The 143,670-nt window shown below is 39.2% G+C and overlaps 7 protein-coding genes and 1 long non-coding RNA gene across 17 annotated transcripts; 5 read left to right on the forward strand and 3 right to left on the reverse strand.

Annotated features, from left to right (window-relative positions):
- The first annotated feature begins 211 nt into the window (after nt 1-211).
- atg9b (autophagy related 9B) lies at nt 212-12,732 on the forward strand. 2 transcript variants are annotated; one of them, XM_083889277.1, is made up of 14 exons: nt 212-873; nt 1,879-1,922; nt 2,246-2,310; nt 3,292-3,462; nt 4,920-5,061; nt 5,205-5,953; nt 6,281-6,434; nt 6,567-6,746; nt 6,885-7,130; nt 8,048-8,280; nt 8,396-8,489; nt 9,012-9,096; nt 9,335-9,529; nt 10,151-12,732. In XM_083889277.1, exons 1-13 carry the CDS (start codon nt 765-767, stop codon nt 9,496-9,498), a joined length of 2,436 nt encoding a protein of 811 aa, XP_083745403.1. In that variant the 5' UTR covers nt 212-764; the 3' UTR covers nt 9,499-9,529; nt 10,151-12,732. The 2 variants fall into 2 exon arrangements, with proteins under 2 accessions (XP_083745403.1, XP_083745402.1); XM_083889276.1 differs by having other exon boundaries at nt 9,335-9,516.
- A 3,344-nt stretch (nt 12,733-16,076) lies between these two features.
- obscnb (obscurin, cytoskeletal calmodulin and titin-interacting RhoGEF b) lies at nt 16,077-71,466 on the forward strand. 9 transcript variants are annotated; one of them, XM_083890378.1, is made up of 79 exons: nt 16,077-16,328; nt 17,845-18,934; nt 20,602-20,871; nt 21,014-21,274; nt 22,135-22,440; nt 22,526-22,792; nt 22,988-23,094; nt 23,549-23,717; nt 24,162-24,437; nt 24,515-24,796; nt 24,996-25,271; nt 25,366-25,641; nt 25,771-26,052; nt 26,847-27,128; nt 27,207-27,479; nt 27,565-27,831; nt 28,459-28,728; nt 28,816-29,082; nt 29,262-29,528; nt 29,659-29,771; nt 29,852-30,005; nt 30,082-30,243; nt 30,359-30,463; nt 31,185-31,451; nt 32,034-32,303; nt 32,407-32,673; nt 33,216-33,482; nt 33,651-33,917; nt 34,019-34,288; nt 34,364-34,633; nt 34,771-35,037; nt 36,298-36,564; nt 36,780-37,046; nt 37,261-37,527; nt 37,743-38,009; nt 38,182-38,448; nt 38,653-38,919; nt 39,122-39,388; nt 40,517-40,591; nt 40,991-41,068; nt 41,439-41,534; nt 43,463-43,537; nt 47,374-47,640; nt 48,062-48,340; nt 48,789-49,046; nt 49,262-49,528; nt 49,651-49,923; nt 53,103-53,369; nt 53,578-53,853; nt 54,013-54,285; nt 55,467-55,757; nt 56,168-56,197; nt 56,407-57,750; nt 57,843-58,124; nt 58,895-58,976; nt 59,079-59,200; nt 59,287-59,484; nt 59,584-59,616; nt 59,705-59,803; nt 59,910-60,128; nt 60,286-60,319; nt 60,397-60,449; nt 60,540-60,638; nt 63,327-63,466; nt 64,183-64,383; nt 64,481-64,557; nt 64,647-64,817; nt 64,952-65,111; nt 65,349-65,465; nt 66,024-66,188; nt 66,289-66,447; nt 66,534-66,711; nt 66,807-66,920; nt 67,611-67,778; nt 67,983-68,085; nt 68,213-68,342; nt 68,537-68,630; nt 68,826-68,868; nt 69,830-71,466. In XM_083890378.1, exons 2-79 carry the CDS (start codon nt 17,854-17,856, stop codon nt 70,932-70,934), a joined length of 18,522 nt encoding a protein of 6,173 aa, XP_083746504.1. In that variant the 5' UTR covers nt 16,077-16,328; nt 17,845-17,853; the 3' UTR covers nt 70,935-71,466. The 9 variants fall into 9 exon arrangements, with proteins under 9 accessions (XP_083746504.1, XP_083746506.1, XP_083746507.1 ...); XM_083890380.1 differs by lacking the exons at nt 49,651-49,923; nt 53,103-53,369; XM_083890381.1 differs by lacking the exons at nt 49,262-49,528; nt 49,651-49,923.
- LOC310927939 (obscurin-like) lies at nt 43,548-46,349 on the forward strand. The gene is made up of 3 exons (XM_083890387.1): nt 43,548-44,934; nt 45,059-45,325; nt 45,639-46,349. The coding sequence occupies exons 1-3, from the start codon at nt 44,817-44,819 to the stop codon at nt 46,217-46,219; spliced, it is 966 nt and encodes a 321-aa protein (XP_083746513.1). The 5' UTR covers nt 43,548-44,816; the 3' UTR covers nt 46,220-46,349.
- A 1,925-nt stretch (nt 71,467-73,391) lies between the features above and the next one.
- On the reverse strand, nt 73,392-81,154 carry guk1a (guanylate kinase 1a). The gene is made up of 7 exons (XM_083890474.1): nt 81,046-81,154; nt 76,016-76,129; nt 75,721-75,762; nt 75,378-75,613; nt 75,179-75,263; nt 75,001-75,086; nt 73,392-73,512 (listed from the first exon to the last, which is right to left on the reverse strand). Exons 1-7 carry the CDS (start codon nt 81,077-81,079, stop codon nt 73,474-73,476), a joined length of 636 nt encoding a protein of 211 aa, XP_083746600.1. The 5' UTR covers nt 81,080-81,154; the 3' UTR covers nt 73,392-73,473.
- On the forward strand, nt 73,433-75,490 carry LOC310928014. Its single transcript, XR_014592847.1, has 3 exons — nt 73,433-73,544; nt 74,781-74,807; nt 75,382-75,490. It is a non-coding gene; the product is annotated as an uncharacterized lncRNA (long non-coding RNA).
- A 128-nt stretch (nt 81,155-81,282) lies between the features above and the next one.
- Nucleotides 81,283-85,586, forward strand: cUnh1orf35 (chromosome Un C1orf35 homolog). The gene is made up of 8 exons (XM_083890473.1): nt 81,283-81,721; nt 83,050-83,200; nt 83,289-83,334; nt 83,435-83,517; nt 83,617-83,689; nt 83,789-83,862; nt 83,974-84,093; nt 84,700-85,586. The coding sequence occupies exons 1-8, from the start codon at nt 81,625-81,627 to the stop codon at nt 84,953-84,955; spliced, it is 900 nt and encodes a 299-aa protein (XP_083746599.1). The 5' UTR covers nt 81,283-81,624; the 3' UTR covers nt 84,956-85,586.
- A 1,774-nt stretch (nt 85,587-87,360) lies between these two features.
- Nucleotides 87,361-91,604, reverse strand: arf1 (ADP-ribosylation factor 1). Its single transcript, XM_083890335.1, has 5 exons — nt 91,555-91,604; nt 90,282-90,453; nt 90,006-90,116; nt 89,382-89,506; nt 87,361-89,273 (listed from the first exon to the last, which is right to left on the reverse strand). The coding sequence occupies exons 2-5, from the start codon at nt 90,412-90,414 to the stop codon at nt 89,115-89,117; spliced, it is 528 nt and encodes a 175-aa protein (XP_083746461.1). The 5' UTR covers nt 90,415-90,453; nt 91,555-91,604; the 3' UTR covers nt 87,361-89,114.
- A 27,003-nt stretch (nt 91,605-118,607) lies between these two features.
- Nucleotides 118,608-129,393, reverse strand: wnt3a (wingless-type MMTV integration site family, member 3A; the record flags this gene model as incomplete). The annotated part of the gene is made up of 4 exons (XM_083889493.1): nt 118,608-119,087; nt 119,182-119,447; nt 124,210-124,451; nt 129,302-129,393. The coding sequence occupies 4 exons, from the start codon at nt 129,391-129,393 to the stop codon at nt 118,608-118,610; spliced, it is 1,080 nt and encodes a 359-aa protein (XP_083745619.1).
- Nucleotides 129,394-143,670: the final 14,277 nt, after the last annotated feature.

Genomic DNA, 143,670 nt, shown 5'->3' on the forward strand with positions numbered 1-143,670 from the left:
TTTATTATGTATTGGGTTGTATTGTACATTCATTACATGAATAGATGTGGGTGAAAAGGGGTAGGAACAAATACTGTTGACAATGTTCCTGTCATGTTGTTGACACTGGCGCTGCAGCATTTTGTCATTCCTCCGATATTTCATGAACGCAACATTAAAACCGAAGTGACGTCAAAGTCGTTTTGTTGACATTAGTTTGTGAAAGACAAAAACGCTGGACGCACACACGCACGGGATGGTGTAATTTTGGAGAGCTACTGACCAATCTCTGGACAGACCGATGAAAGCTGTGTCGAGGTTAACGCCGAGTGTATATGTTTGCTTTGATCGACGTTAACTACAAAGAAGAGAGCAAGTGTAGCATATGGACGAAGCAAGACGGGAACAAAACAAACCGTTGACACTCAGGCGACAGTGGCTGAATCACGCTGGCTAGTCATCTATCGGGCACCTGGCTAAGTTGGCTTGTGTATATATTTTGTATTCATTATTTACCTGTAGAATTCCCGTCTACGTGGTTCTAAACTATTTACGTTGTGTCATGGTAGTGTAGAATTACCCAAGCGCCGTCCGTCAGAGTAGGAACTTAGCGTGCTAATGTTAGCTGCAGCTAACGTCACCCTCACTTAAAACCGCTTGAGCTGCTGTGTTAGCAGCTACAGCATGTATCTGAGGTCCAGAGGCTGCATTTGTTTTAGGAGCAGCGTTTACTCCAAGTAGCTCGTTAGCGGATAGAGAGGGAGACTTCAAGAATGTGAAGCACAATGGCCAACTTTGAAGCTTACCGTGAGTACCAGAGGATTGAGAGCGGTGAGGATGACTCGCCACCTGGGGAGGAGGATTTACTGCTGCATGTGCCCGAAGGCCTGAAAGGTAACAGTGTCAGGACAATAGTTTCTGGCTGTAATTGTGAACGTTACACATTTGTGATTATGTTAAGAAGAATTCTATCTATATAGCATCTTTAAATATCAAGTTTCAGAACACCAACTGTCTTGTTAAAACATGTAGTACTTCAAATGTAGTTAAAAGAAAAGTTAAACCAAGGAAACTGTCACAATAGAGCAGCTAAGAGTGAATAAAACAACAATAAGAAATGCATACATATAAATAGTAAAAGCAATAGATCATCATAGGATTAAAAGAGGTAGATGGAGCTGCTCATCATGGGTTTAAGTAATTGTTTAAAATAATGATCCCCTCTGATAGGTCATTACAAAGTTGAGTGGGTGTCTGGTGGCTTAAGTGCAGTTGCATTCAATTAAGTGTAGATTTTGAGACATAGGGGCCCCACCCAAAATCTAAGGCTGCAAGTCATCTGTCTGGATAGAATAGAAAAACATATATCTTGATTATCATTGTTATGTCCAAAACTATAAAAAGCAATTCCTGCATTTACAATACCAATGAAAACTACCAGCATATTAAGAGCCTCAATATTCAAGATTTAAGTACTTTGTTGTTATTGTGTAGTGCATCATTGTTTTGTGACAACTCCAGAAATTTTAAATCCCAAAGACATTAAAAAAGAAATGACAGCAGCAATTTAAAAGCAGAGTTGAAATAGACAACTATGTGATACATACCAAATGAAAAATCAAGAATCAGCAGCTTTTTAGTGGACACTATCTGCTATTTATATATCTGAAATATTGCACGTGATGTTCCGAGGTTACTCCACAAGTATAACCACAGTGAAAGCACATACAAGTAAACAGAGTGGTCAAGTCCTAAAAGGTTATGATTGATTGTAATGACCATGAACAAAATCATGACAGGATGTGTTAAGCAGAGTTTAGAGCAGTGATTGAAAATGATAAGTTACTGTTCACTTATGTTGAGTTTTGTGTTTTTCATTGCCTTGTTTTTCTGTTACAGATTCATGGAGCCATATCAAGAACCTGGATAATTTCTTCACAAGGATATCCTTTTAATGATGGTGTAGTTAAATAACAGGTTTACCAAAGTCCACTTATCATGCTCACTCATACTTGAACTTGCTGTGTCAGTATTATTCGTATTTAGAGAGTGTGGAGTTGGCTCACATGCAGTTTCACGGTTTTGCTGTTGGAAGAAAAGTGAATTTCTGTAAGAAATTCAAATTTGATGTTTGGTGTATTTGTGATATCTTCTGTTTTCCTCAAGATCATTTTTGCTTATTTTAATTTAATGTAGTGTCAATGACTGTCTTGTTCGGTGACGGCATGTTATATTACTTGAAATTTTCCTTAACCACTTTGTCTACATCTATAATTTTCATCAGAAGAATGGCTTTGCTTGTATGATGCTGACTGAGTTCTTTGAACTTATGTAAGTATCAGCCAGTACTTTTCCTAAATGCCTCAGAAATACAGTACAAGGTTAAAAAAGACGCACTCTTAATTAAAAGCCTTAGGCCAAGGTTGATTGAGTTGAAATGTCAGGTTGCGGTTGAAGTTCCAACAGCATGCATGTTGTCATTAAAATCTGAGCCTTGTTTACGTTACTGGCAGTTGGGAGTGCCTTCGGCTTTAGCCTGAACTAGCTCAACCAGATGATTTCAACAGCAGCTATACAAGAATCTCATCCACATTTTGTTTAATGTATCGATACACAAACTGTGGTTACATTTCGATACAATAAATAAATAATCTCTTGTAATAAATTATGTCAAGCTTAATCACTTAAAGCTACAGTGTTGCAGTGTGTTCTGCCTCTGTTTGGTCAAATGATGTAACATTATTTGAATGCTGCATCCTTGCTCCGAAAACGCCCCAGAAGCATTACTCTCCAACCTGTTAGTGGCCGCCTCGCTTTACTACTGCAATGTTACTGTTGCAGTAATGTAGCTAGGCTACACAAAATCTAAACACTGGTATTGAGAAACACAGAGATTCGTGTGGGGCTGATGTACTTAATCAGCATAGTGTGAACTGATTTGGCATCCATCAACATTGTTTGAATCCAACAGTGTTCAAAAGCTCTACACTAGAAGTTTAAGTGGAATTTGGGCTTATTATATCGGACAACTTAAACCATTAGCTGTAGAAATCTGTCTTTATAATTACAATTCCAAACAACCCTCAGCCTGTCGAGATATGTACTCACAGAACTGCAATTGATCTTCCTTAACTGCCCTATAATTAATTGATCACCTGTCAGGATATGCAGAGTGCACTGTCTATTTATCTACTGAATATAGTCACTTAATATGTACTACATTAATATCTATTGTCATGGGTTATATATCGTATAGTGTGACTAAGTCTATAGCCTAATCTCTGGTTTTCTTTTCTTATCTTGTCCTAACAGTCAGTTTCTGTTTGTTGTCATATTCACAACCTTCCTTGTCAACTGTGTGGATTATGATGTCCTGTTTGCCAACCGAGCCGTTAACCACACCGAGCCGGGTCACAATCCATTGGACAGGTTCAAAGTCACTCTCCCAGATGCCATCCTACCTGGCCCGGAGTGCACTCAGAGGTAATAATGTTTTAAGTCTAATAGAGAGCTTTATTGTGCGTGATATTGTGTTTTTATGTGTAGAAAAGTCAAGAGTCAATTAAAGAGAAAAATTCACTCTCACGTATCATGATCTTGGATAAGTTTGTCCTGTCTTCTGCCTGTTTAAAGACATACTGTTCTTAAGTAGACATGCCCCTGGGTATTATCAGGACCCATTAAGAAACATGGATATCATTTGTCTAGCTTAATACAGTTGTCATTAGACTTTTCAACATTACTCATTAGTCTGTGCCAGATGAGGGAGGCTTCAGTGGGTGAGACAAATATCAGCATAGGAATATAGAATAATGGCTTATCTAACTTTACCCCATAGGTTTCATGCTTTACCTTAAGACATTTTAGGTTTTTGTATTTATAATACTTAGCAATGGCTATTATCCTGAAGAAAACCTGGCACAGTCAGCTAATTATGTTTTAACTTGAATATCCTGAGCTTGTTATTAGACCAAAAGGTTATTGGCAGTTACATTTAAGTTTTTATGGTCCTGATGTTTATAATATTAGTGTTTATTACAGAGAACCAAAAGTCTGTTTTAGTTTCAAGTACATGTGAAGTCGGCTTTAATGCTTGCTTTTGCAGTTTTGTTGTTTATTTCAACCTGACATTGATGACTTTCAGTTGCAACATTTCTTGAAACTGTTTGTGTACTGAGTTCAGACTAGCTTTAGGGAACATGGCTTTGTAATTGATAGCCTCAGTGATGTAAAACCAGCCAGCTGAGTTACTGACAACATGGCTTGGCTAGCAAACAGACACCCACATGACACTTCGCTCCCTGGCTGTTAGGGACAAAATCCCCCAACCCCCCCATTCTGCCTTTTTTTTCTCGACTTGTTTTTCTCCCAGCTACTCTTAAAGACCTCTCACCAGTGTGTTCCTCATTCTGGTCATGGCTCACAAGTAATTTATATCAAAGTCAATGATATTCAACTGCTTGAAATTCTAATTTGGGAACAGCTGACCCCACAGTCTGGAACATCTCTGTCCTCCTCATAGATCATCTCTTATTTCCATGTCATAACCTTTCTTGTCTCGAGAACGTTCTAATATTGTCTTTATGCCTGAAAATGACCTCTATATGAAATGATATGGAAAATATTTAAAAGAACATTACTACTCGGATAGGCTAGTGTGTGTTTGTATGTCACTGATGCTCAGTGTGGTCTCTGTTTTGACATCTTATATTTCAGAGCTTACTTAATCACAGAGTGAAGTAAGCAGATTGAAATCTAAATCTGTAAACAGGAGCTAAGTATCAGTTTGAATGTAAATAGGATATTAAATAAAGGGCCAGTTTTCATTGTCTACAACAGGAGAGGTTATTTTTTGTTTGATTGTATCCTCACATCTTGCCCACTTGCTTTGTACAAAAATAAAGAAATAACTTCATTTTCCATCTATCTTTTCTGTTCAGGATTCAAGGGAACAGCTGGAATATATTTCTTCTCATCATGGCGGCCATTTTCTGGATCTATCGTCTTGTTAAAGTCTTTCGCAATTTTCTGAACTACTGGGAGATCAGGCAGTTTTATGTCCAAGCACTGAAGATCAGGATGGTAAGTGCTGCACCTGGAGGCACTACATAAAATGCTTATTATTTATTTATGACAGTTGTGTGTGATGTCATAAAAGTCACTAATTTGAGTAATTGAGTCATGCATTGTTGGTTTACTTTGTGCTCCTTGCGTCTTTGTCCCAGGATGAACTATGCAACTTCACGTGGCAGGAAGTCCAGGACAGGCTCATCAACTTGCAACAAGAACAGCAAATGTGTGTACACAAGAAAGAGCTGACGGAACTTGATATTTATCACCGCATCCTGCGTTTCAAAAACTACATGGTGGCAATGATAAACAAATCACTGCTGCCAGTGCAGCTGCAACCCCCCCTGCTGGGCAATGTGGTGTTCTTCACACAGGGCCTCAAGTACAACTTTGAGCTCATCCTCTTCTGGGGGCCCTGGTCTTTATTTCAGAATAAGTGGAGCCTGCATCCCAAGTACAAGCGGAACACGAACCGCTTAGAGCTCGCCCAGCAGCTCAGCAGAGTCATCCTGCTGGTCGGTTTGGCCAATCTGCTGCTGTGTCCCTTCATCCTGGTGTGGCAGGTGCTGTATGCTTTCTTCAGCTATACAGAAGTGATCCGCAGGGAACCTGGAAGCCTGGGTGCACGGCGCTGGTCGTTGTATGGTCGCATGTACCTGCGACACTTCAATGAGTTGGATCATGAGCTGCATGGGCGTTTAGGTCGTGGCTACAAACCCACCTCCAAATACATGAACTCCTTTACCTCCCCACTACTGGCTGTGTTTGCAAAGAACATAGCATTCTTTTCAGGCTCGGTGTTGGCTGTTCTCATTGCTCTGACAGTCTATGATGAGGATGTTCTAACAGTGCAGCACATACTTACTGCTATCACTCTGCTGGGAGTGGTTATCACCGTCACCAGGTGAGTTTTCACTAGGTGCACTTTCTGTAGGTGTAAAGTTTAACCTTATATAAGATGCAAATGTTCCTTTTGCTCTCTGTATGAAAATATAATGACATGCTTAAATATACAGGTGTTTTATTTGGTTTTCTTATTTTGTTTGAAGAAGTTGATTGAGTCATTTGTCACAGGGTTTATTACAATGTATTGGTTGGGAGATTCGCCAATTTATGAGAACCTAACACTAAAGCACGACTCTGTTTTTAATTTATAACTTTAGTTTAATTTAATTTAATTTAATTTAATTTAATTTAATTTAATTTAATGTTTACATTGTGTCCTTGCCAGGTCCTTCATCCCAGATGAGCATGTGGTGTGGTGTCCTGAACAGCTGCTGCAGTGCATGCTGGCACATATTCACTACATGCCGGACCACTGGAGGGGCAGCGCAAACAAGAGCGAGACCCGTGAAGAGGTGGCACAGCTGTTCCAGTACAAAGCGGTGAGGTGTTTAATATTCTGGATGTTCACCTAGCCTGGTACAGCTGAAATGTAAAAAAAAAACCTGGAAAGTATTGATTAGTTTTTTTTAACATAATTAACTAAATTTGAATACCTTTTATTTCAAAATCAGCTGTTCATCTTGGAGGAGTTGCTAAGTCCTATCGTCACACCCTTCATTCTCATATTTCTTCTGAGGAACAAGTCTTTAGAGATCATTGACTTCTTCAGGAACTTCACGGTGGATGTGGTTGGAGTTGGTGACATCTGTTCCTTTGCAGAAATGGACATCAGACGCCACGGAAACCCAACAGTAAGTCATGACCCCTCCATTTAAACACGATTAAGGCCGTCCTGCTCAGTACACCTCTGAATCCTGAGTCATGGTTATTTACTTTCTCAGTGAAAATTTAATTTGTTAAATTTGTATGTCTCTTGATGTTTTCTGCAGTGGATGTCACAGGGCCAAACGGAAGCCTCTGTGTACCAACAGGCTGAGAATGGCAAGACAGAATTGTCCCTCATGCATTTCACCATAAAGAACCCACACTGGCAGCCACCGCAGGAGAGCTCTGTTTTTATCAGCCAACTAAAGGAGAAGGTGAAGCATCATGCACATGCTGGTCCGTCTACACAACTACTGCTCTCTCAAGCTCCCTTCTGCACCTCACTGCAATCCATTCATCCTATGGCTATGGTAAGGACTTAAGTTAAAGATATTAGTGTACATTTAATAAGGTGCTCAGAAAGTTGCTTGTTGTATATAAACAGTAATATATTAACTGTAGTGCATAACTTTTAAATATGAACAAATGTGCGTCACATTCAAACCACTGTCAACTGAGTAATAGGGATGCTGACTAAGTCTGTCAGCTCTCTGTGTTTCTCAGTATAGCTGCACCCAGGAAGTGATTTGTTTAATATCAGATGGAAGCAACAGTAACATTATGCTACACTCTTAGAAATAAAAGTGCTAAGTAGAACCATATAAAGTTCTTTGGCTTGTCCTCATAGGCGAACTCTTTTTGGAGGGTTCCACCAAGAACCCTTTTAAAACCCTTTATTCAGTAAAGGGGTTTTAAAGGGTTCTCTGGATCAAAATGAGAACCATTAGTGTTACCAAGAACCCATGGAAAAGCCGTTCTTCAGGAAAGGTTTTTTCAGAAGCAAATGGTTCCAGGTAGAACCTCAGCCCTTATAGAAGGACGCTTTTGGAACCCTTATTTCTAAGTGTAGTAATGCAAGATGGCTGCAAGCAGGGTAGAGTATGACTGAAAACACAAATAAGCTCCACAAAAAGTTTCAAAATTGAATTATGTTTAAAATTACACGGTCAGTCAACAGTTTGACAGTATAAATGCTTCTTGTCCATCCCAGATGAAGGACACTGTATGCAAATAATGTGACATTATTTCCGTTCACAAGTCCATCTACAACAACAAATACAAGTTATGCATTGCACATTCAACAACAGCATACATGCTAATAATCTTCATCAGATCTTCACCTGCTCAATGTATTTTCTTGAAAATATGAGACTGCCAATTTGGTTTCTTTTCATTTTGCAATTTTATTGGCTTAATTGCACAAGTGTGTTGTTGTTGTTGTTTCCAGCCTGATAATCTCCTGGCCAGTGTCATGGCCCACCCTATTCTCACCGCATCTGGATTGCAAGAAGGAGACCATCATTTCATCCCACCCAGCGCCACTGCTGCAGCCAGTGTCCTGGCCTCTTTGCCCCCCTCCCAGCACGCGCATACCAGTCCTGTCCGCTCTCATGGCCCCCTGATGTCCTCCATCTCCCCTTACAGCACCACGTACCACAGTGATCGCTCCGTCAATGACAGGTGTCCATCAGCCAGTGCATTTGCAACTTTATTGTTCACAGACTGCATCTGAAAAGTGTTTGATGTAACAGATAATTGTATTCATCAGTTTTTAATTTTCATCATTCTTTCTCAGTATGATTCACAGTGATTCACACGTGCAGAGAAATTCTCTGCACTCAGAGTTGGTCTCCGCGGAGATGAGCCTCCATGCCATCTACATGCATGAGGTAATTTTCTAGCCATGAAGTGATGCTGGGCCACACATTGTGGATCTATTGCCTCACAGCAAGAAGGTTGCCAGTTTGAATCCTGGTTTGACTGAAGGCCTTTCTGTTTAGAGTTCTCCCCCTGTGTGTTTGGGTTTTCTAGGAATACTGTGGTTTGCTCCCACAGGTTAACTGGATACTATAAACTTAGGGAATGTGAGAGCGAATGGTTGTTTGTCTCTGTATGTTGGACCCGTTATGGACTGGTGATCTGTCCTGGGTGTACCCCGCCTTTCAGCCTATGTCAGCTGGGATTGGCTCCAGCCCCCAGTGAGTGAGTGAGTGAGTGAGTGAACGAACTTAAAACTTTGGATCAAACATTAATCAGTATTTAAACAATTATGATGGTGTGTGACTTACAGTTCTGCTCCACAAGAATAGCTATTTAATGCTCAAAATATCATAGAGCTTTCCCTCCAACTTTGAGCGTATAGTGTTTACAGCTTCATTTTGATGTACATTAACAAATGCATGTCTCTACAGCTCCACCAGCAGAGCTCTCACCCACAGATGACTTCAGGACAGTGGCAGAATGCAGTGCCAATGAGAGATATACACACAAACACAGGTAAATGAAAATATTGATTTTGAAAAGGCCTGTTTCAGGGAGATGAAACAGTGCAGTATTAAAAAATGTTGTACATATTCCAAGTTTCCAAACATATGCATACAGTAAGTCGCTGCTAGAAATGTAGGAAGCTTTTTGTTGTAGTTGTTGTCAAGTGTTGTAAAATGTGTGTTGTTAAAAACTGAAATATCTTGGAAGGTGTGATCCCATTCTCACTTTGTTGTACCACTGGTGTTAGGCCTCCAGCAGAGCAGCCATGGTCCAAGCATGTCCATGCCCACCCCTGTCTCCCTTGGTGGCTGGCAAGAAGAGGAGGAAGAGGAGGAGGAGGAGGAGCATGAAGATGATCAGGAGAGTAAAAGTGGATCTACTTCAAAGCACGGCACTGGAAGAAGTCAATGAAGTGCCTTATGTCATAAGGTACTGTATATAGGTTGGTTTTATTTTTCTTTAAAGACTGTGTATATTGTCACCTCCACAAGAAAACAAGATTGATTAAAAAAAAGTAGCCAAGTCTTTAGAAATTAGGTTTCAAATCATGATGTCCAGTGGAGGACCTAAGAACAACACACACTCTCACTCACACACATACACATACACACTTTACTGGGGACCAAAGTCAACAAATGTTCGTCAGTGTTTACAAACATGTAGAGAAGTTTGCAGTTAAATAACATACCATGCTCAAACACAGAACTGGTTTCGCCACAATCCTCCCCTTTCCCTGAGCCTCACAGCAGGACTCTGTTCTTCTTGTCTACTTCATTTTCTCATCTTTTTAAATAAAGTGTCCGAGCGTTCTGTCTATTATTTGGGAGCAGTAACGGTAAACTCCTGATTAAGTGCATCTTCAACCCATATATTTAGACACGCCTAAAGAAATTCCTGAACCAACGACTGCTCTTTAAAACAGAGATAACACTTGTCCACCATCTGCACTTTGTAGTTCTGTAATCAATGACAGTGATGTTTGTTGAATTAACAATTGCTTTTCATCCCACAAATGATACATCCCCATCATAATTGTTCTTCTCTCTTTCTCTCTTTTTTTTAGTGTTTACATTTTGCTTTCTTTGAACATTGTGGCCTTAGATGATCTTCATGGAGAATTTAGCATGGACCTTTAAAACGTCATGTTTATTTGTGGACGAGGGTCATTGAATAACCACTGTCTCTGCAACCCCCCCCTCGCCTCATCCTGTCACATCAGGCGGACTATGGCATCAGGGAAACCATACGTCTTCCGTCCATTATATTGTGAGCTTGACATTAACTTGTACAGACAACTGCAAAGTGTACATCTGCCGGAGAGACATTGTAGCGAATTCATAGGATCAGTGTGTGACGATGGGTGTTGGCAATTCTGCTCAGCCTCTGTGTGCTCAAGTATTTGTGGCTCAAAATGTTTAAGAGTTCGAGTTTAAGAGAATGTTTCACAAAAGTCCTGGTCTGTGCTATAACGACTGCAAAACCATAACTTAGCTGCCTGAACAATTTAAACCATCCGAAAGAAAAATTAATTCAGTGTTTCAAGTTGTGCTGATTTGTATATACACATTTCTGTATAACTTATCCTTTAAAAGCACTGACATGACAGAACTGACTGTACAGTAGCCGTACTATTAAAACACCACGTGTACCCGGCAATAAAACATTTTGTAATCTAGACATACATTTGTTTTTGATGCTACTGTCTGTTTAGGAAATGTAGGTTTTATTCAGTATTAACATTTTTACAGTTTTCGAGACACAGCGTTTCCTCCAAAAACGGCACTGAAATTTGTGGACCAGGTACACTTGGAATCAAAATCTTAATGCAGACTTTTTGAATTCTTTCTAGGATGGATACACGGTCAACTTTATGCCTTAACAGCCACATAAATGTGTACCTAAATCCAAGTTTTACAGTCGTAATGAGGAATATCAAATCCTCAAATCGATACCTCGGCAGTATATTAATTCTTGTCTGAATATACAATATATACATGTCTCTTACAATTTACAGATGCCCCATTCAACTGCATTTTGTTTTTTAACAGCACGTGCAAATGGAGCATATTTTAAGTCCTCCTGTTTCTTGTCCAGCAGAAGTTTTCGAGTCGGATCTCCCAGAAATGAAATCTTATAAACAACACAGCAGAACAGAGAGGTATTGCTTTTACAAAACAACAACCTATTAACATAAAATAAAAATCTAACATCACCATAATAGCTAAGATAAAATCAGAGCATGTTTTGTTGCTTTTGTAGCTTTAGGATTAAATATTTTAAACCTAACCTTAAGAACTTTAACCCTAAAGCACAATCTCCACTGTAGAATTCCTTTGTTAGCTTTATGAGTATTTATTACCCGTTTTTCCTCCAGATATTTAATTGATATACCGTATATTTTATATGTATTATTTATTTGATTGTTTTAATTGTAAAATAGCTTACTTTCACAAGTGTTTTATCTAACTAAAGACAGAAAAGGCATGTACTTCCCCTCACTAAAAGTAGTTTTTAAAAAAAAAACATTGAATTTTGTTTGTTTTTTTAAAGCTCTGATATAATGATGTATTGATGCAGAGAAAACATGCCCAGCCGCATGATGTTGAATGTGATTAAAACTAAAAACTGGGACTAAATTTGCAAAATCTAGCACTAGCCCTACCCATTTTTGTTAAATTCTATAAAGGTCACAGTCGTAGTGTAGATCTCATCTTCCTTTAGAGGACACAGATGTCAGCTTTTCCAATTTGTTTTGTATGGAATGAATGTGTTTGGACACTTGCATAATTATGCTTATACAAACTCTGAATTTTGCACTGGAAAAAAAAAACAAAAAAAACATCCACTTGCACCAGTTACAAATCAAAAAAAGACATGTCTCAAAATGGGACACCAAGTCAATCTCCACCCAAAAGGAGCTCTTCTCATTGTTTGTATATAACCATAGCATCAGCACATATCACAGTGTCACTGCAGATCATGTGGAAAACACTGTGGCAAATCATTAAAGGTCATTCTTACCTCTGGTCAATTCAAGTTTGTCCTGTAGGGGATGATGCGCGTCTCTGTCACACTCTTACATTTGCTTACACCGTAAATCATCATTGTGTTATTTTATTCTGTCAGTTTTCCCATTTGCAGCTCACCGTTGTTTGTTATTTTCTGCAGTGCCTTAGTATTAAGGATTAGCCTTTTTATTAGAAGTTCATGTAAACTACAAGATTTGCTTTCACAGACTCAGCAGCACATACTATGTACAGTATTTTTGTTTGACAAGTCATTGTGTATAGCATCAAGTTTGTTGTGAAACTGTGGATGTGGCTTGTAAGATGAGCTACTACCCGATCGTGAGACATTGTGTCAGCCTGTTGCATTTAAGTTCTTCATGTCATTGTGTCGAAACTTGCACTCTCGAAAATGTTGAAGAAGCAGGTTTATGCCATGTGTCGTCATGGCCAAGCCTCTCATCATACTATGGTTTCGTATCCACTCTATATCAGTCTAACAGTGACTGGAACAAGGTGCTAAGTTTTCATCCTGAACTGTTAAATATGTTTTGAGACATGTTTTTTGTTTGTTTTGTTGTGTAACTTAAGAGACACTATTAAACATGCCAAAAGAACTTGTTTTTTTCGGCACAGCTTTGACACAGAGATGTGTTTCTTTTTTCCTTTGAGTGATTAAGAGAGGCAAATAAATATTGGAGTGTATTTAATTATTTCACCTGTGGTTGATGATGTGATGTTTATTTAAAATAAAAATGCCTTTTAATTTTCTTTCAGTTGCCATGGCTATCTTATAGTATCAACCTTGTAGTTTCTTTGAACTGTGTGTTTAATTAACATGTTGTATTGGTAACTTTCTTGGATTAAGAGGTATACTTCTTATTCAATGTTTCTTAACATGATCTCATCTCATGACTCTGTGACATTTTACTTTATTTCTGCCCAAAAACTATGGGATTAATTGCCTCTAGTTTCCCCAGTTCTTTGCAGATCAGTCGGACATGGATGTTACAGCTTTTGACTCTATGGGTAAGGACATCCTTTATTATTATTAGCACATTAAGTCCTCAATGTGATGTGATCAATGTACATGCCATTTAGCAGACACTTTTATCAAAGTGACTTGCAATTGAGTACAACCAGCCAGGGGTGGAGTTGAACTTGTGAGTAGCGGGGGGAGTCTTAACCACTGAGCTACTCCCCGTTCATCACCTGAAATTTGTTTTTTCTGCCAATTAACAAATAACACAATATGACTCAATTTATGTTGGCATAATCTTTTAAAAACTTCACAATACAAAATATTTTTCAAACATTTAGCACTATAAAGCATGTACGGTGTGTTTGTACTTGTGCTTATTACCTATTTAGGAACTTTTGTGGCATAAACAATGGTAGGACCTGTAGTTAATGAGCCAGAACATTTCTGAGAAACTAGATAAGTTTTGGGCTAAGATTTGAATGATTAGGCATTAAATGGTTAAGCTTAGTCATGCCTCTGCTTTGTCCTGTGGTCTAGTAGATAAACTGAGCTGAAAGTTGAAAGTGTTTCGGTCTCATTTACAAAACATTACCATTTTATTAAGAAGAATCCATTTCCACCACCCTACACATGCACGATCTATTCACACGTCACAAATATCTGCTCCTTGCAGAAACCCAAACATCATAAAATGATTTGAATTGTGTCGCTCTGACACACACAGAAATGAGGGGCTGCTCAAAAGTCGTTGTTGGTTTGTTTTCCAAACAGTTGGAGTGATTTTTTTGGGGGGTCAGGGTTTGTAACCGTGATGACCTGGCAACACGTTTTTGTTTTGGTGTACATTTTAAATAAACGTTACATGATTCTATTTTGTTTCACATTATTTCGTCCCAAATGTTCCACCCCAGGCCTGTTCACTCTCAGCTATCTGTACTTGGTGTGACTGACATTTGTCTCACTTGTCTTCTGCTATGTAAATGTTCTTTAGAGGTAATTCCAGCTGTGAACATGATACAACCATGACTTTATTCTTGGAATGGCTGAGAGCCCAGCTGGAAGGTCATTAGGACAGATATTGTAGGGTTTACATTGCATCTATTTAGTTAAATGTCTTATTGTTAAGAATGTGTATTTTACTCCACTCAGTCTTTGTTGTGTCTGTCCACTGCCCTCTACTGTGCTGTGCTGTAGTTGCTATGAGAATGACTGCTGGCCGAGAGTCAGTATTGGACGGTTACTGCAAATACCATGCATTATGTGATTTGATACTAACAAGTGTCGACAAGTTAGAGCAGAGGAGGTTAAAATTCTAATTTTGCTCTAAATATTACCCATGTCATTGTTTGGGATGGATGTTGGCCAGAGGCAGAGGGAAACAATGGCTGAGCTTATAAGTTGTAATTGTAAACAAAATACTAACGGGAGTAAGGAAAAACACAGTAGCGAGAACAGGATGTAAGAAGTGGTTAAGCAGCAATAGTGGATTACTGTGCTAGAGTTTCGGGAAGTTAAATCGGTGTCCAGGCGACCTGCTGCTGTCACTCACTGGCACTGGGGGGAAGCCCACGCTGAAAGAGTAAGGGAATACTATGACGCCAAAGAATAGGGAAGACGGGGGTGAGACTTGCTGCCCCTTATTTAAGACAATAATATTATAGATTACTGTCGGTGCATTTCTCTCATGCTAAATGATTGCTTAGTCTTTTCATCATTGCGATGGCGACATGGGAAGAACGTGATGCATTTACAGTATTAGGTCATGACTTAATTATGAGCAGCAGCTGTCACAATGGTGTCTGTGGGATACAATGTGCCACAAGCTCTGTGGCAAGTTCAGCTAATCCCCCAATCACATTTACATTGAACCATGACTGACTGGTGACTGGGAGACTTTTCTAGTTTGTCCCTTAGAAAAAGGAGCTTCAGGATACTGAGATGACACTGAGCGATAAGCAAAGGGACAAACGCCTCATAAATAAATATAGACAAGAGCAGTAGCTAATGTGTGGGGTGTACTGGCAAATGTGAGATGTGAGACATACAAGGCATGTGAGGCACATTTTTAAAGCTGCGGTGTGTAATTTCTGTCACCAAAACACTGCTGGAGTTGCTACACCATTCTGCCCAGACCGAGAAAACAAAAATGATGGTAACCATGGCAACATGCTTGAGGTACATGAGAAAATAAGCCAGTCCCCAATACGAAGTTGCAAATTTTAATTTGATGATGGTTTGAATAATGTGCTCCAGTGCTCCCTTTGTGCCTTTTTTTCCAAGATAACTTTAACTTTCAATATCTGGCAGTTATTCAACTGTTTAGGATTACAATACTTGGGAAGTTGATGGCACAAATGTTGCTGGTGAATCTTGTCTGTGATTGGATGTTCATTCGATGGAAGTCTTGATGGCTATTGGCGCGAAGCTGTATTTCACTGCTTTCCATCCATCTTCTACTGCTTTATCCTCCACATGAGGGTTGCGGTGGATCTGTTCCAATCTCAGCTGACATAGGGCGAAAGGCAGGGTCACATCCTGGATAGGTCGCAGCAGTGAGAAGTATGCATGCCAAATCCTGTTGGTGACGGTTAGTTGACATCCACTTATATTTAAAGGTTGCACTCTGCCGCTTTCAAATCTGAAATTGTTTAACTGAATTTAAATGCCAAGCTCTCAATGTTTGTGTTGCATTATTAAAATAGCCTTTTATTTATGTCTAGTGTTCATGTGGAGCTAAAGACATATTTCTAGATTGTGGACAAGTGTCACCTAATCTAACCTAGCATAACCTGCCCTAACCTAACCTAACCTAACCTAACCTGACCTATTCAGCATTATGAGTTGTTTATGACTTTAGTGTTGTGCAGCCCTGCAAGAGTGTGTGTTGTGTGCTCTCCCCTGCTCTGCTCTCCTCACCAACAGGACTTTATCTTCTATCTCCACAGTCTATTTTGGAATGGAGGCTGCGCCAAAGTAGGCACGTCAGCCTTTTGGCATCAAGAGGTGCCGGAGAAGAAAGAAAAAATAAGTCTAGTCAACCGCCCACCGCAGGAGACTGGGGGGGATGTTCCACCATCCTGGATTTACAGCCATTTCAAGGATATTTGAGGACAAACTCGACATTTTTATTCACTTTTTTGGTGGGATTTCTAACCAACACTGAAACCAGCGGAGCAGGCTGTCATCCGGAAAACAGAAGTTTATAAGTCCACATGATTCAACGCTAGTTTCACCTGAGTGGCTAAAGATTCAAGGTAAAAAAGAGAAAAAAACGAACAAATTGATTTTCGCTGATACTACCATACACGCTGTACTGAAACACACCTGTAATGGTTCTTAGTTTAATTAGCTTCTGAGTGGGTGAAGTTTCAGGGTTTTAAAAAATAAATAAATAACATTGAATTTATTTTCGCTGATACTAGCATACATGCTATACAGAAACACACCTGTAATGGCTTAGTTTAATTAGCTTCCTCCAGGCTGACACTATTGTTAGCTTCTGATAAAGTGGAATTATTTCTTATTCAACTAATTATAAGAGTTTGTTCTCAAGGTTTCATTCTTTTTAGGTGACTTAGTTGAAATGAAAATGTTTAATTAAATGCGTTTTTGTGAGCTTTACGGGCTAGTTCATGAAATGTGTGTGAAGTGGGAGCTTTATCAAACAGCTGATGTCCCTTTCGCTTCTACAAATGGAAATGGACAGAGACAGAGTCTGACAGCTGAGGTTATTTTTGGTACAGGCGCAGTTCAAGCGACAGAGGTGACAAAGCTGGTAAATGTCACTCTGTGAAAGGCACATATCTGCTCTATTTGACCTTGGTTACATGGGATATCCTTTTGTTGTTGTGTTTTATTTGAACTACCTGCACATTGAAAAGGCTGCATGGCATCTAGTGATGTCTTTGTAGGGCCAATACAGGGGTTCCACCCTCACTTTAAGTGTAAGCTATAAAAATGTCACTTGATTTATGTTTATTTTCACAGCATATTTATAGTACACATAGCAAACTGTCATGCATGTTTATGTGACTGTCATGACAGTAACATTGTCATTTTTGTCACTTAATATGCAGAAAGGAAGTCATAAATGTGATCGATAGTCTGTGGTGTTGTTGTCGTTGAACAAATATTTTTTTTCTCTGTGCATTACTTCAAATCAAACCTGAAATGTATAAATTGTACAGAACAGTATCAGAAACACAATCAATTTTAAACACAATTTCAATATTACATACTAAAATCAATGGGCTGAGACTAATGCTGATCTTCTTTATTGATTTATCTGTCACTTATTTGTCGATGAATACATTGCTTGTTTTGATTTCTAAAATCCATAATATTTATCATCCTAAATTTCCTCTAAACAAAATTATGACATATTTAGATAATAATTGATAAGAATAACAATAATGTTTATTTACATATCATTTCTCATAACAAAGTGCAGAGCTAAAAAGTGTTTCACAACAGTAAATGTATGTTTTAGGTTTAATTCAAAGGGTGCAACAAACGAAGAAGATATTTAGTTGATTGTCATAGAAGAGCAAATAAATGGAAAACATTACATTTAGGAAGCTGAAGTTGTTCACAGGAGTTGATCTTAATATTTTAAATGAAGCTCAATACATTGCCGAAACAGTTGGCAATGAAGTTCTCAATTACATATTAATTCATTCATTGTTGCAGACCTATAATATTGATTAAAATCTAGATTCATTTTGCATCCTATGTCCTCTAATTTTCTCCCTGGTATTGCTATGATTATAGGAACAAAAAATGGATCCAAACCTGTTTGGAGGAGCCCCCAGGTTTCTTACACGCCCAAAGGCATTCTCGGTGTGTGCAGGCAAAGATGCCACACTCAGCTGTACCATCGTGGGCAATCCTACCCCCCTGATCACCTGGGAGAAGGGCAAGCTGAAGCTGACATCTGGGGGCCGCTTCAAGACAGTGGAGGATGGCGATGTGTATCGTTTGACCATCTATGATCCAACTCTGGAGGATAGCGGACAGTACATATGCCGAGCCAAAAACAGTGTAGGGGAGGCTTATGCTGCTGTTACCGTTAAAGTGGCCTTGCCAACAGAGATGCCTCACAGGGCACCTGTCTTTACATTGAAGCCGACTTCTACACGTGTGGGTTTGGGAGGTGATGTTGTTTTCCAATGCCGGGTTGTAGCTTTCCCTGATGCTAACCTTGAGTGGGAAAAGGACGGCCGCTACCTGGGGGAGACAAACCGCATCAAAGTTCTTTCTGACACCGACAGCAGCACCTTAAAGATCCAAAGTGTACGAAACCTGGACAGCGGCACCTACACCTGCAGGGCCCAGAACACCGTTGGCCGTGCACATGCTGCAGCAGCTCTCGTCGTCGATGCCCAGGATGCCTCCTATCTGGCTTCAGACAAGAACACGTCGCGTCTCTCTCACCTACAAAAGCGCAAGGAGGAGATGAATAAACACATCTCAATCTATCGCACCGAAGATAGCTCTTCATTTTCCTCCTCCAAGGCTAACATCTCAGATAGTTTGAGCTCTCTGAGTCTGGAGCATGAGCTTAGGGCATCTGTGCTCGCAAAGCTGCCCAAAGGTGTGTTCACCCGTACCTGCACAGTGACTGAGGGCAAGCATGCCAAACTCAGCTGCTTTGTGACGGGTCACCCCAAACCTCACATTATCTGGAGGAAGGATGGAATAAACATCGCCGAGGGCCGTAGGCATGTCATTTATGAGGACCAAGCGGAGAACTTCATCCTCAAGGTTTTGTACTGCAAGCAAAGTGACAATGGTCTCTACACTTGCAATGCAACCAATATGGCTGGGCAGACCTACAGTGCTGTGTTGGTAACAGTGAAAGGTAAGTTTAAAAAAGAAGCCCTGAAAGTTCCATGCAAAGATGGCAAAATATTTATTTGTACTTATTTATGGTAATAAAATTTTACAGTATATAATTTCCCTCTGAGACATTTCTTGAATGCATCATAGGTCGACACTCAAGATCACTTCATGTACAGTACATGTACAAGATAGACATTAATGGTCCACTGAGTATTAATAGCACTAGGATAGAGTATATATAATTCAGTCAAAATGAAAGTCAGTGCCTAATATGTTCAGCATACCAAAAGAGCTATACTGTATGTTTGGAGCATAAACGGATTGTTGGCAACAGTGCCCCAAGTCACTGCAGTCTTATTTAAAACTCTTAAAATGTGTGGCTTTTCACAACAAGGTTGAAGTCAGGCTCACCCTCTGAAGGATGGTGTTGTGTTGCATCTATTTTCTGCTGGTGATGAATAGTTCACAGTAGCTAAGATGGTCACTCACTCACTGGAGCACACTGGCACATGAGTGCTCCCCTGGGAAGAAATTGGCCCAAGAGAAAAAATAATGAAAATATTGTAGAGCGACAGCATGTTGGTTGCTCATCAGCATTCAGTGAGCTGTGCCATTGGTGGTCCTGCATTATAGTGCGAGGTGCAGGAAGGTGGATATATATACAGAATGTAATTTTCCCTGTATTCTGGTAGATTGCAGTTGAAAGCTACCCTGTGGACTTTTGGTTGTGGCTGTTTGTCCACTGATTCATTAAAAAACACATTTAATACTGCACTGAATGTAAGAAACGTAGTAACAAATGCATTTACAAAGTTGCAGTCAATTACCTGTCATATTTTCTATAACATAACATATAACACAAAATGGACATGACACATAATGGACCCATATGACTGCCTGATTCATTTTAAACAAAGTACTCAGCGTACCGTATGTGTCCTGGAAAAGCTTTTGTTTGAGTTGCTTAAGACAACTTATCCCATAAAGTTACAGTGGACGTCCACCAGGGATACAGGGGTTTACATACATTTGTAAAACCAGTAATAAAGCTGCAATAACTGCTATGCTGCACTGAATACGACTGATGCCTGATGACAGGCATGTGCAGTTTTAACTGATCTTAGATTTGTATTTAAAGATAAGCCATTTGTAATTAGTCTGTGATCCACTGGTCTGATCGTGCATCACAACTGTGGTGTAGGGATATAAAAATCCTCAGGATGTATCGTATTCATCTGCTCTTTAGGTGAGAAAACATGCATGAAACTGTCAAAGCTCAACAGCACTAAATTATGTTAAGTATCACAGAGACTACAGTGTAGACAAACATCTCAGTCTCAGGAGGTGATCTGACTGAAGTGCACTTGCAGTACCACAGGTGCGACAAACCTGTTAATTAAGATGACATCAACCGGGCAGCAAAAGCTTTATTTTCTTTACACAAATTATTATATATGCATTCATTATGATAAAACAAGAACTGACTTGAACAGAGGTGTAACACTCTACTATGCCATTAATGTATTTTTTGAGGGGATGAGTTTGAGTGTGGTTTGGTGTGACGTTTAAATCTAGCTTTACCTAGAACTCACATTGTTTCAGTATCTTCAGAATTATTGTTTGATAATATTTATAACCATCACTGTGATTATGTAAACTGAATTTAAAATTGTCTAACTTTGCCAGAGCCCAAGGTGCCATTCAGGAGGAAGCTGCACGATGTGGAGGTACAAGAGAAAACATCGGCCATACTGATGTGTGAGGTGCCTCTCACTATCACTCAGGCCAACTGGTTCATGGAGGAAACAAGGCTTGCGCAAAGTACCAAATATTGCATGGAGGAGGAGGGCACCCTGCGACGTCTCACCATCCACAATGTCACCACGAACGATGATGGGGTTTACATCTGTGAAATGAAAGAAGGCAGCCGCACTGTGGCTGAGCTCACTGTTCTGGGTAAAATTGAGAATATTTAATTTCTTTATTCCTTGTTTGTTTGTTTTTAAATATATCTGTGAATGGCATCAGCTATTATTACGTGTAAATACTGCAGTTAGGCACTTTTCTTCTTTATTTAACACTTTGTCTCATATCCCAGGCAATATAACCAAGAAGCTCCCCCGGCGGACGGTAGTTCCTATCAGTGACACTGTCATTTTTTGTGTGGAGCTGGAACATCCCTGCGCAGACTCCTACTGGACCCGCAATGGAGAGAAGCTGAAAGAAGATTCCCGAATTTCCATTGCCTGTGTGCTAAGACAGTACACACTCACCATCAGAGAGTGCCAGGCAGATGACTCTGGAGAAGTGGCCTTTGTGGCTGGAGACTGCAAGACTTCCACACGATTCACTGTTACTGGTGAGGATAACACCTGGGGACAAATGCTGTTTTAAAACAACTGCGTTTTTTGGACCTTCTTGAAAAAAGTGTGCCTGAGGTTTTAAGTATGGATAATCATCCTTAACATTTCTGTGATTATCCTTTTTGATCTTGCACTCATTGATTATATTTGTCTTTTAATCCTACCTATCTAAGGATCTATGCAGATTTAGGTTAAATTATATACAGTACATGATTAGGTTTAAGAAATTAGAACTTCAATGATTGTTCAATTAATTAATTGTAAACAATTCAGATCATTGATTAATCAGTTTGAGTTTGAGTGTTTATTTTATTTTATTTATTTTTTTAAGTAAAACAAGCTCTCTGATTTTCCACAAAGAAATTATTCAGACTGAATAATTTTGGTTTGTGGACAAAACAAGACATTCGAGCACATCATCATTTCCAGGTTTGGTAAACACTGATCAAAGGTTTTCAAGATTCTATGACAAGTCATGGACCAAACAAGTACTTGATTTAGTGTAATTGTTGAGAAAGTAATTGACAGATTAATCGATTATGAAAATAATGGTTTGTTGCAGCTCTAAAAGAAATTAATGTAAACACCTAATGGAAAAGACTTATTTTTTTGAAATTCTTTTATTTTTAAAAATGTATAAAATAAAAAGGACAATTATATGACCTAGGGTCTCAGCTGTTTTCACCTCAAATAGTGCAGCAAATTGTGAAATAGATTGATCTTTTGCAATTTCCTCATGTACTCTTTTAGCTTAAAAATGTGTGAAATTGTTAAGAAACACATGATCTGATCAAAATAATTTGTATCTTTTAAAATATTATATACCATAAGCAGACTATATTTCTTTCTGATGTAGCTGCGAGGAAACATCCCCCCGATCCCCCAGTTGATGCTGTGGTGCACAACAAGACTGACTCATCCATCACCATTCAGTGGTCTCCACCTGAAAGCGACCGCCCTGTGCCAATTAAGAGTTATATTATAGAAAGAAGGAAAATTGGCGCTCAGACATGGCAGAGGTGCAATGCTGGGGAAACCCTCATTTCCACAGAGATTACCATCTCCAACTTCACAGAAGAAGCCACCTACCAATTCCGTATCTCTGCAATGAATGATTTTGGCCAGAGTCCCTACCTGGAGGTGCCTGGAAGCTTCTACCTTGGTAAGGCACATATCTCTGTTAATCACTATCTATGATGTTGTTTAATGCATTCTTTTTAAATATTTGCTTTGCCTTTTGCTTCCAGAACCGACAGCCGAAATCAGGAAAGGTTTGACTAACAACACTGCATTCTGTGGCGAGGAGTTCTCGGTCTCTGTGGAGCTGTCTGCTGTTTGTTCTGGTTTCTGGTCTCTAAATGGCCGCCTCCTGCGCAGTGGAGCTGACTACCTCATCACCAGATCCAAGAACACACACACTCTGCTCATCCGTGTCGTGACCATGGAAATGAACGGAACTGAAATCAAGTTTGTGGGTGGAGGTTCGCAAAGCACTTGCATCGTGTCTGTGAAAGGTAGGTTAGGTGCATGATCAAAGTCAATTACACTATCAGTACGGAAAAATATTAACTTTAATTCATATTTTCTTTTCTACATTAAAATGTAGATTTCTTGACTTTCGTTGCCTTGATGTTAAGACCTCTCGTATCTATTGTTTTTTGTAAAAAGCTAATCAATAATATATTCTTACCTAACTGCTGCATTTTTAGCTCCTCCTGTTAGGTTCACTAACAAGTCAGATATGATGGAGGTGGTGACATGCAAGGCCCAAGCCTCTGCTCAGCTGACCGCTGAAGTGTCAGATAACAATACGCAGGTATGTAATGGAAACACACCGCACATCATTTCCAGCTTTTCCTTTTTCATTTAATAGATTATATGAATATACAGTATGATTCATTTTACATAAGTGCTTTCACTTACTGGCCACAGTTGAGTTTAATTTTATGGCCTCTATAAATGGGATAACAAATCTGAAGGATAGCTAAATAAAGCTTGACCTGCTTGCCTCTAAATGAGTGTGTGTAAATCTAGTAGTGTAACTTTATATCGAATTGACAGCAAGCATTTCCCATTTATATCAACTACTGTATGTTTGTGTGTTGGGTTTAAAATAATCTGAAAAGGAGACAATTTTCTGTGTGTGTCGACACAAACAGTTCCATTATAACAATTTGCTTGTTAGGACCAAAGTAACCAAAGTAGTTTGTGTTTAAGAATAATTATTTTTAAACTCTAGCATTTTCTTGATTGTGCCTGTTGTTGCTCAGGTGGTTTGGATGAAGAATGGGCGAGAGTTGAAAATGGGCAAGAAGTATGAATATGTCATCGTCGATCACAAGAGAATTTTGATGGTACACAACGTCACAGAGGAAGATGTGGGCATCTACGAGTGTGTTTTAGCTGATGACAAGATGTCCCTGCAACTCTCTCTTAAAGGTACGCTCGTTCAAATACAGTATAAGGTTTTACAGATCAACAGTCTAGTTGCTGTTGATTGTTTAAAAAGCTGTGAAGCCAGTGTTTCACCATATATTAAGTACTAAATAAGTCCTGTGCGGCTCAGAGATTGTTTCATGTAGGCACTAGGCTGAGTGTGTGCATGGAGCCATCAGGGAGACAGTTTGGTCTGTGATAATGTGATATACTGGAATGTGACCAGCTCTGATTGCCACTAGCACATGCTTATACGCCATCAAAGAGATGAAAGCTGTCATCATGTAGTCATCTCCAGTGGGCCACTTCACTGATTAAATAAAAGTAAAATATCGATTTTCCATTTTTTTTAATTGATGCCACAGAGATTTAAAATTAATTACTCTCTTTTAAGGCAACCTAGATATTTAAATATGAAAAACAAAATTCCATCTTTTTTCCTTTAAGATGAACCTGCCAAGTTTCTGAACAAAGCCAGAGGTGCCATGGGAGCGTCAACGTCCCTTAAAGGAGATCTGGAGCTAAGCTGTGAGGTATCTCCTGCAAACGCAACCGTTGTGTGGAGAAAAGATCAGGTGGAGATCACTGAGGACCAAAGAACTAGCTTCATCTCCAAAGGGACTCAAAGGAAACTCATCATCAAGAATGCCAAGAAAATCGATGAAGGACATTACTCCTGTGAGACAGCGGCAGACAAAATCACATTCCAGGTCAAGATAAAAGGTAACAATATGCTGCCTCTGTAGTGCTTGTACATTTTTGACTGAGAATCCCAGGTTTAATTTTTGTTTTCCTCTAAGAAACTCAAGCCTTGGCTGCCTTCTCCAACAAGGAGTCAGTCCAGACGGAGGTGAAAGCCACTCTTTCCCAGAAAGCAACTCTTAGTTGCGATGTGTCGGATAGCAAGACAGAGGTGAAGTGGTCCAAAGATGGAAAAGTGTTGTTTTCCAGCAGGACCATATACTCAGAAGTAAAAGGCAACACTCGTCAGTTGGTGATTGAAAAAGTTGAAAAAAGTGATGCAGGAGAATATACCTGTGAAGCTGGATGTGATAAGTTGGTTTTCAAGTTATCTGTGTCAGGTAGGACTTCTCGAATGATTACTTGATGTATAGACTTTGATAAATAATTTCATTTTGTTGTATCAATTTTTGTAACTTTAAGCTTGCTAAATACGGGTTTTTCCTGGGAGGCTAAATATTCTTTTTTCTCTATTTATAATGTCTGATATAATACAGTCACAGTAGCCCTAACAACATAATAATTCTAATTTACCCACAGAGGCCCAGTCAGCCTTCCTCAACAAAGAGTCAGTCCAGAGGGAAGTGAAATTCATCCTCTCCCAGAAAGCTATTTTAAGCTGTGAAGTAGCTGATACCAAGACCGAAGTGAAATGGTATAAGGATGGCAAGCTCCTCACTTCCAGTAGGATAATCCATGCAGAATCGAAGGGCAAGAGTCGCCAGCTGGTTTTCGACAGTGTGGAGAAGAAAGATGCTGGAGAGTACATCTGTGAGGTTGGGACAGAGAAGTTGGCTTTTAAGATTCAGGTGACAGGTAAGGGAAGAGGGTTTCTATAATAAACATATTACTCATTATTGTTTAGTTTTCTTTTCTCAGTGAACAACACCATCATGTTTTCATTCATTAGAGCCCCAGTCTTACTTCTTCAACAAAGATTCAGTCCAGAAGGAGGTGAAAGCCACTCTCTCCCAGAAGGCTTCTCTGAGCTGTGAGGTCGCTGATTCAAAGACAGAGGCGAAGTGGTACAAGGATGGCAAGGTCGTCACTTCTACCAGGACAATCCATGTAGAGTCGAAGGGAAAGAGTCGCCAGCTGGTGATTGACAGTGTTGAGAAGAAGGATGCTGGAGAGTACATCTGTGAGGTTGGGACAGAGAAGTTGGTCTTCAAACTCCAGGTGGCAGGTAGGGGCAAGGACAGAAGTGGCTTATAGATGCTGTCAACTAATGTACTTCAACCAGCATTTTAGAGATTAACATATCTGTGGACATTGGAAAACCTTTTGTCACCCACATTCATGTTCTTCTCCACAGACACACAGATCAAGTCTGCATTCACCAAAAAGGAGTCTGTCCAAAAGGAGGTGAAAACCACTCTCTCCCAGAAAACCACACTTAGCTGTGAGGTAGCTGATACCAAGACAGAAGTGAAATGGTACAAAGATGGCAAGCTGCTCACCTCCAGCAAGACAATCCATGCAGAGTCAAAGGACAAGAGTCGTCAGCTGGTGATAGACAGTGTGGAGAAGAAGGATGCAGGAGATTACATTTGTGAGGCTGGGACTGAGAAGCTAGGTTTTACGATTCATGTGGCAGGTAAGGAGAGAAATAAAACTTCCAAATAAAAGTCACAAAAAGCATGCACACTATTGTCTTTTTTTATACAAAAAAGAAAAGAATTATGGTAGCTGTGTGTTCTTGATTTGTCTATGGTCTTATTTTGTAGATTAATTATTGGTTTTAAGATATTTGACTGGCTTTACTCAAATGTCTTAAGTCAAGATTAATTCGCTAGCAGGTAATCATTTAAATGGCCATGATATATTGAGTTTTGTAGCTTACAATGTCTCATGTGATTTTTATTTTTTGCTGAGGCGGCTCTCTTATTATCTCTAGTATCTCTAATTTGTTTTTATTTAAATGTAAATCTACATAGTTGTCCTCCATTACAGTTTATTGGCCCTGAGTTCTGTATCTGTATTTACTGAGTATGTTCAGTTGATCCAGATCAGTGTTGGTTTTATGGTTTTGTGTTGTTAATCGTATTCACTCTGTACTTTTTTACATTTACTATCACACAAATCTGACCTTAATCTGCTTGCCTCAGCAAAGTGTCTGTGTGGAGGAGGGTGAAAGCCATGAGGTAGTTTATAACATGAAATGCTACAAACCACATGAGCTGCTGAGTCCCAGCAGGGCATTTCACAGATTGATTAACTGGTTATAGACTGTAAAGAGAGCAAAAGATGCAGGAGAGGACATTTGTGAAGTCAGGAAAGTATGCATTTAAAGTAAAGGTGACGGGTATAAGGACATTATCAAATGTATTTGATGTTAGCTGAGTTTAAATGAAGCAATGCTGAACCATTCTACAATACTTTCTTTTGCAGAGATTCAGGCCAAGCCAGCCTTCTCCAACAAGGAATCTGTCCAAGAGGAGGTGAAAACCACTCTCTCTCAGAAAGCCACGATGAGCTGTGAGGTTGCTGATATCAGCACAGAGGTGAAATGGTACAAGGATGGCAAGCTGCTCACCTCCAGCAAGACAATCCATGCAGAGTCTAAGGGCAAGAGTCGCCAGCTGGTGATTGAAAAAATTGAGAAAAAAGATGCTGGAGAGTACATATGTGAGGCTGGAACAGAGAAGCTGGTTTTCAAGCTTCAAGTGACAGGTAAACTATATTTTAAATATCTTTTTGCTGAAAGTTTCACAGGACAGCAATTAAAAAGAACATTTTATCTTTCTGTAGACATAGCTGTCAAGTTCCAGAAGAGGCCTGTTAAAGACACATGCACTGTTCAAGCAAGTGAACTGATAGTTTTGACCACTGAGCTGACTACAGAGAGTGGTAGTGTAAAGTGGTTTAAAGATGGTGTGGAGGTCAAGGAGGGCAGCAAGTATGAAGTGAAAAAAGATGGACGCTCTCGTACCCTGAAAGTAAAATCTACTGAAAGTAAAGACAGTGGAACATACACCTGTCAGACAGCTGATGATAAACTGGACTTCAAAGTACAGGTTAAAGGTAGGTCATATAAAAATGTACAACCATGTGACAATTGCTGCATAGATTGTTAGTTTGATATCTAACCTCCCACTTGTCCTTTCAGATTCAGCTTTGAAGTTTGTTGTCCCCTTGAAATCTGTTGAAGTGGAGTTGGGGGGCACACTCAGCCTGATGTGTGAACTAAATCAAGCCTCAGGGGATGTTGTCTGGCACCATGATGGTCATGAAATTAAACCTGGAGGCAGGTACTGTGTCAGGACTGATGGTGCCAAGCGAGTCCTCACTGTGACTGCCATGTCTAAGGAGGATGAAGGAGAATACAGCTGTGAATGTCGAAATGACAAGACTTCTGCCAAAATCTCCTCAAAAGGTAATTCTTTCAGAATCTATTGGGGAACACCAGAATTATTAGATTTACTGTTAAAACTTTACATTTCACATTAGCTTTCTTAGTTTAATGTCTATCAATGGATTTTGATCAGACTGTTTTTAATGCACACTTTTAATTTGCATTTAAAGATGCCTGAATGATATTTTGAAAAAATCTTGAAATAATACATAAATGTTTTTACAATTGAGGGAGGTGAATAAAGTTGTCATATCAAATAACGGTATAAGTGAATTAAGTGGAAACTGATTCAGCAAATTAAGAATTAAGTTTAGAAATCATGTCAAACATCAATCTAGCTCTGCACTGAAAATGTGTGGAAACAGAGTAAGAGAGGACAAATGTGTGGACTGATGAGGAAACCATGGCATTCCTTACAATAGTGCAAGTGGCATTATTACTACAGTAATAAGGAGAAAGCAGCAACAAACACCTTTTTGATCACACTTTTTACCTGTGTAGTCTTAACATACATTTGCCTTCATATCCTTCTTCTCTAGTGCCCTGCTTTGCACCACCTATTGCTTATCTCAGCGAACAAACTCTTCTTCTTTTACTGATTTTTTATAAAAAAATGTTAATGGAAAACTGGCTTTTCATTCTTTTCAGCACCCAGAGTTGTAAGACTGACCACCAAACTCAGCAATGTGGCTGCAGTGGAAGGAAAACAAGCCATTTTCAAGTGCTCAGTCACCCCAGCAGATCTCAGCGTGAAATGGTTCCACAACAATATACCCATCACTGCTGGACCCAAGTATAAGCTTGAGCATGGTGGCAACACTTACTCACTCACCATCATGTCTGTCACCCAGAAAGATGCTGGAGAGATTAGCATTGATGCAGAAGGCAAAAGCTGTAAAGCTACTTTACAAGTCCAACGTAAGAATGTGAATTTATAATTAAACTACTAATGTAAATATGCAAAATAATAGATTATCCTCACTAATTGAAACTTTTCTTGATTAGATGAGCCTGTTACATTTAAGAAAAAGCTGGAAAACCTGACAGTGGAGGAGCAGAGTGAAGTGAAGCTGGAGGTGGAGCTCAGTAAGGTGTCAGATGAAGTGAGGTGGATGAAGAACAGCGTGGTGCTGCAGCCTGCTGGAAACCTGGAGATTCGGGTGGATGGAGGCAAACAGGTTCTGGTCTTCAAGAGTGTGACTTATGCTGACCGTGGTATCTACTCCTGTGAAACTTTGGATGACAAGACCCAGGCCAAACTCAGTGTAGAATGTAAGAGCTGACCACATTCATATGTCATAGATATTATAAAACTTTAATTAAGCACACAAAATCACAAAGAGATTGCCACTCTCCACTGATGTGTGTGTTTGGATGCACATTATTAAATAACTAGCTGGAAAATCTTGCCTTTATGTTTACGTGCCAATATTTCTTCCTCCTCCCTTTAGTGAAGAAGATCCAGGTGGTAAAGGGCCTTAAAGAAACAAAGGCACATGAGACGGAGACAGTAACACTTGAAGTAGAACTCAGCCAGGCTGATGTTGAAGGCTCCTGGACAAGAGACGGGGCCAGATTAAAGTCAGGGGCGAACTGCAGAATCACAGCTCTGGGAAAGAAGCATGCACTCACATTGTCCAATCTCAAGAGAGGAGATGCGGGAATGATTGCCTTTCAAGCAGATGGTATCCATACATCTGGCAAACTGATTGTCACAGGTAAGTGGCAACTTTCTGTTATTTCGTCTGATCCTTTGTGGGTAAAATATTTTGCTCACCAGCCTTCAAGGTATCGATGTCACCGCAAGAGTCACATCATTTTAGAGTCCAATGGTTGTTGATTTTACAGAGCCACCTGCCATGATCTCCAAGCCCATTATGGATATCAGTGTTCCTGAGAAAGAGAAGGTTACATTTGAATGTGAAGTGTCCAGAACAAATGCAGATGTTAAATGGTTCAAGGTAAGAGGTTATTGATTAAAATTTGCATTACTAAAGCAGTAACAAGAGCAAAATCTGTAAATGAAATATCTTTCCCTCAGGGTGACGTGGAACTGAAACCAGGGAAAAGCATTAGCATCCACACCTTGGGCCGAAAGTGCACTTTGGTCATCAACAAATGCTCCCCTGAAGATGCAGGCACTTACATCTGTCGCACCACTGATGACAACACCTCGGCCAAGCTCACCGTTAATGGTAACCTCTACTCCTGTAAGAAGGCCCTTTTGTCTCAGGAGCAGTATAACAATGTATATCATACATTTCCCCACAGCCAGAGAAATCAAGATAATTAAGAAACTGGAGAATGTGGAGGTGATGGAGAAGGAGAGTACTGCATTCGTCTGTGAAATCTCACATGATGAAGTGGACTGCCAGTGGTACAAAGGAAGTACTAAACTCAAAGTCAGTGACAACATTAAGATGAGACAAGAGGGTAAGGAAAACCTACCTTTGCTTTCATTCAGTGTTGAATAATGAGTCTGAATCATGATTATGGTTAAAAAGCATAATCATTTTGTAAATGTAAGCTGATGTGTGTCTTTTACCAGGCAGAACCTATGTACTGCTGTTCAAGTCTGTGTCCCCAGAGGACATGGGCGATATTAAATTCACAGCTGATAAGGCCTCTTCAACAGCAAAACTCAAAGTTAAAGGTAAACAAATAAATGTATGATACACTGAAATCACTTAACAATAAATACTGTATATATTGTTATAGATACATTGTATATAATTGTCAGATGTGGTTGCAAATATAATATATTGATTTTGATAAAGGCTGTCAGAAAATTGCAAAAAAATTATCTTGCACATGTGAATGTGTCTGAAACTTTCTTATACGTTTAATAAGATGCTATAACCAAGTCAGATATTGTTAAAATCCTGAAAATTATTTCTAAACTGATCTCCATTAGTTCTATTCAGCTTCATTGAGGCCAAACAAAGCAAACATATCTATTTTGTTATCTTACTATCTGAAGTTTTGTCATCAAGCTATTTTTCTTGACTCATCAAAGAATCTGTGTGATGGTTTATGAAATGATTGGTCAGAGAACTGACAGAAAAATAATAATAAAAAAAAAAAAGTCCACAAAGCAGTCAACCAGCAACTGATATATATACTACTATGACTGCCACAAAGTCATTCCTATGTAATGTAATCTGTTTAGGCTTCTGCAAAAATTGTTGGAAGTGATGATGCTTCAAAAGCATTAATATGCCATTACATTTCAGGCTCATTTGCTCTGGCATAATTCAAGTACGCACATTGCCTGTGTTATAGTGCCCTAAGGCAAGGCTTCAGCATCTGAAGCAGTTATCGTTTCCATTGCATATACAAATGTTTTCATTGATCTGGTGTTATTGTTACCATAGAGCTGCCTGTCACCTTTGTGAAGAAACTCAGGGATAAGATAGCGATGTATAAGCATCGGGGTCATCTTGAATGCCAAGTGTCACGTGCCAGTGCAAAGGTGAAGTGGTACAAGAACAAGACGGAAATCAAACCCAGCAAGAAGTACGAGATCAAAAGTGAGGATGTCTACCGAAAACTCACCATCAACGATGTGGACAACGGGGATGAAGACACATATACCTGTGATGCCACTGATGACAAAACATCCTGTAAACTTCTTGTAGAAGGTAACATGATGAAATGGCATCGTTAATTGTAAACTTTGTGTGAGATTTATTATTTGTAGGGCATTTTTGTGTATGACTTTGTAAATACATATACATACAGAATTTACACAAAACAGGCTATCAGACTAATGAGGTATCTGTGAATCTGTTGAAAATTGTTAGTATCATACTAAGGTCCATTTTATCTGTATAGCCCAACATCACAAATACATACAGTTTGCCTCAAAGGGCTTCACATCAAGTGACACCCTCTATTCTTAGACCCTCACATTGAGTGAGGAATACACTAAAACCCTTCTACAGGAAAAAAAGGGAGAAACCACAGCCACAGAGGAGGAAACCCTGTCCATAATGTTTTAAAAATCTCATGTACTAAAATTGAAATTAACATAACAATTTACTAACAAATGATAGTATTGAACAGTGTATTTGACAGTTCTACAACACAGGGAATTTGCACTTTATTTAGGTCTAGTACTAAATAAATTGGTATAGTCCTTTACTACAAATCAACAATACTGTTATTGTATGAAAGAATTAATTGGATTTTAACTCAATCATTTTTCCCTTTGACCCCCCCAGAGCAGTCCATCAGCATTGTGCGGGAGCTTAGTTCAGTAGAAGTGACAGAACCCTTTGCAGCTGTTTTTGAAGTTGAGATCACTGTGGAACTGGTGAAACCTCCTTTGTGGACTCTGAACGGAGTCGCTGTGCAGGAGAGTGCCGATGCAGAAATGGAGAAAGAGGGTATGATGCACCGTCTCACTTTCAAAAAGACCAAAGCATCAATGACGGGACCTGTGCAGTTTACAGCTGGAAAGAGCAAATCTCTTGCCCAACTCACAGTAAAAGGTACATGTGATCAATCCTCTATGGTTTTAATCATTTATACACCGCAGAACTACTGAAATCTAACATTCAAAATTCTTGATCACATACTTTTTCTGGAAATCAGAGCGCCCACTTGAGATTGCAGAGCCCATCAAGGACGTGAAAGCAAAGGAGAAAAGTGCTGCCCTGTTTAGCTGCAAGTTTTCTGCATCTCCAAAAGAGGTTACATGGTTTAAAGGCCAGGTACCTCTGTCAGCATCAGACAAGTATAACATGAAACAAGACGGTACAAGGGCTCAACTCACCATTCAAAACCTAACAGAGGAAGACAGTGGAGAATACCGCTGTCTGTCTGGACCTGCAGAGACCAAAGGCAAACTTACTGTTGAAGGTACAGCATACACCTTTGAATACAGGCTTTATAGCTCATCAGGGACTCAAAGACAAGGTAGCCCACAAAACACCCAAAAATAAACTAAACATATGTGATCATCAGTCATAGGTATCAAAACACAGAGATACTCAGGAAAATGAATATATGCACGAAAATAAACAACCATGGACGCCACATATTTAATATAAATATATAAATATAGGTGAGTAGGTGTATTTTATTTATCCCCAAACAGAAGCACTGTTTCAGGCACTTAACAACTTAAAAGATAAGAAATAGAAAGGAGATAAAAACTAAATATTTGTGAAAAACAAAATAAAATAAAAAAGTTTTGCAAGAGGAAGAAAACTATTAAAATAAAAAAAATATAAGACATTACAATAAAGTGTAAAAAATAAATAATTTAAGAAGCAAGACCGATTGTAACAACCACACAAAGTACAACAGCATATGTTGTCATTAAAACACTATATAAATAATTAGTTTTTGTTTTTGAACACTAACGACTCCTGAATTGAATCTATATTTCTTCCTTGCAGTGCGTGAAATTAAAATCACCAAGCATTTGGCAGACACAGAGGTTGATGAAGACAACGATGCAGTGTTCGTGTGTGAGATTAACTATGCAGATGAGGAGGCACAGTGGCTCCTGAAGGATAAGGTGCTCTTCACCAATGAAGTCAACACCATCACTCATGAGGGGAAGGTTCATAAGCTCATGCTGAAGAACTTGGCACCACAGGATGGGGGCACTATCACTTTTAAAGTACGCAAGGTTAAAGAGTCTGTGACACTCAAGGTTAAAGGTAAGAACGTTTACTAACTATGTTGACAAAGAAATCTTGTTTTTCTCTGTGACAGAATTACGATTTATATAATCAGTTAATTGTCAAAAGTGATCTGATTCCTGGGACTCTACCTTAAAAGTTGAAAACATGGTACACTCATAATCCATGCTCTCAATTCCCCCACAGAGAAGCGTGCTGTCTTCCTCAAGTCTCTAGACGATGTCATTGGTGAGGAGAAAGGCATGATAACTCTGGCGTGTGAGGCGTCCAAGCCCAGAGTTTCTCCCACATGGAGGAAAGAGGGTAAGGTCTTGAATGCGGGGCCAAAGTATGAGCTCCTTCACACAGGAAAGTCTTTGGGACTGATCATCAAGGACGTCACCAAAGACGACGCTGGGGAGTATACTTGTGATCTGGGAACTGAGGTTTCTAAAGCAAAGGTCACTGTAAGAGGTTGGTGCCATTGTTTGAGATAAACAATTCTTCAGCTTTATCTTGAACACGTGGTTTTATTTGGCATCTTCACCACTTGATGTTCTCTGTCTCAAATGTAGAGATAGGTATTGGAATCACCAAGTGGCTGAAGCCAGCTGAGGTGAATGAGGGAGAGACATGCAGCTTTGAGTGCATATTATCTCGTGAGAACACTGACGAGTGCTCCTGGACTCTTAATGGCCAATCCATTTCAAATGGAGGTCGTTACAAAGTCACCAGCAAAGGCCGCAAGTACATGCTAACAATTAAGGATGTCACCCCTTCCGATGCCGGTGAGGTGGTCTTCAGTATTAAAGACTTGAGCTCTAAAACCACATTAACAGTGGAAGGTAAGCTGTATGTCAATTTCTATGGTTTTGAAGGATTTGTATATTGATATTAAATGCATTATTCCCTCATGGCAGGTAGAGCTTCATCAGTGTCCAAAGGACTACAAAATGTTAGTGCTGTTCAAGGAGAAGACGCTGTATTTACCTGTGAGGTAACACAGGCTAGTTACACTGTAAGGTGGGCAAAGGAAGGCAACGCCATCAAAAAGAGCCAGAAGTATGACATCAGCCAAGAAGATAAGGTCATGAAGCTCACCATTAATGTTGTCTCTGCTCAAGACTGTGGAGAGTACATCTGTGAAGTTGTTGGAGGTGCGACAACCAAAGCCCAACTGGAAGTTAAAGGTAAGACTTCAATTGCTATTATTTCAGTTTTCATCTTTGACTGTATGTGCAAAGAGACTATAACAACACGGATCAAGATTGTTGTCAAAAGACATCATTTATATTCATATCTAAAAAATTTTAACCCCTTTTTGCAGATCCAATCCATAAATTCATTAAACCACTAAAGGACAGCCAGGCAGATGAGAAAAGTTCCGTGACTTTGCAGTGTGAAACGGCTCAAATCCCGTCCACAGTGATATGGCTTAAAGGTCACACAGAGCTCAAGTCCGGAGGGCGATATGAGATGTCCCAGAAAGACGGGGCCCTAAAGCTCACCATCAGACACTTGGAGGAGGAAGACACTGATATCTACACATGTGATGTGGTCACTGCAAAGAGCATGGCAAAGGTGACGGTCAAAGGTAAGGATTAATTACTGTTAATAAAAATTTAATCAGGATTTAGTGTGGAAAAAATAATTACCGTTAAAGGTGCCCTTTTCCATTCAATTTAATAGAATACAATTCATGTTCATACATTTACCATGTGGATATGGGGATGTATGAAGTCCACTGTTATTCTATTTTACATGTTTTTGTGTCATCTTGGCTATCAAAGACAGGTTTTATTTTGTACCTGTTAAAGTTTGATTATGCAAAAATAAGTGAATGCAATACTGACTTGGCTCAAAGCTTTGTTTTTATTTTGATTTATTGCTGAAAGTTAACCTTACAGTTGAAGGAGACTATTACAAATCTACAGTGCACATTTGTTAAAAATGCTTTTGTGTTTCCCCATTGAATATGGTTCTCAGTATCTTGCTTTGTGAGTGTATTGCCAAAAGATCTTTGGTCGTGTGTTGACACCATTTCAGTCCTGGGATTATTGTGACTGAGAGACTATTTGCACATTCTCAAATTAAAAATGGCATCCATTAGCATTTACAAATATTTCCAAGCGACATGTTCCCAAATGTATTGTCTGATTATGCAAATACTACACCTGCCATGAAGGAATTATGTTTGTAGTGTTCTGTGCAGTTTGAATTTGGATTTTATCCTGAAGTATTGAAATGACCATGTTTTTTCATCAAAAAAACACAAGTCTACCTCACATAATGTTTGGGTTCTGAGGGCCAACTTTCTGCGACAGGAGCTATCATCATCATCATTCATCCGTCATCACTCATCCGCTTTGCAGCAAATCTATCTATCTTTCTATCTACCATCGCAGTCCAACTACATACACCCTTTTTACATAATCAAGTGGATGTTGATTTTCTGCCTGCCAGTTTTAAACAAAAACTCAAGAATCAGGACACAAAAGAAGGGGGGACAGTCACGCTTCGTGGCAAATTATCAAAGCCCACAGCCAATATTCAGTGGAGGAAAGGATCTGATATTCTCAAATCTGGGGAGAAATTTGAGATGAAGCAGAATAAAACGTCTTTGGAATTTAAGATTAAGGTTTTGAAGGTTGACAGTGGTGGAGTAGTAGTGGTACTCTTGTATGTGTGGGGACCAGAAAACATTTGCTACTGTTAAAGTCACTGGTATGGATTCCTGAAATAAATTTACTGCAAGGTGTTGGTCAGTTTTATACTAAAACAGTTGTTTATGTTCCATTTGTTAAAAGAGTTCCATTTGTCCTAATTAAAGTTTAATGAACACTTGGTTGTACAGCATTGCCGCCGACTTTCACACAAAGCCTGAAGAACCAAGAAGCAGAGGAGGAAGCCAGTGTTACTTTGAGCTGTGAGCTCTCCAAAGATGGAGTCCCAGTAGAGTGGAAGAAGGGATCACAGGTCCTGAAGTCTGGAGAAAAGTACCAGATGGAGCAGAAGGCATCTGTGAATAAACTTCTCATCAACAAGGTGTTACCAGAAGACGGTGGAGACTACAGCTGTGTCTGTGGAGACCAGAAGACCACAGCCAGCCTCAAGGTCAAGGGTATGAGGAAGATTTTCAGATACCCTCTTTGTGTCACAATTTTATAAGATCCTGTTTTCTATGTACACATTTACACTCCTCTGAGTCTGTGTTACATCATGGCTTGCACATTTTCAGTGTTTGTCTATTGTTTCTTGCTTGTTCTTGTACCATTTCCATATTCATGTATTTATGCCATGACATGCTGCTAATGCTAATCAATTAACAACACTCAGCCCAACCAGTAATCTTCAAAAAGAAGTTGGAGAGACAGGAAGCAGAGGAGGGAGCCAACATTTCTCTGAGCTGTGAGCTCTCCAAAGCTGGAGTCCAAGTGGAGTGGAAGAAGGGATCACAGGTCCTGAAGTCTGGAGAAAAGTACCAGATGGAGCAGAAGGCATCTGTGAATGAACTTCTCATCAACAAGGTGTTGCCAGAAGACAGTGGAGACTACAGCTGTATGTGTGGAGACCAGAAGACCACAGCCAGCCTCAAGATCAAGGGTAGGATAATCTAAAAGAGTTGGATTTTTTTCAAGACACTATGCAACAGGTTTACACTGACACATTAATTGTACAGTCAACATGGCATTCTGAAATTTACCACGTCAGTGTTTGTGTTTTTTTTTTTGCGTTACTTTTATTTTATTTTTATTTTTTTTTTTGAATAATGTGTGATAGCACAACACTGATCACTAACCAATGAATAAACACTCAGCCCAACCAGTGATCTTCAAAAAGAAGTTGGAGAGACAGGAAGCAGAGGAGGGAGCCAACATTTCTCTGAGCTGTGAGCTCTCCAAAGCTGGAGTCCAAGTGGAGTGGAAGAAGGGATCACAGGTTCTGAAGTCTGGAGAAAAGTACCAGATGAACCAGAAAGCCTCTGTGAATGAACTTCTCATCAACAAGGTGTTGCCAGAAGACAGTGGAGACTACAGCTGTGTATGTGGAGACCAGAAGACCACAGCCAATCTGAAGGTCAAGGGTATGAGGAAGATTTTCAAATCCCCTTTTTGTGTCACAATTTTGCAAGATCACTGATTTCTATGCACACATTTAGACACTGGAGTATATGTGACTTCATTGCTTGCAAATTGTCAGTGTTACTCTATTGTATTTTGCACTTGGTTTGGAACATTTCCATAGCAATATATTTATGCCATGACATGCTGCTAATGCTAACCAATTAACAACACTCAGCCCAACCAGTGACGTTCAAAAAGAAGTTGGAGAGCCAGGAAGCAGAGGAGGGAACCAGTGTTACTCTGAGATGTGAACTCACGAAAGCTGGAGTCCCAGTGGAGTGGAAGAAGGAAGCACAACTCCTGAAGTCTGGAGAAAAGTGCCAGATGATGCAGAGAGCATCTGTGAATGAACTCATCATCAACAAGGTGTTACCAGAAGACAGCGGAGACTACAGCTGTGTGTGTGGAGACCAGAACACCACAGCCAGCCTCAAGATCAAGGGTAGGATGATATTAAAGAGTTGGATGTTTTTCAAAACCTTATGCAATGTTTAAACTGACACATTAATTGTGGAGTCAACATGGCATTCTGAAATTTACCACGTCAGTGTTTGTGTTCTGTTTATTTGCTTTACATTACAACACTGACCACTAACCAATGAATACACACTTAGCCCAACCAGTAATCTTCAAAAAGAAGTTGGAGAGCCAGGAAGCAGAGGAGGGAGCCAACATTACTCTGAGCTGTGAGCTCTCCAAAGCTGGAGTCCAAGTGGAGTGGAAGAAGGGATCACAGGTCCTGAAGTCTGATGAAAAGTACCTGATGAAGCAGAAAGCCTCTGTGAATGAACTTCTCATCATTAAAGTAGTACCAGAAGACAGTGGAGACTACAGTTGTGTGTGTGGTGATCAAAAGACTGTAGCCAGCCTCAACGTAAAGGGTAAGAAGATAATTTTTTTCAAAAGTTTTTTTTTTTTATTTTTTTGAAAGACTACATTTGCAATTTTACATATTAAGACAGAGTTTCTGTGGAGTCTACATGATATTGTGAATTGCAGCTTACTTGACTGGATTTTTTGTGTTACACATTCAAAATGTATATAATAGAATGCCACTGACCACTACTCAACTAATAAACACTCAGCCCAACCAGTGACCTTCAAACAGAAGTTGAAGAGCCAGGAAGCAGAGGAGGGAACCAGCGTTACTCTTCGCTGTGAGCTCTCTAAAGATGGAGTGTCAGTGGAGTGGAAGAAGGGATCACAGTTACTGAAGTCCGGAGAAAAGTGCCAGATGAGACAGAGAGCATATGTGAATGAACTCATCATCAACAAGGTGTTACCAGAAGACAGTGGAGACTACAGCTGTGTGTGTGGTGATCAAAAGACCGTAGCCAGCCTCAATGTAAAGGGTAGGAACCTTTTTAAAGAATTGGTTCTTGAAACCTTTTACAGAACCACTTTATATTCACACACAGTCAGACATGTTTGTTTTGGAGTTTATGTGGTATGTATTGTAAGTTATTAATGTTTATCTTCTTTTTTGTGTTTGACCACTTTGTTTTTTTGTATGTTACGGCATGCCGCTGATGCTAACCAACTAATAATGCTCAGCCCAACCAGTGTCCTTCAAACAGAAGTTGGAGAGCCAAGAAGCAGAGGAGGAAACCACTGTCACTCTGTCCTGTGAGCTCACTAAAGCTGGAGTCCCAGTGGAATGGAAGAAGGGAGCACAGGTGCTAAAATCTGGAGAAAAGTACCAGATGATGCAGAAAGCCTCTGTGAATGAACTCATCATCAACAAAGTGTTGCCAGAAGACAGCGGAGACTATAGCTGTGTGTGTGGAGACCAGAAGACCACAGCCAGCCTCAAGATCAAGGGTACGAGGATTAGTGATTTGAACCTCTACATTATGTTAAGATGTGTCTTTATAATGTTTGACATCTAGCTTTTCTCATTTTGTGTTGTTGTTACATACATATTTCCACCTTAGTCACTACAGTGTTATCTAATATTTAGATTGAACTGCATTGATGTTAAATTGATAGGAACTAATATTTGATGGTCTTTTGGCACTTGTATTGAAAATTTGTTTAGTGTTTCTATTTGCTGATTGATCCAAAGTCAACTTTCTTGGTAGATGTAACATCAGACTGCTTCCTACACATTGTATCACTTCGCTGCAGTTTGAATTTTGGAATATTTTTATTGCTTTGCGTTCAGTGTTGGATGTAGCCAAAAACTGGTTATAATACCTATTTAGTCCTTTCCACGTGACGTAGTTCCTTTGCCTTGCTGCTAGTTTTTTTTGTGTCTTTTGTTATGAATTCCTTTTTTATATATATATATATAGTGGTGTGGATGATTAATGTGTGTTTGCTGGTCTATAAAACATTTTGTCTTCATAATCAGACAAGACGATATTTTGTGCTGTAGCTATCAGCTTGTTCTATCTGCTGATTGCTGAGGCAATATTTAGATTTTAGACATTATTGTAAAGTACTATAGATCACTCATTGCCAGAGACTGGGTCAGTACCCTTAATAGGTTGTGGGAGATTTATTTTGGTTTGCTAAATACATTTGTAGGTATGTTTACCAGCCTTTTTACTCAAGAGTTTTATAATGTAGTTGTGAATTATTTATTAAATGTATATACTATATGGACAAAATTATTTGGCCACTGTTAAGTATTTGAATTCAAGTGTTTCCTTCAGGCTTTGGGCTAGGCCCCTTATCTGTGTATATCTGTATTTGTGTAATGATCAGGTGTCTGAATACTTTTGTCCATAATAGTATATCTCTTAAAATGTTAGGTTTACCTATTTAAAGTAATATGATGATGGTACAGAATGGCAGTAAAAATATTGATGATATGATAACAATTTTGCTGTCGTTGGGGAGATTGTTTGTCATGCTTAAATAGTGGGCCTTGATATAAAAAGTTGGGGACTGCAGTACACGACTGAGCATGTTGCAGCATTCTGAATTCAGATTGTTCTCTCATAGCTGCGAAGCTGTCAGCTCCTCTTTCACCTGCTAAACTGGAAACGATAAGGCAGGAGACCAAGGAAACAATGGGAGGTATGAAAAAAAGATGGCAACATGCCTTATGTGCTCTGTCCATCTTGATAATGGCCTTTGTGTTGTCATGTGTAGCTTTCCTGTATGTTGATGCTTGTACCCTATGAGATGAAAGTCTTCCTGTGGTATTAAGTTGTGTTTACAGGATGTTATCAGAAGTTGTTTGCTTCAGTGGCGTCAAAGGTTGCTTCTGTGTGATAATGGCACTGACTTCAAAATGTCGTTGCCAGTAGCATGTTAGTTTGAGAATGTGGTTGGCTTTGTGCATAATTTATTTGTGCGTGGCATTTTTCGAATTTTAGTTTATACTGGTATGTTTTGAAGAAATTGATCGTCTATTAATTTAAATGTTGATGGTCACTTGTTTACTTGATGTCTATGTCCATGTCATACTTTCAGCCAAGACCATTGACTCTTCAACCATAGCTGCTAAAGAGAAGCACACCTCCATGAAGGAAATACATGAAGCAGTAGAAGGTAATATTCGGATAACTGTCAGCCTTGCTTTTTTTGTTTAGGCCATCTGTATTTGCAATTCCTCAGTGAGTGCAATATAAAGCCAAAGAGAAAGGGAAACATTGGCTTGTTGGCTTTAATTGTGTCCTGTTTGTTTAAGGGATTGATTTGAGGCATATAATGGTTTTACTCTACTGCTATTTGTATAACATAACTGCACTATATCATCTTACTGCTGGTAAATGTAAGAGTGGCTCTTGGTCTCTGGGTGACTGTCTTATTGGTAAAGAGAGATATCTTTGTTCCTATCAGTTGCTTTTCAAACCTCAGAGAACCCATTAATTGTTAGACTGGATTGTCACATTTAACAATATTGTGTTCAATTTAATAGCAGTGACTCTGCAAACTACTGGACAGACTCCTCAACACCAGCTCCTCCTACAGGAGAGTTACAGAGATTCACAGGAGCTGAAAGTGGGAGGTGAAGGTAATTAAACACATACGCATGGCTTTTGTTGGACACTGTGGCATCGTATAATAATGGAGGTGTGGTGGTTTTATTTCGGATATAATTTCCTGCTTAAAAGCCACAGAAGTGTAAAATATAGAGGCAGCCGGCAGTTGAATTTGGATTTATAGTATGTGCAGCTTGTTGTTTTGCCTCTAGAATGTTTCAAACCTATGAAGACAGAGAAATTTATGTTTATATGAGCTCTTATATGTTGCTGTTCTGTTCTGTCTTTTTGTGTATGTGTGCTTTTAGTTGATTTAATGCTTTGCTGCAAGGCTGTATATAGGCATATTTATGGTGTATGTTAATGGCAGAACTCCGTTAGTTTGTGTCTCACTTGTCGATAATGATCTCTGAGAGAATAGTGGAGGGGCCTGTAATTGTTTTCGCTTGTAGCTTTATTGATTTTGACATTTTGTTTCGAGATATGGCTTAAACTCCCAGTGACACTTCCAGTGAGAACACCAGCATAATTTTTGTCACATAGTTGCACAAAGGCAACACTGAAGTGAGTTTAATGGGTTACGTTTGACTGTGTGTGCTTTATTAGCTCTTGTTGGAGGTTGTCTTCAGGTTATTGGACTCACAATATTAAGATGGTGAGATTAATGTTGTGTCTTATCACAGCTAAGAAGACTGCTTCACAGTATCTGTGAAACAAGATACTGTGAAGCAGTGGGCCACAGGGACATTTGAAGGTACACAAGGGTTTGGACTTATTTGCTTCTTGCATCATTTCCTGTCACCACTGCTTATATTTTTTGTTGTTCTGGTCTTGTTCTGTTGTCTTGGGTGTATTACGCTTGACATACTGTTTGTTTGGCTTGAGCTCATTTGTGTTGGTGCAAGCAGTTAAAAATAGACTGAAATAATGTCAAGTAAAGATATTTTAAGGTTAGATTTACATAATGTCACAATATGAATAGGGAAAGATGGTATAATACTTATTTTTCTATTGGTTATAGTATTTTGCTAAAGCTGCTATTTGTCATTGTGCTGCAGTTGGCTGGTTTTTTACTTGCCATTTGGTGGAAGTGTCATTGATATATTGTGGTTAATATATGTTTATAAAGGCTTAGTATATAGCAATAATACAGATACATTTCAGCAGGATTTAATGATCATGTGGTGGCTGTTTGTCAATCAACTCAAACATTCTAAACAAAGCAATTTAATGAACAAATATATCTAAAGAGCATACTAATAAAAACTGATAATAAAATTGAATTCCATCCATCCAATTTATACCGCTTTATCCTCTACCGGAGGGTCGCGGGGGTTTCTGTGCCAATCTCAGCTGACATAGGGCGATAGCTGGGGTACACCCTGGACAGTTCACCAGTCCATCAAATCTAATTATTTTAACTAGTTAAATATTAGATAAAATAATAATCTACAAATATCAAATATCCAACCAACCAAAATACTTTTACCAACCAACAACAAAATGCCAGTAGCTCCTACATATTAAGTTGAATTTAATAATATAAGCCACAGTATTGACAAATATGTCAGAAAGATGAGATTTATTGGTGTTTGCTCTATGAGCAACATATTTTAGGTAAAATCTATTTGCTAAATGTTCTCACACATTTATTTGGTCACTGTGCATCTGTTGCTTCTTGTTGGAGAAATACTCTTGGCCATAGCGCTTTTTGTTGCTGTTTTCATTGCATATCGCATGAATATCAGTATCATCTTCCTGTTAAAGTCAGTATTTTTGACACCTGTCACTGCTAATTTCAGACAAATTCAAATCCAAGTCCCTGGAGATGTTTGTCGTGGACCTTGTGGTTGTACAATTTGTGGCACAGTGCTTTTAATCTGCTGCGTTGTTGTGTTAGTCGAAGTTTTGCAGTGAATTAAAATAAATATTATATGCAAATAAATTGCTTTAATTACAGCGGAGATGTCAACAGATTCAGCAGTGACCGTCAAACTTCAAACAGAGGAGCAGGAATCCAAAAAGAGGGTTGAAGGTATGTGGCAGTTAAATTAAAAAAAAAAAAAAAAGCTCAGAGAGCATGTTTGTTATAAGAAGAAATGAGGTTCTGTTTTTATTTTGTTGTTGCTGTTTTTGCTGGGGTTTTGTCAAATCACATGCTGTGATATCAGATGAAATGCCCAAACTATTTTGATGTGAAATAGCATTTTGTAAAGGCTTTGTCAAAAGTCTGATTCATTTGTCCTTGTTGGCAGAGGAGCTGGGAAGTTGCATTTAATTTGTTATCTGTTATTATCTGTTATATTTCAGTGGTTTTGGTTTGTTTAAAGAACTATAGCCAACAAAGCTGGGTACCAAAGTATTATACACATGTGAATGCCTGCTATGCTATGGTATGGATTGTTGTCCAGAGAGGAATATTGAAGCGCTGGGTTTGACGGCCTGGATTGTGGACATTTGGAATGGGAGGTTTTTGAATGTGCATCAGTGTTGTTAAGATTATGTATGTACTGTGTGTGCGTGTGTGCGCGCGCGCGTCCATGCGTGCGTGTGTGTGTGTGTGCGCGTGCATGCATGCGTGTGTATTTGTTACCTCATTTGGATTTTATTGGCATAAACACTGATCTTGTCAGGACCAGTCGTCCATGTGGAGACCAGAACCTGGTCTTAATTATGCAGAATGTCAGTTCTGAGGAACTGGTGAAGTTTAGGGCTAATTTATTTGAATTGTAGTGAGGTTTGTCCTGGGGAACCACTGCTCTGGATGTTTTAGAAGTTTCCTTGCTCATTATCAGGCTTCTGCAGTACTTGCTAGTGAGCTGACCTTTTGAATCAGGTGAACATGCAGAGCAGTGTGTTCCCAGAACTAGTATTGACAAACCCTGGGGCAAGGCATTAACTGTATATGGTTAAGGTTAGGGATAAAGCTTTGTTTTGGCTTTTCAGTGCAGGGTCCTAAGAAGAATAGATTTGTCTGTACATATTAAAGGAGTCATACATTTATTTATTTCTTATTTAGTTTGTTTGTTTGTACTTAAAAACCCATTTCTGGTAAGGTAATATGTATTACACAACATCTATACTGTAGTACACATTTACCCAGTCTGAAATCATGTTGGTCACAACAGAAACAGCCTCACATTATCTAATGTTTTCAATCTCCAGTTCTTCCAGCCATAGTCATTCGAGAGCTAGAGAGCCTGGAGGCTGAGGAGGGAAGTAGTGTTGCTCTTCACTGTGAGCTTTCTAAACCTGGACTCACTGTTGAGTGGAAGAAAGGAAGTGGAGTCCTGAGCTTTGGAGAAAAGTACCAGATGAGTCAGACAGGATTCAGTTATGAGCTACAGATCCACAACTTGACACCTGGAGACGCAGGGGACTACTACTGCTGTTCAGAGGACACAACAAGCTCAGCCTCTCTTGCAGTAATTGGTAGGACTGACCGACACTATGTTGTCATCTCATCCAGTCCTCTCATTTTGATTTGTATTTGTTCTTCATCACTCTTGACCTTACACTGTTTATAAAAACCTGGTCATTTCTTTTAACCCTTTAGCTGCACCAGTCACATTTACAAAAGAGCTGGAAAGCCTAACAGCAGATGAGGGGGACAGTGTCACCCTGCACTGTGAGCTTTCTAAATCTGGTGTTCTTTTGGAGTGGAGGAAAGGAGAACTTGGTCTTTGTCCTTGTGCCAAGTATGAAATTAGACAGACTGGACAACTTGCCATGCTAATAATCCATGATGCAGACCCAGAGGATTCTGGGAGTTACACATGTGATACTGGTGACCATGAAAGCACTGCACAAGTGTTTGTGAAGGGTACGCATTTTTGAAACTTGAGTTTGCAGTGGAGATACTTGAGTTGCTCATGTGATGGATTTGGCCCATAGTTTGCTTCATTACTTGACACCCCTCCTTTATGCATACATTTAAATAGAGAGGACCTGACCTTTTAAATCTTCATCAAAATATATGATACTTACACTGGAGCTTAAGCTATCTTGACTTATGAGTTAAATATGGGCTTTGACTCAACGTTAGCGTTAAGTGTCTTGGATATGTATGACTCACTTCCACCTCTGCTATTTACTTTTTGACTCATTATCATTCTTTTAAATTCCCTCCTCTGCAGCCCAGCCCGTCCTTTTTAAAACCCTGCTGCAGAACCTTGAAAGACAGGCAGGGGAGATAGCTCGTCTCTGCTGTGAGACCACAAAACCGGGGGCTATTGTGGTCTGGAGACTTGGTGACAGTGTGCTGGAATCCAGCAGCAAGTATCGCCTGAAACAGGAAGGGACAGTAGTGGAGCTTGTCATCTACAAACTACGGGGTGCAGACTCAGGAGAATACTCCTGTGATACAGGCAGCCAGAGGACGTCAGCTGTTCTCACTGTGTGGGGTAGGGTTTGTCTAGTTATGACTGTCCTTTTCATGCACACTTTCTGGAGTCCTGTTTTGCGTGCGTGTTCTTCACTTTGTCTTGGTGATTGTCCTCTCACAACACTTGTGTGTGAACTGCATCAACTTCATCTGAAGATCTTGTTTGGCGTTTTCTTCACTGCATTACTTCTCATCCTCTTTGTGTTCTTGGTTTTCCATTCACTCCTTCAAAAACAATTGTTCACTTATTCGCACGAGCACTTTTATGTTGAACTTTATCACCGATCTCATCTTATCATATGCATCTTCTTTGTTTCTCTTCACAAAAAGTAACTCACCCTACTCCGTTTCTCTTCACTTGGCACTACTCAAAATAACAGCTTGGGAGAAATATTCAGTCACACTTTGATCACAATCTGCACAATGCCATCACCTTTTTCAAGCACTTATTTAACTCATCATCCGTGTAACTATTCGTTCTGAAATGTATTTGCCAGAGGCCGAGATTAGCATTCTGAAATTCTTGGAGAGCTGCGTTGTCTTCGAGGGTGAAGATGTCCACTTTGAGTGTCAGGTTTCTCACAAGGAGGCACCTTCGGCCCAGTGGAAACTTCAGGGGGTCCCACTACAGAATAATGAGATGAACCTGATCAAGACTGACGGCCAAGTACACAGCCTCACACTCAGAGGTGTCACCACAGCTGACTCAGGAACAGTCACTTTCACAGTGGAAAACCACACGTCTACTGCTTCTCTAACAGTCAGAGGTAAGAGAAAGACTTGGACACCTGGGCTCTGCTCCATTTTTCGCTTTGTACTTGTTAGACTCCCCTGAACCTTTTCTAAAGGTTCCCATTAAGTATCTCTAAACTCAGATACTTGTGATTCCAAAAGGCATTTCTTTCACTTTCTGACTGGTTCATTACTTTCTTATTCATCCAATGTTTGTACTTTTCAGCACATCCCATCATACGTATACATATGTGTTCATCCTTTTCTCCATTGTATTTGAAGTAATCACATTTCCTTTACATTTTACAACCTTGTATTTGTTATATTGGTCATGCTGATCAATATATGTCCCTTTCATTTTCATATTCCGCACTGATGAAACTCCATTAGTTTCACATTTTATTTATTTTATTGCACCATACAGTGTAATAAAAGAAAAACATAGTTGATTTCATAGCATGTTTGTATTTTAATGTCTGACTCTTTTCATGATAATGCTCAGTAACAGTTGACAGTACCTTCTGATTTTATTATTATTCAGTATTCATTTTTAAGTGGGTCAAGTAAAGGTCAGCCACTGATTTGTAACTGTCCGCGTGTTCTGTTCTAAGCTTCTCTGTTGAATGGAAATATTGAAATTGTGAGTATAAATAATGTTGGTCATTGCTACAATGTGTTTTACTTTCAGTTGAAAATATTTGCCCCTAAATAATCTTAGTTAACACAACCTAATTTATTAATGGTTTTTCTGTTAGCTGCCCCTGTGTCATTCAAGAAGGAGCTGGAAAATCAAGAGGCCATTGAAGGAGGTAAAGCCACCCTGTCCTGCGAGACATCCAGTCCTGATTGCAAGGTGATCTGGCGAAAGGGTTCATCTGTGCTCACCAGTGGGGAGAAGTACACTATTGAGCAGCGAGCTACCACCCACACCCTGGTTATACACAAGTTGAATGTGAAGGACAGTGGGGAATATACCAGCGATACTGGAGACAAGAAAAGCAATGCAACACTGACTGTGAAAGGTAACAGCTCATCTTCATCTCAACTATGCCTCTTGTCTCCTCTTATCTCCTTCCGGAAGATCATTTTACATTCAGCCATACCATTCCCATGAACTGGATCATGTCTACTTAGTGTCTTATTCTTTTTCACACATTTCATTTCATAGAGTTGCTATTCGGATGATTTTTTCAACTTAAGTTAAAATTATGTAATGTTTTAACTAACTGTCTTATACAATATTTAATTATTTATATTTTTTTAGTCAGTTTTATTTTAGGTTATTATCACATCGTTGATAACCTAATTTGTTTGTTTGTGAAATTAGACTGTATTAAATTAATATTGAGATTCGATGTACGGTGATCGATGCATTCTCATAGTGATGCCTTCTTCGAGATTTGCTGAGGTTTGATCACTGATTACAATCCCATTCCCCCTCAGAACATGTGCGCATCATCCGAGAACTCTGCGATATCACTGTTACCACCGGGCAAGATGCAGTCTTTGAGGTTGAGCTGTCACATTCAGGTGTGACAAACGGGGAATGGTGGCTTGGAGACAACCTGCTCCAAAATAATGACCTGAATCAAATGAGCAGCCAGGGCCGAGTGCACCGTCTGGTCTTGAAGATGGTAACCACAGATGAATCAGGGGATGTTGCCTTCGTAGTTGGAGAAGAGAAGAGTGTGGCCTGTCTGTTGGTGGAGGAGAAACCCAAAGGTAAAGGGGATGACATTGTCACTTGAGGTTTTTAATCCTCAGCTCCATCTTCATCGACCACCGAACAACTTCTGCTCACATCATCATCTTGAACATTCTAATTTTGAAATGTATTTTCAAATCTTTGCGTCAATTTTATACGGTTTGCTACATAAATAATTGTTGATAAAATGTTAACAAATATTATAAATGATTGAGATAAAGAAGGTAAACTACTTAATGCAGTCACTAACTTAAAGATACAAAGTTATCTATAATACTTAAATGACACTTTTTGGTCATTAAATGTCACATCTTAATTCTGTCTGATTAAATTAATGTGCAAAAGCATACAGTAATTAGTGCATGTATATATTTAGTTTTTTGTCAGCATTGTAAAGAAAAAGGAGAGGACTGTATATAAATGTTCCTGTTTTTAAATCAAGTTGTGGGTTTCCCATGTTTACAGTGCTAATAATAGAGAGACCACAAAACACTGTGGCATTAGAAGATGAAACTGTCACTCTGGCCTGCACCATCTCCAACCCCAAGGCCACTGTCACCTGGATGAGAAATAACGTAGCGATTCAAGCAGGTCTCAAATATGACTTGAAGAAGAGTGGAGCATCCCATCAGCTTCATATCTACCATGTGGTACCTGAAGATTCTGGAGTGTACACCTGTGACACTGGAGATGCACAGTGTGAGGTCACCTTGACTGTGAAAGGTAACAAACAAAGCCTCCTCTATTAAAGTCTCTTTCCTGTTGATCAAATTCAAGACTATTGACTAAAATAGGATTGAATTGAGCAACTGGCATGTTCTTGAACTCTCACATCACTCAACCACAGACTCTGGCACTCTTGTCATCTTAACTATCTGGTGCCAAACTTCTCCTCTCAGCATCTGACGCAAAACTTTACCATTTTAAAATCTCACCAGGTATGCCAGTGTCCTTCCGGAAAGAGCTAATGAACCAGGATGCCATAGAGGGTGATGATATTACCCTTCACTGCGAGCTGTCTAAGCCAGGTGTTCGTGTTGAATGGAGGAAAGGAGGCATGATCCTCCAGTCCAGTAAGAAGTATGAGATGAGGCAGGAAGGGTGTGTTCGAGAGCTCTGTATAAATAACGCGGAGCCCGACGACAGTGGCTACTACACCTGTGATGCAGGAGATCAGCTCACAACAGCTTCTTTGGCAGTGCAAGGTAGCCTCCTTAAAATACTGTTGTTTGTTCTTGATGGAAGAGTTTTTGTCTCACGGTCATTTAAGATGCAGATAATGAGTATGATTTAGGCTATGTGCCTATTTGTATTTTTCACTCAACAGTGAAAGAAGTCTACATTGTTTCTGGTCTTAAGACCACCGACGTCTTTGTTGGGGAATGGGCAACTTTCTCCTGCCAGCTGTCTGGTAAAGCACCTGGCAAGATGTATTGGTGGCTGGATGGCACCTTGCTGGAGAACAGCCCTTTAAGTGAGATAGGAATGAGCCAAGGCCACATCTACACACTCACCTTAAAGAACCTGGCCACAGATGACTCTGGCACTGTCACATTCAAAACTGACAATTTATCATCAACTGCCAAGCTCTTAGTCAAAGGTATCATGTTATGAAGATAACCACCAGAAACTGTGATAAGCAGTTTCTTAATCTATTTTTTGAAACCCTGCAACATTTTAAGTTTACATTTGAAATCTTACAGACACAATAGCTGATTTTAAAATCTAAGATGTCCTGCCACTATGATGTTCAGTTTAGCAACAAGCAACATTTACTTTTATGAATTCAATTGTTGACACAAAACTCTAAAATGTACTGAATTGTCTCTGCTTCTTAAAGTGTAACTAAACCCCCTCTTCTGTAGCTAACTCCGCCCAATACCTTATTTTAAAAAATGTCAAAGGAGTGAGCCGAGACCTGAATGAGAGTGAGGAGGAGGGAGGGACAGTGCAGAGCAGCAAGTGGGCATGGTCTGGTAGTGAAATCTGACACCAAGTTGTAGGTGTCTAAAGCCGTTTTTTGACCGTGTGGACCGGTTCAGTTCGGTACAGTACATATTTGTTTGCGTTTCCATTACGAATAGTACCAAAATAACCAGCCCCAACCATTCCATTTTTGGTACCCTTCCCTTGGGATACCAGAGCTTGGTTGTGTTCTGTGTCACATTCAATGTTGTTGTTCGTTGTCGTCACACCGGTATGACATCACTCTACGTGTCTTGCTGACTCAGCCATCGAGCTCAGCCCTCACCCAGCCTACCAAGTAAAGGTACTGTTCTCAGTTGAAACGCAAGCCTGACCGAGAGCTTTACTGTTCCAAACTGTACTGTACTGTACCAAACCGAAACTGTACCATGGTGGAAACACGGCTTAACAAGGTGCTGCACACACCGGCCTCACCCGGTGGAGAGAGATGGGAGATGCAACAGAAGGGGAGATAATGGGATAATGAGCCTCTTGCTGAGTGATGAAAGAGTGTACCAGTGACACAAGCAAAGACTAAAATAGCCAAAGACAAATCTTGAATGCAGTAGCTGATGTTTGACCAGAGAGGCAGTAGATATGTTCATTTTTATTACAATATGTATAATTTCAGTACTTTACACTAAACAAAGATTTGCACCTGGATCGATAAGTAACATTTCTAGATACACTTCAGTGGTTTACACCTGGAAAAAAGTAGTTTAGGGGTTTAGTTTCACTTTAATGATTAGCATCGACAATTTGATGTAATTTTTCTTGAAAAGAGAATATTGGAAAAACATGAAAGATAATTGTTTTCTGCAGGGTTGCATAGAATATTTGAAGGTCATGTCAGTGCTCCTCCATGCATGAGCAGTTATTTCTCATTTCATTAATCACAATAATAATATTAATAGTATAATAATAGTGTTTTGTGTGATATGATTTTACACAAATAAAACATTCAACTGGGTGTAGCACCACAACTACATGATAATGTAACATAGATCATGTCAATTTAATCGGGAAACTGTTATTTTCACTTATAGTTTTGGATTCTCTTGGAATCCTAGCTACGTGTTGTATTTTGGGCTGCTACACGTGATGGTTGTAGTTGTGTTTCTCACTTTTGAGATCATGATCATTTAACAATATTGTAACTTTGTTTCCTTTACTGTTGCATTGCAACACTTTTTTAGTTGTGTAAGTATTAAAGGCAAAATAAGGTCATGACATTTTCTATTTACATTAAATATTAGTCAGCGCTTTAGCCAGCAAATGTGTCTTAAAACATACACCATCCACTCACCAAAACAAATCTTCCTGCACTATTACTGGAGAAAAAAGAATATGTAATTGGATAATGATGACTTTCTGGTCACATGAGAGCAAAAATAATAATAATAATAACACAAATTGCAACATTTTGAAACATTTGGTTTCATACACAGCTGTCATATTTCTGGTGTTGAGTCTTACTTAAATCAGTATGTTGACAACAGAACCTCACAACAAAGATTATTGTGATGCCTACATTGGGGGTTTCTGCTGCTTGTCCACGGATGGCCTCCTGTATCTTACACCTGCCCCAATATTTCGAAGCTGTTTTTCACTTGGTATTTGATGTTTTGGCTGGATTGAAGCCTCATCTATGTTTTATTTAACTCAGTACTCATCCAAAACCATAGCCAAACAGTTGTTGCCTACACTCATAGAAATAAGGGTTCCAAAACGGTTCTTCTACAACGGCTGAGGTTCTACCTGGAACCATTTGCTTCTGAAAAACCCTTTCTGAAGAAATGGTTTTTCAAGGGTTCTTGGTAACACTAATGATTCCAGTAAGAACCGTTTTGATCCAGAGAACCCTTTAAAACCCCTTTCCTGAATAAAGGGTTTTTCAAGGGTTCTTGGTGGAACCCTCCAAAAGTGTTCCAGGTTCTACCTGGAGTCAAAAAGGGTTCTCCTATGAGGACAAACCGAGGAACCTTATATGATTCTACTTAGCACATTTATTTCTAAGAGTGTAGATGTAATGTTCTTGGCTGCATCAAACGCTGTCTTTTGGGAGGCAGAGGACGGTTAATATAAGAATGATGGAAACAAGTCTCTCCAATTAGCGATTTATTGTCTTGTTGTCTTGTTGTCTTAAGCCAGGCACACTTAAAGTGTCAAAAGTGGAAAGCATAATTATGATTATTAAAATGTGCAGCCCTAAACTTGGAAAAGTAAATAATGAGCGATTATTTGGTATTTGGTATCAGTGTTTCACATACAGAAGGCTTGGTTTTGGTGATGTTTGAGCCAAGTTTGTGATAGTTTGTGAAACACATATTATTGACAACAGAGAAGTAGTGTTTGTGAAGTGCTGCTCCACCCATCCATGCAGGCTGTCTGCTGTTCAGCACTCATGTTGCACCTGCACTGTCTAATCCCACCAAGCCACACCTCTAACATTTGAACACTAAAAATCCTAACTCCCCCACACCTATTTAATGAGTTTGACAATTTTATTCTATATCATACCTTGACCTCTTTTTTAGCTCCTCTTGGGCTTTGGTTGTGACCCTGAAACCTGACAGTTGGACTTTTTCGCTCCCTGGATGCTGCCGTAAAATGACTCGGTAGTCACAGTGAACACACTGTAAACTCTACCATGGCACACACAGCACAATAAAAACAGAATAATGACCCTCGCATATGAACATTTAATCAATATGCCTTTGGGGGTTATAAAGTCCATATGTCAGGTGGCATGTCCTTCATAGAATATGGTTGTATCTCATGGCCAAGGCCTGACCCTGTGACCCTCAACCTCAGATCCCACAGTTGAAGTGGTGAGCGAGATGGAGGACCTTTGTGTGGTCGAGAACCAACCGGCTGAGTTCATCTGCCAGTACTCAAGGCCAGTCAGGGCTCAGTGGAAGAAAGACGGGCAGCCATTGCAGCCTGATGGCCGAAGGGTGGTAGTGGAGCAGGACTGGAATGTGGCTCGCTTGTACATTAGCTGTGTGTCAGCTGAGGACAGAGGCACATACTCCTGTGAGGCAGAGGGGACCTGTGTGGTTGCTTCACTTAATGTGGAAGGTGAGCTTCCCCCCCACATGAAAAGACCGCCTATCTCTGCGGAATCCCCTCTGCTCTCTCTTTATCCCAACAATCATCAATAATCATTATAAAGTTTGTGCCAGTTGTTGGCAAAACCCCATATGAGTTGACAGTCTTAAACTCTGCAGCTTTCTTAAATTCTTTTTTGAGTATGCCCTCTCTCTCTTCATTTTCCTGTCTTCTACAGGCAAACCTATTAACATCGTTCAGGGCCTGGAGAATGCAGAAACCTTTGATGGAGGTGAAGCCCTGTTTGAGTGTGCCCTGTCTCGTCCTGAGAGCAAAGATTTCCGCTGGCTTCTTGATGACAAACCAGTGAAGGAATCTCCCAATTCTGAGATTGTGACATTTGAGAGTGGTCGTCGTCATCTGCTCCTTCTTAAAGAGTTGCATGTCCATGACAGTTGTACAGTGACATTCAAAGCTGGCACAGCATCCACATCTGCCCAACTTTCAGTCAAGGGTGAGTCACACAAACTAATGGTGTAAGACTTTGAAGTAATATATACAGTATGTTTTCTTAATCATGCATTCTTATATGATTATTAATTTACACATCTGTGTTTTTAGTATTGTAATTGTCATCCTTTTAACATCTAATTTTACAAATTTCTCTCAAAAGGATGGAAGCTGGATGTTGTTAAGGGTCTGGAAGACAAAGTGGCTGCTGTGGGAGAGAAGGTTGAGTTTTGTGTTGAGCTGACAGAGCCCATACCAACTACAGAAGTAGCTTGGTATGCAAATGGGGTTGAGCTCAAACCCAGTGATCTCTGGTCTATGAGGGCTGATGGCTGCGCTTATCGCCTTGTCCTGAGAAAGGCTCCACTTTTACCCCAGCAGGAAATTACATTTGCTGCTCGAGATGCTCTCGCTTTGGCTAAGCTCTCCATCATCGGTAAGTATGACTTCTGTAACATTTTCTTCATTATTGTTTTATCTTAACAGTGAATCTTACCACAGGCACACATAGATTGCAGTGTAATGAAGTTGTATTACAATGGTTCTATTTGTTTAGTTTAGTTTAACTGTTGCCATTACACAGAGGTGGAAAGTAATGAAATACATTTACTCAAGTTACTGTATTGAATACTTTTTTTGTGTATTGTGTATTTTTTAAGTACAATTTAAAATCTGGATTTTGTATTTTACTTGATTACGTATGGACTCAAGTATTGTACTGAGTTACTTTAGTTACTGAGTAAAAATAAAAATTCAGCACAATGAAGACCTCCAGGGGGAAAATATACACCAGAACCAGACAAATGATGATGTGATTAGCACCAGCACTGGCACGTGAACATAAAGGGCGCACGCCAAAAGTGATGTAATATCCTGTGTTGCGCCGAGCGTGAGCTCCAAAACAGTTTTGGATTTCTGACCCCTTCTCATATTTCTACTACTGTCACACCCCACGCAAAGTAACTAAGTAACTTTTACTTAAAGTACATTTCAAATGAACTACTTTTTACTTCTACTTGAGTACATTTTCAGATGACTACTTTTACTTCTACTTGAGTAATATTTCATCAAAGTATTGGTACTTTTACTTGAGTACAATATTTTAGTACTTTTTCCACCTCTGCCATTACACTAGGCAACAGCTACTCTGTGTGTGGCCTACATTAAACATGAAAATAAACAAAGAAATATGATGAAAAATCCACAATATGACATGATAACCCAATTATAGATTAAAGGGAAGTGATGGAATAAATAAATAAAGAAAAACTACTTTATTAACAATAATTTCTATTTTGCAGATTTGTGCCCTTATTTGGATAGAGTTTAGTTGAAAGATGACAGCATGTGAAGTCAGATAGGGAAATTACATATTCCTGGTTGAAATGAACCAGAAACTTTTATGACTACAGTGCTTGGCAAGCACTTTATCATCTAGACCTTTATGTCATAAAATGCTAAAATGGTCCTCTTTTTGTATACTGCAGATAAATCAATAAAAGCACTCATAACAAAAAATCATTCTAAAAGACACTATAAAGGGCAGACATTGAAAGACTGAAGAAGGTGTAGTTTTCTTTTCTCTGTGTTCAAGAGAGCTACTTTCTTTTCCAACAGCTGTACCTGATCCTCCAGAGGACCCAGAGGTCCTCAGTAAGACAAAAAATTCTGTTAACCTCTCTTGGTTCACTCCACTACATGACGGAGGGAGTCCCATTCTTGGCTACAAGGTGGAGATGCGGCTGGTAGACAGTGGTCTCTGGCTTCCATGCCATTTAGAACTTGTGTGCAACACAGAGTTTGTGGTTGAAAATCTTAGCCCCGGGAGTAGCTACAGGTTTAGAGTGGCAGCTGTCAACAGAGCTGGGACTGGAGAGCCTGTTGAGCTGCCTCAGACCGTGCAGCTCGGTGAGTAGTAACATGTCCAGTATGCAGTAAGGGTTGTTCACAAGGTCATTTGTTTATTATTGGTCTGTTAAGCACTAATTTTTAGAATATGAAAGAAATTATACTATCACTGTCATCACCTTGAGTATAAGTCTGTTCTGTTAAAGGAAAGCTGTAAAAAAAAAAAACATATTTACTGTAACTGTCTACTAACAACACAAAACACACCAGAATGTTGTTGTTTTTTTAAGTATAAATTCATAAAATTGATCAAGCTATAAATAAATGTTATTGTGTCCTTTGTCCTTTGTTATATAAATGTATAGCATTCTGACAAATACTAATTTATATATACTGTAGCTGCCTAGGTACTGTCCTGTATAAATATTTTAAACTTATATAAATGTGTTTGTTTTCTCACTGTTACACAGAACCAGATGTGCAGCCACAAATTGTCTCAGGTAAGACATTGTATTTGTTGTGTTGCTTTTTTTAAATTCACCCTCCAATTTGAAGTTAAACACTTTACACACTTGTCCCTCTCAAACAACATCTGAAGCCTTAATATCTGTCACACTAAGCTTGGATAAGCCGAGTTTGAATAATTCTTCAGGAGGTGATTTTAATGTTTATGTATGAAGAATGAATGAAAACTGCATTTTGGTTGTAGGTATAGAGACAAAACAGGTAGAGACAGAGGTATTGGGACAGCCCAGTCTGCCTCCAGAAGCTGTTGAAGAGGGTGATGTCCATGAGCTATGGGAGGAGTCGGCTAAAAAACGGCGCATGAGTCGAGAGCCCACTTTGGACTCCATCACTGAACAGCCTGAAGAGGGTGGTAAACGTGGTCAAACAAAATCAGAACAGAAGGAAGTGAAGTCCTCAGATGAAGTTGAAATAAAATCTAAGGAGAAGGAGCAAGTCACTGTGTCTGTGAAGCAGACTGAATCCAAAGTGTGCGTCAGCTCAGAGGATGAATCTGTCTCTGGAGGCTCATCACTTGTGTCCTACCTCAAGAAGAGCAGCAAATCCACTGTCACTGCGGCCACTGGAGGAGAGACAATGACCACTGAGAGGTTCTTTGCACATTTCCAGATGGCAGAGCAGAGAACGGTGCAGCCTACTGAAGTGAAAGCAGCCACAATTCAGCAGACTGATACAAAACAAGTATCTAAAGAGGAGACTGACATAATGCAAATCAGTAAAGAAGATGAGCCTGACCTCAGAGATGCTGCCATTAAAATTCAAGCTGCTTTTAAGGGTTACAAGGCCCGCAAGGACATGCGACCTGTCTTCAAAGATGTTTTCAAAGACCAAACCAAAGAACCAGGTGGCACAATACATCTGGAATGTGTGGTAGAAGGTAAACCTGAAAAGGTACGTTGGCTAAAGGATGGAGAACCTCTAACAGATGGCAAGCACCACCATATTGATATCTATAATGATGGTACTTGCTCACTGGTCATCACTGCCATCACCACAAAGGATACTGGAGTTTACACTTGTGAAGTTACCAACAAGTTTGGAGTCACATCACAAAGTGGTAAGGTGACAGTAGGAACAGTGAGAGAATCATCTGGGCGACGGCCACTGACGGTGGGCTATAGTGCTGACAGTGAGCCAGAGAGCTCCTCAGGCAGTGAGATGGACGAGTCACTGAGGCATGCAAGCAAACGTCTGCAACGTCTGTTGCACACACGTCTCCCACCAGACGTTGAAGAAGAACCATTTATCAGCGCAGATGAAGGAGACCTGCGTCCCCCAGATCCACACTCTTATCGTGAGGATGACAGTTACATATACATTCGCTTTGATACGTGGACTGATGCTGAAGATGCCTCTAAGAGGTTCCAAGAGATGTTTACAATTCATGGGGTTCCTGTAGAGACAGCCATCCTGGAGGCAGGGCCTCTTAGAGTGGAGCTGCGTATTAAAAAGATGGGCTATATCCAAGATGGCACACAGACCCCCACACAAGACAGACAACCTCCTGCTTTCATGGCTGGACCCCACGGTAAGGCTTTGTTTCTGAAGACAAACAAACCTAATGATATCTACAGATTAGTACTGTTTTACAATTACTAAAAATGTTGATTTGTTATCCAGCTGCTCCAGTCTTCTTGACAGAGCTGCAAAGCCAGGAGGTTCCAGATGGTAATCCAGTCAGTTTCGACTGTGTTGTGATTGGCAAGCCCCCTCCAACTGTTCGGTGGTATAAGGATGGCAAAGTGCTGGAGGAAAATGACCATTACATGATCAATGAAGACCTGGAGGGTTGCCACCAACTGATCATTACCACTGTGCTGCCCATTGACATGGGTGTCTATCGCTGCACAGCTGAAAACAGCAGCGGCATCGCAGCCACTAAGGCTGAACTCAGGGTTGACAGTAAGTGAGCATTTATTACATATACAAACGTCTTCTTCTTTATTCTAATTCTTGTAAGTACCTTGGTTTTTCAGCAATGACTCCAATTACGTTTCTTCTGAGTGAAGACAAACCCCAAAGTATAGTTGTTGTCATCATCTCTTTCCCCTGTGGGACATATGGATGCAAAAAGAAGCTTCTACTTGTCGCGGTCTTGTGCCTTGGCTGATTCCTCGCCAATGACTTTCTTCTGTAGCTCAGCTGTCACTGTTCTCATCAGTTAGTCTTTGCCCCTGCCCCTCTTTCTCTTGCCAGTCGGAATCCACCTCAGGGAGGGCAGGTTTATGGAGCCTATCACTGGGCATGACAGAGCCATTTGATCTGTCTCATTTTGATCTTAAAGTTGTTACATGTTATCATTGTATATTTATTTTGCTTAGTATTTATCGGCCTTCATTGATTGGCCCTTTTTTTTTTTACTAACAGATTTATGTTTTTTGTGTCTGGAAATTTGTCACAATATGAGATCTAGACATTTTCTTAGTACAGCTAAAACACATACAGTAAATGTCAGGGTTTATTTGTCAGTCCATTTTCAAAAAAGTTAAGAAAATTATGTTTCAGATGGGAAATAAAGAAGAGTCTTAATATATTTTAATTTATTGACTTGAAATGCCACTTTTGTGCTTTTACGGCACCTGAAAAGGATTTACTACTAGCAATAAAAAAACACTAAAAGTCCTGTTTTCTCTGATCGTTGTCTAACTATGTACATCAATTATTTCCATCAGTGTCTTGTAGCTCAGATTATGACACTGCTGCTGATGCCACTGAGACATCTTCCTATGTCAGTGCCAAAGGCTACATGTCCAGGTGAATATACCATGAACAGTTTTATTATGTCAATTAATAATAATTAAATATGTATATTTGCACATGAACATTGAACTGAACTATGCTTCTATTCTTGTGCAGGGATACTGAGACATTTGAGTCAGTGGCTGAAGATGATCAGCTACCACAAGTTGTGGAAGAGCTCCGTGATGTTCATGTCTGTCCAGGTTCACCTATTGCTAAAATGCAACTCAGGGTTAAGGGTAAGTTTGTCAATAAATACTAATAACTAGCTTTACCAGAGGCCAATATATTATGGTTATGAGGTCCAATACCTGTCGTTTCCCAGGCTTCCCCAAACCTAGATTATACTGGTTCAAGGATGGCCTGCCTCTGCAGCCCTCAAACAGGATACTGTTACTGTCAGAGAGAGATTTCCACAGCTTGGAGATTCTGGAGGTGAAGAGAGAAGATATGGGGGAATACTCTGCTTACATCAGCAATGCAGCCGGTTCTGCTTACTCCTCTGCCAGACTTATAGTTCTGAGTATGTATGGAAATGTCTGAAAAACTCACTTTGCAAAAAGACGTGATATTGTATTTTAAATTACTTTCAGATATAATTTTTTTTAATATTGTCCCACAGGTCCTGGTGAGAAATTGCCACAAGAAAAGAAAGGTAATTTAATATGGATCCTACACACATTGTACAGATACTTTATTACATTTCACTGTCACTTATGTTGTTTAACACTTTATTTTCACAGACTCCAAGGAACCTCTGGTGCCTCCACGCTTCCTTGAAAGGTTCAGCAACAGGAAGGTGAAACAAGGAGCAAGCATCACTCTGTCTGTCAAAGTTGAAGGTCTGTTTGCTTCACTGTGATGTGACTTTACAGTTTCCCAATTTCCCAGATTGTCCATCATTTAGCATGTGTTTTAAGTTTTCAATACCCACCTTTACTTTTCCAGGGTCTCCCACTCCTATGGTGTCCTGGCTAAAGGAGGAATCTTTGGAGAATGTCCTGTGGATCAAGCCTGATATCAAGGGATACAAAATAGCAAGCTCTGGGCGCCAGCACAGTCTAATCCTGATGGATGTGGGCACAGAGTACACTGGTGCTTACACCTGTATAGCTACAAACAGAGCAGGACAGTCCATCTGCACTGCCCACCTTGAGGTGGATGACAGTAAGGGAAAATAAGGAATTCATATTAAAATAATGTTGATCATTAGAGTATCTTTAAATGTGAAAACCCTGAGTGCAAACATCTTAGTGTCTTTAGAGGTTTTATCTTGGATTTTGATTGTAATAGTATATATCTGTACCCTTTTCCTTTTCCCAAGCACAACAACTGATGAAAGAGACTAAAGCTGCAGAGTAAGTGTATACAATTATACAATTTATTTAAAGTAGCTGCTCAAATTTGAAAATAAACTTTACCATTTAATTCTCAGGGTTCTTGGTATCACAGTTAGTCCTCCAGAAGGGGAGGGTAGCAGCAAAAAAGGTGAGGCTGTTTTCTTTTGTTTCAATATTATAATTTTGATGTTGATGTTTTCTCTTTGGTTTTCATCTGTCCTTCATTGTCTACCTTAAGAGAGTAAAATGCCATACCTCGGTGAAGTAGGTACAGAGGAATTCCTTATGAAACTCACCTCCCAGATCACTGAAATTGTATCGGCCAAGATCAGCCAGGGTAAGTCTTTTTATGGATTACATTTAATAAAACATTAGATTGTTAGATCATAACTTAATTCATGGTTAAAGGCTTTTCCTTTTATGTATCATAGAGCAAACATAATTAGGGTACTTCAAGTCTGGTTTAAACCAAAATAAAACACAGATTTTGTTTTACTGCAGCGCCCATGAAGCTTTGAAAGTAATGATATGTGTTTTAATAATGGTCCAGAATTGGCAGATATTTAATATACTGCCCATAAGTGTGTAATCACATACTCACTTTTATTTTGACATGTATTTAAGGTCAAGGGCTTGCTTTTCAGGGCCCACCATCTTGAGTCAACAGATTATTATGCAAACAATGGTGAAAAAATTCGCCCACATAAACCTGATGCATAAATCAACAAAGAAGAAAGTAGAGAGTGTGGGAGAGAGGAGATAGATGTGAAGCAAAGTGTCCATGCTTTTTGGTTTGCGAAGGCCTCTGTAGTTCTCTGACTCACTTGCGGGGGTGAGTGAAAGAGTCCTCCATTTGTTGCAATCTGTAGTCTCACCATTAAAGTTACATTTATAGTCGCCGTAGTGTGCGGGGCGCTCGCCAAAAATGATAATATATCCTGTGTTGCGCCAGGCTCATGAGCTCCAAAAGGTGGGGCGACGCTAGGGCGCTCACCTCTGAAACTTTGTTGGCTACGGCGCACGCCAACTCTTCATTTTCAATGGATGGATGGTCGAGCAGGTCCGCTTGTACACGCATTTGTATGGGTCTTCTATCCAGGAGCACCGAGACAGTCAAATGGCCTTTTATTCATGGAAGGAATCGGTCAGTCTTCCATTGATAATGAAGAGTTGGCACGTGCCACAGCTGACAAAGTTAGAACAATTCAGAGGTGCGCGCCCTAGCGCTCCGACATCTTTTGGAGCTCATGCGCCCGGTCCGACACAGGATATGACGTCATTCTTGTCACGGCACACTACGGCAACCATAAACGCAGCTTCAGAAGTCTCACTAATTGTTACACACTGGACCTTAAAATCATTTTAGGTTAGTTTGGTGTTTAAAAATATACTTATCTTTGAACATGGACACAGGGAGATGTTTGCAGCTCTATAGGTATGATTTTTCATCATTAGTGAATAGTTTGCATGCTCAGTTAAAATAATAAAAGACAACTTGGGTTAATATCTGAGACACAGATTGTTTTATTCAGTGTGAATTCATTAACTCATAAACTCAACAAGCTAACAAACCAGATAAATAAAGACATTTTAATTTCAGTCAAATGCCACATCAGGTGATTTCAGTGTGAACTCCCTGAAGGAAACCCTAATCCTTAGATTACTCGGTTTTATCTGTTGTGAATTAAAAATGTATCGGTTACCTAAACCTCTGAAATTAGTGTTAGAGTGTTATTTTCTGATACTGCATATAAGCCTGAAAGCTGCTGTGAATGGCTTTGCTAATGCTAAAGATACTGCAGAAAAATAATCCACATAGTATTGCAGTAGTATTAGTATTATGTTACATGTAGAAGTGTTTTATCACCGTGGTGGCTGCCAGGTTTGGTTGAATTAAGTGGATTCATTCTGATAATTCAAGAATTGTAAAGGTTTTTTAATCTGAATGTTTTTAACACTTTGATTCTTGAATTTGAATTCACTTCCCTGCTGATTTAGAGTAAATACCAAACTTGACTGATGTCTTTAACTGATTGTCTAGTGCTTGTTTTGTTCTTAGCATGTTTTGCTTTTCCCATTAAACCTCCTCATCGATTCACAGTCATCTTCTCTTCACCACTTTTTACACCCATCATTTTATCAGTCCAACCGATTAAATGCTCATTCAATCATCAATTTGTTATTCAGACAGCTTACAGAATTATGAAGTGCTCCAGTGGATGAAATCTTGGCCCAAAACTACCAGTATGTATTCCATCGGTATTCATTACCTTGATAATAATTAGATACACACATATGTATTTTTAAAAAAAGGGAACATGGCTCAGTGAGATACTTCTGGGTTGCAAACTGTTAGGGTGGAAATTGGTTTCACTTACATTTATTGTACATATAGAAAACATGTGATGTTTTAATCCAAAGTTAAACAGTTCATCTCAAAAATGCCTTTTCTATTTCATCTTGTCTTTGCACCTTTACACCTCCCTATTCATCACCAGTATTGTTTTCTTAATATGCTTCTCACTGACTTATAGCTTAAATACATGTTCACAAACATGTATGGGGAGAGTTCAATTGAATTGTTTTGTTTTGCATGTCACGACAACAGTAACCCAATCAATAGTAATACCAGTCAATAACAAAAAAATATTGTGAGCAAAATGGTTGTTGTGGGGATTTTTGCACCAATAAACATCTGCAATACATTGATTTTCCATTGCAGAAGATTTTAATTCATAAATATAAGCAATGACTTGCCTTTTTGGACAAACGTCACTAAGTAAATTAACCTGCAGTAGATGCACCACCGTTGTTCCTTGAAATGTGACTTTATGCTGATTGTTCTGGCCTCAGCCAAGCTTTAACTAAGTGGTGTGGTTACTAACAACTGCTACATTAATTTGAGCCATGAAAAACTTTTCTTGGCTTGAATTATTGTATATTATATATTTATTTTGTGATTCATGTTCTTTGTACGACTGACCTGTGTTTCTGGGACTACCTCCCTCCATCCTCTCTGCCCCAGCTTCACTACGTGTACCTGGGGTTGACAGCGATGACGAGACCAAGACTCCTTCTCCATCACCTCATCACGGTCGCTCTCGTCCTCCCTCCCTCATAGCTGACTCCTCCTCTGAGTCTGATGAGGGGGACGCCAGGGGGGAGGTGAGTTATGGGAATTATCAATGTTTTTATACTGGTCATTCATATCAAATCTAACTATGGTCTGAGTGTCCACAAGAGTCAGGCGTATCAGTAGAATATAATATTTCCTAAAATTAAGCATTTAAAGTTAAATAACAAACTTGAAATCCAAGTTTTAACAGTGCAGAGAAGTGCCAGTTAGCTCAGTTGGTGCCTCACTGGCCAACTGTTTTCTGCCTTCTCCCCCCCTTTCATGCTGTGCTGTCCTATCCAATAAAAGCAAACAGTCAGAAAAAATCTCAAAGCCAGCTAGTGTCGCCATGCAGTACAATTTAAAAAAAAAAAATATTATTAAACATTATTAAAAGTGCAATAGTACAAGAACTAGAGAGTAGTAACCAAAACTGGCCACAAGGTTAGGTGTAGGGGCACGAAGAACTGAGTTCGCAGTTAAAAGTTCTCCCCATTTAGTGTGTGGGTTGCAGATTTGGGGACTCTAAATTGACCATGAGCGTGAGAGTGAATGGTTGTGTCTATGTGTGACCCTGTAATGGACCTTTTGCCCTATGTCAGCTGGGATTGGCACCAGACCCTCATGTGTAAGATAAAGTGGTAGAAGATGGGTGGATGGAAAATCAAAACTGTACAAGAATACATTGCATCACAGTGTACCTAAATGCTCTGTATTAATTTTTAATTAATACAGAGCATGTATTAATGTATTTACAATTTTACAGATGTTTGACATCTATGTGGCCACAGCTGACTACAACCCCACCATAGCAAGCAAAGAGTCTATTTCTCTGAAGGAGGGACAGTATGTTGAGGTTTTGGACTCGGCTCATCCACTCAAATGGTTAGTCCGGACCAAACCGACCAAAATGACTCCATCCCGCCAAGGCTGGGTCTCACCTGCCTATTTGGACAAGAAACTCAAAGTATGTCTCAACACTACTGATCCAACAACAAACTTAGCTAATTGTTTTTCTTATTGTGATTATGAAGATTGTAATGGGTAACAATGTGTTGTTTTAGCTTTCAGCTGATGCGGGTGACCTTCCAGAGACAAGTTCAGAGGAGGTGTCGGAGGGTGAATACAAAAGGAAACTATTGTAAGTGAAACACACATTATCTGCAATTACACACAAACCACAGACTGGAGACAAATGAAAATATCATCATAATGATTTCATATCTCCAGCCAACTGATCCAGGAACTGTTGAATGGTGAGTCAGAGTTTGTAAAGGAGATGAACTTCTTCAAATCCCATCACATGAAGCATGCAGACAGCTCTGACACACCACCTGAAGTCAGTAGCCAAAAAGAAACCATTTTCAGGAACATTGATGACATCAAGTCCTTCCACAGCAAGTAAGCTCACCTGCTTTTTTACATCTCATTTTAGTCATCTACTTTAAAACCAAAATAAACTCTGCTGGAACCATAATACAAGACAGTGAGATTGTCTGTCAGCATGTTTGTTTGTGCACATTTCTGTTTTTTAGGGCATTCCTCCCAAAGATAAACGACTGTGACACAGATGACGATGTAGCCATGTGTTTCCTGAAGAACAAGGATGGCTTTGAGAAATATCTCCAGTATCTTGTTAGTCAGGGTCTGGCAGAATCTGCTGTCGGTGACAAGACAGTCCATCGCTTCTTCAAGGTAACCCAGCTCTGCTCATGTTAGGGCCAGAGCTATTAACGCTCTGTAGTTGAAAATGAATTGTGTCATGACCAACTGTGCTCTTCAACCCTGAATTTTTATATAAAGAATTTGCAGATCAAATGTTATTTCTCTGGTAAGTCACTAGATCACACTAACTGTTGTGGTACACAATTCTTTCACCCACTCATGGTTGGATTATTTTATTTGAAAAATCTTCCTCTTGCTACACCGTAGGAGTACACCGAGAAAGAACAGGCTGTCGCAGACCCTGCCGATCCCCCTGTACGTAGCATCAACGCCTACATCCAACAACCGCTAGAGAGAATTCAGAAGTACAAGGCTTTCCTCAAGGTGATGACTTTGACACAGTAGATTTTTACTTTTGTTCAGTATATTCCCAAGGTCTGTATAGCGCCAAATCACAACATACATCATCTCAAGGCACTGTACACAGACAACAATGCAGATATGTGACTATTATGTGTAGGGGAGGCAATTCCTAAAATGTGGGTCCACTGCTCCCTGCTGGTCTTTGAAAGTACTGTAGGTGGATCATGAGAGGGCATTAAAATAAACAAATTAAAGTTTTTTCATTTTTAGTTTTGAAATTAAGCTTTAAAATTTTTAAATATTAATTATTTATGTAAATTGATTACAACAATGTATGGATAATTTATGTAGCATTTTGTTTTGTACTCAGAGGCCGTACTCAAAGTTCAAGTTACTTTTCTGCCTCTTTATGAAAGAAATATTCCCGGAAATGCAAAATCCTATAGTATTGTGTGTTATTCAGAGTTGCCGTTGGCTTGTTGATTTTCAGAATTTAAAATGAGCCCTGACTTTCTTGAGTTTGGGAACGGCTTAGGGAAGACATTTGCTGAGGTGACATTTGTTCTCTGACATGTTCAGGAGCTCATTCGAAACAAGGCGAGGAACGGTCAGAACTGCTGCCTCCTGGAAGAAGCTTACGCAATGGTGTCTGCGCTCCCTCAGCGCTCGGAGAACACCCACCATGTCTCCATGATTGAGAACTATCCCGCCACACTGGAAGTACTTGGAGAACCAATTAGACAGGTACTATGTCTTTAATTACATTAATTTACAGAGGGATTTACGGACATGGGTTTGCATTTTACAGTCTAAAAACCTTTCTGTCTTTTTTGTTTTACTCCAGGGACCCTTCCAAGTTTGGGAGGGAGCTCCAGGAATGAGGTCATCCTCTAGAGGTCACCACCGCCATGCCTTCCTCTTTAAGAACTACTGTATCATCTGCAAACCCAAGAGAGACAGCAACACTGACACTCAAGCATATGTATTTAAGAACATGATGAAGGTAGGCCTTTTAATATAATTAGCCTTTTTTTTACTGCCATCTTTCCAGCCTTAATTATGTTCTCCACGTTCTTCATCTTCTTGCAGCTGAACAACATTGACGTGAACGAGACAGTGGAGGGGGATGACCGCGCCTTTGAAATCTGGCATGAGCGCGAGGACTCGGTGAGGAAATATACTTTGCAGGCTCGAACTGTCACCATCAAGAACTCATGGCTGAGAGACTTCAGAGAACTGCAGCAGCGATACAGCATGCCTGCGTGGAGTGAGTGAAACAGAAACACACAAACATACATGCCTATTTGTGATACATTTTTTATGTTTCTTATTTTCTCTCTCTCTCTCATCCCTTTTAAACAGGTCCACCTGACTTTGATGAAATTCTGGCAAACTGCACTGCAGAGCTGGGACAGACTGTAAAACTGGCCTGTAAAGTTACTGGAGTACCCAAACCCACAGTCACCTGGTACAAAGGTATGATATAAATACTATCGTCGTGGTATTCTGTAACACACTATACTACTGTACAGACTCATATATTCCTGTTAAAGGGGACATTTTATGCAAAATCAATTTTTTAATCATTTAAATCCTTATATTTGGGACTCTGGAGGTCCTATCAGTTGGCAAAGTGTGAAAAAAGATGACACTCATGTTTTTGTGGTCCTCCTTAGTGTAAGTACAGGAGATAAAACACGCATCGTTGACTTCCGCACTCATTGGGACGTCACAAAGCACTTAATTCCTGGAATTGTTGTCTCGTGGAGCTCCGATTTGTCCGTAAAACACACAAGAGTGCTGGCGAGGGCAACAGTATCCGAAAACCTGAAGTCCAAGAAAAGGTCTATTCTTGCTCCACAGTGCAGCACAGAGTCCTACACAAACTTCCAGCCTCAGAGGATTTATCTGTCCAGTGGATGTGTCCATGTTATATATGACGGCAATGTGCCTGCTAGAGCCTGCAAATGATCGCTAGTTGCCTAAGTTTTTTTTTGTTTTGGCAGGGTGATTGAACTTCTGTGGTGCTTCATCCTTATGGTTTTTTGAATAAAACATGTCACAGACATGTTCATTAGGACACCAGGGAACTAGGTTAACTTGGAGAAATAGGGTATGGCCAAATGTGTGTCATTATTTGATGTACTAATGTCATATGGTCTACAGATGGACGTGCAGTGGAGGCAGATCCTCATCACATCATCATTGAGGATCCTGATGGTTCTTGCACACTGATCCTGGACAACATGACAGCAGATGATTCTGGCCAGTACATGTGCTTCGCCACAAGCTCAGCTGGCAACGCTAGCACTCTTGGAAAGATCACAGTTCAAGGTAAGTGACATTAATAATGTCAATAATTCCTGAAATACCAGATGTTTTCACTGGAAACAACATTATACTGGATCATTTAAAGGGAGAGCTGTAATCGGTCATGGATGAGATCTAGTTTTGTCAGTTTACTGCTTCACTGCAACATTTCAGTACGCGTTTTTGTTTTTCAAATGCTTAAACATTTAATTGTTGTTTTTCATGCAGTACCTCCTCGTTTTGTGAATAAAATGAGGAATGCCATCTTTATTGCTGGTGAGGATGCACAGTTTACCTGTGTCATACAGAGTGCCCCCAGCCCCAAGATCAGGTATAGACACTTCACCTCTCTTTGCTACTATAAAAAAGGAAAGACATTTGGGTTCAGTTTAGTTTTCTGGGAGGTCTGTGTCGACGTGTGTTAATGTCTGTTCTATGGCTTTGTGTCTGTGTTTAAGGTGGTTCAAAGATAGCAGACTTCTGACTGACCAAGAAAAATATCAGACCTACAGCGAGCTCCGTAGTGGGGTTCTGATCTTGGTAATAAAAAACCTGACAGAGAGAGACTTGGGACACTATGAGTGTGAGGTTGGTCCACCCTTCTCAGTACAATACTCACATTATATTTGAATTACGTGATGATTCATGAGTATTTTATTAAGAAAAGTTATTTTCAGCTGTGTTATTTTGGTCTCAAACCCAATAACCTTACGTTAGTTCATGTCACTGAGCAACGAGAAGTCTTCTGTAAGACTCTAAAAATAAATCCCTGTTGTTTCCAGCTATCAAATCGCCTGGGCAGTGCCAAGTGTGCTGCTGATTTAGTCCTACCCTCTGCTGTGGCTCGAACTGGTGAACAGGCCATCACTATTGAAGGTAGGAACACTGATTCTCTCCTTATAGAAGGAAGTTCTTTATAATACACACAACTCTTAAGGTTCTGAAACATTACAAATGTTTAAAGATGGATGTATCTCATACTATAGATGTTTTTTTGTTTTTTTGATTTTGACTCTACTCCAGTACAGAAAAATCATCTGTCTTTTTATTTGTTTCTTTCAACCTCCATAGTTACTGAGCAAGAGACAAGAATACCAAAGAAAACCATCATCATGTAAGTGGGATAGGGTTAAACTGACCCTCTGGCTTGAAATATAGCTGATGTGTGTGGCTCTAGACAATCACTCTGGAGTATGAAATTAAGCTTCATATTCTGTGAATTGTGTAGATATTGTTTAGTTTAAAACTGCAGTGCCTTAGAGGAATTCTAAGCTCCTCTGCATGTGTGCTCCTTCCTCTGGCCCCATGTATGCATTGCCATGTAATATTTAAAGCTGGAGTGCAAAGGATTCTGTCAGAGTGATGACGACGAAAGGATGGGCAGTCTTCACCAGAATGCTGTCTTCTTTTAACAGCAACTTTATTATACATACAGCAGCTACTGTGTGTGTCATTGTATGTTAAAGGTTTAGTGTGTAACATTTAGCAGGGTTTATTGGAAGAAATTGAATACACTATACCTAAGTATGTTTATGTATGTGAATTATCACTTTGGTTTATATAGCTTTAAAATAAGTTGTGTACTGCAGGCATTGGCTTTGATTTACAGAGGCTTCTATGGCAGCCTGAAAGGACAAACCAGAAGAGTGTTCTTTTGCATTTCATAGTAGAAGTTTACTATTCTCCACTCTGCTTACACTCTCATAAACCCAGTGCATAAACATATTTTAAAACATCTGTATCCATGGGAGTGAGTGGAGGAGTCACTAATGGCGGTCTCACCATTAGATGTCACTAATTCTGACACACATAACACAAATTCTCCTGATAGGCTTCTAATACACACTTTACTTTATTTATTTTTTTAACACTTAATGAAGACTTACAGAAGGAAATCTCTTCCATAAAGACAGAAATGTAAGACGATGTTTTGAGAACAGAATCGACCAAAATATTCATATTGGGGAACCACAAGTGCTGATGATCAGGGTGACAGCTGCATGCAGTTTGGTGTTCTGTACAGAAGATCTACATCATTAACACTTATGTTGTCTGTGGTCGTATTTTCGATCCAGTGAGGAGACAATAACTACTGTGGTGAAGAACCCTCGTATGAGGAGGCACAAATCTCCTGGTTTGACACTTGCTGGAACACACCGCTCTGAGACTTCCACCCCAGAGCCCCCTTCTGTCAGGGTAAGGAGGGTTCCCACTCCACGGAAAACAACCATCCCTACTCTGTATGTTACTCATGCTGAGGGTGCTGAAGCCAGAGTCATGGAAAGCAAGCCCAGGTGGGTTGAGGTAGAGGAGGTCATTGAGTACAAGGTGAATAAATCTCCCAGGCTTCCCAGGAGAAGAGGCATCTCACCTGCCGTGTCTGATCGTGTAGCCACTCCTTCCAGACCTAAAAGGTCTCCACCTGAAAACCCCAACGCCAACAATTCCAACAACAAGCTGGTGGAGCAGGCTCAGGCTGAGCTGCAGGCAGACGTCAGCAGTCAGCCTATCTCCTGGGAAGAAGTGGAGGGTAATGTTACCTCAGGTTCTTCAGCTACAGAGCCACAAGAGCTCTCAAATGTGCTCACTCCAGCTGGAGAGGACAGCGATGACCTGGACGATCAACAAACGGTAATCTATGAACCCGATGATGAGGATAATGAGCTTGATCTGTTCATAAAGCAAGAACCAAAGATCCTGAAACAAGGAGACCGTGTTTTGACCCTTGAGGACTTGGAGGATTATGTGCCAGAAGAAGGAGAGACCTATGGCTCGTCCAGCGTTACTGCTGAAAAGCCATGCGAGATCTCTGTGCTGCAGCGGGAGATCGGCGGCTCCACAGTGGGACAGCCTGTGCTCCTCAACGTGGGGCGGCCTGTTGCTGCTCTGAGGCAGAGGAGCAGCATCTTCGGACGCTTCAAGGACCATCTCTCCAGTAACCTTTTCTCCTCCACTGTCACCCCAGCCAGCGGAACACAGTCCAGGGTGGAGAGGCGCGTCCCTATCCAAGTAAGCCACGCCAACCTGGAAGTGAAGCCTTCATACTGCTCAGAAGTGCAGAGAGGTGAGGGCAGGCAGCAGAGCTTTAAAACCAAAGTGTCAACTCAGACCTACGGCTACACGTCAGTGGGAAACCCAGTCACCCTTCAAATTAGAGATCAGAATTATCAGAAGAAGTAGAAACGACAGTTTTTAATTTGATAACACAAACCATCTTAGTCTTAAACAGACATTTCGATTTGCATAATGGAAAAAGCAGAAGTATATTTACTGCATTTGACTGACCATTCCACTTTGAATCTTCCTGTCAAAAAATAAGCTCACCCTCTTTTCCGGTCACATGGATTTGACTGGTCGAGGTGAGTTGGTATGTATGTCACAGTAAGCAGGTTTCAGTCCAGTGTCATTCTGTAACAGCTGTCATACGTATACACGTATACCATGTGGACATGATGGATAGAAGCTAAGAAACTAAGGTTTAACATTTCACAGATAGTTTGTCTCAAGTTTGAGCTTGATAATATTATGACTTTTACCATCTGATCCATACATTATCTTCACTGACAACTATTTATAATTGAATAGTTTTAGAGTAGATTTTTCTTTTCTGGTTTTAATTGCCTTTTGCACTTTTGCAGTGCTTTGGTCAAGAGTTAATCACTACTAATGTAGTCATGACGACATTTTCAATATTACTAATTTATTTAAATATGCATCACTGATAGTGGAACATTGACAGCAGAACTCAGCTGACAGGTTCTGTGATCAGAGAGCTGTTGCTCTGAGCTCAACAGTCAAATTATCATCAGACAATGAATTGCTTGGTGAGCAGCTTAATGACCTTTCTACAAGCAAATAATTTAGTTGAACCAACAACCTCTTTATCGTCAGATCTCTGACTGTGCCCAACTGTCCATTTACAGATGTCTGCAAATGAATTGTGGCATTTTGACATCTGTTAATTGCAGTGGGATGACCTGTGCACACACGGGGACGTTCATATGTATGTGGTAGATATTTAGATGCGTGACTGCATGGGTTTGCTTTCCCAAAGCAAATGGGTTTATCTGAAGTGATGTGACCTGTTGCGTCATGTTTGATTTTTAGCAAATGTTTGAGCAAAGTATTGGGGCTCACAGAATTTTACTACCTTTTCAATGGAATTTAAAGAGCGACTATAGCAAGTGCCTCTTTAAATGATGACGTGTGGTGCTGTTCATAGATGTTTTAGTCACAAGGAGGATGGTTTATATCTAAAAAAAAAAAAAAAAAAGCACTAATGGATGAGAACTGCTTGTACTGTACATGTGTAGTTTTTGAAATCATGAGTGTTAAATATAAATTTAATAAATGTATTAAATAATGACGACTGTGTTTTACACTTATTTGTTGCACATTAAATACGATCCACAGTATTGCATTTTACAATATTTAATGGAGTTTTAACAGGTAACAGTCATACTGCTGTACATTTAATGGACTTAATACATAATTGTCCCACAACAAGTGGAGTATTGTGGTAGCTGGTTAGGTGAGATGGCAAACCAGAGGACTGCATGCTTCTCTATAAATATGACATAACACAATTATGTTTACATTGTTATTGTAATAACAGGAACAGAAAATAATCTACAGATGGAAATGGGTGTTACAAGACGCCTGAATAATTGTATTGTGTGTATACAAATGGATTATAAATATAGTAAAATTATATCTACTTTGTGCTCGATTGTACGCAATATTAAAAAGACAAACATGCCATTTGTTTGTCTTTAAAGTAAAACACGCCTCTTTCTTTTTAGAAATCCACAGAATGCCATTTGCCCAGACACCTGAAGCTGCAAACTGAAAATGCGACACAATATAAAATGTTTTACAAATGTACAACTATAAAATAAGCAGTTGAATTGTCACCTCCCACCAGGCATGAGATGTACTACTGATTTTGTTCCAAACTATCATTTTTCCATGTCTCTTGTAGGATTTAATCCCGCTAAAGCACATCAGTACTTATTTGTATACTGCAAACCAAACGTTAATGGAGTTCTTAGCAAATTATGTTAACTAAAGTTGTAGGACTTCAGTTAACATGGATTTAACCATATATTGTAAGTAATGGATGGATTTAACCATATCTTGTAAGTAAACAACTTCCATGTTTTCCAGAGAACAGCTAAAAAGTGACATTTCCCTCCTGAAGTGAGCAAGTTTGTGCATGAGGCGGAGAGCTGAGTGACTCTCTACTATTTCACTATCAGGGAAAAGAAGAAGCTTAAAGCTGTACGAGTAGCATAACTTGCTGCCACTAACCAGGACATCTGATTTTCCATTCTCTTGACAAACCAGTTAATCCACCAGATGGAATGCGTTATGTTCTGTTTGTGTTGTGTTTATCAGTAAACAGTGTTCAGAGAACAGAGAACTCTACCAGTCACATATCAAGTATGGATTGTTGGAGTTAGTATTTTTTTTTCTTTCATAGAACTGAAAATAAAAATATAAAAAGCACTCTGCTGGTAAAAAAAAAAAAAAGTGTTCCACTTAACATTATGGTATCATTTGCTGTACTTCTAAACATGATGTGAAACCTACACACAGACAGACAGGTCATCTGTGGGAATGTACACGACTGGAATGGAGGTCTGTGTTTTTGTTTTGCTGAGGAGTGGAGAAGAGAGGAGAGGAGAAGGCGCGAGGCTGGACGGAATGCTGCAGATTCTTACGAAGACATGCTTTTTTTCTTGACCTGGTCGATTTCCTGGAGAAAGAGAATTTTACAATCAATTACAGGTAGTTCATTCTGATTGTGACAAAGAGATGGTGGACATTTAAAGGTCCAGTGTGTAACATTTAGAGGGTTTATTTGGTCGGAAATACTCTAGCCAAATGTATGTTTATGTAAGTGTATAATTGCTTAAAAATTAAACCCCTTTGGTTTTCATGCCTAAGGAAAAGCCTTTAACCGTTAGGAGTAGGAATTAGCAAAGAGTGTTTACAGTGCTTTGTATGTATGAACAGTATGCAACAGCCACAGATGGGCAGTAGATCCACTTTTTAAAATATATGTTATATATATCTCCTACGGAAGCGTATTGCATTCTCTTGAAAAAAAAACAAAAAACTCCTGTTTTTCTCAATTATTAATTTTCGGTTTGATTTTTTGAATATTTTTTTTCAGTTTTTCTGCCAATTGTTTTTTCAGTTTTTCTGAGTAATTATTCTTCTGTTTTTCAGAGTAATTATTTTTCTGTTTTTTCGTGCAAATTCAACCCCCCCCCCCCCCCCCGTTTTTTCGGCGTAATTTTTTTTCCTGTTTTTCGGAGTAATTTTTTTTATAACAACCTGGACGGCTTGTTTAGTTTAATCAAGTTTTACTTTGATCTGGGTTTAAGACACTGGGAGATAGTCCTGTCTTTAAGTCAGATAGATGGTATTATCATTAGTTTGTCGACTTAACGCAGGCACCTGAGGACTTTGCGGTTGTTCAGAAGGAAAGCCCATTCAGATCTGCTAGACATAGCAATCTTTCTCCAGGATCAGTTGGCCAGATATGGCATGTTCTATGGATACAAGATGATGCATTTGAAATGCATTCAGGCTGGCTACGTTGTGACTCAAGAGCGGTCAGGAGACTGCTGAAAATATTGGATGCACACGGTGTGCAGCTGAGGCGCCGGAATCGCATTCGGCGGCGTGTGTACCATAGCAAGAGTTCTCGATAATTCTGAAAAAAATTACTCTGAAAAACGGGAATAAAAATTTGCACGAAAAACAGAAGAAAAATAAATTAGTCAGAAAAACAGGGGAAACAAATATTTGCACGAAAATTATTCAAAAAATCAAACTGAAAATTAATTACTGAGAAAAACAGAAGTTTTTTGTTTTTTTTCAAGTGAATGCAATACGCTTCCGTAATCTCCCACTCTGTTTCTTTTTAATGTCGTTCACAACAGTATCTAAGTAGAGCTTTGATGCACTCAGCACATTCTGACTCTTTTTTCCTCTCTCTCTTCCTGTCACTCACAGACCAGCCAACGCAGTTCCCTTCAAATGGTCAGTGAAGCTCTTTATTTCTTCAACATTGCGCAATTTACAGTACATATGGCAAACGATGTACATTTGCAATGGTGACTCTTCATGCAAGTTTAGTTTTAGCCAAGAACTTACATTAAAAAGGTAGACGTATGTTTTTCGATTATCATGCAGCCTTGCTTTTCATCAAACAATGTGTGAAATAGCAACTTACCTCATTAAGAGCACTTTTTAACTGCTTGTAAGCATCCTCCAATTTATCATTGACAATTATAACGTCGAATAGACCAGGTTCTTTACCTAAGAAAGAGAAAAACTGATTTATGAATCATCAGCAATTAATTCAGTCGACATTAGATCCTTCTGAGCAATTTACAAATTTAAACACTTACCAATCTCCATATCCACCTTGGCTGCACACAAACGCTTCTGCAGGCTTTCTTCAGACTCGGTTTTTCTGTCTCTCAAGCGGTTTTCCTGAAACATTGAAATCCACGAGCGGGCATCAACGAATAGAAAGAATTCAGGAATCTTTCCAAAAAAAAACAAAAACATTTTGACTAGTGACATTGCATTTTCTTGTGTTCTCACCAAGACTTCCATGGATGGTGGCTGGATGGAGATGTACATGGGATTGAGGTCCGTTCCTTTGATGTTCTTCACCCCCTGCATGTCAACGTCGAGTATACAGATGAGGTTCTGGGCCTGGACAGTTTGCACGGCAGCTTTACTCGTCCCGTACATGTTCCCGGAAAACTCTGCGCTCTCGATGAAATCACCTCTCTCGATGCCTGCCTTCATCTCCTCCCGTTTAACATAATGGTAATCTAAACCCCCAAAAAGGAAACAAATTCAACAAAAAACATGACATAACTCATTCATTAAAATCATGAAGTTGGCACAGCCATGACTGAAGAGGAGTTCTATTGTGTACCTTTGCCGTTCACTTCTCCAGGTCGAGGATTTCTTGTTGTATCTGAGGAAGGATAAAAACATTTAGTTACAGTCTGCACTTTTAATTTTAAAAAGAGCTAAAACTTAACACTTGATTAATGCATTACTTGATCAATATAAAAGTCACCTGTAACAAAACGGGTTGTCACTTATGCAAAAATACAAACAAATTCCTCTTAGATGATTCAATTGCTATGACCAATTTCATTAAGAAACTGCATTTGCGAGTGACAACCATCCATTCACTTTTCTGATCGGTAGCTACCCTTACTTACGGGAGACGCTGAAGCCAAAGACATTTTCGTGTTCCTTCATGAGCCTCTTGAGCAAAGTGCTCTTCCCTGCACCGGACGGGCCGCTAAACACCACAGGCCTGGGTCCAGCCATTGCTGAAAGAGAGGGAAAAAATGAGGCGTGTTAGTGTTTTAAACCATGAGGCTGAGGCTGGAGAGATGACGCATAACCGCTGGAAGCTAATGGCACGAGTCATCACAGGACCAAATCTGTTTAATTCTGTTTAAAGACATCAGTTAGAGCCGATAATTAAGTGTGGACATGCCTTGCCGCGGTGGGACCAACACAATGAAATGATAAGTCGGCAGCTCTGGGACCAAAATATCTCCCACAGGAGTGGAGGAAATGTTAGGTTAACAAGCCGTGAGGTTACCATGGTGCTGTAGAGGAACAGACACTCAATAATTGGAGAGCCCTCTTAGGAGGAAATGTGCGGTCAGGCAAACACTTCTGTGGCTGCAGTAGTGACGTGTAAAAAAAAAAGCAGAGGCTTTTTCACTCAGCCATCTGACCTCTGCCTGTTTCAGGGATTCAAATGGTGGAGAAAACGATGGCTCTTGATACGCAGGACACATGATGTGCAACATGTGGTGGCCCACAAATTCACAACACCTTACATTAACAGACGTCAGCTGTGAAGAGAGAAAGCTCCACATCCAGCAGCATTGAATCCTAACAGTACGGACAGAAAAGTGTCCTCACTACATGTTTTCAACCTACTGGGAAAGTTTCCACCTGTGGGCAAACAGCATCCTGTCTGCCATTTGGGAATTAAATAGCAAGTTTAGACTGTCTAGTCTGGCCTTGGGAGACTGGCAGGGATGGCATGGCATACATTACTGTGCAGAAGTCTTAAGCCACCATTAGATTTGTTGTTTTAACAATGCTATAACGACAATAGAGGATAATTATTTCTATTTCACTTTACTGTAACACATCCAGAAAATATGTATGCAGTTTTTTATTGTAAAAAAACCCACAAAAAAAACCCTCTACAGGTGTCAAGTATTCAGCGTGATCTACCCTTACACTTGAACAATAACAAAGCTCTGTTAATACTGGAGTGGAACCTTAATTAATGTAACTGGTAAATCCTGTGTTTGTCCTACCATTTCATTTAAAGAAATATCTGCTATAAAAAAAAGCCTATTGCCTCAGGTTTATTCAAGACATGCTTGAGCATTACATACAGTTGCATTAGTTAAACGCATCGACAGCTCGCTAGTTTATAAGACTTTATAAGCTTTAAGTTTGCACTGCAGTGAGCCAACACATCCTGGTGCTTCTTTGGATATATGTTTGCTTTGCTTGCTAAAGCTAGTTGCACCTACTGCTACCTGCTTAGCTGAAAAGATGAATGGGTGTCAAGTGCAGGGTGTGGAATCTCCTTTATCAGGAAGTACAGCCGGTTCCACGTATGACTTTCTAATAAAACCTGTCTCCACCTACAGAGCTGGTATTGTATGCCGTCTGTGGCAGTCAGGAGGAAAACAACATAACTCACTTTAACCAAATCATACAATCAGCAGAGAACGTGTTAGTAAAGTCTTCTTTTTCTGTACTGACTTATAGGTAAGCTGCTCGGATAAAGAATCAAGTAGTAGATTTTTGTCCACCTTACCTTTCCTCTTAACACAGAGTGCAAACAGACAGGATATTCAAGTGAGCAGGGAGGGTGTGTGATTGTGGATTGTGAACATGATGCAGATGGGAGGAGGGAAAGAGAGGGGCAGGGCCACATTTATACACCAGTACACTTTGTAATCAGAGAAATTCTAAATTTTAGTCGATAAAATTTACACAATGATGTGATATTGCAGAATCTATAGAAGGTTGCCTAAGACTGACACTAACCATTCCTTTATCTTATATTTTCAGTAACTATGGGCATCTTTCAGACATTAATAATATGAAATATGTTGTAGTTGTGTTATTTAAACAACTACAGAGAAGGCCTCATGTCAACCATCATGTATAGAGGTTATATGGCTATGACTTACATCATTATCAGGTATCAGACCTGTTGACAGTTGATCCAGAAAAGAGGTATTTCATAAGACATGCTCCTGACATGCAGTAAATCACAAAAACAATGTTTAAATCAGCCCAATCTGCACTGGACTTTGTCTCTCCTCTGTTTACTCTCATAGAAAAGACTAAAAATCAAAGCATTATGAGCCGAGCTGTCTCGTCTCCAGGCAGAGCAGATACAGTGAGGCTGTGTTCGCAGGTGCAAATGACAAGTCATTCTCCATCGCCTCTTGAATGCTTCATGTTAACAGCAACATGGCTAATTTAAGCAACAGGAGTTGCTTTTTCTGAGGTCAGTGAAGACGTTCAGAGTCAATACCCTAAACTCATTCCACCCCAGTCCTCCACCAACCCATTACCAAAGGTTATCATGATTGTGTCGAGACAAATATCCGGTTCAATTTTTAAAAACAAAAATGGCTGGAACAGACAAATATTTATATCCCAGTGACTAAGAAGGAGAGTGTACATTCAGATAAATGTATTTCACAACAACATGAGAAAAAGAATGCATTTACATTTGAGAAACTGCGGCCAATAAATGTTATTTGTAATTTGTGAGTGAATGGGTGAATGGTAAAACTGTTGTGTAAAAAGCACCTTTGAGTGGTCAGCAAGACTAGAAAAGCGCTATATAAATACTAACGCTTTACCATTTTGTTTAATATAATTATTTTATAATAATTTTGCTGATCCAACAATGCTTTGAGATCAAGAAAAATACAAAATGATTGCTACAGTAATTGATACAGTAACATTTAAGACTGCTGTGATTAACCAGTTCATAATCCATAACAGACTTTTTATAATCAATTCATTTGTTTGAGTGTTTTTTTTTTAGCTTCCTAAATGGGAATATTTTTTGGTATCTTTTAGGGCTCACTAATTATTATTATTTTGTTTTTACAATCGATTAACAAGTTTTAGTGTTTTTGAACAATTAAAACAAGTTATCTCTGGCTTCTTTGCTCCAGATAACAAAGAAATTATTATAAAACTGAATAATTTCGGTTTGTCAGCAAAAGATGCTTAAAATCATCACCAACTTTGTACATTCTATTTTAACTTTTTATAGTCTGATTGTTAATATCTATTGTACTTTCTTGGAAATGCATGTTTATAATATTTACCGTCTTTGCTGCTGTGACAATGTAAATTTCCCCAATGCTAATGAAGGACTATCTTATCTTATTTTGATAGTTTATGGACCAAACAACAAATCGAGAAAGTCATCGACAGATTATTTGATTATGAAAATAAGGCGCTCAGGGAGGGAAACTTCCTACTTAACAATGAACATAATTAAGGCACACTTTGCATTTCTTATTAACCTCGTGCAGCTCCCACTCATACAAGACTCTGTGTTTCCAACTAAACTGGAGCTGCATGACAGGAAATGAGAGACGTGACTTGATTATACACATGAGCTGACACTTATTGGAAACTGCACTGTGCTTGTAAACTCTCATGTGATTTATATTTGCCTTAAGCAAATTTTAAGTCGTACGAAATCTATTAGCACTAAGAAATCAGATACAGCAGACTAGGTGTGCTGTTTTGAAACAGACGATATGTTGATTATTGGATTAATAATAAATCGGTAATTACTTTTTAATAAAGAAATACCAAATGTTTCATGGTTCCATGTTTTTAGATGTGATGAGACCATTTTAACAGACAAAGCTATTTGACAGTGAAACCACTTGGCAGTTTAATCTGGAATAAATGGAATACTGCATGTTATGTTTTGGGGGGATATATTATATTTCCTCATTTAGTTTAATGCTGTCATCTAGGGCTGTAAAAATGACTTGATTAATAATTGTTTACTAAATTAATCGTCAACTACTTTGAGTGTTTTTAAAGAACTAAAACAAGCTTTTGGAAATTTAAGCTCAAATGTGAATATTTTCTGGTTTCTTTTTGTCATATACGATTCCCCGAGAAAATTATCTACAGATCAATCGATCCTCCAGTGATCTCATATGTCAAAATATGAGAGTCTCCTTTTTTTTTGGAAAAGATAACAAGGCACTTTTCATTTACTATTACGGACTGAGAGTTACAGGTGTCTTTATTATAGGTTATGAGTTACACAACTAACACAGTTCACTTTGTCCCACTGGAAAGAGCAATAAAACACAACTTTGAATCACTAGAAGAAGATAATAAACCACTTTGCCATGTGCCTGAGTCTTAGGATTTATTTTTTCATTGATTATTACTGTGTAAAAACAAAACAATCATATTGAACTAAGCCGAGATGAGTGGCGGTTGTAAATACTGCATAAACTGATGTTACTGAATAGTTGATTAATACTTGATATACATTTTGTATAAAACTTGTCAAGAAAAAAAACATTGTGTTATTAGCACACTATAACCGAATGAGCCTCCAAAAATAATAACATAAAACTGTCCATATGATTTTGTGATTAACTTATGTGTAATACTGATAATTGATTGATAATATATACCATATACTTTTACTAAAATACTATTTTTTAATTAACCAATTTCACCTTTTGGAGAGTATATTTGTCTTTGCTATTGTTACAAATAAATACCACAAAAATTAGCATATAACTAAGTAAAGAAGGAAAATACTGTAACTTTTCTGTAATTTATTTGTTCTGCATGCAAACCAGTGCGGGACTTTCACATGTGTATCTACGTTGTTATTGTGTTACTATTTCCATTCACACAGTTTGATAACTTGTTCCACCACTGGATTTTCAAGAATTTATAATAGGAAAGGACACAAACCCCCACCTTTCTTTACGAACACAATAAACATCTACAGTGTCTACAGGAAACATAGAAACCAAACCACATGCTCCTACACAGCAACGATGTGTAGACAACGGGCTGGAAGACGGTGAGAGACATGAACGGCTGTCTCTTAGCGAGTGATGCCACAGATTTGAGACATAAAAGGCATTAAAAAAACATAAGACACAACAGACACCCTCCCTCTTACCTGAAAATAACCTGGAAAAGAATCTCATGTACATCGGGATAAACGTTGGTCTAAGACCGTAGGGTCGCGTCTGGAGGGTTTTCTCCCTCCTCTGCTGCCATCAGGAAACCTTGCCCGCCTACGTCATCACCGCGCGTCTACTAACGCATGACGTCAGGAATATGCCACAAAAGACAAGCAAGTTTAGCCTTGATTCTAGCTTAATTTTTTAAAAACACGGACGCAAAAGACCTGGCGAGTAAAAGGCGGGGCATTTATTTCAAGTTGTATTTTTTCCGACCGCAGCATAGGCTACACAGGCAAGCTTAATTTAAAAGTAATCGGTTTAAAATAAACGTCTTGCGCTCCGTCCACATTTATAAACGCGACCCGCAACAGCCATCTGTTTACTTTCAACTGTCGGCGTTTGTTCGTCACCAAAGAACTTCCGACCATCGCGGGGAAGTTACCGCAAAACTTCCCGGATGAGGCCTGTCTGACCATCTGCGCTGCTAACGGGCTAACGTGGCTACACGTTAGCGTTAAGTTGGTGTCAAACAACGCACTTCAGTCCAAACTCTAAAAAGTGACTGAGTAAAAATGTTCGGTTCCGCGAGGGCAGGAGGGCTCCGAGGAGGCCAGGACCAGTTCAACTGGGACGACGTGAAAGTAGATAAACACAGAGAAAATTACCTCGGTAAGTGTGAAGGGCTGTGCTAACCACAGACATGGCTAACGTTAACCGTAGGCTAACTCACAACCAACTCAGCAGGACATTTAAATGCGCACTCTCAAACCACACAATTATCGACACGCTTGTCTCCATGTGTACAGACTTATTTGGTGTAACTTCCACATTAATTATAAAGTTAATTTAGTTTCTTCTTTTGCCTAAACCAAATATGCGTATTGAAAAGTTGTGGTGAAACGCTCTCAATCACTTAGTACTCATTTTAAATACCTTTCAGTGTCGACTCCCTCATTCCAGTGTCTGAACTCGTATTTTGGTTGGGATTCTGTCCCGTGTGTCCACTCTACAGTCGGCAGGTCCTGGTTCTCGTTGCTCACCCCTTTCTTTTCTGAGGCACATACGTAATCTCAATGAGTGGAGGCCACACTGCTGCCAACGCATGTCAACCTTGAGCTACTCGGCTACGACCACGACAGATAACCATGACTGAAAAACTGGAACATGTGCATTTATTTAAAAAAAAAAATGCAGTTGTTGATGCCGAGTCCTGTTTCCGGTGCTAATTGATGTTGCCTTTGATCTGGTCTGCCCATTCACTATGGGAGGAAACTTTCCAAAAAAAATATTTCAATAACGTCTAGGATTAGGAAAATAATAAAATACTACGAGGGAAACAGCGGCCATAATAACACGAAACGTATGAAAACAAAGAGTTAAATACTTATATCGGGTGTAATTTAGTTTATTGACAATTCTTAATATTTTTCCATTTAAACTAAGGGTGAAGTTCACCTCAGACCAGAATATAATAATAATATAATATAATACATATAGTATGCTGTGACAGTGATTCTGGATGGTCACATCATAATCTACTAGTTTTCAGTATCCACAGAGCTCTTGTCCACCTACAACGAATAATTGTCTACCTTTTTGTTTTAGGGCCAGCTGGAATTTGTTAAGAATTTTGTTGTTCAGCATAAACGTGTGTTTGATGAAATCTGATTGGTATGTGTTTGAGGTCATTTAGAAATTAATGAGTTATTGCATTGAGGAAACAATTTGCAGCATTTGTATTTCAACAACGTTCTGATGGCTTACAAAAACAGCTGTGTATCACATTGTTACATAAGCTGTAAGATATCAAGTGGATTCATTCATCAGGCGACATCTGCTGAAGTTGTTCCACAATAATTAGAAGGACTCCTCACAGCATGAGATTAATACCTGAATTCAAGGAGGAACTAGTTAAAATGGAAGGTGTGAAACATTGCTGTACACTTGAGTAGAAATAACCCACTTTTTCTCAAGTACACCAAATTATGTCTTGAAAGGAAACTCATTGAAGGCACCAGTAGGACGTTGGCAAAAAGGCAAAGATCTGACATGGTATGCAAAAGACAAAAAAGGTGGCGCAGCTTCATCCAAAGCTGATGAACTTGCTGCGGTCAAGGCTGCAGAGCACGAGGCACTGATGGCCGCACTGTATGTATAACTTCCTTAAAAAGAAACTGCTAACTGGTAGACAATGACCTGTGAAATAATCAATGTATATTTTCTGTTCTTAATCCAGAGGCCACAAGACTATAAAGAGACAACCAACTGGCCTGACTAAAGAAGTATGTCGCTCTGTGCAAATTAAAAGCTTGAAAGTCCTGTTTAAATAATTCTCGCTGCTTTGAAAATGTAAAATAATGTGAATTTTATCCCAAACACCAGGATCTTGCAGATGTTTACAGGAGAGAAGGGGCTGATGGTGAAGAGAAAGATGTGGATCGTGTGTCAGGCTTGGGAAGCTCTAGGTGTATATATGCGTTTTCTGTTTGTTTAGTCAGAAAACATGTTTTTCTGTATGTTTAAGTGGTTGCTGATGTAAAGTGTTTTTTGTTTATAATGTACAGCGAAGGTTCAAGGAAAATGGTGCTGTCCCAAAAAGAAAAGGAGGCTGCTAAAATGGGCTTACCAGTATTTACGGTAAGTGTTTTTTTAATGCACTGACTTTTTCAAATGTGACAGAGGACTGTTGAATTGTTGTTGTGAAGGTTAAAGTAAAGACACACACTGTCTTTACAGCACTACAAGACTGAGGGGCATCCAGAAACAACAGGAACCTCTGTGACTGTAGAAAAACCAGAATTGGAACAAAGGTTTGTATGTGTATGCATGTTTATGCACATTCAAGGGTGAACAAATACACTGGGTAAATGTGAACCTGCATCCTATTATTTGGAAAATGATCGGTGCATTTTTTTCAACAGACATGAGAGCAAAAAGAAAAAGAAAGAAAAGAAGAACAAAAAGGAGAAAAAGAAGAAGGAAAAGAAGAAAAGGCAAAGACGAGACTCTTCTTCTTCTGATTCAGATGATGACCGAAAGAGGTTAGTTATTTGAATTTCCTCACAGCTCTTTCCCAGCAGCTATCTCACAAGGATTGGCAATATGTTTTACTTCAAACTATGACTTGAAAATAGATACACTTTTGTAATTAAGGCATTAGTAGTTATGTCACATTTGCTTATAATTTTGAGAACAAAATCTGAATCTTTCCTCTGTCAGCACTAGAGGGCACCAAAGCACTGTCCTACCTAAAGCAACCTGAAGCATGACCTTTTAAAATTTGTGTCCGAAGTATGTAGATATCACCGATGCATCCCACATAGTGGATGTATCCCAAGTTAATAAACTTTTATGAATCAGAAATGTGAAGCTAAGTAAGTTATGTTATTATTTGTGCTTTAGAATTTGTGACATCAAGATAGGATTTGTATGACAGAAAACATACGTTGATGTACAAAATTCATAGTGGACACAGAAATGTGTCAGCACAGCAGCCAGTGGTGTTCAGGTCCAGCTGTGATCTGCTATTTTTCTGTGGATGTCACTGTAAAAGCTGATCTGGCAGTTACTTCTTCCCCAGCCTCACACCATGTTTGATCCCCACCACAGCACCAGTCATTGATTGTTTGTTTCCTTTTACTCCTCAGACACAGAAAGGACCACCATCATCATAATCCATCATACCGTAGTCAGAGTGGAGCCAGACCCCATGACAGCCATTCAAGGGGGGGAGCAAAAGCCGAGCGAGAGCCATCCCGCCCTCATCATCGACAGCGGCGGCATGACACAGACTCCTCTGATGGGGGGTCCCCTGTCTCCCGTAACCCTGCCAGCCACAAGATGGCCCCTGCTGGTGCAACACAAAGCCACAGGCGGCGCCACGACACAGACTCTGACAACTAATGTCCCTCCCCCCAATTCAAAAACGCTTAATGTGGCCAGAGCAGCTCTACAGCAACTCAACCAACTCTGAGTCTGAGGACCTCATTTACCCTTCACAACCAGACAGGCTGAGAAGACAGGTTGAAATGTCTGACAAACAGGCTTTGACCTTAGGTTTTATTTTTTTTACACAGTGAGATGGTCATTTGACGCTGGGGTGTGTATTTCAAACACCCAATACCTCTGTGTTGTGGTGGTTGATTTAAATTTTTTATTTTATGAGACAAATGGTTGTAGCTGCAAAAGCTGTAAAGATTTCTTTCCATGGCTTCCCCTGCTCGCTGTTCAGAAAATCTCATAAATGTTTGATCAGAAACATGGTCGCCATAAGAGCATTTCTTCTGTGCCAATTGATTTTCCTGGAAAGTACTTACCTGACACTGGATGCTTATTATATATTTAGTAACAAAAAAAATAACTAATGTAAAGGTGTATATTTTTTAAGGGTATCATACAGGTACAGTAAATTGGTATGCATACTCTATAGCTGTTAAATCTTCACATATTTGGCACAGAGTTTTTTTAAGGTTACAGCAATTTGTATCACAAGCATCATACAACAAACGGTAGTGTCAATGTAAAGGAATCTATTGCTACGTCTCATTAGGTTATGACTACATAATTAAAATCAATTCTGTTTTGTTTAATTGAAAATCCTTGAGGATGCTGTTTGATGTTTTTCCATCCTTGGACATTTCCTCCATTCCACTGTGGTTCTTGCACTACTGGGCATTTCTGGCCATTTTCCTTGTCTCGGCCATGTTAGCGCTACTTAATCCCTCAATGATCGAGGTTGAGCTCCCTGACTGGGTATGATACCATTGGAATGCTCTCCATTGGTCATAATAGAGTGTTGTGTTTGTGTTTGCCTTGAATTGGTCTGAAAGAGGGTATTCTGCTGGCTGGCACCTGGGGGGTGCACTAAAAAAGAGCAAGGCATTCATAAAGAAGAGTGCAAAAACCCAGGCTGGTCCTTTTATATGGCCGAGTACCATTAGACCGCCACACACAAACCAAGCTGATGGAGCAGCAGGAGAGGAAGTAGACAAAGCTACCCCATGAGGGACCCAGGACTCGAGCTCCCTCTCTTTCCACTCCGACCTTACTCTCCTGCCATGTTTTATAGGCTCGGCTGCATTAACCACGGCAGCCTAATCAACCTGCAGGAATGCCCTGACACAATGTGAACCAGGGTGTGCTCTCCACATTACTGCTTTAACCCCAACATTGGGTGGCTTCCATCACCATGTGGCATCACATTTCTTCCTGGGTCAAAGGGTGATCACCTCCAGCAGTTCACTTTGACACCAAGTAGTAAGTCTGTGGTTAGATCACAGCATTGTTTCTGGAAGTGTATCAGTTATTATTATTATTATCAGTCTATGACTTTCATATTGGTATATTGTTTTGACAAGGCCATGTATTTTGGTGCCATTTGGCCCTCTGAACTGATTTTCTTGAGACTTGATGGGAGGGTGGAGTGTAGGCCAAAAATAAACCCATTAACTTTTGGAGATCATCTGATAAATATGATAGATCAGGGTTTCTCCAACTTAGTCCTGGGGATCCACTGCCCCTATATGTTTTAGGTTATTATAATTTTGTAAATGTGACCATTCCCCCCTGACCTCTGGCCTCAACAAAGCATATTGTTCACCCTGCTGCGCACTGCCTAGTTTCCCCTTTCCAGACAATTCTATGTAAACCTAAGAGATGGTTGAGTTAAAATTTTGTCATTTCTGAAATTTTCAAACCAGCTTGTCTGGCACCAACAACCACACCCACTGCCCTGCATGTTTTAGACGTTTCCCTGCTTCAACACACAAATTGTCAGCTCGTCAGCAAGAACTGCAGAAGCCTGATAACGGCCCATGCGTTGGAGCAGGCAAACTTCTAACTTGCAGAGCAGTGGGTCCACATTGCCGAGGTTAAAAAAACCCTGTGATAGAAGCAGGGATTTGCTTGTTTACTTGTTTTATGGATATGTTTGCTTTCTGTAACTTTGAGAGATGAGTATTTTTCAGAAAAAAGGATCTTCAAAAGTAAAAACACAGATCAATATGATAAAAAAATCAGACATACAGATGCTAATATCTATTAAGGGTGGATGTGTACATGGTCTCTGAGCATGTTGTAGTTAGATATTTTTGTAATTTATTTCTTTTTTTGTCCTTAGATTCCATCTATTCATTTTTTTCTGTCAAAACACGTTTTACTTTCTCTCTTAAATAAATTAAAATAGTTTAAGAGAACCTTCATGAGATGCTACATCATGCACTTTGACGTTCAGTAATTTGCTGATGTGACACAATCGTCTTTAACCTCATAGCTTTATTTATAGCAAATTAATAAGACTTTTCCCCCTCTCAAAACAAAAGCTTTACATAAAAAACATTAGATTTCCAACATACAGGAAGATACAATAAACATGTTTCATGCCACCCAATTTAAAAATATCTTATAAAAAAACATACGCATATAAGAGGCAACATGTGTCTCTAATAAAAAGGCATATTCACATTTAGCCCAAAGGACAATGCACTGCAGAAAGAGAAACATAATGGCACTTAGTAAAAATGTGGGTGTAATTGATTTTATAATGCCATCAAAATCCTATGTTCCAGGATTGTCAAGAATAGAAAAAGGCACATTTATTTTAGTGTGTTAGTACATTAGTTACTATTAGCTGAGAACAATGATGACACCCTGTGACACCCTTTATGAACCCATGGAGTTTTGCTTAACAAGTATATTGCAAAGGCAGCATATTATCACCCTGAGATTGAGAAATACAAGAAACCCAGCATGGCGGTAAGAAATTTGGATAGAGTGATATTCATTAAAGAGTGCACATAATATACCAGTGTGGACTAAATGGCAACCTGGGGAGCTGGTACAGGTAGTAACTGGTTCAAGTAACCATGATGGCAGTATGTGGTGCACCGTGTGAACTTAAAGGTCCAGTGAGCAACATTTAAAACAATTTATTGTAAGAAACTGAATATAAGACAAGTTTGTTTAAGTTTATAAATACGTTAGAATAAAATACTTTGGTTTTACTACCAAAAGAACATTTGGCCATTGAAGTTTCCTGATGCACTTGAGAAAGGGAGGGACTACAATCTGCAGTCTCACCATTAGATGTCACTAATTCTTACACACTGGACCTTTAAGTGAGTTTTTAGGTTAATAGTACCTGTCACAAGGTAAGAAGTCCTCAGATTACACTGAGGCACACATGGCTGCCCAACAACCAAGAGAACAGTAACTACAAGGGAAATTACAAGAGTGCAATAAGCTTCCCCAGTGCCAAGTAATATTTACAATTACACATAAAAAAAAAAAAACAGATTTACAAAAATAGATAAACTCCACCACTGGCTTGTTTAGCCCAATTTATACTCCTGCGTAAAGTGCTCTGCGTAGGCTACGCAGAGTCCTCTGCGTCGACGCAGAACCTGTCGAAGAGCCTCTGCGTCGTCTCCGGGTGCACGGAATATTTTTTAAGTATCCGTCACTCCGTCAAGGGACAACGGAGACGGCAAGAGCTGCAATTGGTCCTCAGGACAGGCCGAGCGAAGCTGCTCTGTGCCGGCTCACAGTGAGCAGCGAGCGTCCACAGAGGGCGGAGCTGAAGACCGCCGACTTCGTCGCTGCCAAACTTTAAATACGTCATATCTTAACACACACAGCACATGTTTAGACTCTCAATGGCCAATTTCTCGCCTCAAATTATCTTAAAACTGCGTTCCGGGACACAGAAAAGTGACAAACGGCCGCTGTTTCAACAACAACAGTCTTTCTCCCTCGGACGCCATTGCTCACTGTAGCCAAAAGCACAACAACCTTGTGCAGCGACCACTGATCGGGCGGGAAATTGCAGCGCCTATCCGTCACCACGACGCAGAAGTATAAAGGCTCGAGTGGTGTACATGGTGACGCAGACGGATAACGCATTACGCAGTCGGAGAAGTATAATGTGGCCTAGTGGTAACAACAGCAGGAGAAAAAGGCTCCAGTGGGTGATTTGAATTTAGTAGCTCAATATTGCACCACCTTAAGAGTAAGGAGCAAGGACAGAGACAGAGTGGGGTAGACAAGTTTTAGACGGCTGTGATTATTATTGTTTCTTAAGGTTTGCAGCCAACCAGTTCAGTCCTTCATAGAGGCCATCTCCAGTGGTGGCGCAGGTTGCCTGGATGTACCATGGTCCATGTCGTATGGTGTGAAGACCCATCTGGTCTGTGAGTTCTGCAGCACTCATGGCATTTGGAAGGTCCTACAAACGATAACCAGTAAGTTGAATTAAAACAAAAAAATGCATTTGCAAATATAACTGATTGTGATACACAGCTCTTTATATGACAAGCTGATGAGTAAGTATTACTTGTTTGTTGGCAAAGACTAATAGCACAGCCTCACGCAGTTCCTCCTCCGACAGCATTCTGAGGAGCTCTTCCCGGGCCTCTGCACATCGCTCCCTGTCATTGCTGTCCACAACGAAGATGACACCTGAAACAAGAGCACATGGAAAACAATTAAGTGTATGTGCATGTGTCATATCTATAATTGCAAAGAACATCTGTCTGTTAATCCTATAATCCCAACATGTCACTTGACAGGCTTCAAACTTGTCAGGTGACTGACGAAGGGCACTGAGGTGTGCAATGTCAACTTTGATGTTGTTTGGATAAGTTACTGCAAGAGATAAATGTGACAGAAATATTGATTTTGATACCTGGATTTTGATATCAATTCCTGAACTTATCACTTATCACTTTTAACAACAATTTTATTTTTTGGCAGACACAAAGTGGTTTCATAAAATAATATTAATCATACCCACTATGTGAGTAACCCTATAGAAAAGCACACATTATCAAGCTAACTATAAGTATGTTGAAGATGATCGGTTACTGTCGATCATGCATTGAAACTTTTGAAGAAAGAAAAGTGGTTGATTAAAGCACACAAATGTCCAGCACAATGACATTAATATAACTAAACTTACCCTGTGTGTTTTGGAAGTAATGACGCCACAGTGGTCGAATTTTGTCTTGACCACCGACATCCCATACTGTAAAACTGATCTTCTTGTACTCTACAGTCTCTACATTAAAACCTAAGACAGAGGGATAGAGTAACATTAAAAGCAAACCCATAGTTTGCATAGACCAACAATTGGTCAAAGATCAACTACAATTGAATTATTTGTCTGTTTTAAAACACATAACAGTCTGAAAAACATCATCATCATCATCATCATCATCAGCTTATATGAACCTGCCTATTGTGGGAATGGTAGTGACAACCTCTCCGAGTTTGAGCTTGTACAAAATTGTGGTCTTTCCGGCAGCATCCAGACCCACCATGAGGATACGCATTTCCTTCTTTGAAAACTTTGAAAGAAATTTTCCCATGGTGGATGGTAGTGGGAATCTGCTTTGGCAAAAATAAACCTGTGGAGAAGAGATCAGCTGTTGAAGTATACGAAAAGGCAGATGGCTAAAACCAAAAGGTGACTTGAAATCAATTACTTTTAATACAAATCAGAACAAAAACAAAAACAAAACATGTTGAACTTTCTGTTTAACAAATGAATCCTGGGCTAATAATTCTAATAGAAAACCATAACTAGTTGTAACCAGAGTGTCTGCTTGCTGAACGTTTCTTTATCAAACACTTAATCAATGCACCAACAATTTAATGTCTATCTCTGCACCTCCATAGAGACGTGACCATGTTGGATGAAACTATATTTACTTCATGGGAAGATAAAGTTAACACATCAAACTCTAAATTGCAGCCAGAACTTGCCAAATGTGTACATGAAACAGACATGGCATATCATAATGTTGTTTCATTCCAATAATGTGCTTGTGTTTTGAGACATATATCATTTTCAGATGGAAATTAGTCACATCTAGGACAAAGCATATTTTCTCTTACTGAGATGATTGTATCATTTACACTGTCACTGATACAAAAACAACAACAATAATAATGGTACGCTGTGTATTTCAAAGTTGACAGTGTAATGATTTGCCAAACGTCTCAATACGAATTGCGTCACATTCATGGACAGCCCAAGAAAACATAATGACAGGAAATATTCAACACATATTGTTTGTCTTTGTAATTGTCCTTGTACTAAAACGTAGAACAGTAATAACTACTAAGACCTGATTGGGAAAGCGTTCTGATTGTTGATTTATTGTGACCTAAAGATAGTCACATCTCTTGTTGTCTGTAGACGAGCTGCCTCACTCACTAGTCCTGTCAAAAAAAGACTGACTGTTGTCCCGCTACGAAAACAAACGACAGCATAAGCACTTTAAAGTGTAGTGCTTGTAAATATCCTGCCACTAACTCGGACTTATGACAATTTACAAGTCAGAAGCGCACGGTCTGGTGTTGCGTTTAACAACTTAACTTATAACTAAGTTAGCCACTGCAGTTAAGCTAGGTTAAAGTTACACAGACGACTGAACCTGCACACGCGTGGAATTTTGAATGACACGGTTAAGTGTAAAACTCCAAGAGATTGACTTTACACTTACACTGTTGGTATGTTTTCTCCGCTCTTTAAGGCGTTTCCTTCCTCTCGGAGATGGCGACAAAACTTTTTTTAACGTTCGTCAACTTCTTGTATTTCCTGGTTTCCGGTGGACTGTGTGCTTTGCGCTACATTGCTGCCCCCCTCAGGCTGGGGTTAAACTGCAGGGCGGGGTGATTTATGACACGTCACGGGTTCCCGCAACTGCCGTCATCGTCAGGTCAGGAGTAGAGGAAATGCAACAATAAACACATACTCTTTACAGATATAGACGGACAGAGAACGTGGTTATTGCCACACGGATTATGTATTAGCAATACAATTAGGGAAGTCAAATCTCTACACAATATACAAACAATTGCACTTTTCCAAATTCTCAGATATTGACAACAAATGTACGTTTTGCAACATTTTACATTTATTTCTGTGCATGAGCAGAAAATTATCTACAAACAAATATTACAATCACAGGTCTAGAGATGTTATAATATACTTTGAACATTCGAGGTATGAGATTGATTTTTGTTTGATTCTGTGTGGCAAACTACAGTTTTCTGGACTCTCCCCTAATTTCATAGGTTTTATGATCAAATTATATATTAGCACTTTTAAATAGATCAATACGAATATAAAAGCATAAAAACGACAGACAAATATCTTCCTTGAACATCCATTTATTTTTGATATTATTTTCTATTATAATTAAATGTATCTTACTCGATTGGTTTATTTTACAAAATGTTCTTATACTGTGTATTTTTTCCACGTTAATCTTTTGTATTTGGGTCTTACTGACATTGTTGAAATTGGAATAGATATCTGTTTCATGTACATTTTTATTTTATCTGTTTCATGTACATTTTTTTTTTTATCTGTTTCATGTACATTTTTTTTTTTTTTTTTAATAAAGTGGGAAAAAGAAATCATCAGGTCAGCAGATGTCGCCCCTTGTGGCCGAGTGGGAATCTACAGGAACTGTTGAGTGTCTCATCAATTAATTAATGTATTCATGCTAGTATAAGGGCATTCATGATGTGTATTCATGTATTTATTTTCTAGCATCCATAATTGTATAAATCATATAATATTTTTTTGTAATTACCTTTTTTATTAGGAAGAACAGACAAAATGATTTCAATGACAGTGCATTAAAGAGTTCTGTGTACAGTCTACATTATAAGGCACTTAGGTGGATTAATTGTCCCTTTGCTTTCTTTTAAGAGAGTAAGACATATAATCATTATATCATTATATATAACCATAGACCCTTGTTTGTGTGCTTAATATAGTCTATTTTAAGTCAATGCCTAAAGCTGAAAGAAGACACAAACAAACAAAACATTGCATTCTGTTTTGAAACACTCTGCATTTTACTCAGAGTGACTCAAACTTATTTTTCATTTTTCATTTGTCAAAACACAAACAAACTTAGAACATTAGAAATGTCGCTTAAATAATTCAAATCTCTAATTGTGCCGCGTCTGCCTCAAATCGACGAGGAACCTTATTTTATCACTGCTGCCAAAAGAAAGTGCCCATACCCTCGTCCAGACTGTACAGTGAAACAAAAGTAAATCTACAAGCACATTCAGCTGAAAGAGAAACTCACACTTGTTTTATTGAGTGAAAGTCTAACCCGGGTTAAATGGACCAGTTAAATTTTAACCAAGGTCAACTATGAGTACCATGAGCAGTGAAGGAGGCAGCAGGAAGGCAGAAGGGCAGAGAACAATGTGAGGGGACAAGGTTCTATGGCCGTGATGTGATGGACCACACAGTGAAAGCTCATAATGTCTCGACTCCCTCTGTGACCATCATTTGTAGCTTTGCCTGCTAAATGCCTGAGATATCTTTCCAGTGTGTATCCACAGTCTTTTTGTGTGTGTGTGTGTGTGCAATGTGTTTACTGCAATATCTATTCAAGTTATGTTTTTGTTGTTTTTTAACTCTGACTCTTCATTTTTATTGTGTAACTTCCATCAAATATTCTCTTTGAAAGCTTTTACCGCGACATTCTCGAAATCGCCAAACAAACTGAAAAGAAATACACTCCTGTTTTCTTTTCACCCTAAAACAATAATCTTTTCCCGTTAAAAAATATACAAAGAAATTATAAAATGATCCACAAAAAAGTTGAAAAATGACAATAATGTTTTTCTTTGTTGCAGAAAAGTATGAATCGCAGGATCTACGTGAAATCAGTGGCAAAAGAAATCACAGCATCTGCAGTAAGTCACTCAAGTCTAAGTCTGTGCAATAACAAGTTTCGAAACTTACATAATAAAAGTATTCCACTGTCCTAAACCTGCAGTACATATGTTTTCTAAAAGAGTGATGCCTCACACCAAACACAATCCTTCGCTGCATCTTTTTAAAAACACATTAACCTTAAAGGACAAAACCTTTTTTCTTTTGCTATTTGTTCAACATGCATATATGCCAACATTAGCAGATAATAGCTTGATCTTGTTCTGTACAAAATACTACAATTCAGACCATAAACCAATGCCTTTTTAAAGACACTTTAGCACTATAAAGTAAAACAAAATGATTTGATGATCCATCATACACCTCTGAACCCCCCCCCCCCCTCCACCACCACCACCACCAAAACCCCCCATTTTTCCTGGTTGCACAGTCAGAGCACAGGTGCAGGTGTGACAACAAAGGCACATGCGAACACGTTCAATGAAACCTGTCAAAAGTGATTTTATTAACGTTGCTTCCTCTGATGCACTCCCGAGCCAAACCATCTGGACTCCTGTTAAATTATATCTGCAGGCTAAGAACAATATATATATATATATATATATATATGAACCCATGTTGGCTTCTAATGTTATTTCAAATCAAATAAGACACGGGAAATACAGTAGGGTTACGTCACAATGTAAGAATATCTCTCTCGATAACTGACATCTCTTTTCTATTTTGGTTTTAACAAATACAATTCAAGCTTTATTGACTTTAAATTAACGCAATATGCATTTGCAACGTACCATGCAGTGGGTCGAATCCACCTTTCCATGCTCAACAGCCAGACACAGCAGTAACATCCAATTGACGGGCTCTTTCTTTCTCTTCTGCTTCATATCTCACTTGATACTGACAGCTGTGATGTGTGGACAGAGAGCTAGATATAGGACAGTATGACACACACACACACGCACGCACACACACATACAAATTCTGATGCCCAAGTTTGTGTACAACTTTTTTTCCTCACGTGCACAAACATGCACACGCACAGACACACATGTCCTCTCCCTCTCTTGCTCACCCTCTCTCTCTTTTTTTTTCTTCTAAAGAGCTCCTGTCCCCAACGGATTTCCTTATCCCACCTGGGGGCCGTGACCCCGGAGGGGTCAGCTACAGTTAGGCCCTACGTAGTGATTTTCAAGGAAGTAATCCACTGCAGCAGAAAATTGTCAATTCTGAGCAATGCACACATCTGTGATATGTTACTAAAGTCAGTCATGTCCAAAATCTAAGTAAATGTATGACTCGTGAGGCAGAGAGCGAGGCTTGTCTGCAGTTTGTGAATGGACGAGGACTGCCAAGGGTCCAAAGAGACTTCGCAGTAGGAAGTGGGTAAAGATCTCAGTAGGGGCCTTACTCCCCTCTGAGACGAGGCCTAGCAAGGATAAAAACACTCAGTGAGGGGCTTGGGAATGCTGATCTGGTGTGTGTGTATGCGCGTGTGTGTGTACTCGCACATGTGTTTGCATAGGAGAAAGTGTTTCAAATGTCTATACTTCATGTTAGACAATTTAGGATTTGAAGTTTGTAGTGTAGTGTAGTGTAAAGGTTGATCATAATCATCAAAATGATAACAGGCGCTCATTGTGAAAAGTTCCTTGGGCAACTACAGATAGACAAATGCTGTGTGAGTTGTACAAAGGAGCTGGTTTGGGCTGAGCAGTGCTGCAACTAAGATGGACAGGCATGGGATACCTCCCTCTGCGTCTCATGTACTGGATTATAGGTTGGGGCAAAATTCCAAAGGAGGTGTGAAGCGAGAAACAAACCGAACATTATTACAACGACCTTCGTCGCTGCCATGAGCGGATCCATGCTGGCTTCATCCATTGGCAACAAGTGCCACTGGGCACCATAACCCACGCCTCTCACAGTAGGGGGCGCTACAGAGACAGACCGGGGCAAAAGGATAAATGTGCACCAGTTTCGCCTGCCAGTCACCTTTGTATGGTGATTGTTGGCAGCCTGAGAAGTTCGGGAAGGGGATTTACATAACATTTTGCATCCCGGCCTGGGCATATACAGAAATGTTTCATTCTATATTTTTAAGTCATCATCGCACTAAGAGTGTCCATATATGTACGGTTTATGGAGACAAATGTCACAGTTTGATCTTGCTGGATGACAAATCACTATTTTGATGGACCATTGGTCGTAATTGGAGGTGTCCGGTACAGATGATAGGGACAAGTTCTCCTTAGATGCACTTCCTCAAAAAGAACATGGGGGCCTCTGTCGTTGGGTGGGGGTTGGGGATGGAGTGGGAAGTGGGTTAAGAATGGGAATATCTTGCAGGATGTGGGTGTACTGGCAATGGGCTACACATGGAACAAGGCGTTCATGGCAGAGGACTGGATTTCCTGGTAAAAGACGACTTGTTTGGACGTGAGAATACCATGGTCTGTTTCTTCAGGTTCTCTGCATTATTTTAATGGCCTACATTTAACAGAATGCTCGCTGCTTTCGATGAACACATTTTGATTGGTGTAATATCTGAGGCTACGTTTGCTGCTTTCTCCTCCTTTACAAATCTACGTAGTCTATGACGAGCCATTGCGAGATGAAACAATAGTGAGGATAAAGGTGTTTCTTTGAAAGACCTTTTTGTTTCTCTCAGTGAGTTGGTTTGAAGTTGATTCATGTTTGCTTTGTATACAGGTTTTTAAGAGTTGTCCCACCCCTTCTCCCCGCTTTAATCCGACTATATCCCATCAGTGGAGGCATCAAAGATTAAATTGTGAACCTGTTGCACCTTGGGGTAGATAATTGGTTGGAATGCACAGCATGTCGAAGCAGGGCCTTGAGGACAACCAGCACCAACTAAAACCCATGCCATCAAAATCAAGTAGATGTCCAGATTTGCCATTAGGATCTTTTTTTTTCTTGTCTTGTTGATGCAAAATGGTTTGTTATGTGGTGTCAACATTAGAGACCGCTCATGGTGACAGGCCTAACCTGCTCCCAAGGTGGTCCTGCATGCTTTTTTTTTATTGCTACTGACAACCCTCTCAGTCCTGCAAGTCCCCCAAAGATAATCCTTAAGTGATTGAGTAATGAATTTGGAAGTAGGCCCATTTCAAACACTGCAAGCACACACAAGCGGCGTCAAAAAATGTTGGATAATTTTGATCTGATAATTCCTCCTTACTAACGTGGCATTTTGTTCACTCTAAAACAAAAATGGTTTCAATTGTTAACTCTTCTTTGTCTGTTTATGGTGTGTGTGTGTGTGTGTGTGTGTGTGTGTGTGTGTGTGTGTGTGTGTGTGTGTGTGTGTGTGTGTGAGGTGTTCATCTGCGCACCTGTCTGCCTTGAGGCTCAAAATGCTATAGCCTCTCATTTCTGGCCGGCACTCGTGTGGTAATGTATTAGAGGGCTTGTCATTGTACTTTACTGAAGACCTCTGACAAGCTATTTGACACTCTCGACAGGGTCAGAGGTGTCAACCTGCTCACACTGACAGGGAGATGGACACATAAGGGCACAGGAAAATTAGGCTGTTACACAAGTCAATTGCTGGTTGCAGCCTTAAGTCACTTTGTTGCTCCAACAGTGCCCCAGATGTCACATTTGATGTTGCGATTGCAAACCACAGAAGCTTTGTCCATTTAAACCAAGATTTATGTAAAGTTTGAAAGTTTTTAGTTTCTGTTCAAGAAGTTTTGAAGAAAAAAATGAATATTGTGCCAATACTTACATGGAGAATATGTGAAGAAGTGTATATTTTTAAGGGTCCCGAAAGGACAATTTAGCTAAGGCGGCAGTGGATGGAAATAATGGCACAGTGAATTCTTAAGTCTCAAATCCTTGTTAAGACCCTCCACCTTTCAAACTAAACTGGATCACACCAAGAATCTCCTATCCCTTTATCCTGTTTAGATCCTCTAATCCCTCAGCCATTTTCCATTCTGTCTCTTTTTTCTCATTTCAAATGACAACGCTTTGGTTGTCCGGCTGTGGAACGTTGAGAATTTTTCCTTTTGGTTGAAAGGAAAGTAACTATACTGAAGAAAGGAAGAACAGCTTGACAGAGCCAAGTATGCAACGAATCTCTTTAAGTCCCATAATGAGATGTTTTCTCTGCTCGGAGCTTGTATTGACATGGAGACTAATGATTTCCACAAAGTAATAGATTGAGAGAGTAATGCGCAGGGGTGGGAAAGACAACACGAAGTGATTTAAGTTGTAGAGAAGCCAAGATGCTCAGTGCCTCTCTTTGTATGGGATGTGAAGAGGCTTGATGATATCAGCCTTCTGGAGCAAACACACAGAGAGCCATTATTGCAGTGTTTGCATGTATCTACAAAATGAAAATGAATACACACTTGATTACCACAAACAGATCTAATGCAACACAAAAACACAGGTATATTCATTCAGTAACTGCTTAGATTAAATAAAGACAGGGTTTGTATGAAACTTGCATTTTCAGACCTTCCAATTAGCGACTAATGCTATCTATATTAACCTTCCCCCTATAGCCTGACTTAGTTTTATTGAGGGAAGAGCAAGGGGGTTGGGGTTGCCTCAATAAAAACAGCACTAAAAAGCAATTACAGTGCTGTGAAGAATGGGACTTGTCAGTAATTTGCCGTCTAAAACTGAGGAGATTGCAGGTCTGGGGCCGATTGGAATTCTGAACCTGCAGTGCAGTGTGGGAAAAGCAGTGGGAAGGCAAGCACCAGCCTTTGTGAGGTAATTACTGGAACTACCAGAGGCCAGCGCCAGTCCCTGCTAATGATAACCCCGCTACTCTCCCCTGCTAGTCACCTTGTAACTGATAAACCCAATCTCACTCACTCAGGACATGTCCACAATTATGGGGATGAATTAAATCTCTTTGTATGCTTCCAGCGCAAATTATCGTTTAAAAATTAAACATAATAATAATATATGAATGGTTTCCATTTATTTGATTTTCTCAGTACACTGAGACACCAAACACAAATATAATGTGAATAGAATAGCAAAATGAATGTGTTTGTGTGCTTTCTGCCAATTACTTCACAAGACAACTACTTTACTATATCCATTTATGTTTATTTCAATTTCATTTTATTTGTCCCAGTTTGGTCTTTGCACAGGTGAAGGGGAGCAAGCAAAGTAAGATGTGTCTTTACTGTGGATATGACAATAAACTTCTTGAATCTTGAGTTACCTGCACAAAACAACAACAACAACACATGGAGAAAGCCCAGTCTTAAACCGTCTTACTTGCTGAGAGCAAAGTGACGCCGGGTAACATTGGTAATTGAGCAATCACAAGTTCTAACCAAGACAAATAACTGCAGTGTATTTGCTGACATGATAATTGTGATAATTAGCTGCTTCATTTAATAGCATCATGGTTGGTTTGGTCGTGTGACGAGGCTCAACTCTGCATGTTAGCATGTGTGTATCGACTTGCTGAGCTATTACAAAAAAACTAAATATGCAGCAACAGCCAGACATAGGAAAGAATATCTTAAACAGAAAGTCAAGAAAAGTGCGGTGCAGGAGTGAAAAGTTTGCTAAATACATTTGCAGATATTTTTCCAGCCTTTTACTTGAGATTTAAGATAAGATAATATTCTTTATTAGTCCCGTAGTGGGGAAATGTACATTGTCACAGCAGCAAAGACCGTAAGGATAAAGGTAATAAACATTAACAATACGACTGTAAAAAGGTAAACTAGAATGTACATTATATACATTATAAGTTACCAGAATATATAGAGTATGGACTTGACTTTTACAATATAAACAGGATTGAACATGAGATATTTTATATGTATATTGCATAAGGGTATATGTATGTGTATATGTTTTAAATAACACACTTAAAATTATTATTTGGTTATTTAGGAAATATTTAAAGGCAATTCAAAATGATATAAGGTGTATCTCTGCTGTTTATTTAATATGATTTATATTATGAATTGCGTTTGTCATCTTTAAAAAAAGTGGGTCTCCATTGAAAAAGTTTGGGAAACACTTATTTAAAATGGTCTCAGTGAGAGAGGTGTGGTTTTCATATGAGCGACAGGACTGGGATCCAATGAAACCAGTGCATTAAGAGGCACAGAACTATTCTACAGAGTTGGGTCCCTGTTGAAAAATGAAAGTTAGTGTGTAATCATTGTGTTGTGCATCTTCAAAAGCAGTTTGAACTGTTTCAGTGTGATGCTCATCTCTGCTCAACTGCTTTGAGCTACAGAGACGTGAAAGGTGACTAATGAGTGCTCATGTCTGACTCCTCCCCCTTTCCTCTATAACCCCAGTCCACACTGATCTGGATGACCTCTTGTCAACCTCCAGGCTATGCACTCCGTCTCCACCAGCAACAGCTCACCTGAACGCACCATGCTGCCCTGAAGAACTATCACGTGCCTCCTTACATCAGCAGACAGTAAAAATGTATGAATTAAAAAAAACAAAACAGCAGAAATAGACTGTGAAGTGCATCGCTACACCACCACTCCTCCCTCTGCATCTCTCCAGTTTGACTAATGTTCCTTTGTGAGTAAAGACGTTGAAAAATTCCTTTGTTGGCGTTGACAATGCACACAGGCACTTCAAAAGAGGACGAGGCTGCTTTACAGGTGTCACATCTCATCTGATGATGGCTGCCCTCTTTAGAAATCCTGCAGATAACCCATCATCCTTATTCAAGGAGGGCGACGTACTTCACACGTCGCCCTCCTTGCCTACAAAAGAGAAAATATACCACCATGATTGCAACAGATGTTAAGCTGTTTTCATCACAGCCATTAATTCAAAGGTTTGTTTTGCGTGAGTGCACAGGGGCAGCACACACAAGTCTGTCTGCCACTAATGTTCACCCAAAAGTGGCTAAAAAAGACATTAGTGTTGTGTGATAAACAACACATTGGAGAAATCTTAATTTAGAATTTATTGGCTGAAGTGTGAGTTAAAAGTGTGAGGACCATCAGGATGTGTTTGTTTAGAAAACGGAGGTGAGAACCAGCATGAGCAACAAGGGAAAACATTTTTATGTGGTTTTAATTTATAATATTTCCAATTAGGGGGTTAAAACTGTGCCAAGGTTGTCCATACAAATGCATTTACTTTTAATAACCCTGTCATCTGGAGGCTCTGATGTGTTAAATGTGTTGAAGAGCTCTAGTAAATCCAAGGCAGAGATCTAATTTCAGACACAAGGAAACGCAGGCATCAAAAGACTGGCTTCAAAGTCAGCGACATCATGAAATGCCCACACACTGCACTCCCTCTGCTCTACAGTAGTTCACTTCTGGCCCATCACCTCTGGTGCGTTAGACAAGAAGAGCTTTGAGAGTTAGACTCTGCAGAGTTACGGTCTGTTCATTATGTGAGGTTCAGTGAAGCAGCTGAGAAATATCATCGTGTCACAATTTAGCTTTAAACCCAGATGAGGCAGCAAAATGATGCAAGGAATTTGCGACAGTGTTTGGGTGCAGAACAAAATGTGCAACAAGATGATGAGATCGATAAACGTTGAAGCACGTTATGTCAAGAAACTAACATAAACAAGAGGGGATTAAAAAAACAAACAGATTTTGTTACATATCAATTTATTCCAAGAAATATCTTCAATCACTCAAATAAAGAAAAATAAAGGCATAAACTAGTATATTAAATATTTACCTCTGTGTTGAATATACAATAACTGAATAGCACTTTTCATGCACATAAAATGTAACACAAAGTGCTTTGCATTGAAACACAAACATGTCCTCCACTTGCAATAAACCACATCAATACATATAACAAATCCATTCAAACTACACATATATGTAATTCCAGAGATTAATGTTATAGTAAGTGAGAATTGAATGAATCGAGAACAAAGATGATGGGTCATGTGAAGCATCACCCTTTCTGACATGTTTGTTAACAGCGTGAGGACATTTTAATGTCTGATTGAACATCAAAAGGAAGAGTGAAACAGAAGCTTTGCTGTAGCCAAAGTGCGACTTCAGTGGGAGTATTTGCATCATGTCATTTGAGTGGGAGGCTTTGCACTTCTCCACTGTATTTATGTCGCTCCGCTCTCTCCCACAACAACATAGCTTTATTGAAATGCATGCAGTTGCCTCTTGTGAAAGTCAGGGTGAAACCTGGGACATAAAATAAAGAGAGGACACTGATTGCAATTAGGCCCATTGTTTCCCATTTATATGGTTATTGGGTGGTGCCACTTGCAGTCTGGTGGCGTCAAAGTTCTCACAGTCAGGATGCCACCCCTCTCACTGGGGCTGCTGGAGCCTCCTCTGGCAACTATCTGCTAACAATGTGCGTCTCACTTGGGTGACAAAGCTGCAAGGTGGGTCTGGTGGAAGGGAAGGGCCCATTTCCTTTGGCCGAAAGACAGCCTTGCTGCAGGGCCGGGGTTTCTGTCCATCCTGTGATCTGTTTCATGTTTTGTACTTGTTTTCTCCCATTCAGGTGGTGTGAAAAGTGTCAAAGGTCAAAGCACGGAATGAGCTGCTGACAGTCTCCACCGTTGCTAAACCAGACCAGGAGTTCCAGACCAGGAGTTCATACACAACAGTGACTTCGACCACAATTATTTACCAACATGAGGCAGTGTTTAAACTAGGGATACAACTGTCTTCTGTCTGATACTGATACCAATATTGAAACTTTGAATTTTAGTCTTTAATGTCTTATGTCAACTTATATGTAATAACACATTTACCTACTAGATCAGGGGTCTCAAGCTCAAATGACCACTACTCTGGACAGTAGGCAGTCTTTTTCTAGTTGAATAGTTGTCCACTCAACTATTCAATGAGTGGACAATATGATCTTAAAATGACATCACAATATTCCATCATGATATCGAAATAAAATAGTACTAGTAAGAGTAAAACATGATAGATATTTCACAGAATTTCAAAATAAAAGTGTCATAATAAACAATTAAATGTTGTTTAATTGCGAAATAGTATTTATTATTTATATAGTATTTATTCTAAAAAAACAAAGTATAAACATACAAAAATGCAGAAAGGCCGTTGTTTCGACTGGGCAAGAGTGCTAACCCCTACACCAACTATGCTGCCCCCCCTTTTTTAATAACTTGGGACAATACTTAATATTATTTATAGCATCTATTGGATCATCAAATTATCAGAGAGACCAAAATTAAAGATAACTATTATTACTGAGAGCTTTGTTGTTTTGTTGTTTTATTCCCAGAGCATCCGTGAGGTCAAAGTTCAGACATGGGCAATGCAGGGGTGAATAAACACCACAGGGCAGACCAGCCACTGGCAATATGAATCATGGGTTCACCTGGGATTTTTAAAGCCACTCATTTTGGAGTGGAAGAGGCTTTAGGTATTATGGATCGCATTGGATTTTACTCTATTTTCGATCTGATCCAGTGATTTTGACAGGTATCGGACCAATACTGGTACTGAGTATTGTACCAGCCCATCCCTAGTTTAAATGTCACAGCCTTTTTATGAATGTCTGGGAAAATGTGTACACTTGAGTAATGCGTTTCAGTCACAGGACAAACTTTGAAAGACGGCTTATAATATAGTTTGATGTGGGGGTGGGCAGTGTAATGAATCTGCATGAATGAGAACGGAAGGGTATCACTTTTTGTGGTGCTTCCACCCCAGAGGGGGTGTGTATCAATCTTTCTGAGTGATAATGGGGTTAGATAGCAATGAGTCCTGGCCTCTGGTTGTGACATTGTTGTGGGGCTCAGGGACTATCAGGGGTCCAGGGGCTGAGCCGGAGCACTGGTGGGCTCTATTCACACCCAGCCACTAATCTATCTTGAGATCAGGTCTTTCTCTTCAACAAAGCTTCATCTATTTTCAAACTCTCATCACTGAGATTTTTTTCTCTGTTATTATTGTTTCTCCAAAAAGCACAGCTGGCCTCTGCACTCTCTGAAAAGATTCAAATTATTAATCCAGCCTTACTTTTCTCCCTTTTCTCCCTATCGCTAATCCATAGACTATATGTTTGGGCATATTGGCCTAAATCTATTAGTATCCATGACTGACAGCTTGTCCATAGGCTACTTAAAATATGTGAATGTAGTGATTTTTTTAAATGAAGTCCATTCATCATTATTATGTGGTAGGGGCTAATTACCTCCATGGGGGTTTCCCCTGTTTGTTTGTCAGCCGGATTCTGCAACATGTACAGAACCTATTTGGATGAAACTTTGAGGAGGGAAAGAACTGTGAGCCAGAACAGAACCCATTCATTTTCTGACTGATCCAGACAAGGGTGCAAATCTAAAATTACATTCCTTCATTTTTACTGACTTTAACACCGAGCATATAGCAGACGACACATTTGCACAAGCTCACTTAACATTACCATACGCAACGGTTTGTGCTATTGGAAAAATTCCAACGCTTTCTGAAAGTTGAGAAGATGCACGTCAAAAACAACATTTGGTTATTACGGTAATTTCACTTGTGCTGTTGCAGGAAGCTGGAGAATCAGCATCTTTGTCACCAGAGAGCAGAGAATTGAAAATTCCTATGTTCAAATTTCAAAAAAAGTAATGTCTTCCAAAATTTTAGGAAAAAGTCATGCTTTAGTATGTCATCCAAAATTTTATAAAAAAGCCATACTTTAGGGTGCTTTCACACCACTAGTTCGATTATTTGATCCGCACCAGGCAATACAATTGTTATTATGTAACATATGACTCCAGTGTGGTCTGCTTTCACACCAGCAAACAAACCAAAATTGGCACGATTGACGTTTCATCAATGTGTTTATATCTTCCGGTAGAAAATCGCCAATTTTGACCCACTATGGAGCAACACGTTCGCACATTGCTACTCTCTCTGAACTTCGTTTATTACATTCTCTGTAATGGCCATTTTTGGCAAAATATCCAATTTGAGAATGAGTCGCGGCTGCTTCTGGAGAACAATCTGCTGATGCACTCGAGTCGGCGATGATGTATAGCGCATCATTTCAGGCAGAGGAGACGCGCTATTTTCATGAATGTGGTCGTGCTAACTATGAGACGAAGATTGCTCCAAAGACCTACAAGGTAGGGTATGTCCATGGCATTTACTGCAGAATATGGTTTGGACCCGAGTTCGCGTTCTCACCAGAGGGACCGCACCAGAGTCTGACATTTGGTGACAAAAAATTGACAAAAAATGTCATATGTTAGTATGTCGTCCAAATTTAACAGCAAAGTCATACTTTAGTATGGCATCCAAAATATGACAAAAAAGTCTTGGGTAAGTATGTCCTCCAAAATTTGACAAAAAAAAGTCAGTCTGTATGTCAAATTTTGGTCTAAAATTTGATTTAAAAAAAACCCCCCCAAAAAAAACAACGTATTTCTATACTATGTATCCCAAAATTGGACAATTAAAAAAAAATAAATAATAATTTTGGTCCAAAATTTGGCAAAAAGCCTAACCCTCACACATTTGGTAAAAAAGTCATACTATACTATGTCGTCCAAAATTTGACAAAAAGGTCATACTATACTAAGTCATCCAACATTTGATAAAAAGGTCATACTATACTAAGTCGTCCAAAATTTTATAAAAAGGTCTTACTATACTTTGTCGTCCAAAATTTGACCATTTAAAAAAAATATATATATATATAAATGTTTGGTCCAAAATTTGACAAAAACGTCATACTATACTATGTAGTACGTCATACTATACTATGTCTAAATCTCCGTTAATGGGAGGCAGAGAAGGGGAGAATGACATACCAGATCCGCCACTTGACGCGGGATTCGAACCAGGGCCACCTGTAGAGGGGACGAAAGTTTCAAAAGATGGAGTAGGTCAAGTGCTCTACCATCTGAGCTAAGAAGGCAGTTGAGTGGAACAGTTTTGTTAGTAACTTCTACTAACAAAAGTAAAATTTTCTGTCAAGTATTTGACAAAAACTACATATGTCTTCCAATATCTGACAATCTGAAAAACATTTTTTTTTGTCCAAAACTTGACAAAAACGTCATACTTTACTGTGCAGTACGTCATACTACACTATGTCGTTCAAAATGTGACAGTTCTTTGAAAAAAATGAATTTGGTCCAAAATTTGACAAAAACGACATACTATACTATGTCGTCCAAAATCTGACAATTTTTTGGAAAAACATTTTTTTTGGTCCATAACTTGACAACAACTTCATACTATACTAACTAGTACGTCATACTATACTATGTCGTCCAAAATGTGAATTTTTTTTGAAAAAAAACATTTGGTCCAAAGTTTGACAAAAATGACATACTATACTATGTAGAACGTCGTACTATACTATGTCGTCCAAAATTTGACAATTTTTTTGAAATACATTTTTTTGGTCCAAAACTTGACAAAAACGTCATACTATACTATGTAGTACATCATACTATACTATGTCGTCCAAAATGTGACCATTTAAAAAAAAAAATATTTGGTCCAAAATTTGACAAAAACGACAAACTATATTATGTACTACGACATACTATACTATATCGTCCAAAATGTGACCATTTTTTGAAAAACATTTTTTGGTCCAAAACGTGACAAAAACGTCATACTATACTATGTAGAACGTCATACTATACTATGTCGTCCAAAATCTGACCATTTTTTTGAAAAACATTTTTTTGGTCCAAAACTTGACAAAAACGTCATACTATACTATGTAGTAAGTCATACTACACTATATCGTTCAAAATGTGAACATTTTTTGAAAAAAAAAATTGGTCCAAAATTTGACAAATACGACATACTATACTTTGTAGAACGTCATACTATATTATGTCGTCCAAAATGTGACCATTTTTTTGATAAAAAATTTGGTCAAAGAATTTGACAAAAACTTCATACTATACTATGTCGTCCAAAATCTGACAATTTAAAAAAAAAAATGTTTTGGTCCAAAACATGACAAAAATGTCATACTTTACTATGTAGTACGTCATACTATACTAAGTCGTCCAAAGTTTGATAAAAAAAGGTCATACGATACTATGTCGTCCAAAATGTGAATTCTTTTTTTGAAAAATAAATGTTTGGTCCAGAATTTGGCAAAAACGACATACTATACTATGTATGTATTGAATATACTATTCACTGCTTTCTCTGACTACCGACCGGTGGCACTGACGTCACATATCATGAAGACTCTGGAGAGACTCGTGCTGGAGCAGCTCAGGCCTATGGTCAGGTCGCATCTGGATCCCCTCCAGTTCGCCTATCAGCCCCGGATAGGAGTTGAGGATGCCCTCATCTACCTGCTGAATCGTGCCTACGCCCACCTGGACAAGCCGGGGAGCACTGTGAGGGTCACATTCTTTGACTTCTCCAGTGCTTTCAATACCATCAGGCCTGCCCTGCTGGGTGACAAGCTGACGACGATGCTGGTGGACCCTCCCCTTGTGTCCTGGATTGTTGACTACCTCACTGGCAGACCACAGTACGTGCGCTTGCGGCACTGTGTGTCAGATGTATTGGTCAGCAACACTGGGGCCCCACAAGGGACTGTCCTCTCTCCTTTCCTCTTCACCCTTTACACCACGGACTTCAGCTACATGACAGAGTCTTGTCACCTTCAGAAGTTTTCTGATGACTCTGCTGTGGTTGGATGTATCACTAAGGGTGAGGAGGCTGAGTACAGGGCTGTGGTGGACAACTTTGTCACATGGTGTGAGCTGAACCACCTGCAGCTCAACACAACTAAAACCAAAGAGCTGGTGGTGGATCTGAGGAGGAAGAGGACACCAGTGACCCCACTTTCCATCCAGGGGCATAATGTGGACACTGTTGAACACTATAAATACCTGGGAGTGTTCATTGACAATAAACTGGACTGGACTAAGAACACTGAAGTCCTTTACAAGAAGGGACAGAGCCGCCTCTATTTTCTGAGGAGGCTCCGCTCCTTTAACATCTGCCGGACAATGCTGAGGATGTTCTATGAGTCTGTGGTGGCCAGTGCTGTTCTGTTTGCTGTTGTGTGCTGGGGCAGCAGACTGAAAGTAGCAGATGCCAACAGACTCAATAAGCTGCTCAGGAAGGCCAGTGACGTTGTGGGGATGGAGCTGGACACTTTGACAGCAGTGTCAGACAGAAGGATGCTGTCAAAGGTGAGGGCAATACTACAGCATGACTCTCACCCTCTCCACAACGCTCTGGTCAAACAGAGGAGCACCTTCAGCCAGAGACTGATTGCTCCTAAATGCACCACAGAGCGCCACAGGAAGTCATTTCTGCCTGTGGCCATAAATCTTTACAACTCCTCCCTCTGATGATCAGACTCTGTATAAATAAATATACAAACAAACAAACAACAGACAAACTATAATTACCCATTCTCATCTAACTTCTTTCATTTGTTTATACATACATTCTCTGTATATTGTATATATTTCCAGATTGTCTACATTGTTTATTGTATTGTTTATTTTATTTCATTTAGCTTACTGTCTATTTTCACTGTCTTATTTTATTTTATTTTTATCTTGTTTTATTTTATTTTATTTTATTTTATTTACATATTTTATTTATTTTATTTACATCTGTATATCTAGCTCTTGTTTCCGCATGCTGTATTTCTTCTTCTTACTTTGCACAGAGCATCTGGAACAAAAACAATTTCCCCATGGGGATTAATAAAGTATTCTGATTCTGATTCTGATTCTGATGTCGTCCAAAATCTGAACATTTTTTGGAAAAACATTTTTTTTGGTCCATAACTTGACAACAACTTCATACTATACTAACAAGTACGTCATACTATACTATGTCGTCCAAAATGTGAACATTTTTTGAAAAAAAACATTTGGTCCAAAGTTTGACAAAAACAACATACTATACTATGTAGAACGTCGTACTATACTATGTCGTCCAAAATTTGACCATTTTTTTGAAAAACATTTTTTTGGTCCAAAACTTGACAAAAACGTCATACTATACTATGTAGTACATCATACTATACTATGTCGTCCAAAATCTGACAATTTTTTTGAAAAACATTTTTTGGTCCAAAACGTGACAAAAACGTCATACTATACTATGTAGAACGTCATACTATACTATGTCGTCCAAAATCTGACCATTTTTTTGAAAAACATTTTTTTGGTCCAAAACTTGACGAAAACGTCATACTATACTATGTAGTAAGTCATACTACACTATATCGTTCAAAATGTGAACATTTTTTGAAAAAAAAAATTGGTCCAAAATTTGACAAAAACGACATACTATACTTTGTAGAACGTCATACTATATTATGTCGTCCAAAATGTGACAATTTTTTTGATAAAAAATTTGGTCAAAGAATTTGACAAAAACTTCATATTATACTATGTCGTCCAAAATCTGACAATTTAAAAAAAAAAAATGTTTTGGTCCAAAACATGACAAAAATGTCATACTTTACTATGTAGTACGTCATACTATACTAAGTCGTCCAAAGTTTGATAAAAAAAGGTCATACGATACTATGTCGTCCAAAATGTGAATTCTTTTTTTGAAAAATAAATGTTTGATCCAGAATTTGGCAAAAACGACATACTATACTATGTCGTCCAAAATCTGAAAATTTTTTGGAAAAACATTTTTTTTGGTCCATAACTTGACAACAACTTCATACTATACTAACTAGTACGTCATACTATACTATGTCGTCCAAAATGTGAACATTTTTTGAAAAAAAGCATTTGGTCCAAAGTTTGACAAAAACTTCAAACTATACTAACTAGTACGTCATACTATACTATGTCGTCCAAAATGTGAACATTTTTTGAAAAAAAACATTTGGTCCAAAGTTTGACAAAAACAACTTACTATACTATGTAGAACCTTGTACTATACTATGTCGTCCAAAATTTGACCATTTTTTTGAAAAACATTTTTTTGGTCCAAAAATTGACAAAAACCTCATACTTTACTATGTAGTACATCATACTATACTATGTCGTCCAAAATGTGACCATTTAAAAAAAAAAAAATTTGGTCCAAAATTTGACAAAAACGACATGGTATAGTATGTACTACGACTTACTATACCATATCGTCCAAAATGTGACAATTTTTTGAAAAAAAAATTTGGTCCAAAATTTGACAAAAAAGACATACTATATACTATGTCATCCAAAATCTGAAATTTTTTTTGAAAAAATTTTTTTGGTCCAAAACTTGACAAAAACGTCATACTATACTATGTCGTCCAAAATGTGACCATTTAAAAAAAAAAAAAATTTGGTCCAAAATTTGACAAAAACGACATGGTATAGTATGTACTACGACTTACTATACCATATCGTCCAAAATGTGACCATTTTTTGAAAAAAAAATTTGGTCAAAAATTTTACAAAAACGACATACTATACTATGTCGTCCAAAATCTGACAATTTTTTTGAAAAACATTTTTTGGTCCAAAACGTGACAAAAACGTCATACTATACTATGTAGAACGTCATACTATACTATGTCGTCCAAAATGTGACCATTTTTTTCAAAAACACTTTTTCTGGTCCAAAACTTGACAAAAACGTCATACTATACTATGTAGTAAGTCATACTACACTATGTCGTTCAAAATGTGCCAATTTTTTGAAAAACATTTTTTTGGTCCAAAACTTGACAAAAACGTCATACTATACTATGTCGTCCAAAATCTGACCATTTTTTTGAAAAACATTTTTTTGGTCCAAAACTTGACAAAAACGTCATACTATACTATGTAGTAAGTCATACTACACTATGTCGTTCAAAATGTGAACATTTTTTGAAAAAATTGGTCCAAAATTTGACAAAAACGACATACTATACTTTGTAGAACGTGATACTATATTATGTCGTCCAAAATGTGACAATTTTTTTGATAACAAATTTGGTCAAAAAATTTGACAAAAACTTCATACTATACTATGTCGTCCAAAATCTGACAATTTTTTTGAAAACATTTTTTTGGTCCAAAACATGACAAAAATGTCATACTTTACTATGTAGTACGTCATACTACAGTATGTCGTCCAAAACGGGACAATTTTTTGAAAAAAAGAATTTGGTCCAAAACTTGACAAAAACGTCATACTATACTATGTAGTAAGTCATACTATATTATGTCGTCCAAAATGTGACAATTTTTTTGATAAAAAATTTGGTCAAAGAATTTGACAAAAACTTCATATTATACTATGTCGTCCAAAATCTGACAATTTAAAAAAAAAAAAATGTTTTGGTCCAAAACATGACAAAAATGTCATACTTTACTATGTAGTACGTCATACTACAGTATGTCGTCCAAAATGTGAACATTTTTTGAAAAAAAAAATTGGTCCAAAATTTGACAAAAACGACATACTATACTTTGTAGAACGTCATACTATATTATGTCGTCCAAAATGTGACAATTTTTTTGAAAAAAAATTTGGTCAAAGAATTTGACAAAAACTTCATATTATACTATGTCGTCCAAAATCTGACAATTTAAAAAAAAAAAAATGTTTTGGTCCAAAACATGACAAAAATGTCATACTTTACTATGTAGTACGTCATACTATACTAAGTCGTCCAAAGTTTGATAAAAAAAGGTCATACGATACTGTCGTCCAAAATGTGAATTCTTTTTTTGAAAAATAAATGTTTGGTCCAGAATTTGGCAAAAACGACATACTATACTATGTCGTCCAAAATCTGAAAATTTTTTGGAAAAACATTTTTTTTGGTCCATAACTTGACAACAACTTCATACTATACTAACTAGTACGTCATACTATACTATGTCGTCCAAAATGTGAAAATTTTTTGAAAAAAAACATTTGGTCCAAAGTTTGACAAAAACAACATACTATACTATGTAGAACGTCGTACTATACTATGTCGTCCAAAATTTGACCATTTTTTTGAAGAACATTTTTTTGGTCCAAAACTTGACAAAAACGTCATACTATACTATGTAGTACATCATACTATACTATGTCGTCCAAAATGTGACCATTTAAAAAAAAAAAAATTTGGTCCAAAATTTGACAAAAACGACATGGTATAGTATGTACTACGACTTAATATACCATATCGTCCAAAATGTGGCAATTTTTTGAAAAAAAAATTTGGTCCAAAATTTGACAAAAAAGACATACTATATACTATGTCGTCCAAAATCTGAAATTTTTTTTGAAAAACATTTTTTGGTCCAAAACTTGACAAAAACGTCATACTATACTATGTAGTAAGTCATACTACACTATGTCGTTCAAAATGTTCCAATTTTTTTGATAAAAAATTTGGTCAAAAATTTTACAAAAACGACATACTATACTATGTCGTCCAAAATCTGACAATTTTTTTGAAAAACATTTTTTGGTCCAAAACGTGACAAAAACGTCATACTATACTATGTAGAACGTCATACTATACTATGTCGTCCAAAATGTGACCATTTTTTTCAAAAACACTTTTTCTGGTCCAAAACTTGACAAAAACGTCATACTAAACTATGTAGTAAGTCATACTACACTATGTCGTTCAAAATGTGCCAATTTTTTGAAAAAAAATGTGGTCCAAAATTTTACAAAAACGACATACTATACTATGTCATCCAAAATCTGACCATTTTTTTCAAAAACACTTTTTCTGGTCCAAAACTTGACAAAAACGTCATACTATACTATGTAGAACGTCATACTATACTATGTTGTCCAAAATGTGACCATTTTTTTCAAAAACACTTTTTTTGGTCCAAAACTTGACAAAAACGTCATACTATACTATGTAGTAAGTCATACTACACTATGTCGTTCAAAATGTGAACATTTTTTGAAAAAAAAAATTGGTCCAAAATTTGACAAAAACGACATACTATACTTTGTAGAACGTCATACTATATTATGTCGTCCAAAATGTGACAATTTTTTTGATAACAAATTTGGTCAAAAAATTTGACAAAAACTTCATACTATACTATGTCGTCCAAAATCTGACAATTTTTTTGAAAACATTTTTTTGGTCCAAAACATGACAAAAATGTCATACTTTACTATGTAGTACGTCATACTACAGTATGTCGTCCAAAATGGGACAATTTTTTGAAAAAAAGAATTTGGTCCAAAACTTGACAAAAACATCATACTATACTAAGTCGTCCAAAGTTTGATAAAAAAAGGTCATACGATACTATGTCGTCCAAAATGTGAATTCTTTTTTTGAAAAATAAATGTTTGGTCCAGAATTTGGCAAAAACGTCATACTATACTATGTCGTCATTTTGACACTACTGTCTATGTATTATGAGGGCAGCGCCTTATCCATTAGACCACTGAGATACTGTATCACATTGACACATTTAGTCTTTAGCTGACATTTCAGACCTGCTATAGTATGAGTTCTTGGTCAAATTTTGAACAAAATATTTTTCTTTTTTTTAATATTTTTTGGGCCTTTTGCCGTTAATGATAGTATAGTGGAGAGAGACAGGAAAAAGGAGACAGAGAGATGGGGAATGAGACGCAGGAAAGACCGCTTGGTGCAGGATTTGAAACCAGGGTGACCTGCAACGAAGACTACAGCCTCAGGGGCAAGTGCTCTACCAACTGAGCTAACGCTGCCCAAAAAAAAATCTTTCTCTGATAAAAACGCCATACTATACTTTGTCGTTCAAAATTTGTCAAAAACATCAGAGTTTACTATGTCGTTCAAAATTTTACAGGTTTTTTGAAAAAAATGTTTTTGCTCAAAATTTGACACAAACGTCATACTATACTATGTCGTCCAAAATTTGACAAAGACGTCATACTATACTATGTTGTTACAAATTTGACAAAAACGTCATAATATACTAAGTCGTCGAAAAGTTGACAATTAAAAAAAAAAAAAAAAAAAAAAAAATATATATATATATATATATCTTGGTCCAAAATTTGACAAAAACGTCAATTTTTTTGACGTTTTTCACTTCACCTCGCTTGCATGTATCCATATAATCACAGTAAAATATCAATGATATTGTTTATAAAAACTGATAATTGTTAGAAGTAAGCACTGGAAATAATGTGTATGCAATTGAATGCATAATATTAATCATTTAAATGATTAATAAAAAAAATGGTGCATAAAATGTTAATGGTAGCCCTCCATATTGTTCTTTACCCTTCAAGTAGCCCTCGGTCTCAAAAAGGTTGGTGACCCCTGCTTTAGTATGTCGTCCAAAATGTGACAAAAAAGTCATAGGTTAGTATATCGTCCAAAATTTGACAAAGCAGTCATACTTTAGTATGTCATCAAAAAATTTCACACACACACGCACAATAAGATGATATAAATCCATCCATTATCGACCACTTTATCCTCGGGGGTGAAACCATTCACTCACACTCACACCTATGGTTAATTTTAGACTGACCAATTCACCTAATCCCCAAATCTGCATGTTTTTGGACTGTGGGAGGAAGCCGGAGAACCCGGAGAAAACCCATGCACACACGGGGAGAACATCCAAACTCAATGGAGAAAGGCCCTTGTTCCAACCCAGGCCTTCTTGATGAGATAAAGACAAGACAGGACAGAAACTGCTATGGAACTAGTTCAATAGTACTCGTACAATGTTAGCACTTTTGTACAAATAATTAAAGTTGCATTTGTTTGTTTTTATTTTTACAGATTTTAATTAGGTGCAAGTGCAATGTCATTGCCATGTTTTCTACAATTTGGATTTCAAAAGTTTTGATAAATAAATAAATACAGATTTTAAAAGCACACACGATCTGTGTAAATATATTATTACCCTGTGGTTAAAAGGACTCAAAGGGACTCGAAACTCAAACTGCAGGACTTGGTACTTGACTTGAGACTTGTCAGTCTTAACTTTGGACTTGACTCGGGACTTGAGGGCAAAAACTTGTGAATCACAAGTCTCAAGTGAGCTTAGTTTAGCTTCATATTTAAGAAAATACAATTGTGCACACACTTGCACTCAAGTCTTTACAATCATGAGTCACAAGACTTACTTGCAGATAGGATTCAGTCATAGATAATAGATACAACAGTTTGTTTGTTTATGTTGTTTTATTTTGGTGTTAAAGAATTAACCTTAGAGATGGACAGGCAGTAGGACAAAGAATACCTGTATGGAGTCAGTTAAAAAAACAGATATGAGGTAAAAAGGCTACAGTGTTACACAACAAAACACTGTTTTAAAAAATGTTTTTTTTTCCTGCAAATATATATATATTTTACTAACTATTATGTACATGGGATGAAATAAATAATTATAAAAACATCAAATTTTAGAAACCCATGAACAACGCGACAAACTAGTTTATACAAAAACTTTGGATTTAAAAAAAAACAAAGAAAAAAAAACTTGACAAAGAATTAGAACAAAGTGTCCACACAAGCAATCAATCAAACACACGTACAGTAAGCGGTAATAAATGCAAGATAGCAGATCTTGTACTGTAGTGGTTGCTGTGTAGTTTATTGAACATGACTTACATGAGAAACTGGTTATGGCTGTTCATTAATATTTTCAGTCATGATGTAAAGTAATCATGGGTGGGCAATTTTGATTAGAGCCGGAAAATAATACATGCCTGAGACATGGCTTTACAACAAGAATTCATCAGTGACATCTTTCCACAGTATCCGTGACATCATACACCCACTTTTTTTTTTTATTTTTTATTTTTTTTTATTTTAAATAAACATGACATGGTTTCATCTCAGCTTTCAGTAGTTGTTCATTTTCCAAATAAATAAACACAGTGTAGTATTTCACCCTGGGGAAAGAAACATGGATTATTTTTGCCCTGATGTTTGGCATGTCTATAAAATCCAAAGACAACTACAATAACACAAACTCTATTTTGGTCTATTTGGTTAAATTGGGATTACTGAGTGTAAAAAAAAAAATTAGTCAGGACTTCACATTTTTTTTCTGAAACTATACATGTATAATATTTTTCTTTCACGGAAAGAATCGACAAAGGCAAGAATATACAAACAACGCACATATTGTAAGGACCTAAACACATAAACACATATAATCTTTACTTAGCAGCATTAAAATTGCGAAGTGTTGATAGTTTCAGTGATGCTGCTTGTTGATTAGTTGATAAGCCACAACTGAGAATCATCAAATGCACAGATTTTGGTCATCAATTCACTGCCATTGCAAATTATACTGCATTATACAGAGCTTAAATGATACAGCTTAGTTGTTATTTGTGTTGTTTTTTTTCCTAAGGGAACACAGGCTTTTACTTCTATCTTATCAAATATCAAAATAAACAAATATATTCACAGAGATGTAACAAAAAGTGGGAATATCCCTTTCATAAATAACAGTTTTCCCCCACACCCAGTCACACAACACAATGCTAATACTGATAAAAACAAGAACATGCTTCATATTTCTCAACAGGACAAGTGCTGAGCTTTTAGATTCGTGTACAGCTCTCTGACCACAGCAGACTCACAGGGGTTTTCTTTTCTTGTCTTTGGTCATTCAAAGAATTGTTATAAGACAAAGCTTTCAGCAATTTCAGGTATATTATGAAATGTGCTGACAGTGGGCAGTATATACTCATTCTGCTAATGTTCACAGGATGTGACCAGGGGTGTTCCAAGGGACTTTGGAGGCCCCAGGCATAATGGACCAGGGGGCCCTACACTGAACAGACTGAATAATTTTTTTCTCTTTTTTTCCTCTCTTTTTGGTTTGTCTTTCTTTCTTTCTTTTTGACTACCAGAAGCATGAGTGTGATTCATGGTTAAAATATTGCTGTTCTGAAATTCCTCAGCAATTGGGATGGGGCTTTGTTAGGGGTATTCCCACGATGATGCTGTTGCAGTCTCCTGTACATCGTCTATTATAGACTTTTGTGGTTTGTGGTTATAGCAGTGATTTACTTTTTAAAATACAGATGACCCCACGATCCCCGGACAGTCCAAAAACATTGCAATATGGGGATTAGGAAAACTGGACAATCTAAATTGACCGAAGGTGTGAATGTGAGAGTGAATGGTTGTTTGTCTCTATGTGGCCCTGTCATGGACTGGCAATCTGATCAGGGGTGTGTGACCTGCCTATCGCCCTATGTCAGCTGATATTGGCACAGCACCCACCACGACCCTCATGTGGAGGTTAAAGCGATAGAAAATGGATGGATGGATGGTGACCCCACTAAAACATTTGACACAACAATTGACAGTAACAGTGTTACAGTCATCGCTGTGTTGTATCTTTTACTTTACCTGTTCAAACTTAAGGGCGAGTGACCAATTTTAAGGGGCTGTTAACATGAAATATGATTTATTCAAAAATATTGAGCATGTTTCCTAGTTGTAAAAAGTGAGGTCATGGCTGAAAGTTCCCTGGTATACTTCCGCACTCAACGCACGCAGACCCAACGAGAATTACGTCCATGGACAGTGCATGCACAAATTGAATTTCCGCCCCATCACTCAACAAGCAGAAAAAAACATTTCGACAACAGAAGAAGTCGTCGCCAAGGATAGTCATCCGACTCCCGACTTGGCGAACTTCGAACCGGCTGACACCCCGACTCCCCTGCTCGACGGGCCTTTCATCTGTGAGCCACTCGAACCAGACATGTCTGAGGGAGCTGTAGCATTGTTCTCTTCTTCATTGGTAGGAATACGTCCTATTCCGTGCATCCAGACTTGTGCCGCCACTCAATGGTGAAGTAGGATACCGCAGGACCCTGACACGTGAGTATACCAGGGTCTGCGATATGTGACTTGCACTTCAGCACGTGGCATGTCTGTGGAAGTATACCAGGGCCTTAAGGGCTATGAAGATTGCGCATCTTAGCACTATGTGTTGGAAATTACACTGGAATCCACATTGCTGCCAAAAATTAAGTTGACAAAGAAGAAATTAGCATATTACCTGGTCAAAAACCCCTGCTAATGCAGACCATAGCCATAGCTGATACAAATCAAAACCATTGCAGAGTCATTTGACCTAGGAGTGAATGCCAATTAAACATATTCCCACTGCTCAAAAAACAGTTTAAACTCTACTCTATATTACTGTCATTGCTGTGAACTCAAGTAATGAGCTGCTCTGCAGTTGCCTGCTTTGCCTGTTGCAACACCCCTGGATGTGGCTCACGTCTACTCTCAGGTAAAGTTAGTCATTTAAAGCAGATATTAACTTGTTAGCTTAAGACGTTGTGAACATGTAAACACATTACAGCACAATACTACATTCACTCAGGTGCAAGTGCATTCTTACCCAACGATCAGTAACTTATTAAGACTAAAAATCAAAGACTCACTCAGACATTGGTAATGTTAGTTTTCAAATAGACTCTACATATACATACTAATAATGTTGAGGAAGTGAATGCATGCTGTTGAGTAACAAATTACATTTCCATTGTTTGCCCCTAAGACTTGAAAGCATTGGCAGTGCTGGACTGTTCTCAACAAAAGTAACTACTTGGTACACAGAAAAAAAAACAAAAAAAAAACACCAATATGGTGTTTGTCATTAAGCTGACAATTCTCCTTTCCTACGTCAGTACATAAAAATAGTTTTGTCATTGCTATAGATATCAACACTGTTGTCATTATTGCCACCGTCGCAGTTCATGTGAGTGAAATGCTTTGTGGTGTAAGCATCTACTGAAGAGTTCCAGTTAATAAAGTCAGAGATTGGCTCTTCTTAGCATCACAGCACAAAACAACAGGGCCGTCATGTCTGCCGCTGGAGTCCACGGACAGGTCAGACATGTTTACAGTCTCTTATAGCTTGTAGAAAAGTTAGTATAATTACTCTTGTGCCAATTGAAGAGTTTAGATTTTGGTAAATAAAATAAAAAAGAAGAAGAAACATCATTTGCAGGTGTGGACGTCATAGACTCGCACACACTCCTGACAGCTCACATAGCAGCACCAGTGAAAAATACAGTGGCACTTCTCCTTTCGCTTCTCAGTCCGAGTGTTGTGACCCCTCCCACAGCACAGAAGGTCGCACCCGTCTATGCCGTGGGACGTCAGGTTGCAGATGCGATCTCGAGTGCCAAAGGAGCCAGTCTCAGGATTAGGGTCACAGAAATTGGGCGAGCTTTCATAATACACCAGGTCACGCTCTGTGGGGGGTTTGAAGTAGTTGAACTTGGCTCTCAGCGTCTCCACCCATCCACGGGACTCCTTATGTTTCTCCACTACCATCTCAGATGCGCTGTCATACTTATCCTTCATGTAGTCACCGATGACTCGGAAGTCTGGCTGAGACCACCAGCACGTCTTGACCTCACAGCTCCCCGAAAGACCATGGCACTTACATTTCAGGAACATGTTCTCATTGAGGGACTTTGGAGGAAAAGGAAAAAAAAACCTATTAATTAAACGTGTCAAAGAAGGAGAAAAGCTGTTCTTCAACAAAAAGAACTAAAAGAAAACTAACCATTCTTCCTGCCTCGTTGTTGTGGCGGTTCATGGCTGAGCGTGCATCAGGGCGATTCTCTCTCGCATCAGCAAACTCTCGGGACACCATGCTCCCAAACTCCACGTCCTCACTACAACCGCCCCATTTCCATCCCTCACCAGGGGGGCCCTTGTGGCGTGTGTCACACCCGCAGATGGTGGCTGAACCATCAGCACAGGCACGGGTCACTGCAAATGCCACTCCCGCTGAGGCAATGGCATGAACAAATGCTGACTCTCGAGTGGCTGAAAGGGGAATTACAAATGTGTTAGAAATATATCACTTGAATTCGGTGACTGGACTTGCTTAGTGAAATTGATGATCAAGAGGTAAAAGCAAGTTCAGTCGCCTATATCTAACCTGCAGGAGACACAATGGTGTGGATGACTTAAAACCATCACAGACATATACATTTTGAAAAACTATAAATGGCTCTAACCAGATTAGAAACACACAAATAGAAATATAGCCTGATGCCAAGTATTATTTGCAACATTACTTCCAGTTCATATAGATATCGACTTTTTTTTGCTACAGTTATATGAGCAATTAGTGCAATTGCTGTGGTGGGCTATGTGTGTTGAGGTCCAATCTACCAAGGTGTACCAGTGTGTAGGTTCAGTCAACCCATACATCAATCGTGCTGTCTCTGAATAAGACCTGAAAGGCCTCTGTGTCTCTGTCTGACATAGCTAAGTGATGACTCAGAGGGATCAGGATCTTCCAGAGAGATGAGAGGAAGAGACGGGACTGACAGGCCTATAATTAAGAGACTCAATTAAGCTTTTGAAAGGTTAGGAAAGGCCTCACACTCATGGGACACCAGTCATAGACACTAAACAGAAATAGGACTGTAGTGTCCAGATATGCAATCCCAAACAACTGGTACAGAAGGGAAGGCCTTGCATGCTTCAGCATATACCTCCCTCTAACAGCGCTCATTATTGCAAGAAGGCTGCCTTGAATATATGTACTTGTATGGTCTTGCACATTCATAAGAAGACACAGCAATCAAGAGAGTGGAAACACCAGGGCTAAACATGGAACAGCGACCAGTGTGGAAGACATTGATCAAGATATAAACAGATATAGTTCAGACAGATCAGGTTCATGTAATTTGTGCAATTTGTGTTGAACATTTCTGTGAAAAAAAGGATTGAAATAGTGAAAGACAGAAAAGAGAGGGAAAGGGCGGGGTATAAAGCGAGAGGGAGTAGGAGCACCTCCCTTGTAGCAGGTTCCAACCAGTTTGAGGACTAAACGGCATTAGAAACAATGATGCAAGAGAAAAGGTCTACTGGCATCCTCCACCACCCACTTAATACTACAAGCATACACACAAGTTTACTAATGTGTACACTAATAAATACATAAACCTCTGCTCTCTTTCCATATTGTTTCACATGAATGTTGCAGTATTTCCCCTGAAGCTGTGGGAACTGAATGCTGTTTGATTTAATGCTGCGTGACTGTCTCGGGTAATTAAGTACAAATCACCATGCATCACATGAAACTGACAACGTATAAGCTTCAAATTTAGAGCGACGAGTGAACTGGAGCAAAACTCTGAGGTGATAGAACTGCGTCAACCTGAGCAAATGTTAGGTAATGACAAAATGGAGCGCATTCCATGTCCTATTAAGTTATTCTGCAGCTAGATTTTGTATAGCCCTGTGTATTACTCATTCAAAACTAGTACATAAATAAATAAATATATATAGTGGACCTAAAATAATGCCTTGGGGACAATGGAAATATAACCTCACCGATGACTGGCAATAATTGCGGAGGGTAAGTGGTAAGAGATGAAAACTAAAGAGGAAAAAAGGATTATCTATGAACAAAGGAAACGGTTTAAGGAAAATGAAATATGTCCTGATCATATAAGTAGGCTTCTAATAAGGATGGGGACTTTCCCATGCTCATCCAGAAGAGTAGTATTGTATTATGATTCAAGTGAATGTGGAAAGTGGTTTGGGGCTTTAGCATCGAGCAGTACTGTTCATAAAGCTCCAAGACTTCTATTAACAGTGCAGAACAGTTCACTGTCGAAACTGAAAGCTTTTGGTCTTTTGCCCTAAAACACCCCCTAAAACCCAATGCCTGCAAAAAACTATGCTTCCAAAAATATTTACGCAATTTGACATATGAATGGTTTTCTCTATATTTACCTTGCCATTGCAAATAAATACTTTACCTCGGTGTGTGGTACTTACCTATACAGTGTAAAAAAAAAACCCTGCTGATATTACATGTTATGCTTGGTATTTCATTGGCGTTAAATACATCTATAGCATTTACTTCACCAGGAAACACCAGCTCTTACAAAATGCCACTGCTTTTCTTAGCTTTATGACCAATTTATGGTATTTAGGGACACTTGCCCTCCAACAATGCTTCTCCACCAAACCTTTCCAGATCCTGGCAGACCAAGTGGTCCCTACAACCTGCTGGGGGGCTGAATCCCCTATTGTGCAGCCACTGTCACGCTGTGTTAGTTCCACAATGGCTGCAGATATTTTATATGAAATTTGCCCTGGCCAGTGATTAGTGGAGACCAAGTTAAGTCATAGCAACAGAGAACTATGCAGTGGCTGGACCCCGCTTGTCGGCAGACGGGGAAATCCCTATTGAAATGGTTTAATAAAACAATCTAAAGGGCGTGTGAATGGGGAAAAGCACTTTTTCTCCTGCTTAATCTCATGGTTGCGAAGATATTGTGCTCTGAGCAGTGCACAGCGGGAAGTGGGGCTAAGGTCCCCCCATCAACTCCATTTAACACACCCCTTCTTTCTTTCTTGCCCCAGAGTTAATGATAAACAGGAGTGCTCGTTTCCCTCCCCCAGCATGGAGAGACATACGTCCCCATGAAAAGCACAGACCTCTTAGCTCATCCTAAAGAGTTACACTTTCTCATCCTCAGGTCGTAGGTCATAACCCACGTACCCTGACCTTCCTGCAGTTAGTTTAGATGAACCTTAATGATTTAGGTCGATCTGTTGTTTGGATACCACAGTATTCAACTTTGCAGTGCCCCCCAACCCACACACACACAGACACATACTTTACATATTATGTAATAGTAATTTCCTGTGACCTTTGTTTTAATTTAATGGTTTCAAGTGGAATAGTGATGATGCATGTCTCTACCTGTTTGGGTGGTAACACCTGTGAAATAGAGACTGTCCACTTTTTAATAGCAATGTTGACCTTAATAATGGTATCATATGACTCATAAAGAGGAGACTGATTACACCCATATACTAGGTAGCTGTTCTGTAAATACCAAGAATGCCAAAAACAGTTCTGGGATTGGCTCTGCAGACTAAGAACACCTGTGCAGATTTTTACCTTTCATCACAGGCAGATTCCAGCAGAGCATGTTTTGACACTTTAGTTAATGTAAATTAATGAGTGCTGACGCAGACTTAGCCTAGAGGTAGGGTTCATGATTTGAGGTGTGGAGTGAGAGAGAGAGAGAGAGAGAGAGAGAGAGAGAGAGAGAGAGAGAGAGAGAGAGACAGAGAGCAGGGATCACACCATGTGTATGGGAGCAGGAACACGCACAAGAGAAAGCATGTGCAAGCATTTGTAAAGACTGGAGTAATTCAAATCTTAATTTTTCAGAAATAATTTTAGGTTCTGTTTATTTAGGTCACAAAAACTTTCACTCCAGTCGTCTCTTCTTTTTTCGGGATCGTAACGGGACTGCTTCTCCCCTATGTTTTTCATTCTTCCACTACTTGGAAAAACAAACAGATGCCTTGGTGATTGTGAGGGGGACTACATGATAGGAACTAATCTGCTGAAGCCAATAAAGGCACCTACTCTTCCTTTCAGCTTTGCCTTCCAAAAAAAGGCAGGAGGAAACTGACATACAACAGTCTGAATCACAGACAAACAGACACCAGTGAGGACAATGGCCCAGTTGCACAGATAAACACCAGCATCAATCAAATCCAATGAAATGGAAGCCCTCTTCTACTAAGCCCTATCAAAGGGCTCTGAGCCCCCGAGTCACTCTCCTTGGCCTCTGACAAAGGCACTTAATCCAGCCACTTTGACCTCTCACATTATTAAGAACCTCAGTGACCTTAATCCAATCAAAATGATTTACTAAAGCCCGGTAGCTGCCTCCTCTTTCCTCTCACTACCCCTGCAATTTAGACTCAGGAGGGGAGGCAACGAGAGATGTGATGGCATTTTGCACCACAAAAGGACTTGGATTGAGAACCCCCATCGTTAGCCACCTAGCCTCTTCTATCAACTGGCTCCAGTTTATTAAAAGCAATTGCCCCAACTAACCTTCAACACCCTGTGTTCACATCAGTCTTCTGCTAAGTAAGTGACAGGTTTAGATCACTCCCCTCAACCCTTGAATAAAGCAACAATGTAGGAAAACACAAAACTGGCCTCTTATCTAAAGCCTTGTTTACTGAACCAAAATTGTCACTTTGGACTAATCCCTTTCAAATATGTATTCCCTTGATTTTCTGTATGTTTGTGTGTGTGTGTATTGTATAATGTACATTCCTACAGCTTGAGCCAATTATTTCATACACACCATATAAAGCATCCACATTTCAACATACTTCTAACAGGTAAAATACATTTTGGAAAACTCCATAACTCTGTTAAAAATCTTTGGTAAAAGGTATGTTGCTCATGGGGAAAGTACAGAAGAACAATCACAGGGGATTTCCTCCTGGAGAAAACTCCAACAAGACAGAACTCACTCGTCTTAATTGTGTACATTATTTCATGCATACAGCTCACTTCAGTCCAAAGTATATTTAAACAAGGATTTGGATGAGCATAATGGATGATTTACATAGGGAAGGCTTGTTTGCTGGTTTATGGCTGAGTAGCACAAATACAAATGCCAAGATGTTGTATTTACCCTTGAAACTACTTGTCTATGGGTCTGACAGAAGCATAGCAGCAAAGGAAGGTCTTAAATGTGTCAAAACGTGAGAGAGAGAAACACTTGTTTGCTGTGCACGTTACCTTTATCTAACACTGGGCCAAAAATGGCCAGATTGTCATTGACTGTGGTGCAGTTCCAGCGTCGGCCTCTGAACTGGTGCTGACACTCCTGGATGCCAATCTTAACACCTTCTGCCACACTGGGCATGATTTCTACGTAGTTCCGGCAGAAACGCAGCTGTTTGGGCACCAAACCTGGGATGCTGCCACACAGAATAGGCTGAGTACCCAGTGAGGAGTACTGGTGGCCCACTGCTAGTGACCTGAAAGAGAAGAGAAGTCACAACGTAAGTGTTTTTTTTTTTCATGATAGCAACTTGTTTTGTTTCATGTCTGTGTCTGTATGTATTGATTTACCACCGCTTAAGTCAAAGTCTGATTTGAAGTCTTCTAAGGGGGATGGTAATTTCATGTCTGTTTGATTGTGTTTATTTGCTGTATCTGATGCTACCATTAGGAGTCCGTCCTTTATCCCTTCAACTACCCTCTCTGCACACACCTGGCCTTTGTGTGCATTGAAATTGCAGCCTTGCTGACAAAGATGCAGGCAGTGTTTCTGTCTAAGATGAAAGTCTACAATGCATCTAGAGGTCTTCATAGACCTTAAGCTGACAACTTGGAAAACTACACCTTGTTATTAACTGTCCACACACTTAACAGGCCTTCAGCTTAGGTTAATAAGAGTGCAAACGTTACACTGAAACTTCAGAGAGTTTATTAAGTGTAACACTGAACCATCCCACCCCACACCCCCTTTCCTTTGAGGAAGGTATTCTGGGATACAACAAGTGCAAACTTGGTTTACTGATTACATCTCTCAGTGTCACTCCTTGTATTGCTTTCTCTTTGCCTTTCCGTCTAATAATGAATTATATCTATCTATCTATCTATCTATCTATCTATCTATCTATCTATCTATCTATCTATCTATCTATCTATCTATCTATCTATCTATCTATCTATCTATTTATGCATCAATCCATCCTCCCTTCCTTCCATCCATCCATCATCTTTGGAATACTTGATTGTTTAATAGCACACCTTCAATTGCTATCTTTGGCAAATGCCCCACAGAGAAGCTACCAAGTGGTCTTCATTCATTTTACATCCACTGTCTGTTAAATAAACACTGACAGCAGAGGTCTGATGATTGTGCCCTGAGAGGTATGGACTCCACAGCAACAACTGTAGCGTTTGCACAAAGTCAGGGGCAGCAGGTGTGCAGGACTTTTAGCTCACTCTCTGTTGACCTGAGTGTTGTTCAGGTACTAATCACAAGAAGATTACCCAAAACTCCAGACACTGACCTGAGGCTGACTCCTTTAAAACCTCACGACCCAAGAAGACAAGATCTACTGAGCTAAATGAACCTTGGCTCATGGCTCCTAATGACCTCCACCACGTTGACCCCAAACACCTCAGTTATGTACCAAAACATTTCATTTTTAAGATCCTGTTTTAAGTATGTCAGCCAGGTGTTTACTGTAAGTGTGAATCAGCCTTCCATTATTCTTGTAAGTGACCTTTACGCCGACATCCCCAAGCAAATGTGTCACACTGGTTTCAACAGAATTTCTTGTCTAATTTCTACACACGAGATCCACGCTAATTAATCACGATGAGGCATCTACTAAGCAAGCAATGACAAGCTGGAAATGATTCCAGGGGAAATTACTTTAGTTTATAGTCTGTCTGCAGTAAACACAGACCTGACCTCAGTTTGGACCTCACTGATCCATCATTCTCCAAAGAAACCACATCCAAAACTAGTGAAGACTAAGTTGCTCTAAACGGCAGCAAACAGTGCAGGGCAGTTGCATTGACATTATCGAGGATATTAATTTACAGTATATTTATCACAATCATTTATCATGTAGCTTGGACACAATTAGAAGTTCTGTGCTGAATCTAACTTGAAAGCAAACTTATCCAGATGTTGGCAGATTTAAAAATGTTCAGCAACAAAACTGCTTGTGTGAATGATGTGAATTAAGTGAAACTGAGAATGAGTCACACTTTCTTCTATATCGTCATCAATGGTGTGAATTAAAAACACCTTTTCTGAATGACACCATGTCTTCTCAAAACCCAGGAATGCACTGATGACCAATCGTTGTCCACATTTAATGGACAGAATGTCAGGAAGGTCTATTTGTTTAATGTTATCTGTAATGTATGTTTTACTAGCTGATCCGTTCCTTTAAATTGTGTCTTGTAAGCCCACTTTGGCTGGGCACATTTTCTGCATATGACAGAAAATAAAGGATAATCAATCAAGCAATCAATCAATGATGGATAATGATTGTTTATGAAGACTGATGGGAGGTGAAAACACTTGCTGTCAGTCTAATCGTGAACATCCTGTGCTTCCTTTTTTCCTCTGCAGCAGGTAATGGCGCCTGTCTCATGGCATATTTGTCAACTTAATTTGAAGGAAAGACCTTTGCCTTCGTCAAAGACCAAATGCGTCACAACAGCAGAAACCGACTTTTCCCGAGGCGAGAAAAAGCCGAAAGTCATGTTATTAGGAACCAGTCTGTGGTGAGTCTGATATAGTAGTCAGCAGTACTACGCTTGTGAGGAGCCTTTTTAAATACATTTCTGGTGGGTCACCCTTGTGTTTCACAGACCCAACATGAGTCAATGTGCTAAAGTTGCTTCACTCGTGCTTGTTTCTGTGTCTGTCTCAGTGTGGCTGAGTAATCCATGCCACATCTTCCTGTGTTAAGAAATGGCCTGGTAGAGAAGGCAGGGCATGTTCCAGGGGATGATTTATGATTTTTTAAGAAGCTACTGCATTAAGAGCAGTGTTGTTAGAAACCAACTCCAACAAATATTCAAACACAGCAATTAGAAGTTTATGTGTTCTGAGGGTTTTAGGCATCCATTCAGCTCGCGCTGCCTCAATCTCCCTAATTCCTTTCTGAGAAACGAATTTCTCATCCGACCAGCTGCCCTCCGTTGTAAAGAAGCAGGATTCACCACATTTGTAAAGATCCATGTTGTCAAGTGAACAATCGAGTGAAAACTGTTACAAATAAATACTTAGGAATAACATATATCATATAATTTTTTTGTCTCAGCACAGACTTTCCCCCTGTCATCTAAGTGCATCCAGTGCAGGTTTAATGCATATTTCAGCAAGCCCAAGCAGGGTACCTTAGAATTACCACTTTACCTGTGGGCCCTCGGGCCTTGGAGCCGACTTTGACATCAAGAGACTATGTTTGGGAAAAGGAATGTGCGGCAAGCTTTCACCTCCAGGTATTTATCTTCTAAGGTGGGGTGGACTAGTGAAGGGGGTGGTGGGGTGGTGTCTGCAGCCAGGCTATGTTATGGCAGGTCGAAAAGAGACAGACATGAATGTGTCTTGGAGCAGATCAGGTACCCCCCGACAACTGCTGTGGCACACAGGTTGTGCATGATGCTGCTCCAGTGGCCACTTGAAGCCAAATTTGGCAGCAAACCATTCCCAGTTGCTTTTACACAGAAGCTGTTTGCAAGGGAGTGACAATGCAGGCACATTGAGCTCAACCCAGAAGGAACCAGGTTATTTGCCTTTGGATGAGTTGCCATGTAACAAAGATTGCATTATCAATCGTGCATGAAAAAAGACAAAAAAAAAACCCCCAAAACACTCCAGCAACTTATTACCTAAAAAAATAGACCTGAAATGTACACGAGCTGCAGTATATCTTCAGTTGCGTATAGCGATGATGCAGGCACCTTATTCCTGTCATGTTTACCTGACACTTTCTTTGCTGCTGCACTGTTCAAACAGTGACCTGACCCACCCTCCAAAAATCCAAGCATCAACACACAAAATAGTTGTTGACTTGCTGCAGGGTTTCTGTTATGACTGAATGGAAATCTGCTTTCCATCATGTCATTCATAACTGGCTGCACACAAAGGAAAATAAAACTAAAACGACATGCTCTACATATAGTGAATAATACACGGTGGATCAAACAATTTGGGCATGCATTCATTCCCTGTGTCCATTAAACCCAGGAGTGAACTGATTTGGGTCTTTTATTTATTTTTTAGCCAATGAGAGCCCCGCTGTTACATCAGGATTTCCTTCCAGCTGAGCATGTAATTAGTTTCAAATCAGTAATACCACCAGGGGACCCATTAAGAGATTCCCATTAGGGTACACTCAAAGTCGTAGCAAACCCAAATAGTGAAGGATTTGTTCAACATAAAATGCTCAAATGTGTTAAAACTGACATGGATTAAGCAACAAAAAAGGAAACTAACCAAAGAAGTTGTTAATCAAACTCTGCCTTTCGCTTGAACTTAAATATGAGGGATAATAAGGCGTTTGCGGCAGTTTATTTCAAAAGCTCATTAAGTGTGATGAATTCTAAATTAAGCATACAGTAATTATAAAAAAAAAAATAATCTGGTGCAGAAAATAAATTAGCTGATTAATTTGCTGCAGATTTACATGTTTAAATGTAGTTAAATATTCAGTTATGTTTAGTTACAAGTGAATGTGTCAATAATCATTCTACTGGGACATATTAGAATATTAAGATGAGCATATGAGAAGTAGATTAAATCCTAAAGTTTTCATCCATGTACACTCCAACACACACACACACACACACACACACACACACACACACACACACACACACACACACACACATTCACATTCACAGTGTATGTGCACACTAGCACACACACAAGCACGCAAACTTTGCACCTGTTGCACTCTGAATGTGAAAATGTCCCAACGCTCATGATTCTTCCTACACTTGTCCTAAACATAAAAGAATATATGATTTTCTTCAATTATAAAAATGTACATTCACCAGAGTTACAAAACATTAATAGCACTTCATATACAATATTTGACACACGTACATCATGTAAGCGGCTGTAAGAATAAATAAATAATAATAATAAAAAAAGACCGGGTGAGTTTCAGCATCAGTTCCCCCAGAATCAGTCCCGCGGCTGTCACAAACCAAATCGTCACGAAAACCGACTCAAAGTGACGCACAACAGGCGGACCATCATGACACTTTCCACTGTTTAAACATAAAACACAACATGTGTCGCCTTTAGTCAGGCGGGCACGAGTAGAATGGAAATGAAACTTACCACCAGATGGGATAACTAGCCATGACACGCGTGAGCCCGCAGAGCAACAGGAAACATCCAAGGTATATCATCCTTAAAGTTTCGCAAAACATCTCCCGCAGAATGTCTACATGCGCGCTCACGGGCGCGCACAGGGATTTGAACTGAAGAGCAAAAAAAAAAAAAAAAGAAAAAAAAAAGGAAGCGAACAAATAAAAAATAAACAAACAAACAAACAAAACAAAACAAAAAAGCCGATTCTGCACTGATTGGTTATTTTTTATTCCTATCTATCTTTCGCGACGTCTCGTGGCAGAAGTGTGGAGGCAAACATTAAAAGTTAAAAGGTGCTGCTGCTGCTGCTTTAGGACCCAATCAGCAGGTATTGCCACAGGCTGAATTCTGATGATATGTTCCCTCTGTAGCTCAGTCACAGCAGTTTGAACTCAAGACAATTTAAAGATGTGTTTTAGTGCTCATTGGGAATTGGTCCGCATTAGCATGCAGTGTGTGTGTGATATATAATGTTGTTTAAAGGAGAGAGAGGGAGGGTCCGAGAGGTTTTAAATAGACATCGGAACCCCCGTGGATTGCGTAGCTATAACAACCTGTCCGGATTTCACTCCCTGGCTTGAAGCTTCTAAAATGCAGAAATAAATATGTGTGAATTGCCTGAGACCATTATTAACGTCTCCCCTCCTTTATCTTCCACCAATGTCAAATTACAAGTTTGGAATTTTCTTGATTGACTGATGAACTCATATGGAATTGAGTTTTTTTTTTTTTATTATTTAAAGTATGTTAATTAAAGTAACTTTTGGCTTTCCTTTAATACACTGAATGCTATTTGACTTAATTATCAGATATTGCAGAATTAAAAACAAACAGCAATATAAGTAACATAATGTATAACTTTAATTATTACTGCTTAATTATTATTTTTCCTTATAGTGAAAAAAATGACCTCATGCATTCATCAAAGAGGGTAACTTGAAGTTGCCTCAACGCTCTTTTCTCTATTCCAACGAGAATATCCGTTAACATCGTCCACATCACTGAGTTTAAATGACAGACTGGCTGTTTGGTTTTCTCAATGTCAAGTGGCTGTTGAAAGCTGATCCAGAGAGAACTCTGTATTTACAGGAGCTGATGCTCATCTGAATATTTAACAAAGAAAAGTGTAACATCAGTGACTAACAGCGCGAGAATTACAGAAAGATCGTTTAAGTTTAAGGTTTAATTCAGGAGGATTATTTTTAGGTTTTAAGGTTTTCTCAAATACAGATTGTGTCATTGATTATACATTCCATAATCAATAAATTACAACATTTATTGATTATGGAAAAGTTAAATTAAAATAACAGTTATAAAGGGAAAACATGTGAAGATATAATGTATTATTCCAAAACCTCATTTCAAATGCACCCATCTTTATTATTTGCTCCATTTATTTTGTTGAATTAAATATGTACCTGGATCTGGACTTAATGACGTCCATTCATGTCAGTCCCCGTCATGTGATTTATAAAATGTATGTGCTGAGCTATTTTGACTTTGAGGAAGCAAAACACACACAGCACACAAGTCACACAGTTATCACACCGTTTCACAACATATCAGCGCCATCTACTGGGTATAGATGTGTACTACAAATCGCGATGAAGACTGAAAATACAGTATTTTCAATTAAAACACACTATTAACTACCACTAACTCCCTTTGCATTCACTGATCTATATTTTATATTCTATATTTGTTTTCCTATTGCACTTGGGCTTTACTTTCTGCTACTTGAAAAACATTCTCATCTTCCTACTAATTTGGAATTGTTTTGGAACTCTATTCTGGAAACTATAACCAGTTTATATTTGCTTATTTCCATGTACCATCACTTCATAAAATATGCAAACCCAGCATTATATAAAGCACCAAGTACAAAGATCAGCTACAACATTAACGCATATGGAAAACCAAAAACATCATTATGAAGTTGATATGCCTAAACAATTGATTTATTTTACCATTTCTTTTATTTATTTTCAGGAAAACAAGACACTCAACTACAGACGAGACAAAATAAATATCAGATGGGCTCAGACAAAAAGGAAGAAAATTAGGGTAAGTAAATAAATAAATAAATGAATCGAGTGACAGAAATAACAGCTTAATGTGTAACACACTATTATAAGCTTTTAGAGGCTGTTTGTTTTGGAGGGTATTACATACCAACGTCAAAACATGACAGATGAGAAGGGAGGGACATTCAGCTGTCACAGCTGCATTGGAGTGAGTGATCGGCCCCTGTATACATGAAACCTTTTAAATTGTTGTAAAATGTAGTCTGAGTCTTACTATTTGTATCACTGAAATCATGCTGTCCATCCTCTCCATCCGTCACCCGAACCACTGTAGCCGCCCAGAAGTTCCTGTCCTGCATAGCCTTCCCCATGCCATCACCTTGTATACCGGTGTCTCTTTTCAGAACATCTATGTATGTTAGGGGTGGTCTTTCTCACCTTCTTCTCCCATGTGTTGGGGACCACAACACTAATTCAGAGACTATTTCCTTGTTGTTTCTTGAAAAACCATGCTGTCCATCCACCTGGGTTTTAACAGTCTGTGGGCCTCCACAGACTCACCCCGATACCTCTTTGGCTCAATTTTGTTTTTCAAAATGTGTTTTCAGTTCAATCTCAAATACATAATTAAAATATAAGGTCAATTAAATATCTTCAAAACCACATTTTTTTTCAGAACAACTTTTTTATGTTTTATGGCATTTTTTCCCCGTCAAGTATAATTTCTTTACTGTATGCTTATTGTATATTTGCATTTTTTTTTTCCTTCTCTTGTGCCATAGTAGAATATGTAATACAAAATACACCCAAGCACAAGTAAGTTGATTAAAATCTTGAGCAGAATCATCCATGTTGCTGTATGACTTTATGTAGACTCCACCCTGTGCATTAAAAAAATGATCTTCTAAAACAATCATTCATACAAAGAAATAGGTAAAGGGAAGAAAGAGAAACTTCCCAAATTAATCTACAAATATATGGTATTTAGTGTGATACCATATGATGCCATAAATGATGTTATTTTAAGAATTCAAACCTCACCTATACTCTGTGCTTTGTATGTAGTATACATATGCAGTATATAACGGGATTGTGACGTGGGTGCAGTGCAGTAGAGCACAGAAAAGGGTGGCTCTGGGCAGCTGAATAGGGAGTGATTTGAAATATGGAAGTACGAAAAGTAGATCATTTATGAAGTATGCTCTTTTTTTCCCTCACCAGAAGCTTTCAGCACAGGGAAAGAGGCCAAGTCCAGCAAGAGAGTTAAATCCAGGAGAAAAATGTGATGTTTGTGAAGCTTATGGTTCATGAATGTAAACATAGAAACTAATAGAAAGTGAAGGCAATTCAGTGAGCTTCTTAGAAATGTAAACCAGTCAACACACCAGAGAGGTTAATTAATCACACACGTCCATAAACTGTAGCAGTTTCATGTCAATCTCATCCACCCACACATTTGCCACCTCTGCGCCGCTGTGCTCCATCCATTCATGTTTTCCCTCCAAGCAAACAGGAGGGAGTCATGGCACCTCTGTGTGCCCACGCTGACCTCACCGTGATGATGATGTCACTTAGTAAAATGCCATTAGCACGGAGTCATGCTCAACAAGTGAGTCTTGTCATTTCCCTGCACCACGGGCTCCAGTCAGACTCCCTCTGTTTGACGTTACACAGCCACACTAACATCACGCTGCGCACAAATATTGTCCTAATCACATTTCATTACTTCACTAATTTTTCCATGAATGTTCTCCTCACGTGCCACAGAGCTGTCAATGTTCAAGTGTAGATTTACAGAAACTGTTTTAGAAAATGGTAACAAATACACACACAGAGGGTTTGATAAAAACACCTGCACAATTTAACAGGCCTGTGCTGTGCACGAATGTGGCAGCACCACTAGATGTCAGCATCGCAATGGGATTATAATATACAATCCGTTATTAATGCTGAACAATACTAATAGACCAAAAAAAAAATGCTTGCTTTAAGTTTTTTTTTTAGAGAAATATATTCAAGACCATAAGTGTAATATTAACTTATAATATGTGTTTCTTCTTTTCATCAATGTGCAGTTGAACAATGTTTTGTGCAATGATGAGGGGAATACTTTTCTTATTATATATTACAGAGCCAGAGCCCTGTTCAGGGACACGGCAGCCTCCCAACAGGTCTTTTATGGATGACCTGACCTCACCACAGAGCCAGTACCAGGATGCAGGTGGATCCTGCGCGGGCTGGAGAAACTTATCGGGTGGGCCCATAAGTCAAGATCACTTATGCTGAAGAAAGGCCAAGTCACGGACAGGTTCCAGTGTTGGAGGGCTACCAAACCCAACTATCTCAGAGAGGCCTGTTAAGAGCCTTGGTAAAGTTTTGACAGCAGCCACGAAGCCTTGAAGCAATGTTCAGGCAATCTGCCAGAACTTGGAGAGCTGGTTGAGAACATTCGACTGATCGGGGTTATCGGATAAGGCATCATAGATACTCTGGCCATGACTTATCTCCACCAGAGGAAGGTAAGTGGATGTCTAAGTAGATGGCTGGGATTGTCCAGAGGTCTCAGCAGCACTGTCCTCTACGGGACCAACACAAAGCTACTGATTTGCCACTGAAGTCTTGGGAAGAATAGTTTTAGTTGTCATGAGAGAGAGCTGCTGATGTACAGGGTCTTGTGACCTGTGGAGAAGTGGTGAAGACTGGAAGGAAGTGGAGAGCTGAGTGTGCTGTGATGAATCCTGGCTTGGGAATGCTCCCCACAACTTAAAGGGAGGAAGGGGAAAAGAGAAGGGAAGACTGATCTAGGAGAAGGTGAGAGTGACAGAAGGAGAAGGGAGGACATAGATAGCATCTTGTATGGGACAGTAGGGGGCGATGAGGTGGGAGCAAGCCATGAACCTTGGAGAATCCAAGCTGGCCATTGTGCTAAGTGAGAGCGACTTTGGAACGCGTTACGAGTTCCTGCCCAAAAGCACTTGGCGAGTGCCAATACACTTGGCGGCACAACCAGGTGCTGAAACCCATTGCACAAGTTATCAGAAAGTGGATCAGCAGCTGCAGCCGACCACGGAACACCACCCACACGAGCCCTTTCATCAAAGCAGAGGCAAAGGGCTGGACAAAGGAAGGCAGCAGGGATTCTAGTGATGGCCCAGGACTGTCAGTTCTCTGTGGGCCTGGAAAAATTGCTTTGATTCCCCCAGCACATGGTCAACATTGACCTGTGACCACACATTCTGGTCTCAGCGCGCACCAACAACATCAGCACCAGGGAGCTAACAGTGCAGTGGGAAGATCACATAGAGGAGACCCACAAAAGAAAGTGAGGTGGGCTGCAGACTGCAAAGGGTTTGTGGGGCATTCACGCCACAAAACCAAAAGCTCATTAGGTGCTGCAAGAGTGGCAAGAACCAGGGTCATCAAGAACATCACTGAAGCAGCTGAGAAAGTGTCAAGATGGCCCTGGAGACAAAGTTGATGGAGACAAGGGAGTGCGACAGGAACACAAGCTGCGGTTGAATCACCTGGACGAGGGTGTCTGAAGACCCAAAACACCTGATGTCCACATACAAGTGCATAACCAGGTTTGACATAACAACAAAAACAAAAAATGTGCTAATACAAATGTGTTTTCAGAAGTGATCACAGATTTTGATTTAGCATATTATTGATTGATTATCTTGACAAAATTCTGACCATAACACTGTTTAGTTCAAACATGAAAAGGGACACAATTTGATTGAAATTATTGACAATCTACAATTATTTTGTTTATAATGTACTTTTCCACTGAACCATTTATCTTACTATGCTATTTGCTACTGTAAATGATCACTGGAAACAAAAGAGAGAAGCCGGACTTCTTTCGGAGCCGTTATCTTTTCAAGAGAAAGGGAGGATGGTTGTGCCATAATAAGCTGCAACACACCCCACGAGCTCACACCTGGAAACAGCTCATCGCTTTCCCCCCCGTGTTTGTCCGTCTGTTTCCAGACATGGGAAACAAAGCAATGGGGCCTGTCTCCACTTTGACTTTATCTTCAGGATGGGCATTACCACAAGCGTTGACGTCGCTATCTTGCTTGCACACCTCTCGGTAATACAGGGTGTAAAAAGGCTTCTGATAAGACAAATCATGGGAAACAACTTTCAAATCTTAATGTAAACCGTCTGAGGTCAAATTTGTTCAAGCTCATGACGGGTCACTGCACAGTATGTTGGCTCAGAGTATGGCTAGATGTTATGAATAGCCAGGGGCATTGTAACAGAACAGGCAAAGCAGGCAACTTGCCAAGGCCCCAAGCTGAGGGTGGGCCCCTCTAGAGCGACTGATTACTTCAGTCCACAGCAAAAACAATGAGAAAACCTTTAAATTCTCAGACTATCTGTGTCTACATTGAACATTTTTACCTTATAGTGCGTTTAAAGACAGCAAGACAAGAGAAAGACTGAGACTCATGGGGTTCAAAGTAGGGATGTCTAGCCTTTTTTTCTCTGGAAGGTTTACTGTCTCCTTTAGCCAAACAAATATATATATATTATTTTATTCTTAAGTTTTAAAAGCTATGAAAGTTATTATTATTATTATTTTATTTTTAAGTCGCCACTGATACCTACACCCAAGCAACGAGATGCACCAGCAGGTCTAAAAATGTGTGTATTCTGTAAAGTCTAATTTTGTCTTTAAGAGCCTGTGGCGGGAGTCTTTGGTCACAAGGGTTTTCCTTAGGGAGACTCAGATTGTTCCGATAGTACTGAGGTCATACATTTTGTGAGCATGATGAAGCCAAAAAACAAGAAGAGGCAATGCAGCTTCAATTACAAGAACAGCCATGCATGTCATATCAGGGTGCAATGCTTTTTATCAACTGCTGAGATGGGGAGAAAGTGTCCACTTCTCCACCTCCCTCCACTCTGTCCTCCTCCTCCTCCTCTTCTTCTCTGGTCTTTTTCCCTTCAGTGACACTTTCCTTTAGGGTCATCCCAGGCTGTGATCAGCTGAGCGAGAGGTTGCATTGGCTGTAGCTGCTAAACTGGACCCTGTCTTGTTTCATTGACGCTAAGCAAAGCAGATCATATCATTCCATCAACACCACCTGTTGGTCAAGAGCATGACCTATTCACCGTACACGTTCCATATCTTCTGTCTGTGTAAAGCAACCTGTAGTTTCCTGGCGCCGACTCTTCTCATGTCACTTCTCTCGACTGTTGAGACTGTGCTGTCATTGTAGATGCTTTCTCCAATGAAATGAAGCCAACCTGGATGAATGGCCATGTTTGTTCAAGGGCAAATAGAAAATTGCGATTCTATAAACACCGTTCAAGCAGAGTGTTTTACCTGTTGCCTGGGAGACCAAAGAGTGGATTGTATCATGGCAGCTTTGGAAACAAAAGACGAGCAGTTTTGATATTAATATTGTCTTGTCATATTGTCAGATCGTAATGTAATTTTGCATTGAAATGAAAGCAATGAGCAAACGTATTGGCTGACACTGGCATGAAAATGTTGATTAAACAAACTGGGAGATATTTTTGGAAACACAACTTCTCTTACCTCTCTTGCATTAAAGGCATTACATGTGTCTTACATGCAGCAGCAGCAGCAGCAGCAGTAGCTTAAATGTACCTACTTTAACCCCCATGAACAGACAAGCCACAACATGCTCACATGCAATTTGGCTCAAGTGTGTCATAACACTTCACTAGAAAATGTACATGGACTAACATGGACTAACATGCCACATACGAAGCACTGGGATTAAGCTCCACTGTGATTCTTTTTATTGCAAGGTGCTTCTCTTTCTAACCGAAACAACTGTTTTGGTTTCAGCACGAGGTGAATCGAGGAGACGCAGGAGTTGTGCAATCTTCTGCTTTATCATTCCATTGTTTCTTGTAATATTTACTTTATGTGGGAACTGTATTTGAATTTTCTTCCTTTCTCTCCTTTTACCTCATTTAATCTCAATTCAGTGACAACATTAGAGATTTTTTTTTCCTCACAAAGAAATGATAAACCTAGTAGAAGAGGTTGACAGTGCTTGTAGTGAGGTTTTAAAAACAACAGCTTCCTCTCCGGCCCCTGAAAACAGACTTTTCCTGAATCCTGAGAACTGTTGCAAATGGTGCACCCGACGCCTGAAACAGCAGAGTGGCGCAGACGCACCGTCAGCCTCCAACCCCAAGCCACAAATTATGTCTGGTACATGGAAAAGATCATGTGGCCCTGCAGTGGAGTAGGGGTGATGAGAACGAGGAGTTTGGTGGTAAGTCGGGTTAGGATTGGACGGATACGATTTACATTCCTCTCCAGGGATGTGATATCAAGACAAGGTCAGACCAAGGCTAATATTTAAGACTATATGAGGAGAAACGGACTTTACAATTAACTCAAAATTGCCTTTAAAAAAAAAAAAAAAAAAAAATTAAAATACATATTTTTCTGTATCACTCACTGAGGTACTTAATCAGTCTTGGGTTACGTTAATGATCAACATCATAGTGTTAACTGTAATGTTTCAAATGCAATTCAGGAGATTGCTCCTTTTAAGGAAATACCTCCAACTTCTTCAACATCCTTCAGCACATTCCAACTCATTTGAATAGTCAGTGCTCAGACTAACCTCAATGCCCAGAGGAACCTCATTGTAATTGCAAAGAAATGTAACACTGCAGGCTTAAGCCTCTAATCTGAACTGAGTATTCTAGTCACACATGGAGCTGACACAAAGTTGACTTTTCTACACCCTTTTCTGAAGGTGATGTTCTCTGGGACACCTGATATGTCTGTATTCACGACAATGCATAATATTTACATCTAAAAAAGCCCTTTGTTCACTTATTATTTGCATGGTAGCTTCCGAGAAAGAAACCGAGGCAGAAAATGGTACCAGGAGGTAACGTAGTCTCTTTTACAGCAAGGAGGGAAGCTCTCCTGACAGCAAAGTGTCCATTACCAAACAAATTTCTGCTACCACCTATTACACTCATGACAGGAGCTGCGGTAGAGCAAAACAACCAAAACAAATCATGCTTTTGTCATCATGAACATGCTCCCTCAACACTACAATGCCGGGTCTGAGGAGAGGGGGGCGAATGTGTTTCCAGAAGGGTGTGGGAATCAATTATCCCACTCAAGAGACATGCAGGACCAGTGGGTATTGCTTGGGATTAGCGTCCATTCTTGTCATGTACTGACAAAACCTCCTGCTGATCTCCTTAAGACCAGGTGTTATTAAGAAGCAAGGCCCTTACTGGGGGCCTGTAAGCTTTTGAATTACTGCCCTTTAATAGTGACTGACAAGCTTATAATGTCGTAGAAGTACATTCCTGTGCTTTCATGTGTTCACCTGTGTTCATTCTAAAATGAAATTATGCATGACTGTGAAATCATGCGTGAAGCACATTTGTAAGAATTGCTGTACAACCTTAGTTGTGAATACTTCGACTAATCCTTTAAACAAATATGTATCAATACGATTGCATGGAAACAGCTAAGATATGTTTTTGCTATGTTGAGATCTTATTAAAATACATATTTTTGGGCCAACTAAAACAGGTTGACTACGGAACACAAGGGAGAAGATGTCTATTTGAAGATAGCGGGAAACAATCAGTCACCCAAAAATGTTAAGTCATATCCTCTTTGTTCAATCCACACAAATATTATGGTTTTCATTATAACTGTTCTCTGGTATCAACTCAGCCAAAAGTATAATCCTACATGAAACACTAGTAACTAAAGTTTTTTTTTTTTCTTGTATGAATGAAAGAACAAAATGCAATTTCGCAAGCTTTGGGGATGCTGGTGAACTCCATAATCTCTACAGCCTCAAATCTCACTGACAGATGAAAAGCACTAACTCTGAAACTGCAAAAATGCATAATCTAAAGACATTAAATGATTGTGTTGTAAAGATAGAGGATATGTGACAGATTTTTTTACCATAATGATCTCTGGAATATTTCTTGAGAAATTCACAGAGAAACTGGAAAAAAAGAGAAGAAAAAAAATCTTGTATCCATCCCATTAATTGGATGCCCTCCAAAATCTAAAAGGTTCCTCCTCGGGTCATGGCCACCCCTAAACAAAATTCCACAAAACAACAAAAGCTCCTTGGTGGAAGTAAAAAAAAAAAAAAAAAAAAAAAAAAAACATCTCCAAGTCAATCATCAAGTCATATTCACTCACACTGTTTACACTGTTGATCATAGATCCAGAAACATGCAACCCTAATTATAAAGCTTTCTCACTATAATCTCCAATTTAAGGCTACCACTGTTTACATACAGTAAGTAGAAACTTGGCTCTGTGAAGCCACTTGGCCCATCTGTGGCTGTTTGTGATATGTGGTGAATGGGCAGATTATTGTTTGAGTAAAGTGGGAATGAATAGATTTTATCCCTTATTTTGGCAGGAGCGCTCCCCAGGTGAGAATACCTGGGCTTTTCCCAAGTTCAGATCATGTGCTTGGAACCAAGGTTATGTCAGATGTCACATAGTTAGTGTCCTGACGAAAGATTATGCTCAGGCATTGGACTGAACATCAACTTTAGAAACCAAACGTGTTGGCGATACAAAAATAAAAAAAAACATTACACAACGACAGTTTGACCATCTTTGAAGTCAAACAAAGTTAAATAATGTTTTGCACCATCCAAGTGTTCATGTACAGTCCTTATTTTTTCAAACATTTTACAAATATTTCAATTCTTTGATAATCTCCAAATCTTGTGCAATCAAATTTGTAGGAAGAGTAAATAGTTTTTCAAGAGCAGACCTGCCACCTGGCTCAGATTACTCACCAGAATTACTAACAGTTTGCCACTTGATTTACGATATCCAATATAATATTTTGCAACGCGATTAAACGTTTTGTCTCCGGTTCTTGTGAAGTTGCTCGCAATTATTATTTGCAGACACGTTTCCATTCTTCACTGTGAACTGTGGATGAACTCACCTCAGCACATGCGGTTGAAAACCGATCACTGTGTCTCACAAAAGGCAAGATCAGACTGATATTTCACTTAACACACGATCCTCGACCAAAACCAACAACGGTGGAAGACGTTTCTGCGGCGCGTGATGCGTTATTGACAGATTACGTCAACAGTGACACGACAAGATATGAACGTCTACAAGTGAACTTTGAGCGATCGTGAAATTCATATATTTATATTGCAGCAGTGGTGGAGTCATTTCGAGTAAAAGTGGAGATATACTACACATTTATGAAAACATACTAATGTGTCGCCTTGAGAAGTTACAACATTCTGGTCAATAAATGCTTGTAACTATAGACACAATTTGGAGTTATTTTACTCTCATCTAGGAATGATTTCTAATGACAAACATTCAGTCACTTTGAGCGAGGCAGAGGGTGATGAGAGGAAGAGACACGCACATTCACTTTTTAGAATTAAGCATTGTGGGTCAGTTGCTTTGCTTGTGTTACATGCAGCAGACTTTGAGATATGTTCACGGGCAGTGTGATAAATATCCATTAATAATCGGGGGGGTCCCCATCTCCCATTTGTTGCGCAATACGGTTTCACCACCCCAGGTACCACCCTGCAGTATTGGCTATCTTCCCTGTCAGATGTAGGCTTGTGTGGGCCTTTTCCACAGCGCCATTTGGAAAGCAATAATTAAAACATTAAAAATACACAATTAGAAATATAATAATTGACATGTTGTCTGGTTAAAAAGGATAAGAAAGAATGCAAAGTGTATTATGCATGTTGATCATATATGTAAAACTGAAACTACAAAAATCTTTAGGAAAAAAAGCATGCTTTCCAATTACACTGTAACATGTTTAGGCCCCCCTCAAATTTTGCATTTGAGGCTTTCAGGGGGTCTTGAGTGTTAATCAGGGGGGCTCTAACCCCCCCAGACCCCCCTGTGTTTCGCACAGTGTTCACGGGTAAAATCAGCCAATCCAATCACAGTTCTTTTAAATTATACACTTCTAGCTCTACTCGACTTCACTCTTCTCAGTTTGGTATCAAGCATGTAATGTTCCATTACTATAGTACCTCCTCTATGTGGGTGGGGTTGTCATACACACGAAACTGCCGTGACATTATTTTATACACAAACACAGAAACTAGCGATGAGCAAAGCAGTTCCTTTAGACTTGGTACTGAATCAGTTCATTCAAAAGATTAGTTTAGTATTTCCTGCATGACCAGAACACAGACTCCGTCTGACACAGTCACAGAACTAAAAAATGGCGATCACGATTGATGGCTTTTGGCTTTCACTCAATACACCAGACCCCTCTGTTAAATATTTAGATTTTTAGAAATGTCCTTGCTAAAAGTTAGATTTCCTGGTCTTTTTAACGGATCTACAGTTCGACATTGTTCAGTTTGATCCTTGTGCCGGACGACACACTCTTCCACTCATCAGAGCTGTTACCAAAAAAGCACCAGGTACCAGGTGCTATCACTAATAAAAAACAAAGGGAAAAAAGAGAGAACTGTGCTAGAACTGGATGTTTTGTGGATGGCCCACCTGACTGGTTGGTTCCTACCTTACTAATTTACATAGCTGGAAAAGTGGTGAGGACCCTTTCATTTTATACAGTTTTCCTTATTTTGTTTGTTGCTGCCGAATTCAATTCAATTCAATTCAATTTTATTTATAGGCCTATAGTGCCAAATTCCAACATACATTATCTCAACATAATAAGGCGGAAACGTAACAATATTACAGAGAGAAGAGAAACCCAACTATTCACAATCGATGAGCAAACACTAGATATCAGTGGAGAGAAAACATTTAAATAAACAGGAAGAAACCTCTGACAGAACCTGATGAGCAGCATCTGCCTCGGTCTGTTGGGGTGAAAAGTAGATCGGGGACAGAGGAAGGACAGGTAGCGGAAAGAAAATGGTGAGAGAAAGTGAAAGAGGGAGGCGAGGTAGAGACAGAAGAGAAAGAGACCAGGAGCAGAAATAAAAAAAAAATACTCATATCGATTTTAATTGCAGCTTCAACAGTAGCCTTACTAGTTCTATTTTCACTGTGCTGTAACACTATTGAGATGTAAATGTCCCATATTATTCAAACTAGAGAGAAACTGAGTGCGCCAGGGATTATTTTCGTAATCGATCAATTTGTTGTTTGTTTTCTCAATGAATCGAGCACTTGGAGACAATGATGTTCTCGAATGTCCAAAATGATTCAGATTTCATTATTTTTTAATATTATATGGAGCAAAGAAACCAGAACATTTAAGATGCTGACAACTCAGAAAGCTTGTTTTAATTATAGGGGGGAAAAACCCTCAAAACCAATTAATCATTTATCAAAATAGTTGATGATTAATTGTTTAATTGATTAATCAAATAATCTTTGTAGCCCCAAGATGAACAAAATGTCATATCAACAGATGTCAGCAGAAAAGCTTTGAAGTAGATTTCACGAGCGCTTGTTGAAATACTGGGTTCTAATCCTCAGTGTTCTTTTATTCATAGCAGTGTCTCTCCAAAGCTAACAACCCACCAAGCATTAAGTGTAGTAGCCATGAATTAATGGTCTCGTTCCCACTTGTTTTTAAAGGTTGGCCACAATTTAATGACCTCATTCCCACATGTTATTGTTCCGTGGCCACAGCTTATTGATCTCGTTCCCAATCATTATTATTTCATGGCCATTTTATAGTATTTTTTTCCACCAAATGTCACCAAATGGACTCCATAGTCAAATGTATAAGTACTTTTTATGAAAAGTCCCAGTGAGCTGTTGGTAATATTCTGCAGACGATGGCAATGTGTCAGGTCAAAATTGGGGTAATTTGCACCCTGTAAATAAAAGTTTTCACTTTTTGATTTTTACATCTTTTAATTGCATCACATGTTCTTCTTCTGCAGGACTTTATTGGATTATAAAGTACAAAACCTTCGGTTACTCTCAACTATCACACACTGGGATTGACTGGGATTTAGTCGATTATACTGCTTGCTCGCTTAAAACAAGACATGTTTTCGACAATAAGAAATAAGACAACAACAAAAAAAAAATCACATTTGCAGATGTTAGTGCAATAATTCAATACATTCTAAACGACGCATTCTAAATCAAATATTGTGCCGTTTCTCACAAGCTTGGCACGTTTTTTTTTATGAGCATCCAAAATAAATCAGCGCATATAGAGGACATTTTCCAGAAAAGCACTGTGCATCCAAAAAAAAAACACATCCCACATGGAAATACATGGAAAAAGATTGAGGCGTCTGAAGGCAAACAAGCATTTAATCATCCAGGGCAGGTCAAGACTGACAATGTGCACAAACATTGGCAGC

This window comes from Microchirus variegatus (assembly GCF_963457635.1).
Source record: "Microchirus variegatus genome assembly, chromosome: 5".
NCBI lineage: Eukaryota > Metazoa > Chordata > Actinopteri > Pleuronectiformes > Soleidae > Microchirus > Microchirus variegatus.

Excerpts from the sequence above, each read along its gene's own strand:
- guk1a (XM_083890474.1), bottom strand. The coding sequence starts at position 81,079 with ATGTACATGAGATTCTTTTCCAGGTTATTTTCAG. Across the intron at positions 75,614-75,720 it reads TGGAGAAGTGAACGGCAAAG|ATTACCATTATGTTAAACGG; the intron begins GTACACAATAGA and ends TTGGGGGTTTAG. Across the intron at positions 75,087-75,178 it reads CAAGGTGGATATGGAGATTG|GTAAAGAACCTGGTCTATTC; the intron begins GTAAGTGTTTAA and ends TCTCTTTCTTAG.
- obscnb (XM_083890378.1), top strand. The coding sequence starts at position 17,854 with ATGGATCCAAACCTGTTTGGAGGAGCCCCCAGGTTTCTTACACGCCCA. Across the intron at positions 36,565-36,779 it reads AGCCAGCCTCAAGGTCAAGG|CCCAACCAGTAATCTTCAAA; the intron begins GTATGAGGAAGA and ends AACAACACTCAG. Across the intron at positions 68,086-68,212 it reads GCCCCCAGCCCCAAGATCAG|GTGGTTCAAAGATAGCAGAC; the intron begins GTATAGACACTT and ends TCTGTGTTTAAG.
- arf1 (XM_083890335.1), bottom strand. The coding sequence starts at position 90,414 with ATGGGAAAATTTCTTTCAAAGTTTTCAAAGAAGGAAATGCGTATCCTC. Across the intron at positions 90,117-90,281 it reads CACTACCATTCCCACAATAG|GTTTTAATGTAGAGACTGTA; the intron begins GCAGGTTCATAT and ends CCTCTGTCTTAG. Across the intron at positions 89,507-90,005 it reads TTACTTCCAAAACACACAGG|GTGTCATCTTCGTTGTGGAC; the intron begins GTAAGTTTAGTT and ends CTCTTGTTTCAG.
- cUnh1orf35 (XM_083890473.1), top strand. The coding sequence starts at position 81,625 with ATGTTCGGTTCCGCGAGGGCAGGAGGGCTCCGAGGAGGCCAGGACCAG. Across the intron at positions 81,722-83,049 it reads ACACAGAGAAAATTACCTCG|GAAACTCATTGAAGGCACCA; the intron begins GTAAGTGTGAAG and ends ATGTCTTGAAAG. Across the intron at positions 83,863-83,973 it reads AAACCAGAATTGGAACAAAG|ACATGAGAGCAAAAAGAAAA; the intron begins GTTTGTATGTGT and ends TTTTTTCAACAG.
- atg9b (XM_083889277.1), top strand. The coding sequence starts at position 765 with ATGGCCAACTTTGAAGCTTACCGTGAGTACCAGAGGATTGAGAGCGGT. Across the intron at positions 8,281-8,395 it reads GATCGCTCCGTCAATGACAG|TATGATTCACAGTGATTCAC; the intron begins GTGTCCATCAGC and ends ATTCTTTCTCAG. Across the intron at positions 9,097-9,334 it reads AGATATACACACAAACACAG|GCCTCCAGCAGAGCAGCCAT; the intron begins GTAAATGAAAAT and ends CACTGGTGTTAG.
- LOC310927939 (XM_083890387.1), top strand. The coding sequence starts at position 44,817 with ATGAGTCAGACAGGATTCAGTTATGAGCTACAGATCCACAACTTGACA. Across the intron at positions 44,935-45,058 it reads AGCCTCTCTTGCAGTAATTG|CTGCACCAGTCACATTTACA; the intron begins GTAGGACTGACC and ends TTAACCCTTTAG. Across the intron at positions 45,326-45,638 it reads TGCACAAGTGTTTGTGAAGG|CCCAGCCCGTCCTTTTTAAA; the intron begins GTACGCATTTTT and ends CCTCCTCTGCAG.